The sequence below is a fragment of the Trachinotus anak genome, unplaced genomic scaffold, assembly GCF_046630095.1.
Source record: "Trachinotus anak isolate AG129_WGS33_773 ecotype Australia unplaced genomic scaffold, CSIRO_AGI_Tana_v1 ptg000009l, whole genome shotgun sequence".
In the NCBI taxonomy this organism is placed as follows: domain Eukaryota; kingdom Metazoa; phylum Chordata; class Actinopteri; order Carangiformes; family Carangidae; genus Trachinotus; species Trachinotus anak.
Window position 1 is genome coordinate 3,758,830 of NW_027273860.1, and position 144,179 is coordinate 3,903,008.

The 144,179-nt window shown below is 38.5% G+C and overlaps 1 protein-coding gene and 1 long non-coding RNA gene across 3 annotated transcripts; one reads left to right on the top strand and one right to left on the bottom strand.

Annotated features, from left to right (window-relative positions):
• Positions 1-12,196: 12,196 nt before the first annotated feature.
• LOC139625049 (uncharacterized) lies at positions 12,197-72,288 on the bottom strand. The gene is made up of 3 exons (XR_011691826.1): positions 70,039-72,288; positions 69,680-69,819; positions 12,197-15,010 (listed from the first exon to the last, which is right to left on the bottom strand). It is a non-coding gene; the product is annotated as an uncharacterized lncRNA (long non-coding RNA).
• On the top strand, positions 24,453-117,632 carry LOC139625048 (cadherin-12-like). Of its 2 annotated transcripts, XM_071484632.1 has the most exons (12): positions 24,453-25,948; positions 55,526-55,965; positions 72,898-73,192; positions 76,669-76,788; positions 78,609-78,776; positions 81,434-81,621; positions 94,202-94,455; positions 99,622-99,758; positions 103,236-103,357; positions 108,896-109,016; positions 110,365-110,616; positions 113,609-117,632. In XM_071484632.1, exons 2-12 carry the CDS (start codon positions 55,720-55,722, stop codon positions 114,118-114,120), a joined length of 2,415 nt encoding a protein of 804 aa, XP_071340733.1. In that variant the 5' UTR covers positions 24,453-25,948; positions 55,526-55,719; the 3' UTR covers positions 114,121-117,632. The 2 variants fall into 2 exon arrangements, with proteins under 2 accessions (XP_071340733.1, XP_071340734.1); XM_071484633.1 differs by lacking the exon at positions 24,453-25,948 and having other exon boundaries at positions 46,560-55,965.
• Positions 117,633-144,179: the final 26,547 nt, after the last annotated feature.

The following is a 144,179-nucleotide window of genomic DNA, read 5'->3' on the forward strand; positions in this document are numbered from 1 at the left end:
TGTGCTCTGTTTCCTGTAAAGATGATTAAAAATCACACCAAAGCTAAATTATTCAAAAGAATATACACATTATTTTTTTTAGAATTTAAACATCGGCTTCAAGCCATGCTCTTGATTCTTGTACAATAATTAAAACAGGTAGATATTGGTACAGTAATTTTACTTTGTATGAGTATGGTGCTAGCAGACCTTTCTCCATTAGCTGATCTGCCTTTGATGTTAATTCATACTGCTGGATCTCCTTGTCTCCTCTGAGCCAAAGTAATGGATTTTGAACTAACGATCAAAGAGCCCTCAAGAGTTCTTTCTCTTGCCTTCTAGCGTGTAATCCTTCTGCATTTAAGCAGTCCATGTTAAACAAACCACTTGGTCGAATTATAAACTCTGTGCTTTTGTTTCGACCTCCAGAAACTTTAAACTTTGGACAAATATTGTTCTTAGATCAAGTGCCAGAGGGCTAATAAGAGAGGCTTCTGTTGATATAATGTCAAAAAGATATTGTGCGACTTCAAGAAGGATGCATGTGGTAGAAAATACAAAATGACATGACCATATTGAATAAAAACAGTCTTTCCACTTCAGTAGACACCTTCATCAGATGTCTTATTGTGTTATGAAACATGCATCCACAAGTAGATAAGTATACTTTGACCTGTCATGTCTTCAATATATTGACTGCCAAAAATGAATCTAACTGATGAAACCCATTTAAAATTTTGACCTGTTATTCATAGGTCAAAAAGAAGGTTTAAGCTGTGTAGTTAATTTGTCACCACAGCATGTACAGCAATTATGTGTTCACCTTCTATAAGAACTTAATGTTTAAATACCTCTCATTATGTTGAATAGAAATAATGAACCTAGTTTAATGTCCTTCATCCCAGATCCCAATCTAAATCATTTTTTAATCTAGTGAGTGGCCTCTTTAATAAACACTTGCTGGGAAGTGGTAGACTGTGTGTGACCCTTTGGTGGTGGTGTATCTGTCAATGCTTTTATTTATGCAGCAATCTTGTGATCATGCATCAATAAATCCTGGGTTAAACTTTAGAGGCACTCACGTTAAAAAGACTAAACTGTCACCTGACAAGGGATAGGAAGACTTTATGAGCATGAAGAACAAAACCATATAAAACAGCCCCTCATTTAATCGCTAGTGGATTGAGAGGGATGCATCAACAGGGCTATTAAGGCTCCCCCAAAGCATGAACTGCAAGACTGATAATAAATCAATACCTTTCCATAACTCTGCTATACTAAATACTTGGGTGTCTGAACTGTGTACATAATACTTTGAATGTATGGCCTTAAACGCTTAAAAAGAAAAACAAGACATGCTGGCATTACTTGAGCAAATGTCATGAGTGTAGATAACTTGCAGCGAATGCCAGCAAAGGTTTCTTGGGAGCACAGACTTAAGTATTTTGATGTTGCTTGTCCGAAGGTGGCTAGTACTCAAAGCTTGAAATTTCATGGACATAACACTTAGATATTACATTTTGCTGTGAGAGTACCTCAAGATGCCTACAGTCTAGATATACTGTAGCAAAAAGAAATTACTCCCTGGTGAAATTTATTCTCAATATCAAGTTTTACTCACAAAAAAAATTACAGTTGTGTGTGAATATGTTGATATTTTCACATTGTGAATTTCAAATGCAAGCACCCTTGTGGTGAATCACAAAAATAGCACTTAAGTGATAATCCATCACCATGCTACTTCACTGTTTTGGCATGTTTTCCTCTTTAAAAGGTCACTGTCAAAAGAGGTAAAAGGTCCTGGCTCAGTTAGACAGGATCGGGAAGGAGGAGATTCTGGCACATAAGCAGGTGGATCTCACTCTTTCCTCCTCAAGGGCCTTGTCATCTTTTTACCCACATTAAATTTGACCAGCACTATTGCTTCAAGCCCCTTACATCCCCCAAGCAGATTACACAATACTGAATCTAAGTCAAGTATTAGGTTATATTTGGAAGCAAATTATTAAAGAGTAGGTATAAAGTGTTGAGTGGCAGGCACGCAGAGAGAGAGAAGGTAAATGCTATGAAGTGTGCAGAGGGAGAATCTCACACAAACATCTGACAAAATGTTACTGGGAGAAAAACCCGACAACCGACGGAGCAACCAACTTGTGGTTTCCAACAGAACATGATGGGAGATATTTGAAAGAAAGTTGTCTCAGCTCAGCAGAATATTGTGCATATGCAGTATGTGCTTTATGCTACTAAATCACACCCTTTGGATATTTCAGCTCCTGTATTTTTTGTTATTATCAAGAACACAAAGATTTTTTGATATTTGTGAAATGTTATATCAGGGCAAAGGTGTTCTAATTTCAATTGTATGTTATTGAATTAAATTCAGTAATTTAATAGCAAAATTATAAATTGTTGTATTCACACATACAATTCACTGGACAAGAGACATGAGAAATTATTCAGTATCTACGTGACACTCATGCATTGACTCTTGCAAATTGTCTTCCGTATTGAGATGCATGGGCTGGGTAGCTGGAAGAAAGCATTGGCTCATTGCAGATCCTGCCACTGTTTTTCAGTCAGCCTAAAATGGAACACCCTTGTGCTATTCATCATATGCTACTCAATTATGAATGTCTGAAAACTTGAACGTGCCGCAGTAATATATTTGCAGGGGATAAGAGGAGAAAGAGCTGTGCCCGGAAAGCCAGAGCAAGCCATTCCGCTATTAGAATGCAAAAGGATTCTTCGGAAACCCGACTTTGGAATAAAACCCTTTCTCATTTCTAAAATATGGTCGCATTTACAATAAATACAAATGACACACTCATCCAGAGTGTCTTATGTGTGTTATTGATTTAACAGTCTTAAAGAAGTATGAAAGCATACCATGAAATACTGCTTAGCCAGTGGGTGTGACTAATAATGCATTTAAAGCTGATGCATTATGGTACGTGCTGCCCTCTGGTTAATTTTCTTTTTGATGCCTTAACATATGGCTAAATAATCAGGGCCGACTTATCATTCCAGTAATTGTCCTAGTGCAGGCCTAACTAATAATAGTGAATCAGCCAAAGCCACTGGGGTTCCCAGACTTAATTACCCAAGCTCCCTTTGTCTAAAGAAGCTCAATAGAAGATCTAAAGCAGCCTTAGATGTGTCTGATCTGATCTTTTAACTGTGATGAGATTTCACTTCCTTTATGACTCTAATTACTGAAATTAGATCTCCAACAGAGAAGTCTACTGTATGGAACTGCAATAGACAGGCTCTTTATCTCCGCAACTGTAGCCAAGGCTCTTTGTTGTGGGTTACGAGCCTTCATTTCTTTGGAAGACGCCTATTTTCTCCAACGTAAGAAAAGCTGATCCTCAGCTGTAACACAACATGTACAATGATGAACCACAGTTGAGAAATTTGTTATATATATATATATATATATATATATATATATATATATATATATTTATTTATTTATTTATTTATTTATTTATTTATTTTTTTATTTTATTTTTTATTTTTTTCTCTTGTAATATGTCCTCCCTGGCTCAGAATTGCCCTACTTTCCAATAGAAATAATAAGAGGCAGGTCTGGAACTTGGATGTGAATGGCTATAGTAGTCCTTGACCTGAGGTAGCAAAACCTTGCCAAAAGCTCAATCATAGGGTCTCGTTATCTAGTACATACATAATTAAAACTCGAAAGCTCCTACTTCAGAACAGGTTCGTCCTTGGATGTTTAATATTTTAATAAGATACTCAGACAGCCAATCAGGGGGCTTGCTCCCTGCTGACTTAGTTTGAAAAGTGACAGAATTGTTCATGCCAACATTTAATTTAAAAGGGAGTTTAATTTAACATTTCAGCTGTTTATCAGCCACTGATTTGAGTAGAGATAATATTCTGAGGTTTACCAGTAAAGAGTCACATTGCTTGGTAAAATGCAATGAGAAAATCAAAAGTAACATGTTTCCTTTCTTTCCATTTAAAATGTACAATATTTTCAACCCTACAGAACATATCAGAGTTGTGCAAGTACTGAAAATGTATACTCATGTCTATAGTTTCACTTGTGGTTGTGGTCAGATATTACACATTTAAGTGTTAGAGCAAGTCTAGAAGGAACCTTAGGAACCAACCAGCTGTGTAGAAAACTTCTTTATCCAGATCAATTTGCTCAAGCTGAATCAAGAGGTAGGTCTAATTTATTAGAAATTCAAATGAAATTTACCACAGGCATTTGAGAAAACAGCTACCAGCTTTGCCATCAGCCAGCACTATAATTTGTCAAACACATTTGGCAAAGCCAGCATGGAGACTTTTGTTTTCTTTGAGGATGGGCCCTAATTACAATGACTCCTTACACTGCAAAATGGCACACGGATAACAAAGCAGCACACTGAGAATAGCAAATAGTGGCCTGCCTGCAAAATACATCCAGTTGAATTTTGGAGTTCTTATTGTTAAACACATATGGATCCAGAGCATTTAGAGCTCATCTTAAAAGGTGATCCATCTTTAACAAGATTTACTTTTTTCCAAAATCAGGCTGAAAAACAATTTCATTATTTGGTAATTGATTAAATGCTGCTTTCAACAGTCCACAGATTTCTTATAGGCTGCTATACAGAGTCATTATTCACAGACACACTTGATTCAGCTGTAGTGATGCTTGAGTGGGAGTCAGTAAAATACACTCCACATAGATTTAAATCTACAATTTAAAAGAAAGTCTTGGAGCAAGCATGTTCTGAGAAGTTTACTCCAACTCTTGATGGTTTACTTCTTTAGTTTGGTTACATTTGGCAGGTAAACAATGGAGGTGAAACAGGTTGCAGCATATAAGCCCACTGAGACACAGGAAACTGTGAATCCTGTTCCTTTTTCAAGAGAACTGGATCATGCAGTTTTCAGGGCCAAGAAAGCAGATGGCCTCATTGACTCCCAAGATGTAATGACAGGTTATATCGATCATAAAATTAAGTAAACCAACACTTGAGTTTTTCTTAGGGTTGTATACATAGTGAAATGGAAATATTATCACAGACTTGGCAAATGTACATATGTGCCCTGACATTATTTAAACTGATCATGTTGATTTTCAACACCGGACTTCTGGGGACAATTTGTTGTTTTCTTTTTTTGCTGTGTTAGAAGAGAAAACTACCAAATGCAAGATGTATTTATTTATTTACAGCTATGCTATAGCATATTTGCAATAAAAATGTGTCATTGATTTATGTTTACCACAGCTCACTTAGTATCCTGGATACCAATAATGTCTTCCACAGTAGAACAATTCTGAAAATTGATGGCATCAATACAAGACAACCTTTTTTTTTCTTTACTCTGGGATTGAGTCGACTCTGTCTTCTCCTGAGCAAACACTGTAGGTATGAAATTAAAGTATCACTGCTGAAGAGGTATAAGGGGCAAGAACATGTCTCTTCCTCCAAATGGAGCCAAGTTATGCCTCAGTGCTGTGTCTTCTGTCAGCTCTCTTTGCCAGCATGACCTAACACCTGTGACCTCCATGACACCACTCTGTCCCAGATCTTTTGGTGGATCCTTCTGGTTGACACTGAGCAGAAATTTAATTAAGTTGTTTGGATTTTGCATTGACATGTTCAAAGGATTAATGCCATTTGTAGTCAACAGTGGGGTTAGTGGGGTTCTGCAATGTTATCCATAGTTAGATCATCCAATCATCACCCTGTGAAAATTGGCAATAGTGTGTGGGCGAGGGCATTGCAAGCATTGGTTTCTTGCAGGGGATGCCAATGTGAAACTATGGCAGGGCTAATTAAATCTAATATTAATGTAATGCTACAAATAATAATAACAATAAGTTAATTCATTAACAGGAAAACAAGCCAAAATCGTCTTAATATCAGCAGGAGCATAAGCCATCTGCCATCGCTCTGATGATGGTCAATCACTGAGATTTTCCTCCATCAGCACAAACTTAGTCAACAGTCTGTCAAACACAGATCAATCAATACTCCACTGTGGTTCTGTACCCATGTTCACATGTACAGAATCATGAGTAAAAATATACAACTCCCACTCTTATCAGGACACATTCATCATATGTCCTCATTTTTCATTTAATTAAAAACCATCACCAAATCACCAACAGAAACAATTGTTGGTAAGAAACAATAACAATTTCAAACCTCCAGGCAGACATTTATGGCAGAAGGACCAAATTTAAGTCTTTTGATTATGTGCTCACACCAACAGCACGAGACGAGGTGGCTGATTGCAATTTGCTTGAAATGAGTGCTGAGAGACAGGGACCAAAATTTAGGAGGACAGACACACGGAGAGTGGATGCAGCAATAAAACAACAATAAGTAAACCGTAGAACAGAATTACAGAACAAGAACAGAAAGTCAGAGATGGAAAGATTAAGCAGTTACTACTTCTATTGCCAAGCAAAAAGTGTTGCTTTTCTCAAAGATTTATTTTACACATCTGACTGTCATAGACTGCATCCCAAAGACTAACTGTTGGTCAATAAAAGAAGACTAGTGTCTCTCCAAATATACCAAGTCTTAACTAGAACATCCTTTCTTGTTGTTGTTAATTTTATGTATTTCCTACACTGTTAGATTTGCAGCTGCTTGTTTGTGGTGACAATATCCAAATGTAGGTATCAAAATGCATCCTCAGAGTATAAAGGTATGCTTTCAAACCGTGTGCACATTTTGTTATGCTCTGACACATTCATACACAGTCAGACCTGGATGTAAAATTGCACACTGTTAAATGAAATGTCTGTATTTCTTTTGAAATAATGTCATTTAAAAATTTAATAAATAAATACATTTCAATAATGGAAACACATCTGGCAAAGATTGTTGATCAAGCTTCTAACCAGCAATTATAAGTTTTGTGCTCTCAGATTTAATGAGAGCAAGAGAATCCACAGTGTTGCTCTCCTGGCTTGTCAGGGGTTCTGTTTTGTGTGCGGCTTCCAAAGGCATCTGGCACAAGCTGACTCTATTCATTTTTATTAGAAATCAACAGACCAGTCAAAATTTTTTGATTTTAGCACAATCTGTCATTAAGAACTGACAGGGCTCAAAAATGCCTGCATTGGAAAGTTTGTGAAAGATTTGTGAAGTAATGATCAATGAATAACAAAGCGATTCATAACCACCTTTTGATTTGCACTCAGCCAAGAAAGAAGCAATCAGAAACACTGTAAGGCAGCCATCCCCCTCTGAAACGGCGGCAGCACCAAGTATGCTATGGAATAAGCATGACTGTCTCATCTACCAACTGCAAAGAACCTGTGTTTAAAAAAAAAAAAAAAAACAGCAGGGAAAGTGACAGTTTGAAGAAAACCAAGCTTAATGTTGCTATTTATATCCTCCCTATATACAGACACCTTTATCAAATCAAAGTATGACTAACATGTCTGAGTGATACAGGCTCATTAGATATTTTTAGTCCTCTTTGTTGTTTTCACTTAAAAAAAAAAAAAAAAAAAAGAGGGTGTCTCCACACAGGGTGTCCAGCAAGTTGGAGGATGTAAAATCCAGTAAGCGGAGAACCTCTGCTTTTCTTTTTCCTGAATCTGCTACCCTGCAGCAAGCCTTAATGAAAGGATTGTGTTCACTGCTACACAAATGTATTACTAGTAAACAGGGCCAGGGTGACATTTTTTTTTTACCTAGTTTTCACTTTCATTCTATGCAGTTGTTCACTTACCTTGCTAACTACTCCAATCATTACAACTGCAACTGGATTTTTTGTCCATGCAGAACATAGCAGAAACACAGAAAAATATACAAAATATACAAAAAATACCACTGATTTTTATATTTGTCTTACAGCTATACAACTTGTCTCAACAGTCATTTGCCCATTGTGATAATAGTGTGCTTTCCATGGAGTTCAAACTTTCTTGACAGTACTCTGTGACTTCTGAGTGTCCGTAACACGACGGGGCCACAGATAATGCCCTGTCTTCTCAAACACTCCCCTTCCAATATTAACTTCCCTTTGAAGTCCAGTCAAGGGATCAAGAAGAACAGTTTAAGTAGTTAATCCCTCATTTTTAGTCAAATGCACAGTATCCACTTAATATTTACCGCTGAGAGGTTTCTAATTGTCCTGCTTACTAGCTCAAACTTAAAGCACCATACTGATTTTTTTCTTTTCTTTTTTTTTTAAATGTGGCCACTAGAGAGATACAGAGATTTTTTCTCTAGTGGTCACATAAAAATCAGTATGTTGAGAAATTGAGGAAGGGATGGAAAATGATTTCAAATGATATAATTACCATAATTCTGAAAGGGAAAAATTGCATCTCGTTTGTTTTTTTTGTTTTTTTAATTTACTGCAAGGTCATGGTGTGTAAGTATGGTTGCGTAATTAAATTTACTGTCTACAAAGTTTTTGAGGAAAATTATGCAAATAAGATTTTAATTATTGCCCATTCCAAGTGTCATCAAAGTGCTTGTCTAAAAGAGAGCAGAATGCCTTCAACAATCCGCTGTGTTTTCCCTCAGCTGCATTTCCTCTCATAAAATAGAAAAACTTAAAAGAAAAATAATAATAATAATGAATTGAATTAGTTCCAGTTCATCACTACTGCAGAAACTTTTTTCCCGAATATTACAGTCATGTCTACTGAAAATAACTCTAAATCACTTTAACACCAACTTGCTCACTACACTGTGAAGACAACACCATTTTAATTTGTTCATTAGCACTTTGTCAATGCTTGTGTAAATAGACTTTTATAAAAAATAATCCCTATATGTCAAGTGCTTAACAATGAATTATAATTTCACAAAACATACAGGTACATTTTCAAGTTTACTTTTTCCAATAAATTTTGTATATAATGCAATGACATTTTAATATTCATTCAAATTGAGTAGTATGAGTATGAGTTTAGCTTAAATCTGGCCATCTGAAGAAGGAAATTGTGCATCTTGCTGCAGTTTTGCTTTAATGGTTTGACATGTTTCAAGCACAGCCACAATGTTGTTTTAAGTAACGCCTGTGCTCAACTTCTTTTCTCATTATATGCCAGATGTGTGGGCAGATGCCCTGAATGCATTTATAGACCACAATCTCTGGTCAATTCAAGGTACATGGGAAGCTACTCATGCCTGAAATTATACAGTTCAAAGGGCACTGACTGTGACTATACACTTAGAGAGTCAAATATTGGCCAAGGCTGCCATCCCAGTTTAAGGGAATTACACATCTGGAGAGGGAATTAAAAGTTAAAACAGGAGATGCAAAGGCTCTGATGACTAGGACCTTGATCAAATATTGATTGTACGGAACAGTAGGGAGGGTGAAACTGCTGAGAGATCCTAAATCTATACAAAGGAATTTGCGAGATGTGGGCCTCCATTATTTAATTATCATTTCCTTGAGTGAGATCAGCTCCCCAGTCAAAGCCCGGACAGCTCCTGTTGAAAAGAACCTGACAGAGGAAGCATGGACTTTAATTTGCAACTTTTCGCTTTTCTTTCATTTCCGCATTACTGGTTCGCCCTGAAAGCAGAGTCGATTCAATCCTTCTACAGTGAAGAACACAGACCTGTTCCAGCAGGAGTAATAGGCATTGGTATTGGGATTTATCACCAGAGACAGAGTGTAAAGTGTAAGAAAATGCCTACCTCTGAAATGCTTAGGCAACCATTTAAGGGAATTTGGAATTCAAATCAGAGCACCTTATTGTTAGTGAAGGTCGATACACCTCATTATATTAGTGCTGCTCCATGTAGTGGGTTACACGTGTAAGTGCAACTTTTCCTTAACTTTTTAAGAACTTTCCTACAAACCTAAAATTGAAATTCCTTTTATGTGAGATCTTTTTTTATATGTCAATCGAATATCAACACTGTGATTATAAGTCTAATTTTTTTGTGTGTTTCTATGTGCATGGTTTGTTTGTGCATGCATGGAGCTGAATACAGGGGACCCGCTGACTCACAGCTGGGTCTCAAATACAAATTTAAAATCTGCAGTTTTGGGAGGGAGCCTTAAAGTTAGATTTACAAAACTGTCATAGCTAACTCAAATGGGAGTATTATGAAACATTACTGTCATGCTTTTCCAGCCACGCCTACAAACTCAGACTTATTTAGGGTAAACCAGCGATTACACTGCCTGCATGTTTTTACTCTACGACAGATGGGCAGTAAATGGGTCTGTTTTCCCTTTGATGACACTCAAGCAAAACAGGATTTATGTCTCTGCTCATCAGATCAGGAAAATATGTGGAAAAAAAACCAATTGAGGTTTGGCTAACAAGGCTTAAGTGAGGCAGAAGCAGACACCCAGGCTGCAGCAAAAGCATACTGTAAACCAACAGTTTGACTTAAATTTCAATCAATCCATCTCTTTTGTCTTTTTTCCTAATGTTTGTTTCTTTTTAATGTTTGGTATAAATGAAAAATGAATCAAAAAAACCCATATTTAACATGTTTTGTATTCTTAATGTGAGTATATCTATATATGCATGCATAAGTATGCCAGACAAATCTATCAACAGAAGTAAGCCTTGAGCCCTGCTCTCAAGAGACCTTCATTATGTGGGGACCTCAGGTAATTAATGAACTATCAACAACCTCTGAGGTTTGTGAATTATAACATCACATAATAAAAATTCACTAAAACCACCAGTGCCCTGGATACAACAATATTACATTCATCACTTTATGATTTCACATGACAAAATGTTGCATTTGTCCTGCAAATATATTCAAATCCTTCCTTTCTTTCACCATAGCCACAATTTTTCCTATCGGGAGAAACACGGAACCACAGTACATCCTCTTAATAGACTGTCCAGCAAAAACAAAATGTTTTACATAGTCATAATTCAGGTATCATGACTTAAACATTATCCATAAAAGTATCTTTAACTCCAAGGACTTGTCAGATTCAAATCTGATTTGGATAAGTGGAATCTCCATAATTACTATTACGTACATTTTCAAGACTCTAGGTGAGTTAAGTGAAATACTGTAACAAATGTCGGAGCAAAGAACATGAAAAACATATGACATCAGAATAACAATAAATGTTATGGATATCATGAGAACCAAAGACATCAAACTTGAAGACATGAAGAAGACAAGCACAGTAAACAATGACAATGTTGGGATCGCAAGCCATGAGTTCTGAGAAGAACAATGGAGAGGCCTACAAGCCACTCCAAGGCCTGAGTGTCAAACCATGCATCCTGAAGGGAACAATAGAGAGGCCCGCGTGCTTCTCCTGAGGCCTGACTCGAGCCATGCCTCGTGGGGAGAACAAAGGAGTGGACTACATTTCCCTCCAGGCTATGGGCCAAAACCACCCCCACAATTCACACCTAGGTGTAAAATTGGAGTTTGAAAGAAAACTCCGCAACGGCATTGGCCGAGGCCAGGCATTCCCAGCAGGGATCCCCGGTGACGTCACTCAGGTAATAAAAGCGGCGCTGCGACCCTCCTCCTGCGCTTCATTCCCGTGCACCAGGTACAGTAGAGAGCTCCTCCAGCTCTCTCCGCGACTCGGCTGCTGAAAGGGAGCAATCTGCCAACATCTGACCTTTTTCCAGAACTTCTTCAAGCCCAGGTCACAGTCTCCTACTCGCAGGCCGAGCGCACAGATGCTGTGTCTCTCTTCTTTAGGATCCGACGTAGATCGCTGTGCAATCAGCTGATTTCACGTCCTGTGAGGACGAGCGCTGACTTTGTTAAAGACAAACAAAGTTCACCGTCCCTCATCTGTGATCTTCCCGCTGCCGCCGAGGAACTCATCACAGTCATCGCCAGGAGAGCGAGACACGACCCGCCGAGCTCCAGCCGAGGACCGAGCTGTGGAGACCCAGAGACTTTCTGTCCTGACTCCGGAGGACCGGAGCCGCTCACAGTAAGAGGCTGATGTCTGGGCAGAGACACAGTTAGTATAGCGTGTTGTATTGTTGCTATCTGACTTATAAGTGCTGCATATCCTGTTGTTTAGATCGTTCACTGTGATCAGCTTAATAAGCCAAATATCACTAGTTAAAGGACCAATATCCGACCAGACGAGCTCCGGTTCTCTGGCTCCGTTATTGTGTAGTGATGTTGTGGTGATTATTAACTGTGGTGGCGATCTCTTGTGGACTCTTTCCTCTCTTCACCTCTATTCTACCTCTTTTCTCCCAATCACACACCTCATCTACATCTCTCTCTCATTCAGGCCCGAGAGTGTGGTCGCGTCATACACGTGAGGCTCAAGGCCCCTCCCACTGTTCTCGTGTTCACGCCACTCACGCTCTGCGGCCAGCCGCCATCTTGGCTCTAGCGAGTACCTCACTCTGCCGCCATCTTGGTTCCTACTGACACGTCACTCACGTGACCTCGTCACATCCCCTCTCTCTCTCTCTCTCTCTCTCACACACACACACACACACACACACACACACACACGGTTGTACATATGTGTTTTGCCGGTAATCATCTAGTTAGTAACCAATGTTTGTTTAGTTATAGTTGAATTATAATCGGTTTAATATTAAGTAATGTTATGTTGAATAATTATTACTCTTATTAATAAATCCTGTTATAATTTAACTTGTCGTCGTCTGTGATTATTGTGACTATATTTGTGATAGCAGCTGGATTCACAACAGTCAGTGCTCGAATTTACCCTTCAACCAACCTTCTGAGACTGTACTCTGAGCCATCAATTTGGTCATTGGTCCCTGGTGACAGGGATGGTGCCCCGAGGTTACTACTTGTAGTAAACATTTATATATATATTGGTGATTATCACTGATAATCACTAATATGATAAGCCAATAACCAAATTGCTCCTACCTGTGCCCCAACAACAACAACACGCGAAATGAAAGCACGTACAAGTCCAAAGCGACTTGTGGAAAACGATGTCAAGACTGGTGTATTTGATGCAGATCAACAGGAACAAGTTATAGATTACCAAAAGCCATCATGCAAACAGTGTCACAGAGTATTTCAAATGAAAGTAGCAAATACCTCAAACTTATCTAAGCTGCTCAAAGACAGGCATTCAGATCTGTAGGCAAAATTCAGGGTGAGTGAGTTTCAGTTGTTAACTTTCTATTAACAACATGTCGTCAAAAAGTTCACGTCTTGAAATTACTGTTTGTGAACTGCAACAGCTGGCATCTGTTGTAGCAATGCTCCACACACAATGTTCACAAAGGCTAATGTTAGCTTGGTTAGGCTAACACTGGAACAACTCATAACATGAGCTGGATGCTCAGAACATTCGTAGTTAAATGTACCTGTCACCTTGTTAGTCAGTTTAAACTGCTCCTTGCACACTTACTCTTTGGAGGTGTGTGTTTGTGTGTGTATTACCACACTGTGTTTGCAGCAGTCTTTGCTGTTTTCAGTTTTTTGCTGTGGTATTGAGAGTCCTGGAATTTTTGATAGCAACATCCACATTTCTGGTATTGTGACAATCCTAGTTATCACATAAAAAACACTTTACACATCAAGGGTCAAGTTTAATATCTGTTCTGTAGGAATACAGCTTAGTGGCCAATACCATGCAGGAAAACCTTCTTTGTGGTGGATGAAATCTTAGGGGTCAACTTGTCAATCAAAACAAAGGTCAGGGTAAAGCCAATAAAACAATAAACAGCAATGATGTCTGGAGGCCTTTGGATGGAACTGCCAATCTAAACACACACTAGAAGATGCAATACTTTACTGTCATCAGTTACTAACTCTGCTATTGTAGGAAACTTGAATTGTGGGAAATCTTTCAAAAGGTTTGTCGCTTTAATCATTACTTCTCTAGTATCAACAGAAGTAAGCTGCCAATCCAATTTCAATAGGACGGAAAAAGTAATACATAACTCTCGCAGGACTTCTGTATTGTCTTCAAAGAGAAGGAAGTTACTGCTGGCACACAACACTTATTACAGTTTATGAAATATCCTTACCCAAAAGGCTAAGATGTCAATCCTGCCCTTCCTGTGAACTGAGCCCTGAAAGAGTAAATGCATTAAACAGATAAATAAGTAAACACACACTCAGCTTTATATTCTCCCTCTGTATACACCCACCTCCTTTTATATTGTTGGGACTAGCTTCAAAAAAGGTGAAAAGATATACCCTTCCAGACTTCAAAAGTGCATTTGATATCCCAAGCTGGACATTTGGTGCATAAATAATAGATTGTGTGATTTTATTATTTAAAAATGAATGGATGTCTTTTCTTCAAGGACTGCTTCCATTTCATCACCTTTATGTGCAAGCAGGCTGAACACCACAAAGGCAACATGGGGTGTAATAAAGGGGAAACTGTCAAAACAGCACAATCTGGCCTTCTTTATTTATTTTTTAAAAGCCCTCCTTTGCTGTACGCTATGAGAGACATAATGTATTTGTTCCCCACTGCTATGGAAGACAGAAGTGATCAAAGGGCAGTAATGGCTTTCTTTGCACATATGTAAATGGATGGCCCACAGTTCACCTATGTCAACCAGTATATTTCCTGTAGAAAAAAGCCCCCAGCAAGTATGATCTACTATTTGTTTTCATGTCATTATTATGCTCAATGTCCATCTTTAGTCGTGTGCCTCTTCAGAAAAGCAACCATACACAACATGCTGTATTCCACTGAGAGGGCAAGTTATTCCCTACAGTTTACTGGTAACTGATGAGAGGCCATCTGTACAACATTGTAAAAGTACTGTACTGTAAAAATACTGTACCACCCGAGGAGCAAATGAGTCAACATTATGCAAAATGTCACACTCCTGAAAAAGACCATACATACTATAAAAATCTGTGCTGAAACAATACAGCCTTTTATAGGACTTATGTTTTGAATCTATTGTAAGAAAGGCTACTGTTGCGTCCATATGTGGCCAGGGGATGTGGGGAGTAACACAATACAATTTAAACCCAGGGAAAAGGAGAGAAGGAAAGCGGAGGTATACAAAAAAAAAGATAATTTATTTACAATCATTAACACAAAGAAACATCAACGAAAAGCGGACTTCTTCGGACGGAAGTGGTCGTTCTGCCTGAAACAGAGATAAAACAAAGAATTAAATTAGTACCAAGACCTATGTTAAACTTAGGTTACAAACTACCGAATCCGGTACACAACAGCTGCTCACAGCGCGCACATACACAGCACTCAAGCTGCCGAATGGCCCACTGGCACTGACTAGGTTCCTCCTCAAGCTTTTAATACCCAAGCCACACGATTAGTAGAGTGAACACTAGTGTGTTCACTTACCATGAGAACGGGAGAAGGGAAAAAGAAGGCGGATACCTGGAACGACAGGAGGGAAACACACAACCACACCTACACATGGCCCAACAGCCGTAACACTAACTTTTTATTTCAGTTTACATTACAGATTGTGCCTAAACATGTTTGTTGAGGCTGTGTTGTTGTTCGGCCTACAGCAAAAGAAAACGATTACAAAGGATTTTTACCTTCAATTATCTCCAAAGACAAATTCTTAATTTTCTTAAGTCTATTACCCTTGAATTTCGCATGTTTATCTCATTATTTGCCCGGTCTATTTGTGTAGAGTGCCCAGTTTGCAATTTCCACTGAAAAGCACTTCAGACATTAACCAGGTGCATTTTTTCTCTCTCTCTGACCTGGACAATGCAATCAGCCAAGAAAATGTCACCAGAGGTTACCATACAACCTAATTCTGAAGTACAGTTTCCACTCCTAGTGGAGCAAAGCAAGTTACAAAAGAAGTGAAGTGCTCTGACGTTCAGACAAAGGGTCTGGGAACATTTTTCCTCCATTAGAGTAGGACAGAAAAAACGTGTGTGTGCAGGTTGTGCTTGAACAGATGCCTGAAGTTCACAATTGCCTGTATTTGGACATCATTACAATGAAATCAATCAATTGCTGCTGTAAATTTGCATTTTTTCAAGTTGTTGTTTTAGTTTTTTATATTTATCAGCACTGGGTGTGATTATACTTTATGCTATTATGACAAACTAAAAACATCAAAACTCTCACTTACAGTTCTCTCCTCTGACTTTCATGTCCAGCTCCTAATTATGTCCAAACATTCCTGCTTACTGCTTTCAGTTATGGAATACCAACTAAATTACTATACAATGGCATTCAAGGTGTGCTGTGATGCCATTTGTGTAAATACATTACTGTCATTTACTTCTAACAAGCTTATCAACCCAAGAGTTTGCAAAATCTGGATATCATTATTAGAATTGAAACAATTACTCAGCTAATAACCAATTTTGCTAATTAATTCATGATTTAGCATATTTTTTAAGCAAAATGACAGACATCCACATTCATTCATACATTTTATAGAACAAATAATTATTCAATTAACCAAGGTAATAATCAGCAGCTGAATGGATAATGACATCATTAGTTGCCATTTTAATCCTGATTCATGACAATATTTGGGAAGTTCAAATGTTACAAACAAAAATATTTTTTTCTTCACCTGTGACACTACTTATTTCCTCTTCTCCTCCTCTTACTTCCTCTTCTTAAATTTGTTTCATGACTAGAGTTCCTCCCTGAGCCTTGAACACTGTTGAACTGACACATTTTGGCCTTCCTGACAGAGAGCAATTAGTGAGCGTAAGGTTGAACAGCTTGAGGCCTACGGCTGCCAACACTACTCTTTAGTGCTTGTTGGAAGAAACCATTTGATAATGATCCTGCACTCAACATCACCATAAGCTAAATCCAATAATGACCGGACCCCTTGCCAAGCAGGCTGGACCTTTTCATGACAGGTCACAGAAAAGTATGTGCTAAAATGCAGTAAAATGACAATCATTCTTCTTCAGGTCCACTATAAGGTGGTGTGCAGAGAGCCACATAATAAGCCCCCAGCAGAGGCTGCGAGGATTCACAGTAGAATCGATTTATTGTGTCTACTTCCGATTTAGTGTGTGTTTGTTGTTTTTTGGATTTGCCTAACAGGAAAATGAGTGCAGATTAAAACCTTCAAGTTGCTAAAGCATTCAAGCAAGAACTGCATTATTTGTTGCATAAAAGTTCTGTTGATGTTGGTGAAGACTGCCTGTGATTTCCCTTGCAAACGACACATAAAATATAGAACATCTAAAAACTTGATTTCCTTTGGTAAAAAGAGAAAATTGAAAAGGGCCTTGCATGTAAGAAGATCACACACTGTATTGCCTCAAAGTGCCTGATTCTACTCAATATCCAAAGCCTGTTTCCTTCTTACTATGATGCACAAATATGTGTCAGGAAAAAAAAAAAGTACTATGAATTATGTCCACAGCCAAGGACCGTATCAAATGATATTCCACTATTAGCTAACACATTCAGAGGCAACAGCAAGTCCCAAGAGCCCCTGGTGGAGATTACACTAAGAAATTGGGTGGCATTTTTAGAAAGCACCCATCCCATTTTTTTTCCCTCAGATTTCCCTGCAGAAATTATATGAAGGAGACGTATCCCTTTATTTAATTTAACACACATGTTGACCACTGATAAAGCATGTATGCCTAATGGTTTGGACAGCTCGTTTAGCAAATCTGCTAAATGACACATTGCAAAAACAGCAGTTCATGAAGTCATGCTCTTTGAGGAATTTGTGGAAAAATGTGTTTTGGCATCTAACGAGCACAAGCTTTTATGGTCACAAGATGTTGCTCAATATAAAACACAAAAACAGCTGGCAGACTCAGTCACTGGAAGAACTAGCTGCACTCACTCTGATGTGTTTATGAGTTGTACTAATGAAATACAGCAGGTGATTCAAGTTTATGAAGCTCAGTATGTATTCCCAAAACTTTAGGGACCCGTATTATTCATGGTGAAAACAGTTCCTGAAGGAGAACGTGAAGACAATCATTAGCTTGTACTTGTAACATAATTTCTAAATAACCGTCTCCCACTCTGTTTCTCTGTCTCTCCCTGCGCCTACATGTGTGTCCGCACACGTGTTGTGTGTGCATGAAAACCAATCCAGCTGAATATTAATTTAAGCCCTTCTTGCCAAGAATGGTGGATGCAGCAGTGCTACAACAGCATCATTCTGGCTTTAATGACACAATGCCAAATTAATTAGACTGACAGCAATTTATTGACCCAGTTTTGAAACAGAATTGCTGGAATCATCTTCAGTAACAAATTAGGCAGCTGCAGAGCTACCTTGTATGTTCATAATATCAAGGCTACTCATGACACATGTACAGATCTCACTATTTTCTGTTGCTTTTTTTGAGTGGGGAGGTCTGGTATTCTAGACAGTATCAGTATTCTGACAGTATATTTGGTTTAAAACCATACGGGTTATCTTCCTTGCTCTCTCCCCATGTTTTCCGCTTCTTACCTGCGATCCAATAAAGTAAAAAAATAATAAAAATTAAATCTCCTAAGGAACTGTGGCACAAAAGAGCAGCTCATTTGTGTTTTATTTGTTGTACTCTTCAAAGGACCTGTTGTGTTTTCCAGCAGAGAATTCGACTGACTTCAAACACTAAAGAATAGCGTTGTCTTGTTGCACAAAAATACACAAGCTTTTGGGACATCAAACCCAGGTCCTCGTTTCAAAATATTCAGATACATTTTACTGAAAATAGGTAACAATCAGAATCAATAACCACTGGTCATAAGACATCTTAGTATGGTTTCCAATGTATGGAAGGCATCCACAATGAGATGCCTGATATACTGTACTATGCTGCCCGAAAACATGTTCATGTTGCACTGTTTTTGCTTTTAATTCCTGAAACAACTCATCCACTGCATTTTGAAACGTTTAAGAGCAGCTGCATGTCAGACAGGCATAATAGTCAGGCAGGCAATTCTGTTTTTATAATAGTTTGGGGTTAAAATAATCACACTTCTTATTGACTGCTTACCTGATTTTTAATAAGTCTGTCCAATTACATACCAGACTGTTTGTGAGTCAATTTTACTATTAAATGTTTAAAAATGCAGACAACACACTATCATCAGTTAATAGTCTTTCATTTTTTAATTGACTTCCTGTGCAAACACCCACTTGCTGTAATCTTCATAATCAGAAAAAAAGACACAATGATAAATAATTCACCCTTTCAAAGGAGACCATCTGGGACCTCAGTGTTGACATCTCTAAAACCTCAAACAATTACTCTGGTTAAACTGTGCCAAAGATCAGCCACCACTATGATGACCAACTACTGCAATGTTTTAATATTTAAATATATTAATATTATTGTAACACTGACATTTACAATTAAAAACAACGCTCATACTTTTTGCACTTTATCCCTGTTAATACAACACCAGGTTTGACCTGCTTAGAGGTTAATGTTGGTTTGATATTTTTGCTGAAGGACAAACCATTTGCTGAATGTCAGTCATATGCAAACCCCATCTGCAAACAATACCTTGGCAATCATGATAAATTTGCCATGTTGTGTTACATGATAGAATATCACTGGTTAAAGAGGTAGGCTTGTTGGGAGGGGAAATAAATTCTGTTTAAAACACATCTGTTGATTGGCCACACCATGGGAATTCAGAGAATAATAACCCTGTGAAGGCAGTGGGAGAGAGCTGAGCTGAGGGGATCTAAATCCATGCTGTGGACAAACAGGAAAGCCGTTTCCCTGGCATCGTTCTTCCTTCAGAGATTACATGTCTCTCGTTTTCATCATAACATCCAAGTTGGCTTGCTACCATTAATAGGACAGACCTCAGTACTTATCCCATCACATCGCATTGGCCAGAAAAAACAGACCACAACAGGGCAACTGTGTAACCTACACATCAGCTCTTTACAAATGCACAACATATAACATCTCAGTACAAGTATACCGTGAGAAATTTAAGTATATTACTTCTTTTCAAACAAGGAAACAACAGAAAATCTTTTTTCACAACAGAGGGCTGGAGGTAAAATTATGCAGCCTGAGTGAAATACTAAAATACTCTCAAAAGGCTCAAGTGTGAGGCTGTGGGCTGCATTCAGGTAGACAGCATGAAAAGGTAATATACTGTAGCTGCAGAACACAATTCAGAGCCTGCAGTGAGTTGAGGCAGTTTCTGCACCACAGCCCTCCTGGCTGTTGAGCCCATCCTCGTTCACTCGTTCAATATACCTCCACCTCTGCAGGCTGGAGCCCATATACTGCCCCTTCATCTCTCCACAGTATTTAATGCATTTCTTCCTTCCCACTCCCACTCCAAACCTTTGCCAAATGCTTGCCTGACAACACATCCCTCAGCCTTTGCAAGAGACAAGTAATATGGGCTCATTTCGCAGCAGCCCGTGGCACTGAAGGAGTGTGCTTGTGTCTGCCAGAACTGATTACTTGTAAAGATTGCTGATCAAATTGTCAAATCATCGAAACTTTGAGAGAGTTTTCATTCCCACCTGCAAACATGTGACCCCCTTTTAGTTGTCGAGCAATTTCATTTTTCAGTATCTGATGAGACAAACTCAAAACTGTATGTGGGGTGTTTTTGTGCAGTACAACCAGTATTTTTCATCCATGAAAATGAATTCCACATTCAATATCGTAAATCCTGGTCGAGAATAATTCTTCCAGCATTATTACCGTGCTTTTATCTTGAGCTGCAGGAAGAAAAATATCATCAGAGAAACACGCTTCGGCCTCTCTCAAATAAGCGTTTTTAATCTCTTTCATTAGGCTGGCATTACAGCTTCGAGAAACTGATTAGATGTCTCATTCCTTGTGCCTGCACTGATTGTTGTTAATGGCAACCTGTATTGCAGGGGCATTGTCAGATGGAGTGTTTGGCTTGCTCTGTTCAAGCAACTCTCTGAAACACATGGCAGTTTTAATTACTGCTCCATTCAGATCAATGCGGCATTGGTACTGTGATCAGTATTCAGCATTTGCATTTTCCTTAAAACTCTCCTCTCTCCATGCCTCAGGTCTTGATTGTGAAGACCCTGTTTATGTGGGCAGGCTTCTTCTGCTCTGATTTAACAATGTGGATGTGCATGAGTTGTCACAAACCCAATACAACTATATCTACAAGGTAAAGCACTGGTCTAACAGTGTTCTAAAAATCTAAATGTTGTTACTTATTCCCAACTCGTTCCCTGAAATAAAGATTTGTTTTGTCTAACCACAAGTTTTGTATGCGACTGTTGTAGAAAATTATGTAAAAACATTATGTATGATATGCTCCTCTTGAAAATAGCTGAGAGAGATCATAGATGTGAAGATGTACTTGTAGTACTAGCCATGTAATATCTTCATAGAATAGAGTAGAAGTGATTAATAGATATGACAAACTACATCAAGACTTATTTTGGTCACTAAATATGGTCATTTGATAATACTGGGTTTGGTATAATGACAATAGGCAACATTGAATTAACTATATCAAACATAAAAATCCTGTTTAGGTTAATTCTCAGTGTATTCCAAGGATACATCTGTGAAGCTTGTCAAAAACAAGGTAAGCTTGACCTAAATGGAACCGCAGCCAGAATTCATGAGCCACAGATTTGGTGTATTTGTTACAGGATAATGCCTGTCTCTCTCCCGCTGGTAATTGCAGTGAAGTCAGACAGGAGGAGGCAGACCAGAGCTCCAGATGCTCTCTTCTGGGCCAGACCTCCCTCAGGACAGGCTGGTCTTGTCTTGAGCTGCATGATCCAGAGAGAGGTAGACGAGTGATTCCATTAGCTTAGCCGCTAATCAGAGCTACACCTGGGTCCTTGTTGTCCTGCGACACATCCCCATCCATCCACCCCCCTTCATCCCAGTCATGCTCCAGAAAAATAATGAGTAGAAGAGAATAATAAATAAATAATTTGAGTAAAATTTTGTCTCCTCTACAAGCCTCATAAAGTCGGCCCCCGAATTAGGTTCACTGGAAGTTTATGGAAACATAATATATACTAACCTTGCATACACTACATATACTTCACTGCTGATCCACATGTATTTAGGATTTTCTTCCTTTTGCACTCTTATTTGAAATTTTAAAGAAAAGAAAAATGAGCCATTGCACTCCTCTGGTGGCCAATTAAAGTTAAAAGATAAACCACACGCAATTAATTTGGAATTATTACTGTGCATTAGTTTCACAGAAAAAAAAAAAAAAAAACACTCCCTTAGCTTATTAACTATTCACAGACATAATTCACTCCACACTGTCTTTTGATATGTTACTCGTAACCAATGTTGCAATATTTTAATAAAATAATTGAGTCCTGTTTAACCATTGAGGAAATCAAGCCAGTCTGGTGCCATTACATCACAGTTACCCATTTCCGACCACCGCACTATATTTCTTCATCTTATCTTCATTAATATTTTTGTTTGAATAAACAGGCCTATGACCCCAACAGGATCCAAAATCACATAAGTGATCTTTTCAAACTCAAACGTGACTATGACAGGTTTCAGAACATCAAATCAGGTGGGAAATTCTGAGATTTGGGGACAATTATTGGTGCTCATCATTCCCTCTACTTCTTTGTTTATATTTGAACTGTACTTGCATGAAATGCTACTATTCAAACAAGCCTGAACTATAACAACATAAGTTGAGAGGTGTGGTGTGTATGTGCACTACAATTCATTTTGATATTCATTTGAACAAATGAGTGGTTGAAGGCTGATGCTGCATAGTGAAACTCCAACATATCAGCAGCACGCCAACATGAGTGGCAAGTAACAATGTCTCATGACCTTCAATTAAATGTCAGCCTCTTCTTGTATGGACTGAGGCTAGTGCATGTCTCGCTCTCCTATATGCATACTTGTGTGGGACACTTTTGTTTTCCATACAGCAGCGGGGCAATCTGAAATGCCCTGATTGACGCCTGACTCCGAGCATCCGTTCCACCTCTTGCTTAGCGGAGTCTGTGCCAAGAGGATTAAAAATGGAGTCCTCTAGGGCCATGCCATGCCATCTGGACAGGGTTGATCTGGGAGCAGGGTTGTCAGCCAGGACTGCTGAGTGTATAAAATGCTGCATAACTACATTCAAATACGGCTTTCAGCTTTTGAGAATTATATTTTTTAAAAAGGCATCATTTTCATGTTATTCAGTGTTCCTTTTTCACACATTGCTTTCTCTTTATAATGCTTCCTCTGAGGAGTGGAAGCAGATTATTGGTATTCATTAGATTTTTTTAATTTCTGTTGACTACTTGATTTTCACAGTCCGCTGTCATATTACAAAAGAGATGGGAAATGGGATGTAAATGGGGGAGCCTTCAGTGGAAAATTCCACCATGATTTAAAATTTGTTGCTTCCTATCTTTAGATAAAGAGCCTCGCACTGTCAAGCACTCTACTATTATTTTGCATTTTGATGGCAATGGCACCTGTTCAGAAAGTTTAACTACAAAAAAGAGAGAATGAGAGTAATGCATTTTTAAAAGCAATTCCAGAAATTTTGTGAATATTCAACAATCTTGACTATAATGAAATTAAAGCAGAAGTTTTCATTTTAACAAAAAGTGTCATTTTAGAAGTAGAAAGGAAAAGAAAGGGAATTTTGTTTCTCTGTGAGCTCTGTCCATCTTCAAGACAGTTGAAATGAAATGTGGAGAGGACTAAATGCTAATGCCGCAATAACCTTTTCCATAGAGTGATGTGTGCTACCTTGGATTCTCCCACCATATCAAGGTCTAATTTTAAAGGTTAAAGCTGGTGTTTGCTCCTCAATATGCCAGAGAGAGACAAGATGACATCTGTGTTCTGCATGACCAAGTAAGGCAAGTAGCAGTGCATTAAATCATGCAAGACATGAAAATAAGAGAATTTAGGTCACAGTCAGCAACAACTGCCAGACTTCAGAGAAACCCGTAAAGTTTTGATGTCTAGATGATGTAATTCTTTCTCCGTGGTGATATCTATTGGGAATAGAGGGGGAGGTGATGTTTTCCTTTATTAGTTCTTTCTCTTTGAGAGGTTATGGTATTAGCAGGAGCCAGCTGATGCCAGCTCTTACAACTGGATTCCCCCACCCCCCTGCCCACCCCCGGCCATTCCCCTTACCCATGTGCTTTATCACCTCTTTTACTGTCAGCACACATGCTAAGACACATTTCACAACCCCAACAATATATCCCTGCACATACACACATCTGCATTATTGCACCCTAGATTCCTACAATAACTTTGCCTAACGATAACCATTAGCTATCCTTAGCAATGTTCAAAATTATTATAAAACTAATACCAGAAATAAACGATTCCTAGGGCTGCACAATTAATCGAAATATGATCAAAATTGCAATAGGGCCAAGTGCAATATGCAAATCACAGGAGCCGCAATCTTTTTTCTTAAAATTTGTCACAACATTTTTGTGTATTGTTAGCACCATAAGCATTGCAATGCTACAGAGATACCCCAGCCTACAAATCATATTCTCCAGACGTAAGGTAATTTGCTGAAATCGTGACCCTGATTTTTCTTTTTTTTTTTAAACTACTCTATACAGATGTGACAAATAAGAAAAAACCCTCACTGCACCATGGTCTTTGTTCTCTGGATGTGTGTCTGTCACTAATTGCCATTGGGTATCAACTGTCTTACATGAAGAACCAATTCACATACTTATACTATACATAAAACTTTTTATTTTAAGAAGTATTTGCATAAAGCAGTAATTGTTAACTGTCTATTGCAGCATGACTGTAAAACTGGCAGACAGCCATTTAGCAGCCTATGACATGGAAAGAAAAGATATGTGAAAACATAGATAGCTTTTTCAGTGCAGTATGTCCATTTTGTCTACAAAAATGAGACATGGCTTGCAGAGGCCTATAGCAAAACAAATGTCCATCCAGTGAATATAGGCTAGTTAATGTCATTAGGTAGGCTTCACACCCACTAGGTAGTCAGCTGTAGCAGCTTAAACAGCTTTAAAACTTTCTGGCAAATCTCCAGATTCAGAACACTTTCAAAGCTCAGAAGGTAACAAGGTAACAAGGACAAGTTTGTTTACATTACGTTCTCTTTCTCTTCCTGGACCAGCTGTTAGTCAAATGAGAATAATGGACCTCTTACACCACCACACCCTTCACTCCACCGCCAAACCTTCCACATTCAACATTACTGAATATAGCAAAGAACATTTTTTTTTTCATCCTTTCATCTTTTCCAAGAAAAGATTAATTAACTCACTTCTGGCTGCAAAGTGGGAGAAGTTCTCTAATTTCAGTTGGACCTTAAAGGATCCACAAGCACATGAGCTCTGGACAAAAGAAGCCTCTCCAAGTGTCTCTCCGATTAAAATATCCCTGGTGACCACAGCACAGACCACTAGCTCTGTATGTATGTGTGTGTCATGACTGGGGGTGGGGGTGGGGTGCTTGCTAGTTGGCTCTAATCTGCTTGATGAAGATCCCCCAGTGCTCAGGGGACCTGACGAGAGAGAAAGGAGGGGGGGATTTGCGCTACTGCCTTACGCCAATGCAATCACGACTGTCGCTTGCTTCTGAGCCTGCAGCGCTCACAAACCCTCTCACATTCTCTCTTCCTCACTCTCTCTCTCCCTCTCTCTCTCACACACACACACACACACACACACACACACACACACACACACACACACACACACTTCCTCTCTCCCTCACTTACTCTCTGATGCATGCATACACACAAGCTCCTCTTCTCTCACTTCACCGCTCACTCACTCGCTCGCTTTCGCTCTCTCACTCTCAGTCGTCATTCTGTAACCGCACGGACACACTCCACTTTGGTGTGTATTCTCCAGCTATTCTGAAGCAGTTGTCTCGGTATCTCGCGCAGCGCACACACTCACAGACATCTGTTCTGTTTCAGCGTGGGCTCAAACTGTACACAGAGAGCGGGATAATGAAAGCAAAGCACCAAAGAGGAAAGCAGGGTGAGAGAGGGAATTAAAAAAGGAGTAAAAGCAGCAAAGGAGAGCGTCTCCTCTTGCGTAAAGGTGGGAGGACAGTTTGATTCAGTGAATATTTGGATTAAACTGGCTACGTCTTTGCTCCAAAGTGTCCCACTAAAGGTAAGTGTATCTTTTTCAAGCTTTTCTTACTCTGCCTGTCACATCTACCATGGTATTCACCTTCATAGAAATTGAACTGATTTCCAGCAACTGCACTGTCAGTTGCTGGAAATCAGTTGGAAATGTGTGCCGTTATATTTTCTAGCTTGTTGACAAAGAATCACAGAACAGGAGGAGCTTTGTTCGATTACTGGTATCGTTCCCTCTGCAAACACAGTTGAGCCACTTATTTCAAACAGCTGGTTAAGTGTGATGACATGTGGCTCAGCTGTGTCCTTGACAATGTTTCAACCAAAGGAGTTGTAAGAAACAAGACTGCTGTTTAAGTCCGAGGACCGCGGACACTTGGGCAGCTGTGCACTGTCTCTTGGGCTTTCTGTCATGGCTTGTAGAATCAAACGAGAATTCAGTAAGTGTCAATTAAAGCAGATTGGTTCACATGTCAGGCAACACTTCACACTGGATGTGCTGACCCCATTTGTAGGTCTGAGTTATTTTAGTTCATCTGCATATGAAAGGCTGTGTTGCTTTTCAACGTGTTGGAGAGTGCTCAACACTGATTATCACACCATGGCATGTAAAGTGGTTTTGGCAAGTTGATCTAAGCTGTGCGTAAATGAGGTAGCACATTTCATTTTCTTCTTCAACAAATATAATGAAAACAGGAATAATCTTAATTATATTCTAGTCCAGATGGAGATGACAGCTTCAAGGACAACAGAGTGTGTCCAGTTTCAATGTAACAGAGAGTGTAGTATATGTTTACACAGTGCAGTGCTAATAAAACAGTGTCTTCAGTGGAGAGTTAGGGCTCGCAGGGTCTGATGGCTCAATCACAGGCTTGGGATTATTCCTTTTGTTTGCACACAGTGTACATCAGCAATATTATTAGTGGGTAAAACCATTCTTGTGGTGTGGAAGGGGATTAGATAGAACAATCTGTAAGATATCAAAGAGGCTTGACAGAATCTGATTTGCTGAGAAACATGGGATCACAGATGCAACCTTGCCCCCATTCCGCAGGAGCAGATGCTTATTCGGATGAGCCAGAAAATAAATATAAGGACACAAAATATAGAAATGTACCCCCGAGCAATGCTGTGCTACATCTGCTCAGAACTTTGATTTGAACATTTGATTGTTATATCAGCAGCCCCACTGCAAGTTGTTATGCCGTCATATTTGCATCTCCTCAAATATTCTGAGGCACAGTGATCTTGAGCACTCTGTTGCATTGAACACATCTAGTGTCTGGGTAACTGGCATCCAGATGGACGGAGACAGACAATGACTATTGCCACTTTATGGATTTAAGAACCAATGAGCTCACTGTTATTACACCAGGCAAACTGCAGATTACTCACTTCCCATCCTCAGTGTGTTTGTAACATTATTTCAGCCTGACTGAAGAGAGCTTCCTTGTGAATTCTAACACTGCTTTTCAAAGTCAATCCCATCTTCACTTACAGATTAGATAAAAAATAAGCTCTTGCTTTCCACTACTTAAAGCACATCTAATGTAACTCACTTTAGTGTCAGAGGCACAGAGTCTTCTTATCAGCATGCAGCTGAAAACACCTGCTTTGGAATAATCAAATTACGCTCCAAGGAGTCCACTTCCAGAGGAAAAGAGGAGCTGGACACTGAGTACACAGAGGCTACTGTGCAGAAAATGAGCATTCAGGGAATGCAGCCACCAACCACTCAGGTATCATAACTGTATTAGAGGGGATAAATGAAGAGATATGCAATATACTTGTGGTATATTAAGTGATGACAGTGATACTACTTGGTTCAGGAGCCCATCTTTACAAAAATCGAGTGACAGGGTTCAGTGCGAGGGCAGGAAAACAGCAGCCGATCATATTGTGTTATATTGAACACCTTTATACCAGACTGCCTTGCTTCACACTGTACCACTCTGCCTACTGTTTACACAGATTTAATCAAGTCTCAATTCCTCTTGGCCAATGAAATGATTTGCAATTTTTGACTTGCACATTTAATTATATAACTCTGTAATCAAGTTTTATTAGTTTTTTATTAGTTTATTAGTATTAATGATTATTTCAACTCAAGATACCTTGTGCTAAAATATAAGATACATTTTCAGTAAAAGCTCATACTGTAAGTTACTTTGCATTAAGTGAATGTGTTTGATGTGAATCATTTCATATCAGATTTTTTTTGTTGTATTTCTATCTTTAAATGCATATGCAGGACCAGAAGAAACCAGACATGACCAAAGCTAAACATGATCTTATCAATCGCCTTCATGGTCTGACAGATACACATCAACCATAGCAGGACACCAAAACCACTTGCCAGGGTGAATGTAAAGTCAGCCCGCTCCTTATGCCTTTCTCTACTCTCAACTGTGTCCATGTAAATTTAATGGCAGGACTGAGTGCTCTGCGGTAAATTAAAGCACATGTCCACTTGGCTGTCATCGTACCATCGTATCCGCTGGACTGTTTGATTAGGGTGAGCTGTTATTTATGGATAGTCTGTAGCCTTTACCGTAAGCAGAATTACAGTGATCAGTCATCCGGATATGCCACCTATCATCACATTTTGAAGTAAGTGTCCATCAAGAGCCTTGGGCTTAAATAGAATCAATACTTGAGATTATTTGGAGTCTCCAGACTCTCCTTACCTTGGGCTCTTCAATCTCCACCCCCATTCAATGGACTCATTTTGACATCATTCCGCTCTAAATGAGGTGTGTCCAAGTGTGCATATGTGAATCTATGTGTCTGTCTGTGTGCGTGTGTGCGTGAAAAGTGAAAGCGTGTCTGTCTGTATTCTTTTCTGGAGCACCATAGGATGTAATAAGCTAAATGGCAGAGACTTGCTTGCTGATCAGACAGTGAATTTGGTTTTTCTGTCTGCAGTTTCAGGGCCAATCTCAGATGAAACTATTGTAGTTTTATGAACGTGCTTTGTGTCAGGCAGCAATTTCTCCCACAGTGAGCAACACTCAGACAAGACCCCTGCAGACCTCTAAGAGAAGGTTCTCCCCGGCTCTCAGACAATCATCAGCAAGAGTCCAAAACATCTCAAATTAAAGTCTTGCAGTGATGGATGACTCTCAGTCTCCAGCAGATATTGTGCACACTTCTGCTCTGAATGATGGGCAACTCCCCCTCACTCCACTTAGCAATTATTTATATAGATTTGTCTCTGTTCGTTTGTCAGTTTTTTGGACATGGCATTTCTTACTCTCTGTGGGCGAAATACCCCGCAGATGTTAAACCTCACAGTTTCTGCAGCCTACCGGTGCTGAGGCTTTTCTGGAAAGAAAACAAATATAACCTTCCCTGTGGTAAATGTGTGTTGTTTGAAGTAGCAGTGAAAATAGAAGTAGGAAGGATGCAGTTACCTGAAGATATGATTTTATATCGAGGACAACTGCTTTGCCCTATAAACACACAAAATAGTGATGTGTTCTGGGGGAGATAAAAGGTAAGGCAGGTCCTCTGAGACTTCACTGTGAAGAGTTTGAACATTGATTTCATATATATATATATAAATAAAAGCTGATTTGCTTTTTTTTTTTTTTTTTTTTTTTTTTTTTTTTTTTTTTAAAAAAAACAAATCCACTTCCACTTTTGATGCACTCCCATTTTGTTTAAAGATATTTTCAAGAAACTCCAAAGTGAGGTCAGTACATTGTTTCTCTCTTTATTAGAGTACTTTATTAACTTTCTTTCATTCATGTTTTAAATACTATAAAGCAAAGTCTTAAAATAGCCCAAAGAGACCTTAGGGCCTTTGTGCCTTTGAATATATTTGTGTCATCCCTTTGAAAAATCCACTACACATTCTTAGCCAGCAGTGGTCAGGAACAGTTGTGGTCATAAAAATCACTGGAAGCCATGCACAGGCACACGTACAAGAGGATGATGGAGGGTGTTTCTTTCCAATGTGCTTACTATACTATTTATAATGCTGTTCTTTGTTGTGTCTGCATATTTGGCAAACAACAGGTTTCCATTGCTTACCAGTTTCAGAAAAACAGCCAATCAGTAGGTTATATACATAATCCCCATCCTTTGCATTTGTAATGAAATTCTTTCGATGTGACACACATTTAGTCATCAGGATCCATCCAAACAACAAACAGTCATCTCAGGCTGGACTTGACTCTATAACCTTAAACACAACCTCACCAGCCCCCAATGGCAACTTGGGAAAGATTTCCTGTCACACAGGTGAATGACTATTAGTTTACTGACCCTAGAGGTAGAGGGAGATTGTAATGATTTCTAGAGACGGTGCTTGGGGGCCTTTCATTATAGGGGCTGAGCGGCACTGGAGCAATCCTGCAGGAAAGTGCGAGTTAGAAATATATATGGAATACTCCATTTTGGTGAACTGATTAAGTCTTGAGAAGGACTCCAAGACTATTAGCATGTTTTTTTTTTTTTTTTTTATACTTCAGTCTAAGATGACCACCAAGATACAGTACCACTTATGGAGGTTGTGGCTGCTAACTAATGAATTTTTGGATTGTCAATGAAACAGTCATTTATTTTTTAAATACATAACCCATTTAACATTTTAAAAGGTCAAATAAATTGTGAAAGATGACCAGTTTCCCCCATTTGCTTGATAATGACTGAACAGATTATTATACCTTAGTTTTCTGTCAATTGGCAAACTGATCAATCAAATCACACATATGAAATGTGTTACATAGCATGGGTACAATATGCTTTTACTTATAACTGCTAAAAACATACTCTCCTCTTACTCTCCAGAGTCTAATATAAAACATTTGAAGTAAAAAGCAGTGGTCGTGTTTCTCACCTGTCTATTGTAGCGACTGTTTCCCTTTTCCTCTTTCAAGAAGCCTCTGCAATTAATTCTTTCCTCTACTGTATGCCACATAAAATTTTCACTTTTATTCATCCACGTCAAAACTCATCTTCATTTCATTAAAAGAAAATGTGCTCCTTAAATCACATCATTTCCCAGTGCAGCAGACACCACCTTCCTGTGAAGTACCTCTCACATAGTATAACATTTCACATTTTGCTTAACATGCTTGAGCAAGTTATCCTCCCTAGCATACAGACTAGTTTAAATGCAACCAGTGCAGCATTAATGTTTTAGTCCATATCGCATCTGTTCAGTAATATCATCATCGTATCTTCAACCAAATTCATGTAACATTTCAGTCTTGGATACTATGGTGCATACTGTAGAAGGTAAGCTATTTTATTAAGACATTTTAAGAGGAAGGAAAACTCAACAAAAGGTACAGATGTTACTACAAAATGTCAGAACAAAAAAAGGATATACACATTAGGGGATGTTCTGTAGAGGTGTAGTTCCAAGTCTGTGTGCATAGTATAGCTCACGTAGGTGCTGAAGTTTAATTTGAAATATTTACCTACGGAAGTTGCTCCTTCTGATATCTCCTGCTTTTATCGTTATCATGGCAGAAAGGAAAATTACATCATAACTTACTGGAGTAGAACAGAGGCTGAGCTAGCAGAGCAGCAGGCAGTCGTTTGATATGAGAGAAGGGGAGCTAAGCACAAAACTCAGTCGCACTGATACCCATGAAATATCAGTCTCATTTATATTATTATCATGCTCTGAGTCTATACTAGCCTTAGACGGCCAGTCATGTCACCCGCTGCTCATATGATGAGCTCATATGAATAAACATGCCATGGAACTTTATTGACTTCGCTCTTTTAACTGATTTGTTTAATAATACTGGACTATGGTTTTTGCAGTAAACTTCATCTTACTCTTCATTTAAAAAACAAAACTTATTACAAACCTTAAGATGTGGGCAGCAGACAGAGCTGCTGATGATGTTAGCAATAGTGAGCTAGACATGCATGTTTTATATATTTATATTTTAGCAAATATGCATTTTCGCAATGGAATTTTGAAAACTTTGAACCTTGCAAAGTAAAAATCTATCAATCACTCTTGTCTAAAACCTTTGCTGGAGCAAAAGAATCAAATTCTGAACAGTGGTCTTAGATGAGGGCATAAGGACAAAGAAATACTGCATTCACTCATGCTTATCTTCCAACAAATGCCTCTGTGGAAAATGTCATTGAGGCGATAGGGGGACACTGTCATCTGTTTCTTAGTTTACTATTCAGAAGAGTGCCCATTTAACATAAAATTACCTATTCACTCCCCCTCACACCTAAATCACTGTGACTCTTAAGGACATCTTTTTTGTGTACAGGGTTTTTGACTTAACAGCTTACCATTTCAAACAGGGCTGGTCCTTATGGCTTATATAAACCATGAACCCAGGGAGTGATAAAGCATTGCACTTCTTCGATTAAATAGAATAAGAAATCATCTTGACAGACCCTAGGATCTTGGCCTGGGTGAGCCTTCTTATGAGCGAGACTTCCTCAAGGTCAGCTTGATCGTACTTTCCTCAGTGTGTGCAGTGCCTGTGATGAATAGGGCGAAGTGTAGGGGGGAGAGAAAGTGACGGCCGAGGGAGGGGGGGGCTGAAGATTCAGTGGGGGCTAATGCATTGTGTTTACCTGTAAAGAGAGACCGCACAGGGTGTTACTCAGTTGTGACTAAGATTAAAGAGACAAAAAGAGCCAAGTGCTCTTTTAATTAATGTCACAAGTTAGCAAGGAAGACATAAAAACTTTGGATAATCCACAACACAAAATCAAACAAGTCACATGACTTAATAAAAAATAAATCATAAACTATCTGTATTTGTTGTGGCCTTAAATACATTTAAATTACTTTACCATGTGAGGACTCAGCAAAACAATTCATTTTACACATGCAACTCCAAACAGTTTACAACTGTTTAACAATTAATTAAATTAATTAATTAAATAATAATGTTTATTCATTTATCAAAAAGTTAATCAATTATATTTAAGGTTAAGTAGGCCTAAGTAAGGCCTTCACTGATTTGTAAAAATGAAAAGCTTTCAAAATAAAAGTTGAAGTGAAGCTTTAAAAGAAGCATAACATTGAGGAGACCTTCTTCAAAAGTGCAAACGGCAATATTTATTATCTGAAATAAAATCAGGAGACTTCAAAATCAACATATTCTGCAAAGTGAAAGTCTAATGAGTATGATTTGGTGGTATGATATTATGAAAACTATCAACAGATAGCCTATTCAGCAGAGTGAAATGGGAATAAAAATATTGTAGGTAGCTTGTGTTTAAATGGTATGTATCTTGGATTTTTGTCTGAAGAGAACACCAAAGCTCAGTTGTTTTTTTAGATAATTTTTGAGAGTTGAGTTGAGCACCAACACTGGACAGTTCACACAAGTATAGCCAACACTGGACAATTCACACAGGTATAGCCAAAATTTTACGCATTACAAGAAACCAGCCTTACTATGAAGGGGTAGAAATATGTTTCTTGTGTGCTTCAAAGAAAATAAAAAGGCGAGAATGTTATTTTAAAAGGAGAGGACTGGAACAAACAGAGTCTGGACTTTGACAATCAAATGCTTTGGTCAGTGCAACAGACAGATAAAATGTGGCAACAGCATCAAACAGTCCCTCTTGCCTTGAAATAACTGAAGCGCTACTAGCGCCCCAACATTAAACTGAACAGAACCAAAAAACAGACAGAAAAAAAAGGTGACACAAATCTGATTTAATCAGTGGGGTAGGACTTGTCATACTGACTTGTCAGACAATTTGTGTGCTTTTGTATTTGCATTCTTGGAGCAGCAGCATGCATGTGTTAACCAATGCAGATGGTGGTGCTTACACAAGTGCAACACTGCATTCTGTATCCTGTGTCTAAAATTAACAGGTGCTAGATTCACCAAGCAATTTTAAAAACATTAAGTTAGACAATGTACATCACTTTCATGAGCTCCCACAGACTCAGCTTGTCTTTTATGTGATAGAGTATCATTCAGCCTTGATGCTTGGGTTAAAAGTTTAATTCATGAAAAGTAGAAAATATGAAACCTTGAATCCAGCACTACATTGGAAAATGACATCTAATTTCCAATAAAAAGTTTTTTTATATGTTAGATGGCTGCTAATATTTAGATTTTATTCATACTGTGTAGTTATGTTTGGCAGAAAGTACACGATGCTGCAGTTATTGACCCAAGTAACCATCTGCAGTCACCTGACAGTATGGTTGTTTTTTTTAGTTCTTAGTAATATTAAAATGAATGAGTGCCCATTGTTCTTACTAAACTTCCACAGGCTTTGCTTTACTTTTCTTCATCAGACCAGAACAATGAGTCAGAGGAAAGCAAAATTTAAGACAAAACCCCAAAGGCTTGGGGCTTTGTATTTGACAGCTGTGACCTACCCCGCTGAGTTTTGCTGATGAGCAAGAGTCCTTTGACTTCATGGTGTAGAGCATAAACAACAATGTGCCCAGTCACCCTTGTGGAAGCAAGGCCTTAGCCAGCCCCATCAATGATTGTCTATAAAACCTCCTGGATTTTAAGATCATCTTTTATCATCTTTCTTATACGGAGCCTTAAATCACTCCAGTTATGTTTTGGTAAACACTTTAACTATAAAATGGTCAGGTTTTTAAGTCAATTTAAATTAAGGAGTTGAGAAGCAATGTGGTACAGTGTCAATTATTGATGTATTGCATTTGATTGATTCCAAAGAACAGTGATAAGTGGAAAAATTTGATTAATATCTGAAATTGTGTGTGTGCATGTTATACAGTGACTCAACACTGTCAACATTATATTTTTAAAAAGTTATTTTTACAACACTCTGAACCAAACTTTGGCCACAATTTGGCCTCTAACCAAAAGCATCTCTGAAGAAAGCAATGCTTCCTGTTTTATTATGACTACGCAGAACTCTAATGGCTAATGCACTCTATCTTTAATGCATTCAATGTACATACAAAGAGCTATTTAGAGCCCAGAGTAGTGTACTGATATTTTGACATCGAGCTAACAACTCAAGGTTAGTGATCATGGTTTCGATAAAAATATATCCTGTACACTTGGATTTACTAAAAAAAAATAATTCAAGAAAAAGGCAGCACGACTACAAGTCATTTTACATATAAACCACTGTTCCAACAGACATTTTACATTCAGTATAATGATTTACTCTGTTTCCTTCACTCCTACAGAAAACCATTTGTCTTTCACCTTGAAGAAATATAATTAAAACATACTGGAGATGTTTTTGGGTGTTGATGATTATGTCTCCACATGCATCTGACGGCATAACATTTAGATATACAAATCATACATGATACACTGTGCAGAAGAGAATAAAAAAGACAAATAACTGAAACACAAGGCTGATCTGTTATCTTATCATATGAGCACATATTACGTAATTAACATTTGCTCTGGGGAAATCATGATTTGAGGCTTGAAGCTGCTGGAAAAAACGAAGCGTGTGGTGTCGTCACATCAGACAGATGATGTCTCGCAGTAGTTGCTCATCAGCCCTTAATCAATTTTTTTTCCCCTCAGTTTAAAAATCTTTTTTTTTTCCACTTATACAGCAGACTCTTGCTGGGACAAGATAGCCTGTTATACTTGATTTATTCCACTGTATTTTATGGAAGCTATTTCTAGTAATGTGTAATGTACCAAAATACTAACCTTGTACATGTTGCAGCTTTTATTTATGTTCTATTACACAGGAAACCAAGGAAATGTGATTAAAATCCTAGAAAAGTATTAGCATTAAAGATTATTTATCTGTTAGTCAATATAACATATGTGGACATGAGGGTAGAATAATGCAAAAAGTGGTACTTAAAACAAAAGGTGAAAAGGTTTTTCCGCCATTTCATTCCAGTATCAGATTACCTGAGCATATTATACAGCCTACAGTAAGAACAGCTTTGAAAAAAAACACCTTATAGAATACTTTTTTATATTTACTTCAGTTCACAGAATTATGGATAAACAACTTTGATTTTCTGTGGAAGATTTTCCTCCTTTTAAGGAATGCACATTAACCTGCTCCACTTTAAATACATAGTGATAGCTTTTCAAAGTTTACTTGCTAACTGGAAGTGAATAATGTAGAGGAGGAAAAAAAATGCAGCATGTGAAGTTATTCATAAGCCTTTTATAGCCATTGTCAGCATTAGACTCCATCTATTCAATATTTCAATACAGCTTGCGAAGAATAAAGTACAAATGGAGAGAGAGCGAGTGAGAAAGTCCCACCCTATGGGACTTTGTGGGCCAGTATTGTTGCAACAGCCCAAAGATATTGCATACTATCTGAAATACAGTATAATCCTTTCTAAAACTCAACCAGTGCCATGAGAGAGGTGCTTCCATTTCTGTTTCTAAAATGCAATAACGGCATTTTTACCAAATATTTTCCTATCTCAAATTCAGCAGTGAATATTTTGAGTGTTAAATACAGAAGTTTCTATTGTTAGACATGTCAGCAATGTTCTTTTTTAACAGGAGGCTGTCACTGCTTCTTAACTTAACAATGCAACAAACACACACACACACACACACACACACACACACACACACACACACACACACACACACAGGCAATGGCAAATAGAGCTTTTAACACTAGGGAACCAAAGTGGCACAGACAGACCATCAGACCAAAGGAAGCACTTGTGTTTATGAGCAGGCAAAGCATTAACTTCTGTACTCTTTACTTTCCCACTTGGTGCAGGGGACAAATAGATTCCATTTTGTTCCCATCAGTGAGAGCCATGAAACCACAGTGCACCATCCACAAATCTCCTTTACCCCAATTTTGTATGCTATACCATTATACACCATTGACCCAGTGAGACAGAGCCATTACAGAAAAGACTAATTCTTAATCTAGGATATTGCTTTCTCATTATTCTCTCTCCCTCTGGCCTCTTGCGTGATAACTGTTTGATTGAGGCAGTTATGTCACTTGAGAGCCTGAAAGAGCCCACCTTTTAATATTACCTGGCTGACTGATTATACCAGAGGTGCTTGAGGCTGATAGTGTTGGACTGCGATGCTTAATTTCAAACACAGTTGTACCCTCTATGACAAAGTAGCCCTCAGAATTCCCAAATATTAAATCAATAAATAACGCAAATTAATTTCCCCAAACACCACAAAAGGGATCTCATTGCCAATTCATTTTTAATGATAAGCAGCACTCACATAAACTCACATTAATGTTGGCTATGTAGATTGCATTGTATGGAAGAGACATTATAGCAGCTGTCTTTCAAAACTGCAAGTTATATGTTATATCATTTGTCTGCACTGAAAACTAAAATGGGGAGTACAGAGAAAAGTAGCAGTCCACTTCAGTGAAATGAAGAGACTGTCATACCTTCAAGAACGCTTTGATTAGACTCTGTGGGAATACTGCTCATGTCACATTAATTAAGAACTGAGAAACACTGGTGCTTAAGTAGTTTTCTGAATGCCTTTGAGGTCAGACCAATCCACTTTAATAGTGAGGCTCAGTTGAGGGTCCATTAGATTATCTGTGATTTGAGATGGGGGCTTGACAGCCTAAGAAAGGACTCTCAAGAAGGGGAAGAGCCGTGACAGTCAAATTGTTTGGAGACAGAAAACTCTCAAAGGAGCAGGTTATCAGACAATAAATAAAGATGAATGCTGTAGCTTGTTATTTACTTCTAAAACATCTTTTCAGTGTCAGACAAGCATCAGACTTATGGGCCATGCAGTTACACTGAGCAAGAAGACTCTAGTGTGCTGGATATAAATAAAAAAATACTTCCTTTCTAATTGAAAGCACATCACCCTTGCCATTCCTAATGTTCTCTGTCAGCTTTGTGTCTCATATTGTTTTCAGTAATCACAGCCAGATGACAGCAGGCAGTGGAGGTGGCAAATAAATGAGATCACAACCGTTTCAAAACTATAATCCCATAGAACATACACCTCAAAGTCACTGACTCTCAAAGTGACTCCTCTTCTATTTGCACAAAAGGTATCACAGGTTAAAGTGGACCATTTTTGCTGGCACTGAGAGTAATATTGCCCAGCAGTACAGAGTGCGTAGCTGCAAACATCAATAGCTTGCAGTGCAAATTGCTAAAGGGGAAGATGAGATTCCATGAGGCATATCATTTATATCACATACTGTGGTCACTGAGGGCTGCCTAAGGCAAAATCCTAAACACAATTCTCTTCTGCTTGCACTCTTTTGATCTGCATTAATTAATTAGATAATTATTATACTGAATTTCTAGTGTGCACAATGTGCATAATGGCCCATTAGTTTGAGATGATGAGATTGGACTGCTGAGTTTCTAACACTGACGAAGGGTATGAAAAGCTTTAAGGAAATGTTGACTGCTATGTTTGTCAGTCCTCTTACACCAGGCATACTGTGAAAAGCTGCATTCACTTTCTAACTCTAAGGGACACGGACATGCACACATACGTAAACAGATGCATATGGCCATTAGGATAGCACATACACACATGGAAAACACAGACACCCATTAGCATAACCAATGTGGTGATCATAGCTATACATCAGTGAGTTCCAACCCTAATGCTTTTTGAGTTTCTCTTTGCCGTGATAATGAGGCTCAGCTTAATGTGACTGTGTGCCTAATAACCCATACCACCGTGAAAAAAAATATTTGTTTTTGTCTCTCTCTTTCTACTTTTATTTTGCAGCACAGCTGAGCAGAAAATGGACATATAGGGGAAAATGAAGGACGCATTTAGAGCAAGGTTAAAACAGAGCAAGTTGAGGAGGAGTTGAGGTTGACTGCAGACCACAGCATGGTAACCTGTCTAAGGTTGATTCACTCCCACCCCATCTCCCCTTGACAGAGACTGGAGACCAGAGAGTTCGACTGCATCATTTTAGGTTCACTGACTTGGCAAAATCTACTGTTTAATGAAATTAGCTCCAGAGTGCTTCGTCAAGAGGCTTCATTTCAAGGACATAAGTCCAATAAAGGAGAAATTAGCCTGGTTATATTACTGATATGATATTCCTGTTCAGGGTTCCACTTCAATTTTTTTGCATTTGTTTTTCCCTTTCAAAAATATGTTCTGTCTGTTGAAAGGCATTCTGCAACCTAATGACACATAACACACATCAGTTAACAGGATGCAGTTAATTGATGGACCAATAAATATGTGTTCTACATTTTAAAGTATCATGGTTTTAAGAAATATGGATGATTCTGCTAAATTATGCACTCCACTTGGTAGAATCTTCCAGTGGACTTTCTGATAATGTGACAGCCAAATAAGACAACAAAAAGAAGTAAAAAAAATAAAATAAAATAATCAAAACATGGGAGGCAATGTAGGGCTGATAAACAGGAGCAGACAGCTAAAACAATATAATATATAAGATCTCAGCTCTCTGTTCTAATACTACTGACAATGCATAAATCAAAACTCAGAGGCAAGAGTGACCTCTTCATCCTAAGGTAAACTGCCCTTAAATACATTAGCTATCTTGCAGATACGCTGTCTTAACTTAGTTAGCAAACAAATGTTGGGTGTATTTTCTGTATTTTCTTTTCTAAATTTCTGTGACACAGAGGGATGAAGAGAAAGTAGTGCAATGCAAAACCTTTCACCATTCATATATGACTTTCACATTGTTGACTATACAGGAGCATTACCACTTCAATTAGACATGATTGCAACAGTCCATAGGTTTGAATTTCCTATATCACCAGCTAGAGTTTCAAAATACCTCTCCCTGCTCTCCCTGCTCTCCCTTCCCTACATGAAGTACTGAATAAGTGTACAGTGTCAATTTATTTTTTAGAAAATAAAACACACAAGGAGAAACTCTTGAGTAAACCTTGCTTTCAAAATCTATTTAAGAGTTGTTATTGCTTCTATATTAGACTTCATTTAAGCACCGTTTCTCATGGATTTTTAAAATTGTTCCATTGGTCTCTGCACTCCATCGAACACTGACACAAAAACTACAGTAGGATTGGATTGGTTCACAGGTAGTCAGGATAACAGGAGAAGTGTGCTGTGCTTATAACAAAGATCTATATGATATAATAAAAATAAAAAAGCAAACTGTACTCTGAATCCTAGCATTAAAGCTCAGAGATTTGGTCGACAGTATATGATGCTAACATTTAAATGTGCAATGACCTCAGTCCCTTGTGCAAGCCTGTTCAGTAATAATGTTATATTAATGTTCACCTGAACATTCTTGATACTTTCACTATTACAGTCATCTGAAAAGACTCAAGCAATCCGTATTTTTGATCTTGTGATCACACACCTGCATAGTTTTTCACTGGACTCAGATGCCAAATGAGAGGGGGCACACTTTTAGAAGGTATGTTGGCTAAAACAATACGTGAAAATTGGTACAAAGCACTCGGTGAATAACAAGACCACCACAACACACAGGTCTTCATGATTTCATATGATTCCTCCAAGACACAAATTTGGCGTGCTGGCATTCTGACACTTATAGCTGAGAGGAATCGATTTTCAGACTCCAGAGGCATTTGTTTAACTATCTGCAGTGCAACCTCCATACATAATCTAAAATCTATCAAAAGTTAGAGTAGAACATGTATCTAATTCTCAATCACATAATTAGAGCAAGACCAGCCAAGCTGTATATTTCTGAGTTATAATAGTTTCTCAGTTTAGCAGCCAGGCATGTCATCTACCACAGATTCAGATTGGATATCTCACCCTGGCTGCAGCTATATAAAAACCTGCACACTATATATTTAATTAAATTGGCCTGTGATGTATAGTTTTATTAACTAATCATTAATGTCCAATGTATCCAGAGCTCTCCCTGGACCCTGACACTAAAGATGTGTTATGTGTCCCCACTGCTTTAAACGATTTTTTTAATGTGGTATGGGTCTATATTCTTACTTTGTATTAATTAGGGTCACGACGGGCCAAGCAAGAGGAGCACTCACAATCAGATAGGTCTAACACAATTATCAAAAAACCCTCATTTGGAAGAGACACTGAAAGTGAAAATATACAAATGTCTGTTACAACTGCTCACTGTATTATGCAGGTGCACGAATGCACAACTGCTCTACATAAAGTGGAGTAAGGAAGTAAGTCGGCAAGATTACCTGGTCAACAGTTTTGGCAATAATTTTAATGTTCTCCTTTATTTTCACTCCCAACTGAGCCATTTATATCATGAAAAATCTTTTTGTGTCCTATAAGGTTAATTGGTATCTACACAAACACAGATTTTTGGCAGGTTTAGTCCAAAACAAAAACCTGGGGGAACACCTCGGGTTGAGCAGTACACTCTCAGTGATTAATCAACAATAGAAGTGTTAGACAACAAAATATCCTGAACAACCTGAGTGACATGTGAGCTGGTATACGCATCATCTTTAATGACAGTGATGAATGGGGTTATAGGTCAGGGTCATGCCTCTTTTCAATTTGCTGTAGGTCACAGGATGTGTCGGTGTCCCTGCAATAAAATGTCACGCATTTGATCCATGCAACACTCAATATGTTTGTCTTCTGTCACACAGAGTAATTATGAAAAACAATGAACCTAGGAACACACTGATTAACAGCTCTGTATAATAAATTAACATGTTAATGTGCTTCTCCCTGTGCCAGGAGTGTAGTGGACTCCCTGTAGTTACTCTGCATCTTTGTCATCATTTGTCGCAACAGATGTAGTCCAACAATGGCCATACCTGTGGAGTTGGATTATCTTGACTATCAAAAATATGGACAGACTGAAACCTGTGTTGTTTTGGTCAGCACATCAATTCCATTACTCCTTGCAGCTGCAACATTCATAACAATGTATTCATATTGGAAAACATTGCATAAACATTGCACTGTTTAACATGCAACTATTTTTGAATTATTGTCTGTGCTTACAGAAACATGCTGTTGTTCAAATATTGACATGCAAAGAAAAGTGATAGGAGATGAGAGAATGAGGGAAAACATTACATTTTTTTCATCAGATGGAGTACCTGTGAGTCAGCAAAAGGGTTTTCAGAGATTCAGATATTTCATTTAGAGTGGATGGGAAATTCTGCAGCGGAATAATTGTCATCTCTTTATCCTCTGTTTGATGTTCATCCATTTGATGTAGACTACTGAATCCATTCGAGGCATTAAATAATTAAGCAGACCATTCTGAGTTAAAATTCCTCATCATTTATTCTAAATGCTTATTGGACTACATGCTTTCAAACATAATTATCAGCACAAATGATTAAAATGTTTGGATAAACCCATTTCTCTTTCTAAAAGGAAAGCTAAACATGGGTATACTAATATAGATTATTGGAATATTGTCACATGCTGACAAAAACTAATTTAATGCATTTACTTTGTGAAAAGTTGAGAAGTACTTTCACAAGATAACATTTTATTAGTTATTCTTCTAATTTGGTTTTTCCACAAGTTGCTTTCAATATTACCATGATGTAATAATGTTCATATTGTATAGAATTATTTCCACTGGTACTTGATTACCAAGGAATAAGCTAGAGCTGACATTTGACAGCAGTTAAAAGATGTTCAAATCATTCAGTGTATTTAATAATCATACTGTGTACATATGAAAGCAAAGAAAAGGGGCTTTCCTGCACTTTTTTTTTATGTCTATGTGGACACTCAAAAACAGTGATGACAAGGTGTGAAGCTACAATCCATGATGTACCACGGACAGCAGCAGAGAAGTAAACAGACCTTCAGTAGTTAATCTTATCTAAAAATTTAATGTTTTTAGATAAGATTGCTGGTGCAACATGTTTGTATATATATATATATATATATATATATATATATATAGACAATTAACTTTTAAAACTAATATTTCACTTGTACTTTCAGTAGGTAGTGGTCATCTTGCATCTAGTAGTATGTAAGCTCTTGTTACTGTACATCTCTGATCAGTGTCCCCTCTACCTCAGCTCTTATTCTAAGCTGCTGAGTGGCAACTAAATGTCAAAATGTTAAACAAAACATTAAATTCACTTTTTACATACTAGCAACACACACAGTTATCAGTTTGTCAGCAGAGACTGTAGAATGCATAATTAGCCTCAGTTGAGAAAGCCTGCTTGCTCTCAAGCACTTATCAGGTATCTTTAGCAGCCCTGTTAGTACTAGAGTAGAGTTTGGCACTACTCAGGTCTTTGACTCTCTCCTTTGTTTTAAAAGGAAAATGTCAAGTCATGTTTTGAGGACTGTCCTATTCAAATACCTTTGAGGAGATAATAAAGATTTTGATTTTCACGACACGAGACTCGCATCCTGAACAAAACATTTTTTTCTGTCACATACTTTGTAACTTCTAGTGTTATTCTTTCACAGGACAGATTCAATTCCTGGCGGCTTCACAAAAAACTGGTAAACAGAAATCTGAAAACATTTCTCTTAGTTTCTTAGGGAAGAATACAGAATTGAGCATAATATTTGAGTAAAATAGGCTCCCACGGGCTCATTTTAAAAATCCTGTCTGCAAACCCCCTTGTTAACAAGAAAGATGGTAAAGATGATAACATTTTCTGTCCCATTTAAAGATCCTAAGCCTGAAAGCTGAAATGTCTTAGGGATTTCTTTACTCAAAAAGTGTCAAACTTGTATTTATCTGATCATTTCTTTGTTGCAGGTTTTGCCTTCATATCAGGGTCCAGTTTTCTTTTGTCAGAGATAGGCTCAAGGAAGGATTCCTCTTTCCTTATACAATTGTAACTAAGCAGTTTTCCTGCAGGCATTCTGATTTCACTTTGTGTGCATCAAGGTGCAATTCTCAACACCTATTTTTTTTTTCTGTAGATGTAGAGATATGTAATGATTAGTCTGCAGTGCAGTAACAGTCTACAATCTTTATTAACTAACAGATATGTTTCATTTGGGATAAATGTTGCCCAGCTTTAAGAGACAGTGAAGAAATGATTAGTTGGATACAGATATTCCACAGCCTTCACTCTCTAATGAACAAGAGGTGATAAAAAAAAATTAAAAAAAAAAAAAAAAAAAAAAGGCCACAGCAAGCGTCCTTGACCATATTGATAAGAGTACAATTGAGCGGCAATGCCAAAGCAGCAACGTGCAGGGGAAGATTATTGGTATCAGACCACCAACACGTGGGTTTAAAGTTACATGAGGACGGACACGTTCAGCTCCTGCGCTACTGATGTATTTACAGTCCCAAGGAAGAGCGGAGATAGGAGAAAGCAACTCACCAGGTGTCACTCAGGACTATATCCATGCAGGGAAAATTGATGGCAGGGGCAAGACGGAAGGCAGGAATGATGAAGCCTTTCACTGCCACCAATCCATATCAGTGCATCCAAGATAGCTGTGGCATCACACTGTGTGTAGACAGTGTGTATTTTCCTACTCCCTGAGCAAGTAACTATGCTGATACCTTCAGTGACAAAAACTGTGCAACGCTTCCATTTAAGTCCACATGCTAAATGCAGCATATCCCCCTGAGAAGTGCATTTACACATTTCATTTGAAAAGGACTTGATGGTGAAACTGCAATTTGATTAGATTCTAAATTAAGATCTGGATCATCGAAGAGTACCAGAGCCTATAACTCAACTTTCTGATTCCTCCCTGCAAGGTGATAATTTATTTTAGAATAATATTACACTCTTAAGTTATCCCAGTTTTACACAGCTGACTGTCTAGTTTTGTAAATGCAGACAGTGTTAGGCTTAAACAGAAATGCTTTATTTTTGTTCAATTAGTGATATCTTTTCTTTTACACTATTTCAACATGATAAGCAGTCTTCTCATTCGAGATCAAATTTCGATGTAACAGAGGTAGGAGAGGAAAAAACATATCTCAATTCTCGTGCACATACTGTGCCAGAAGCATCATCCTGGTGGAAAACGGGACAGTTAAAATTTGCATTTAGATTACTGTGTAATAGAAAAACCATGGTGATGAATCTTGTTCTGAAAAAGAGACTAATGTGGTTGTATTTGGAGTAAAATGGTTAAGTTAAACGCTCAGGGCGAATCCATATGAAAAGATGTGTAATGGAATAGTCATAATCAATCCATCATCATTAAACAATAACAGCTTAGCCACGGTTATTAACATGTGAAAAACATTATGCAGAAAGAAACAAATGTTATGATTATGAATGTTACTGTACATACTGTACTGTACAGTTACTGCTAGGGGGTTTATTATGTCAACCAAACAGCTTGCCACCACCATTGTTTGATGATGGCCTCATTTGATGTTTGCTGTTACAAAGTAATAGCTTACTTTTTTAATGTGTGATTCTTCAAACTGTAATTCCAGGTTGTGATTTTGAAAAATATGAATCTTTATTTCTGCACCATCATTCTCGCATATAAATGCCATACAAGAAAAAAAGAAGACCATATCTGTCCCATATAACTGAGACATAAGAGATGTAAATCTACTGTATTCCTGTCATGAGAGGCATTTGCCACACGCCACATCAAGTGTTGATTTTCATATTCATGAGCACCACATTGTTGTCAATAGTGCATACCAAACGGGCTTAATTTGTTTTCAGTTCTCCCCCATCCTCCAATCGCAGAAGTGACGGCTCCACAGCATCAGAGCCACTTAATTAAGCATCACCAAGCCTCCAGACATACACACTTTTTAGAGCTGTCTAAAATAATCAAATAATAAGGCGTTCATCGAGTCAGAATCCCCCCATCAACTGTAGTCATTTCTGTGGAGGGGAAAATGTAAACAAAAGGAATGAAAAACAATTGAACACAAGCTGATGATAATTTATTCAGCATTAACTTATTCTATACTTACTTTTCAAGCTAAGAGAGAACTTTATATTGCAGCACAGCATGACAACAAGCTAGCTGTTACTTCATACCGCTTGCATTGTCAACTGGTAGTGACACAATTTTCACAGGTAATTTCTGTACTGAGTGACAAAGATAAACTTGTTGCACAACAGAACTCTCATGAATGCCAAACCCTGAACTGTCAGATGCCATTATTATTCAGTTGACTGCAGACGTGACAATGTTAGCCCCATTTAAGGCTTCAGTGAATAACAATCTTGAGCCTAAGATTCATATATTTGTGAGTACTTAAAATGATCAGTGGAGCATCAACATGATAGGTACAACAGGGGCTGTGGTTGATGTGAAGGCTGTTACTGGGTGAAAACCTTTTGATCTTAAATGTTGAACATACGATGCAACATTCAAGCTGTCATGCGTAATAGCTTTGCTTTTAGATGTATAACTGGAGAAGCAAACGAGAAAAAAAAAACCAAAATAAAATAAATCCACCTCAGATGGGAAAAGGGTGAATGCTTATAATACCAGCTCCACACTTGTTGCTTAGAATAGGGACTGGCACCTTCAAAATGCCACAGAAGTGAACATGGCAGGTTCTCTTTTTCCCTACCATTAAACACGCATTCAAGAATAGTTTAGGCCACTACCCATTCTCTCTCTCTCTCTCTCTCTCTCTCTCTCTCTCTCTCTCTCTCTCTCTCTCTCTCTCTCTCTCTCTCTCTCTCTCTCTCTCTCTCTCTCTCTCTCTCTCTCTCTCTCTCTCTCTCTCTCTCTCTCTCTCTCTCTCTCTCTCTCTCTCTCTCTCTCTCTCTCTCTCTCTCTCTCTCTCTCTCTCTCTCTCTCTCTCTCTCTCTCTCTCTCTCTCTCTCTCTCTCTCTCTCTCTCTCTCTCTCTCTCTCTCTCTCTCTCTCTCTCTCTCTCTCTCTCTCTCTCTCTCTCTCTCTCTCTCTCTCTCTCTCATATCTAATTTATTGCCATCTGCTCAGCCTGGGTGTAAATCTGAACGCAGACTGACTTGTTCGTCCAAGCTTTATCTGTTAACATTTAGCAATGTCTAATTAAACGAAAATGGGAAACGCGATGGCTGAAAACTGCTGCAGCCGGATAATGACAGTCATAATAGTTTGGGATATATGTCTGTCACAGCAAACAAATGCACTTATTACATCAGGGTAATTAGAAGAAGACAGAAGCTGTTCATCTGTGATTAAAGAGGCCAACTTGCAGTACATCAATTGTTTTCTCATAAAGTTTCAGCTGTGTGCATGACTGCTGAAGGTCACAAAGGCAAAATACTTTATAATCCTCAATTTACTATACTTGATGAACACCTATTAAAACAGAAAGTAATAAAATAAAATTATCTGATCGAAACAACACAGTACAGGATCAGCTCAAAATACTAAAACACAGCCAGAACTGAGCAACAACAGCCGAACAGCTGATTGCTCTTCTATATGTATCACTTGTCACCACAGTAGAAATTAATAGACAAGGTAAATTTCTGTGCAGTTTACTGTGTGCTTGCTGTCTAAATAATTTGCCTGGTGCATATAATTAAGTTTGTGTGGTTAAACAAAGCCATATTCTCTGCTGCATAGCAGCATTATCTGGTCAACAATTACTGTTCTGCTTCCAGGAACCATTTCAATGATTTTGCATGTTTATATATGCATATATTCATAAGTTGTGTATACATTACAACTTTCCAAAGGATACGCTTGGTTTGTAGCTTCATTTCCTGCCTTCATTTTACTATAGTATGAAATTACAGTTGATCAGACGTGAAACTATAGAGCCACCATCCAGACACAAGTTAAACTTTTGACGCTTGACATAATGTAGTTGTTGAACGACTGAAAACAACTTTACCGGGTTATTAGGAGAGTGTTTATGTTGTTAAATTGGTCACCTGCTCTCAGCATATAACAATGATTTAGGTGAAATGCCTACAGCATATGTAGAGTAAGAAATGAAACAGATCTAACAACCATGGTTAACAGACCAAAGGTATCCTCTAAATGTTACTTTTGCTCCTCAATTTATCCCTTCCTTAAGGGGTTTAACTCATGACTGAATTTAATGTACTATACTTAAGAGGCCTCTCCTCTACCTCACAAAGTATGGCGATAACAGATGCATTAAATTCAGTAATTTTAGGGATTCTTGATTTAAAGTGCATTATGGATTTCTAAAAAAAAGACATTTTAAAGTTTGTTTTTTTTTTTTTTTTTTGGATCCCCAGTCAAATGCAGTATCTCCTGACCATTAATTAACTGTTATGATGGTGTCAGGAGACTTCTGGTTAAACTGACTGTATTGTAAAATGTTTCCAATGAGAATCATGGTGAGACACCAGTGCATGTCTGCAACACTTGTAGCAGTAAGGTAAATTATTACATTATTGTTAGACAACAAGATGGTGTTTTTTTCCTGGAAAAAGAAGCTGAGGTACATTTACACTGCTGTAAATCCATCTCTTGCGTGAAAATATGTTTATACGAGAATGTTTTGGATGACTTTGGGGTTTTCCCCATGTTGTAGCCATTTTATATTGTAATAGCAATTAGTTTGGCAAAGGGGATTTCAAGCATATAAGAGAACTGTTTATATCCAGTGTCCTACAACATAACAATTATGTAATAATTCATAATTCTTAGAGGACCAACATTTGATTACATGTTTTATTTTTCTTTTCTACCTAAAGGAGACAGGGTTTTTGAGCACTTGCCCAATGTTTGTCTTGCTGAAATCTGACTTCCCGTCGACAAGCTCTGTAAAGAGTTGACATGGCCTTGAGCAAAATTTAATGACACACACTGTAACAACACAACAGTGTCTAAAATTCAGCCCTATAGTCTGTTTTATCTTAGTTCAAACTGAACTAAGCAGCAGGGGTCGAGGCACTATCTGAGTTTGCACTGCACACCCCGTAGTAGCAGGTAAAACAAGATTCCCCCACTGTCAATTTAGCTTGTGGGTTCGTAGTCAAGCTGTGTGCTGACAGGTCTCCACGTTGACACCTTTTATTTTAATGTACAGTCATTCAGTTCAGATCAGAGAACAGCGGCAGCTCTGACTCAAACAACAGGAACCAGGCATCGGTTTTGAGCCGTTCCACCTTTCGGGATACTTTTTTGTATGTGTGCAATATGTCACAGATTATCCCTAGCACCTAAGAGTCAAGGGAGAAAGATCCATCATTCAGATCCTAGGCATCCATCTGAAGTTTCACATGTATTTTCTTTTTAATCATAACCTTTCAGCGGAGCCATATCTGTTGCATCACAGACTTTGTTGGCAGGGGATACAGACATATTCACACTGGGGAGAGCTGAGTCAGTGTGGTGCTTCTTTATTGCCTCAGGCCAGTTTTGTCTCTACAGCTAAGCCTTCCGTATCTTTGGGGGGAAAAGTTCATTTTCTAACAGAGAGGCAACCTTCATTCAGTAGGACACTCAGCTAATTTATTTTTCATCATCACTAGATCATTACTATATCAAGGTGATATACCATCTCAGGCAGTGTATGTACTCTATGACATGAGAGCTTCAAATTTGACAAAATTGAACTGATGATACCAAATCTTGTCAATATATTATCTAGTGGGTAATGGTAATCTGCAACAGCATCTCAAAAAAGGCTTTTTGTACGCTGCAGGAATACATTTTAAAAGAATGAACTTTCTTTTAAAGAAAGAAGAAAGAACTCAGGTAGTAGACTGATTTGTGACTGTAGCAGAAGGTCACAAGTTACTTTCTTAAAAGAAATGTCAATCAACTGCTTTAGCAAAGTCTCTATAACAAGTGGTCTACACCTGACTCATTTCAGTCTCATTATTCAGTCGTCCATCACACACAAATGTAACAGAACTTGTATGCTTCATTGAAATCAAAGCAGCTGCCTATACTGTGCTTCACTTACACATTTTTTATTTTATCCATTTGCTTCTAACTTGCATACATAACTACAATAATTATGTATTGGTCACTCAGCAACACAGTGTAGACAAGGAAGACTGACACTCCTGCAGGTCTGCTGACCAGATTTTGATACAGACAGTGAACATCTGATTACTCAGATTGTCTTTAATAAAGAACTGTTCAAGCAGCACAAGTCACAGGGTCAAAAGTTACTGTCTGCCTAGATGACAGCAGTTGCCTGTGCATCAATGGTGCTCCACAGCTACCTTGGGGCAACAGTGCTGCTTCTTTTCATCTTTCATCTCAGTAGCTGCTTGTCTTTCTCTGCTCCAGAATAAGATCAGGCGTGTCTCCTGACTCTGAATATTTGTATCTGTCAAAACTTCAGATGTCACGATATGAAATGAAAAGACATGATAAAAGATAGCTGAGCACTGGAGTATTAGTTAAAGGAAACTTGAGGGGAAAGGGATTTGTTGTTTTTATTATTTACATTTAATGGTTGTATAAGAAATATTACTGGAATGTAAAAATGATGACAGACATTTCATATATATCTTAGTGAATCCATGTGATGTCACTTTACCTTTTTACTTTATTCACATACTCTTTCACTGGCATGCAAGTGAAATGCTGCACCACAGAGCTCAGCTATGGTAACAGTGCAACATCAGCAGGCTGAAGTGGACAAGACAAAGTAGAGTACAGTAAAGAAAAATAAAAAGACTTTGACCAGCTTTATGTTATCCCATACTGATCCTTTAAAATATGCCCAGATCCACCCCAATACAGATTCTTAAGATGAAACATTATTTCACAATACTACTGTGATTCAGTTGTGATTACATTTTTGTGCAATATATTTTAAATAAATACATTACATACCTCTGATGACTAAACTACTTTGTGTAACTTTTTTAACAAAAATTGGTTTCTTGAGGCTAACATTTCTGCAGTCTAACATTTTCTATTTTTTAGATCATTGACAGGCTGTAAAAACTATACTCCCAAAGCAGCTTCCCCAACAAGACTAGAACCCTCTGCAAAGTCTCTTTCCAGTGATGACTTCTTGGTTCTGCTGACATAGCACTTTAGTAAAGTAAGCATCAAGGCACATTTATCACAGAAATAGCCTTGGCAATGAGAGAAGTTGCCATTTGTCACTATTAAAAGAATGTGTTTTGGCTTACGGTCTTAGTGTTCTAATGAACTCAAAGATAGAGGTGTTCTTCAGAACAAATCTATGGTTCAAAAAAAACTTACTGACATTCAATAGTGGTATTCCTGCTTTTAAATCAACAAGTTTATTTATGGATAAACCAAATTTTAAGCAAAGTCATCTAATTTAAAGTGCCGCACTGGTGATCAAAACCCAGTAAGGGGTAAACTAGGATGCACACAGAGGGGGTGAGCAAAATAAGAACATCTACCAATATATAACAAAAACAAATCAACTTTAAGTCTTCCTACAGTGCTGTCCTACAAGTGCTTCTCACTAATGGATTCTGACTTTAACCCAAATATTTACAATACCCGTGTCTTCAAGGTCTGAGTGGGAACCACAATGGGTGGGAATTTTATTATTATACTGTAGATGGGACAGCATCAGTGACATGCTGAGAGGTGACTTTGGCCAAGTAAAAATTCATCATATTCCTGGTATGAGTGCCCACAGCATTTTGTATCCACAACCAAGTTTTACAACTGCAGAGATTTAATGTGAGTTGAAGGCATCCTTTGGCTCTCCCCAAATGTAATGTGCGTGGGATGTAAGAAAAAGTGGGGAAGATGAGTCATCGTATCATATTAATGTTTCCATTGTTCGGGAAAGCAAGTTTTGTGCACAGGCTTTTCATGCAAGCAGTCATCCAATGAATATCGTAACGAAAATAAAATCCGCTTTAAGTGCAGTATCCTTCTTTTCCCAACACAGCAACATATCCACTGTGGTGCAACGTCATTGTTTCACACCTAGACATGGATTAAGCACCCTGTTTATATGCCAAGCCAACACAATGGCTGAAGCCAAACTGCATCGTAAACGAGTAAATGTGTCTCAGTAACTAACAGAGCCATTTCATTCACTATTCATTACTTTGGTTGTGCTATAACCTACGCATGAGGTGTTCTTTGATAATTTAGCTTGACTGGCCAGCTGTGTTGTTACTCCCATTTTCATTACATTGTTTCCACCTACACTTCTCTCCTCCCACTCTTCCCATGAAGGGTTTCAATGATAATATAGCCATAGAAAAACAATGTCTTCACAGTGATTTCCCTGACAAACGTTTTTTCCTTCATCTCCTCAGCCTTAGTGCACATATTTTCTTATCAGTCAGGGCTGCAGTTCAGTTGAGGTCACTGTTTCTATCACCGAGGTGACAGTGCTGAGCATCAACACATCTGTTACTATGACAAGCGCCTTCACTACTATTGCAATCAGATGTTGACAATAATAGAGAGACCTTAACTGTTTTTGCCAGTCTGTTGTTTTCCTTTCTTTTAATTTCAGGGAACTTCTGAATGTTGGACTTGCACATTTAATGTTTATGACAGCCATAATCAGGCAAGTGAATGCAGACACATTCAAGATTTACAACACAACAGCTGCTTCTAGATTACTTTCAATTCTTCTGGAATCATTACATTTCAGAAGAAACCTGTAAATTTGTTTTAAAAAAAATACATAAAAGACATTTTGCATAAGTTTCTAATTTCATAAACAAAATAACTAAAATGTTGCTGTGTTTTCTTCAAATAAATGGTTGTGGTTCATAACATGATTATAATGCCTGAACAAGAGTTTAAAAAAAGCCATGCAACACATTCATGGGTATTGATTCAGCACTAAAGTTAGCTGAAGATACTAATCACCTTTCTGTTTGCTATTCACTTTCTGACAGGTTACTATCCTCAATTTGTTTTAATGTTATTTCTCTTTTGAATTTGTCTGTGGAACTAATGGATGACCACTTTTGTAGAAAGTAGATAATGAACTGTAAAGCTATAGCTGGGTTTGTATGACAGGAAATACAAGAAACAAAAATTGATAGAAATTCTACATGACACATAATTGACATAATTCAATTTATAAAGTATATGTCTCACCACTGCAGAGAAGGTGGGTCACTTCATCGCAATACTCCTCTTACCACAACTATCCGTGTCCAGGACTTCTGAACACAGCCTCGCTTTACATCCATTATCTCATATCTATACACTTAACTTCACCTGCTGCCTCTGTGGACTGTACACACTTTGGTCGTATGATCATTAGATGTTTTTTGCATCTTTGTCTAGCATGAAAAACAATCAAAAACAGTCAAATGAACAGACACAGAAGAGTGATAACTATATATATTTAAGGCATCCTTCCAATGAGCATATTAAGATATTTAATTAAAACCACAACCAATTGTTAACATTTTGTCATAATAATGAGTAAGCAGGGTTAGGGTTGGTAACTATGGCTTCTTTATGTCTCTGAATGACATGTCAGTCCATAGTGTAAAACACTGCAGTTGTTTGAGAAGGAAAAAAAAAAGAAAATCTCTCTGCCCACACATGTAGCAGGATGTGAAAGTATATGCAAAACAAAAACTTGATCCAGATGACTCATTACTCCCCTCCATTCTTGAAGTCAATGCCTACTTATTTGTTTGTCATGTTTATGGCAGCCTTGACGACTAATAACTTTCTGTGGGAGTCTCTTGTGGGTGGTAATCTGCACCAGCAGATCGGCTAGCCATATGTTCTTTGATTTTTGAAGGTGGTGTGTGAGAACGCTGTCAGCCCACTGTGTCGTGTTATCTGAAGTAGACACACGGGTCAAGGCTCACAACCGAAGCCCGACACATGCTAATGAACTTATCTCATAAAATATGCATCAGGCCCTCCCAGGGCCGTACAGTGGCAGAGGCGTGATTTTGCAGGAATTATGGGAACAGTCATTTCCCATTATGTCAATGCTAAATGAGGAGTGACCTGCGGGAGAGGCATGTCTGACCCATGTCCAGATAGTTCCTGCCAATTTTGCACAGAGAACTTTGCAGATCAGTTTTGACTTTTAAGATACTGTGGTGACAGAGAATAAATGGATCTGGGTGCACGGCATAACCTTGTTGAAGTCGTCTCGATCTAAAGCTGATGTTCCAAGTCTGTATAATTAATCAAAGACAATGATGTCAATGAGGGCTCCGGTTATGAAATTAGAGGCACGCTGTCTTCCATTACTGTACAGCTTATAAGTGCATTAAGAAGGAGAGAGGAACAATAAAACAGGTGTGGAAACCATTAGCTTCATTCTTCATTCCAACCATTCGTGGTTCGCTTCTCTAGTTTTCAGCGCAATTAGGTGTCTCATAACAAAGCCAGAGCTGAATGCTTGAGTGTTGAGATGATAGCCAGGATTGCAAACAAGGTGTGAACAGCAACAATACAATAGCTGCTTGCTCAGTAATGAATGAGGCTTAACAAATTAGGTTGGTTCTGTCATTTTTCCTTTTTCTTCGATGCATCAACTGTATAATGAACGATCGTTAAATTACAATGTCACGTTTTAGTCCTCTTAATGATAACAATGTGTTACATGTCCAAACATAACTGGGCTGACATAAACAAATACAGGTAAATTAACTGTAAACCCAATATTTTATGTCTATCTCTTTCAGATTTTTGGTTGGTCACAAGGTGCAGAGTAACCTAATTGAGGTAGATGGATTTCTGGAATCCTGTTGTACTGTTATATAAAGGGAAAATACTGTATAAAGAGATTTAGTTGTTTCAAAATTGTCTGAAATGTGTGTTGAAAAACCTGAATTTGCTTCTTTTTTTTTTTTTTTTTCAAACTACGCTTGTGCTTTACGCTGGTCAATGCTGTGACATGCTGCATTCTACCCATGCTAACAACTCATTGGTACTTCCTGTGAAATATGTGAAGACATAAAAAAATATATTGGAAGAAAGAACTAATTAAATATTCAATTGCACATCTGTGAGCTGGATTACATATGAGTAATCTTCTGTACGGGTTCCCTCTTTCCCAGAAAGCAGTCTGTCAAATGACATTCTGCAGCAAGCGGAACAATCTCCTGTGGCCGTGCTTGTCAAATCTGTTGTGCTCCTCACCGGAGCGATGTCTGGGAGAAAGCAAAGCATCTTAAAGAAATCATTGTGTGCATGGTTCTTTGCACTGACATCTCATACAGCACACGTGTCATTTTGATAAATGAACTGCCAATGCATCATGCTATATCTTCAAATGGTTGCTGCAACTGACATAACAGCACATTCTGGTCAATTTTTTTTTTTCTTTTTGAAAGGCGTTTACCTCCACTTTTAACAGCTTTAAAGGTTTAAAGATTAAAAGGTTTAACTAAAATACTAAGACAGGGGTTTTGAAGCAAATCATTAAAGCTCATCAGCACCCCCTCATTAAAGTGTCATTAAATAATACATGACTTCCACCCTTTACGGGTAATCAAGGAGCTGCAGTAACACTGACAGGTATGCCGCACAGTGTGTGGTGGCATGTAACTGACAGCCAAAATAAAGTCATGATTTTCACTTAAAAGGGCCAGTAATCTAGCTAATTAGACCGTACATCCAAGAGAAACGAGTAGTGCAGAGGCAAATAATTCCCAAACTTATTTTTATGTTTGAGAATTATACTATCGGCCATCACTTAGCAATTAAAAACTAAAGCAGGTGGGATAAAGGTTATGGATTATAAATTAGCACAAACTCATTGGCATTTATGAGCAGCAAAGTTTTAACATCTCCTACCTACTGTACATGTTGAGTACGTGTGCTGTGAGATTGTCTCTAATTAGAATAATACCACTGCATCATGAATATAGGTAATGAGCTATTGCAGGATTAGATAATGCAAACCTAAAGCAAACCTTTTAAACTGAGTATTTGTTCTGTTTCCCTCAGGTGATGAGCTCCATAAATCTCTGAGTGTGATCGTGCCAGACCCAGGAAAACTGCTTTGTGGGTTTGCAACACCCGGTACAGCCCCCCCTCCCCACCTCACCCATTCCCCATAACGACCTTCAGAAGTTGTTTCAGTGTGGCTCAGCTCTCATCACTGGACTTTAACTTGGGGACCTGAACCTCACAGATTGCCAATGCTAACAAGGAACTGCCTGCTGCTGTTCCTGTGGATTGTTGTCGACGCAGGCTCAGTCTCTTCTTTACGTCCACCTTCACCGCCACTGGGACGGAGCAGGACAGGGAGGGAGCACGCCAGGAGCTTGGTGGGCCCTATGAGGAATGGGGCAGCTGGATTTCAGCGGGTCAAAAGGGGCTGGGTGTGGAACCAGTTCTTTGTACTGGAGGAGTACATGGGGTCAGACCCGCAGTACGTGGGCAAGGTAAAGAGTCTTATTTTTCCAGTTATTTATGGTGTGCAAGAAGTCATAAATCACATAGTAAGGAGCTTGGAAGAAATTGAATTGGTGGTAAATGGAGGGAGCAATAGATCGTGAGGGAGACAACATAGGAGAGAGTGTAGCTTTAAAACTACTCTGGTTTCAGCAGGGCAACATTAACATAATATAATAAAGTAACACAATATATTTATTTATGACTGACACAGAAATGTATATATAAACACTGGGACCATCTTTTGGGTTTGGGTTTCCTCATGTTGGTATGCAGTTCAATTATTCCTTTAAGCCTTTAGCTGTTACTCTGAGGTTCTTTGTTACATTATTGAGCATTCTGCATTGTGCTTTTGGAGTCATCTTAGCTGCATGCCCACTTCAAAGAGAGAATAGCCACAGAACTAAATCATGTCCATTAACAGACAGTTTGTCAAACTGTGGAGCAATGAGCATCTAGCCCCACTGAGATGACCCTGTAACACTTACCAGCTTTATGCAAATTAGCAGTTATTCTATTCATAAGTCTTCTGAGATCCTTTTTTTTTGTTTGTTTGTGAGGCAGAGTTCACATCAACAGATGTTTCTTGTGAAGAGCAAACTCAAAATGTTTTTTTTAATAAGTCAGAGTACATCTAACCCACACCTCCAATCTGGTTTCACTGACTGGATTCCAGGTTTGATAAGTCCTCACTCCAATTAGCTTTTGTCATTAGCAGAGGTCTTCACATACTTTTTCCAGCCCACACTCTGAATGTTTTTAATATGGTCAAGAGCAATACAAGGATTTGTGTGTTATTTGTTAAAATAAAATATGTTTTTTCATAATTGTAACTTGGATGAAGATCTGACCCTATTTTAGGATAAATTTATAGATAAATGGAGGTAATTCCAACAAGTTAATTTACTCTCTTGCAACTGTACATTTACCAAAACTGATAGCAATTGCCGCTGGATACCCATTTTCATTTTTCCTCTAGAGTTGAGCCTCATCATCTTAATCTAATAATGGTTTTGTAAAACTGTCCCTGTTTGTGTTTTAAGACAGAAATGCTTTCAGGCATGGGGGAAAAAAAAAATCTATACATGCTAATGGAGCTGTGCCTACACATCTGTGTTAAAGTAGCCAGATACATGACAGTGAAGTAGTGAGAGAATCCACGGTGTGGTGGAAATAAATTTAAACTACAGTCCTTGTAAAACTGTCAGAACATCATGGTTATGAGCCAAGGAAGATGCTGACAGCAATAAAAAGACAGCAGAGAGACCCAATAGCCTGAGATATACACATCCCAACAGACACACTTCTTTTTGTCCCCCCTCAAATCTTGGCCATCTATGTTTTAAGTATAGGATTTTTTTATTCTCTGCTGTGGCTTAAGACATCCGTAAGTAAACTCTGTGGGGGTTTAAGGCTAAAGTTGTAATTTGGCACTCCTTGCTTACACAGGATAATAGTAAGACTGACTTATCTGCCCCAGTGCCACGGCAATCAGGCCTGACAAGCCATACTGTTTGTGGAAGTCTCAGAGGCTAAAAGTAGGGGGAGGATGGGAGGGAGGCTGCTGTCTCCTGCACTCCTAAGTCACTTAATCCTTGGCTGCTGCACTGCTTCAAAATAATTGACTGATTCTATGCCATATGAAAAGCATTTGGAGATGAGATCTTGGGACCTTTGTCAAGACAATCTTATAGTCTTTGATTGTAGCTGTAACAGGATAGAAGTTGCCTAGAGACTGGAAGGGCAGGGTGTTAGTGACATGTCTTCTAAGGAGTTATCAGTTACGATCACAAAGGCTTATAAAAAAGGTAGCAGTTCTCTTTTCAAGGCACATAAATGAACTCTAATGGACCACAAGTCTTAGTGCCATGAATGATTGTCCTGTAACAAATCAATTGTGGCAATATATTCACTCTAGAGCATAAACATTATTTCCATTCAGTGACCTGCAGAGTATTGGGGCTTCACATTTTAAATTCCATACCTTTCTTTATCTGAGTAATAATGAATATAATGCAAGTTATTTACCATTGTGTAGTAGATTTCCTGAGTATTTAAGGTTGGTTTGCAGGTGAACACCAATTCACTAAAATTAGGTTTTGTTACTGTTTCATGCTTTGGTTTTTCTTTTTATGTGTACTTAAACTTTTTGGCGTAATACAAATTCTTTGAAATTTCCCTTTGAAAGTTTTTATTGCTGATTTGGGGCAATTATCTACCATACTAATCAGAGGTAATGTAGCTTTGCAAAAACAACCTTCAAATTGCATTTTGCTTATGGTGATGCTGGCAGTGCCCTCCAGTGAGAGGCAAACAAAGAAAAAAAGTTGAGGGAGGGAGGTGCAGGGCCCTTTATTTTTTATCAATTGCAAAGTTGTTGTATCCAAAACATTTTATATAGAGCATCCGGACAATTGTCTATCCAAAAGTTTGTACTTGGATACTAAAAAATTTATGCATATGTGAGTGAAAAACGTGTGTGTATTTGCATGGTAATGTAGTAAGCCACTTCCACTCTCACAATATCTGCTCAGTGCTGTTCCTGTTCCTTACTCTTTTTTTGAAATGATTCTTGTTTTCTCCCCTCCTATCCTGCTTATATACATTGAGAATATACCATTGACGTTTTGTTTTTTTTTAATGGCTCTGCTTATACTGAAAGCACAGTTTCACAGGTCATGCATAATATCCCTACCAAACTGGCATAGTAGGCATGTGGCTACGAGGATTCTCTTGATGTCTTAGAATATGAACACATCTGTTATCTGAGCCTGCAGAACACCTGAGATCTGTAAATGTATGCTTAGAATCAAACTGAATAGCTAATTTGATTTGTTTCTATTAATATAGTATTATTCATCTTTAGGACTGCACCCTAAAAACTGATTATTCATATTATCTCTCAATTAGTGAGTTCAGTGAGATAACTACTGTGGACAGTTTTTTCAGTACTTTTCATATTAAAAGCATAAGAAAATAGAAAGAGTCAATGTTGTGGCTGTTTAAAAGATGTAAATATAAGATTGAAATCAAGTGAAAGAGCAGGTGATAAAGTCACTCCTCATTTATCTATGGACTTCTTAGCTGCTATTTAACTTTGAGGTCTCTGGATCAATAGAAAGTGTTTAATCAAGTTTTGGGTTTCTATTTTGCCTTACAGCACAATTAAACTAACACATTATTGAGATATGGGTGACTGTTCCAACATTTAAATCTTGCTACATTCTGTGCAAGCAAAACCTGAGTGTGTCAGCAATAATAAAATCTATTTCAAAAGTGTTAAATTAAATGCATCACTGACAACTGTAATTGCAACAGTCAAATCACTACTCATTAGCACTGGCCATCAAAAACATAATTCATGGTACTAACAAGATGCAGTAATATTTGTCAGTTCTGACAGTGTACAAAATGCATGACAATCACAGAAGGAAGACAGGATGAGGGGGCAGAACCACTGATGATCGAGTGAAGAGTCGGAGTAGCCGAGTTACGGATCAGCTAGTTTGTCTATTAACTGGTAACGTTCACCTGAATGCACCAGTGGTTGCTCGTAGTGACAGCAGACATTTGGAAACAAGATGATAACATTTCACTGTCCTTGTGAATGTCTTCGATTAGAATTTCAAAACAGTCATCTGAGTCCTTGAACCTATATCAAGTACATGAAGTGTTATGGCACATTCATCGCCACGCTACAAGTAAATTACCTAATGCTACTTGATACTAATCCATTTCACCACAAAACCATTATATATACATACATTATATTATATTGCAAGAGTATGATACATCTTTGTGCTCGCAACAAATCATTTTCAGTGTCTCTTCGCTAGCCCATGTCCAATAATACATACAGTATATCTATGGTGGACAAAACTGAAAATATAAATTTTAGCTCAGTGCAATCCAATAAAATACTGCCTTATACTACACGTTCCAAAATGGCCATAGCCTACTCTCTAACAACAAAAATGAATATGATAGCCTAAACAGAGGTAATATTTACTGCCTGTCTTAGTGGTCTGCATTCGATTTTAGTAGGTAGTCTTAAAATTCTTCTTGTCATATTGATTTATTAACTTTTTAAAAGTCAATTTACACACCAAATTTTGGTCATAAAATTATAGATGACCTAAAGATACACTAATAGCACATTTCCTTTTCCATGTGCAAACCTTCTCTTCTGAAGTTGCATGTCATCATATGAAGGATAGGTAAATGCTAGTATAGTGTTTACATGCTGTCTGGTCTATTTTGGATTAATGAGCAAGTAAAGCAACACTAGCACCAGGCACCAGTGGAAAATATGCCTCATCTGCATTTCCACTTGTTTTGGTGGTATAGTATGACTATAAAATAAAGAAATTATAATTTAGACTCAGTTTAATTAGACTCAGATATCCAATGTATGCACCCTAATTTGAGAACAAAAACTGTGAAACTGTGTAACTGAAAAATAAGTAAAAAAGTAATGATATTCATATTGATATCACACACAAACTCATTACACACAACACTGTATTTTGCCAGAATTTATATATTCTTGCCTTAACAGTTTCTTGATGAAGGAGACCCTAGATGTGCAGAAACCCACAGTCACAACTGGAGGCTGCTACTTACACTGCTTACTTAATTATCCTCTTTGCACCCTGAGGTGCAAATAAGGTCATGACAGGCTTCAGCATGGTCTTTAGCGCTACTACTGGTCTCTTCTCCTGGCATTAGTATGGAAACAACTGCTCTAGGGCCTTGCGCAATGGCAATTTAACTGCAGTGGTTTAGAACAGTGGTTATTTCATTTTTCACATAATCTCTTGAGAGTCTCCGCTAAGATTCCTCTGTGGAAGATGAAACTGCTAGTAAATTGAATCAAATTTACTTTTGAAATAGTACAATGAGGGACTTAATACCACAACAGAATTCAACTATAAACAAAGACAAAGCAGTCTGGCAAGACAAATACCATTAGCTTTCAAATTGTATGACTGTCTTCCTCATCTCACTCAAGACACAACAGAACCATGAGAACATATTGATTAGAAATCACTTTGAGCACCAACACTTCACATTTAATATAAGCCTTCATGTAAAGAAACTTCTGACAATCTCCTGTTGACAAAAGTCACATCATTACAGATTAGCAATTAAAGCCCAGAGGACTTAAGAGGGTAAATGTAACAACCCTGAGCACTCACAATTAGATAATGCTGAGGCCTTTCCTATGCTGAGCAGCGTTTATCTGCAAGAAAAATCTGCCATTAGTGGTGAGGCAATATATCAAGCAATACTGCTTCCCCACAGTCTCTGTTAAACTCTCCGCTGAGTTCAGCAGCTATAGCTCTAAAGCATTTCTGTGTAGCATCACAGCACTCTCCATCTGAACATAATGGGCATGAATTGCTGTTTGACATATTTTCTCTAGAATTATAGTAATGTGGCAATTCAGAATCTACATAAAAGAAACTGTTCTTGTCATTTCGATGCATGATAAATATTCTAATGACCACTTACTTCCAGGAGGTATAATCAAAAGCAACACATCTCTCAGGCTTGCTATCACTAACAATGCAGGGACATTCTGAATAAATGCAACAAAACACACCAAACAGGGCGTCACTGTGATGCAAGCGGATGAAATTCGAAGCAAGCAAAGAAAATTTGTCCACTTGTGTTTTCCATTTGAGTTGTCTAATAATTTACACTGACTTTATCCTGTGATAGCACAATGCACATACAGGCTTTGATTTACGAGTGAAAGAAAAACATGCTGCATGTATGAAAAAGATAGAGACAGATAAAGAAGGTACAGAGGGACTGGACAGAAAGCAAGGGAGCAGAGAGAGACTACACAGAGCATTTGTTATAAGTATAGCCTTTGCAATCTCATTGATGAGGTATTGGATTCACATACGGGTAACGTCAACTCTCGTTGCTCAGTGCATTTAAAAAAAAAAAAAAAAAAAAAACACATCTTTGCACGTCAGAGGGACTCCATTGTGGTCCCGTCCACAGAAAGCATCAGACACAAAAATGTTTTCTTTTCATACAAGTCATGGGAACATGATAACAAGGAAATGTGAGAGTCTCTCTCAAAGACTAGATAAATTATACACTTGGCAAGAAAATACTGTGAGGGAATCCATTCCAAAAAAAAAAAGGAAATAAACTAACACACTAGCCATTCAGTTCAGAAAGCAATCATACCTATAACAGCATATGCAATGAAGGTTAAAAAGAAATCCAGTGAGCTTATAAAGAGTCACACTTCGGACCTATACAAGCAAAGAAAAAAGTTTCTCAGTATCCTTACAGAGCATGTGATGGCACGCAGCGGCATGCTCCGGTGCCTCGTTTCTTACACTTGCCGACAAAAGGTCGCTCATTTAAATAAAAGTCAATAAACCACTTTTCCTAGAAAGGGCAGCCCTGTTTCTCCCACAACTTGTTTATTCCCTTGCTTCCTGCCTGACAAGAAATGACCATCCCTCTTTTCATTGATGGCTCTTGCTCCCAGTCCCACCCCACAGCTGGCTGAGATTTATTACTGATGTGGAGCCCACAATTTAATCTTTCAATGAGGACCTATAAGAAGGACATAAAAACCTTTTCAACAAGACTTATGTGCCAGGCCCAACAAAGAGAGATTCCATTATCTGACCGTATGAAATTTACCAGCCTTGCTGGTGATAGTGTGTTCCACATTGTTAAATATGGTTCAGTTTAAATGCTCTGAAATTTAGCTGTAAAATGCTTGAAAACCTAAAGAGCCCCATATAAAAGCAGCAAACCTGTTGACACGCCATGATGATGATAGCCATTGTTGTAAAATACTTCAGTGGGACAAGTGCAAGCCAGCAGCTAATTAACATCATCTCAGAAAATCACATGCTTCATAACTTAATTGCTTTGCACTGTATGCAGAGGTCTATTCAGTGACCTGTAGCTAAGCAAGGCTACTGTATGCAAAGCCTGAACAAAGTGCCAAACAATAATCTTGTTCCATGACATCCATAAAGCATGTCCAATGCAGTACCCGATTGCCTGACACAATAATGCTACATTCACTGAGACAGGAAACATAGCGCACCAGTACAAATTTCAACAACTATACACTGGATTAATACAGTTATTTAATGAAAAGGAATTATACACAGAGATACTCATATATCTTTGACTGTAAATAAGAAACTGAAGGAAATGTGAAGCTTTTCTAAAATGTGTATGAAACACTCTCCGTTTAAATGCTCATACATGATCTTATCCCTAAATTCATCTAGAAATATTCTGCCTAACCAGAATAGGCAGAATCACTGTCAAGTGCAAAGTAATTTGAAAGGATTGCTCCTGTGAAGATTATACATGAGGTATGCCAGTGACTCAGTTGCTTGTTAGAACATATTAAGAGGTTGAGAGCATTTACAATTGTAATGTATTTTGATGATGAATGTTGCGAGAAATTCTGAAAAGAACAGCTGAAATAAAAGCTAATGATGTCATTCATCTGCCCTGCCAAAGTAATATGTTTCATATATTTTGTCCTGGTGGGTAATGGACTTTTCTCCTGAATTGCCTGGATCATATTTCCAAATGGCATGCTAATGTCCCAATCAGTATCACTTAGTACTGTGGTCACCATTCTCCATTTGAATCTTGACATTGATGGGCAATATTGTTGTGGTTCTGGGTAGAAAATTGCATTCTGTATGTTGTATCAATATCACTGTATTGTTTAATCAAGTGTGGTATGAGAAAAGGGAATCAAGCCTTAACCCCAGTCTCTAAGATCAATAACAATCATGTACATTAATGTGATGTGTCAAAAAATCATTCTTACACTGTTATCTGCTATGCAAAATATAATCTCACATGAAAACATGTTTAGGAAAGTTTTATTAATGTGTAACAAATCTGCTGCAACTCCATCTTAGAGGGTCATAAGATCATTGGCCTAAGTAACAGTTTTATCAACAATCACAGTGAATGTAGTTGTTTGGTTTTCATGAATGTCTGCTTACAACTGCAGGTGAGAGGTACAAAGCACTTCACAATTACAGCTTTAGAGGGGAATATAACTCAGTGGCTTCTATTTGTTGTCACACACCCTAGGCTATATCTGTCAATCTATTCCATTTTGTCCTTTCCATCTCCCCATGGTTTCTCTCTCCCTCTTCCTTATGCTCTCTCTCATTCACACACATGTATACACACACACACAGAACAATTAATCAAAAATTTTATCAAAAACTGCAATATGGCGTGTTTTATCCAAATCACAGGGACTGCAATATTTTCGTAAAGATAGAATGTGTCACAACATACTATTATAAATCATGCATTGCGGTGCTACAGACTTGCCATGGCCTACAAATCATTCTCCAGATGTAAGGGAATATTTTTCTACTGTAGAGCCCAGCAGAAACACCATTATCATTTTTTCTTTTAGTGAAAATGAAAAGCCTAATACACAAACACATATGCATCCCTTAACATGTTCTCTGTACCTGTGTAGTCTCCAGAGTGTATGTGCGCATTTTTACCTCCAACCCCATTACCTGACTGAAGCGTGACACAACACAGATAGCAAGCTCCAAGCTGTCAGCAGCAAAGAAATGGCTCACAAGCCAATATCGATCAACTATAATAAGCTTGCAGCGTTTGACAGTGTTTTCTTTCCATCAGCAGCTCACCAGTACACTGACTACCTCCGAAAACTTAGTTCCACAACCAGCAGTCATGATGTGGAATGACATGGCACTGGCCTGACAATGCACAATCTTGGAGCCACCTACAACATACCAGTATACTGCCAGTCTGTCATTATACTACTGGGTTGGTAGGCCAGTGGCTCAATGGTTGTTGGATTGATGGGTTGTTTCAGACCTAATAATGAATGGAAGCATAAAAATAAATTCAAGACAGCAGTGGGCCAGGGATGCATACAAAACATGTATGGACACTGAACATATTTAAACTAATTAACACCACCACACATTATGAATTCTAACAGAAGATTATATATATATATATATATATATATATATATATATATATATATATATATATATATATATATAATTACATTAAATATGGAACAATAAAGCTAATAATAAATAGCTAATAATAATAAAGCTGCAATAAATGGCTTTGTCATACAAGTTAGGAGGCATGTTGATCTTGTATAGTGGTAAATATCAAAACCAAACACATTAAATTACTCTAACCCTTTTCAGGCTATTTACTGCTTTGTAAATGTACTTGCTGGTGCAGTGAAGGAACAATGTTACCTCGCTATCAGCAAAGACTTGTGGCTTCCATATGCATTCCTGAGAGAAGCTGCACATAATCCTGGTTGCAGAAATCCAATTACAGCATTTTCTACAGAGGTTGGTTACATTCTCCTCTGAAATCACTCAAATTAATCAATATGCGAGTTTACTGCATTGCCAATGAGGAACCATGTGCTGCAAATCCTTTAAGTAAAAAGGGGCCACCCCCCTCTCCGAGTCAAGAATTCCCTGTAAAGCACAATCACTGTCCTAAGTATGTGGCTATTTCCCAGCCAGTAAGCTACCATTTTCCACATTTGTACCAGCAGTTGAGTAGCTTCAGTCAATAGAAGTATTTTGCATTGATGATTGATAGGAGATGAATAGATAGGCTTCCTGATATTTGTTTTGACGGCACTGCTGAAGCCCTACAGCATAACACCTCTGACGCACTGGCCATCTAACATTGCCTCAACTGTTGCAGACAGGGCAAGATGACCTAATGGTTAGACAGAACATTGTGGAAATTATAGAGATTTTTGTCAGAGCTTGGAAACCCTACAAAATCTAATTGGTGTCCATAAAAAGCCACACATCCTGGATAAATGAGGTTCAGCAGGACAACTACTTAATCCACCGCAACATCCATTTCACAAAAGCATCAACTAACTGTCTAAAATGTTAATCTAAAATGTCTGACAGTTGGCATCTTGAAAAACTGAACACCGAGCAATCATCTCAGAGGAAAAAAAAAAAATTATGAAGACAAACATAATTACTCCAACAGATGGTAAAAGTTTGGATGGCAACAGGATTTTTATTTCAGTTCCTTGCACTACCTCCTTCTTTTTATAGCTGTCAACTCAACTGGTACCCTGAGAAGAGCATCTTGCTAATTATGCTTATCATGAAAAATGGAGTGTTAAGACATTGTCACCGTAATACGGGTGCATATCATCATACTGTCTCTACGAGCCAGCTCTCATTCAGTCATTCTGCATATGCTTTATGCTCAGCAGATGTATGTTTACGTTTTCAAATTTACATAAGGTTATTACTAATGCCATCATTTGAATTCTGCATGCATAGACTGTTTTGTTGATTCATGCGTTATGAATCAACAAAACAGACAAGTGTTAGAAGAAAGAAAATGACATTTTTTTCCTTTCTTTAGTAAAATAATTTATTTTACTGTTAAGGCGGCTGTGGCTGTGATTGTGCCTCTTGTCTACTGAGCCCAATGGATGTTTTGTAGTTCAAAAGAAGACTCTGCCTCCCTATTAATGAATCTTTTTTATATAATTGATTACCATTGTTAAGAGTAATGGAATTTTTAATTAATATCAGTCAACTTCCATTTATAATTAATGATGCTATGTGCCTATTCTTTTTACATTTGCATTTGCATTTCATCTTTAATTGTGCAGTTCTGAATCGATTTGCAGCTGCCTCTCCTGGGTACTTGCGCTGAATGCATTACAACTGTGAAAAATATGCTGTTCTTTTCTTATTGTCAGTCAAAGGACAACCAAATGTAAACTCCCTATTAATCCTGGATACAAAGTGATCATTATTCAGTATACAAAATATGTTTCCACCCACAGTGCAGAGATGCTAAAGCCCCATCCAGCTGCGGTCAAGAAAAGCACTGTGTTGCCCGAACAGGCTGCTGTGTTATCAACATAGCAATTATTCGTGTCACTTTCTATTTGCCTTCAGATGCTTTTGTGCAGTGTAGTGTATGATGGAAGCTATCAAACCTAAACAGTCTTATGCAATGCAAAACAACTGGCTTGCAACAGCTTACAACAACGCCAAATTTCTGGTGTCTCTGAAAGATGTTGATTCAGCACTACAAGGTACAGACTACACTGTCAGGTACTTGTTACTTTGTAGACCAGGAGTGAGTGACAAATTAAGATGAACATCGTGTAGTGTAATGAAATTACAATCACAAATTGTATGTCATGAAAAATTCTCAACCAAAATGGGACACTATATTTTGACAACAGTGTTTGTTACTGGCAGTTTGTGTTGGATTGCATAAGGCTCTAGGTGTTCATGTTTTTGTGTGCACCCCACTGTATGTTTTCCTTCACCAATGTGTTTGTGTTGGTTAGGTCTAACTGGTAAAAGATCCTATTATGACTACATTGTTGCAACAGTCCATCTGCCACTCTGATCTCTGCAGTATGCCACAAGCAAAAGAAGTAATAACTTTCACAATGCATAATAATGAAATTGGTGTTCACTGGTATTGACAATTCATCTGTCTAATAGGACAAAACTGTTTGAACAAGTCTGCAACACTAGGATCTGGAGATAGATCTAGTATAATGAGGCTGCAGATAATGTGAATGAATTGCAAAAGATTACAGGATTACTACACAATAGAAAACAAGATGGATAATAAATAAGTTACGCAAAAAAGCTCCTCTTGCAGGATTCCCTGCTGCCTGACTAAAACACAGCATGGTGGAATACAGTGTTTTATTGAAGACTGGCAAACCTGGCAAAACAAGTTTCTCGGGAGCACCCAAGGGCAAGAAGACTCTTAAACCACACAGCTGACTGTTAAAAAAGCCCACAAGAAACAGTTCCCTTTTATTTGGCTAAACTTAATGTATGTAATAATGTAATTTTTAATTACTTTAGTTTGTTTAGATTACATGCACCGATAAAATAAAACACAAAAAACATACCCTAGAGTTAGTTAAAGGGTTTAAATTCATAAGGGTGGTGATTTTTCGCTAATAATTATTGTTCTACAGCCTAACCTACACACATGACAGGTGAAATTCAATTTCACACAATCACACAATGAAATATAACTATAATCATAACTGTTCAAATAAGTGCTTCTCAGTTTCTCTGATGGCAGTACTTTAATTAGAGAGGAGGCTCTATTCAGTTCATTGTACGGGAGACTGATACAATTTTCCAGCAAAATAAGATACAAAAACCACAAAATGTAAGCAACCATTGCCAACAACACTGCCACAGGTTAACAAAAGTATGACAGGCAAACATGCATATGTACACACACACATACACACAGGCAAGTACAGTGACCAAGATAATGGCACAATGGCCTACACCCAAGCAGCACAGAAAAGAAAAGATAAAAATAAAAATAACAGAACAGCCCTGAACAAAACCATCACAGTATCGATTTCCAACTTGAAGTCAAAATCCCTGTACCACAACTACATTTCACACAACAATTATAATCAAAACAAAAATCACCTTTACAGCTAATTAGCAGTTTAAATCCATAAAGAAACCCATGCATAAATTCAAGAGACATGCCATGCCACACAATGTTAGATAAAACAACCATTACTGCTCAAAATATTCCCCCAATTTGTCTGATAACATAGCCTAACACATAAATGTCCATGACTCCATAAAAATCAACCATCACAGACATCCTCTCAGCAAGTGGGACAAAACCATGAGACACATGCTCACAGGCAACTGAGTGGTACACGGACCAACACCAGCATGTAGTATGAAGGCATGGTGGCGAATCAGCACAGAACAAAACAGAATAAAATGATGTCCTACCTTTTGCAGTCAAAACGCCTCCAAAGTGTGTCAAACCTGCCATCTGGTCCATCATTCCATTTGTGTGCAAAACCCTCAAAATATCTTTCTCGCACTTACTTTATCATGCATAGAAGGTTTCTTTGTTTGTTTGTAAAGGTTCACAATATGTTATGACAAATGTTTTGCCAGTAAAAAAGAAATCATACATTGCAATACAAAATTTGAGAACAGAAAACAAACAAATTCAAGCACAGATATTCTTAAATTTATATCTTTTTCAATTCAAAACCAAAAAAATGTCTGTGCACACACAGGCACAGTGGCAAATGAGCACCACAGCAGCTGGCACAGAAGCCTTCAAGCAAACAGCGCAGCATATCATAGCATAGCATGAAACACAATAGAATAAAACAGGAAAGAATGTCAGTTCAATACCAAATACATGCCTGTGCATATGTGTACACCCATACATAAGCCTGGGCAATATCTTTTAAATGAATGTTTAAATATGCTGTGAATTTTTTTTTTTCCAATTTAAATCAAGACATGTCAAATGTAAGCGAGCTCGCATATAAAATACAAAAGTTGATATTGTTGAAAAGTTGATGCAGTAAACTTTGTTTCACTGTTCTGCATTAACAGATAATTTTCTTTCCATAATTTGGTCATGTATTTGCCATATTTGGAAAATAATATGAACATATTTTTGGAGGCCAATAAATTGTAATGGTTTATCGCCCAGACGTATTGCTCTCTCACACGCAGCAAATGCAACACAGCCGGATGATTGATGGCATGGCTGCCTTTTACCAAGCAAATGAAACAAAAAAGGGCAAGTGGCCTGCAAGAACTATTAAAAAAAACATAAAATGAAATGATGTCCTACCTTTCGTAGCCACAGGTAACATGTCCATGACTCCATCGCCAACCAAACTCCTCAAAGGTCCGTTTTGGAAATTGTGATTCTCAGTCAAGTCCTTTCAACGCTCAGCTGGAGAACAAACGATTTTGTTCAACGTGTAATTGCTGTAGACACACGAAGGTTAACGTTTAAGATATTACACAAAAATGGCTCCTTCAGCCTTTTTGCAGCAGGAAGCACAACACGGCAAAGTTTCCGCTAGCTCGCATTTCCAAGGCGGTGAAGCCTGCGTGTCTTTTGGCGCAGACAAGTCTTCGCGAAAGACTTTCTGTTTTTTAATAGTTCAAATAAAGTCACAAAGGTTTGCATTTCAGTAACTTTACCCCAAAGTCTTTCACAACATTGTCCAAAGCTGTGCGCTGTTATCCGGCGAGCGCCACCTGGCATCAGCGAGCTGCGCACCTCTCATTGCGCAGTTACATTTCTAGCTATTGTCTTTTCAATTAAGTAACTTTACAGCCTTAAAAACACCTGGAGCTGCTCCCGTTGAGGTAGTTATGGCGAAGGTGAAACTCACTCAATTGCAAGGTGCACTCTGTTTCGATTTCTACTTCTGACACCTCTCTGTGCCTGGGGATGAAGAGTGAGACACCAAATTGTCCGAAAAACAAGATGGCTGCTGTTTTACTTCCTAATTATTTACACCGAGGGCGGTAATATCCTCTGTCGTTCCCTCGTTCCCTCGATTTGTTTTCTTCCAGAAATTCGGGACTGAATTGTTCCATAGTTAACCTGTAACCCCAAGTCACTGAACAAATTGGAGGGTAAAAGGTGCTCTTTGGTCCCAATAAATTCCAGCTCATATTGACTTTCTGTTCTTTCTCAAAGCTCAGGACTACTACAGACAGGTTGTAATAAAAGGAAAAACTGACCAAAGCATTTTTCATTGTTTTAACTAGGGACACGTGAAAACAAAAAACAAACAAAACAAACAAAACAGAATCCCTAATTAATTATCATAATTAAAAAAAATGTGAATTATAGGCGTCCTTCTGGAATAAATGAAACACGTCACGCATGATTGCGATGAAGTTTTCTTATGCATGACTGATATTGTTGACTCACTGTGTGTCTCTTGAAGCATGTTTACTTCTTTTGGTTGTCATGCCTTCAAAGTTTTCTTTGATTGACTGTGAGGGCTGATCAATTTCAACTTTAGTTGACCCCTTGTTCCCTTTGCTTAAGACTAGAAGAGGCCCTCTCATTACATCATAAACTGAAAGAAATCAAAAGGGGAAAAGGTCATCTCAATTTAAAAGTTTGATCCACAGCATTTCGCATTTCTGTACACCATAGAGGACCAACAATGCCTGGCAAATGTCAAAGGCGAATCCAACTGCAACAAAGAACATCAGTCTCTTTGTCAGCTTCAAATATAGGGGGGCACAAGTATGGACTACTTTTCACAGCCCTTTACAGAAATCTCTTCCTTTTAAATGGATAATCAGGTGATCCTTGTAAACACGTACAATGCCACATAATTGCATACCAACAGCAAATTGTAGAGGATACAGATTTAAAATAGGGGTAGTTGGCATTCCATATATTGAGCTTCAACTGTGAAAACAAAAATTCATTATCACCCAAAAAGTAAGTAGAATGTTTTAATAGCCTGAATTTAAAAATTACTTGACAACATCTGCCTGGACATACCCAGTATTTATCTACCGCACATGGTAAGCATAAATAGAGAGTTCAGTTTGTAATCTACTTTGTCTCATTGTCAGACTGTCTAGTTTGTGGAGGAGGAGCATGTTGTTGACATTATTCATACGGACAATATATAATCTACATTTCAGATTTTGTGCTCATTGCAGAAAATGTTATGGGATCTAGCTGTCGCGCAGCAAGGGTCACGTACTAAAAATAATTCAGTGATTTGAATAGCAATGAATAATGCACCATAGCAGAGAGCATTTTAATGCCATGCAATGCTTGTGTGAACTGGGCAATTTGCACTGAATCGCCAATCACTCCGACTGTGTTTGTGCTTGCATCTGCTCGTCTTGCATTGTTTTGAACCGCAACCTGCAGAGAATTTATAGCCATATCTCAAATTTCCTCTCCTGTCCTTGGCTGGGAGTTCAGTGGAAAATTGGCCATGTGCAAATGATTGCTTAATGTTTACAAGTGGGGTAGAGAGAGAGAGACTTAATTACTCATAAAAAGTCAGTGTTAGAGTGTGGATCCATTCAGTCATTCACTGCACAAATAAGAAGGTGATTACAGCATGGTAGTTGGTATTCAGTCAGATGACATCAGCTGGAAAAGGCTAGTTCACCCATCTGAAAGCAGCCAAAAATAACCATAGTACATTTCTTTTTACAGCAATGCTTGCAATGAGCCCCATGTTCAGTCATAAAGTGCAGAATTAGAGGTATTCCAATGCAATTAATCCATGTTGCCCCAAACCAGCAGGTTGACTGCTGTTCTAACACCGTTGGTGGAAAGTCCATGCCATTGATAAGAAGGCAAAAATCAATGTCCATACTGTATATGGTGGGATCACATTGCATTAGAGCCCATGAATATTTAAAATGCTTTGAACAGTATAACTGATCTCTGCAGGGATGTAAACATGACTATGTCAATAGGCTATCTGCCAAAATCCTCAAATGTGTGTGTCTTGTACAAAGACAGCTGCAGTGGTCCTGGATCTATATTAACAAAGATGTTCTCTGACTGGAGTGGTGATATTTTGCAACTGTGCTGAGAGTCAACTGGTCACAGACCTCAGCTGTCAGGTGAAAGTATTAAAAAATGTTCCTGTGGAAAATGGTATTTACCTCTAGTTGTCACAGTCTGAACTTTACCATCAAAAACTCTTATCTCCTCAAACACATAACCGAAGGTTTCTGAGTCATGCTTGAATAGAACCGAGTCCAAGATGTTGAAAAGTTATCACTGCAGCATAATTGCACTGAAAGAATACATTATTTATGAGAGATTTAGCCTCATTAATCAGAGAAATGTTCTGAAAGTACAATCATTTCACTTTTCTCATGACTTAGTGTTTTGCAGATCTTGCAGAGACATGAATTTGCTCTTTGATGCTAAGTCAGTTTCCTTGACTGTCTTTGTGAAATAGTGTTCTTTGACATCTCTCCCCCAGTGCTTTCAATGAATCATTATCTGTGCCAAAGTTTGCACTCAACCTGTCTTTTTCCTGTTTTGTCTTGCAGCTGCACACTGACCTCGATAAGGGGGACAGTGGGGTGAAGTACACTCTCTCGGGGGAAGGGGCTGGCTCCATTTTCACAATTGACCAAACAACAGGGGACATCCATGCCTTAAGGAGTCTTGACAGGGAGGAGAAGCCTTACTACACCCTGCGCGCCCAGGCTGTTGACATCAACACCAATAGGCCCCTGGAGCCTGAATCTGAATTTGTAATCAAGGTTCAAGACATCAACGACAATGAGCCAAAGTTCCTGGAGGGACCGTATACGGCCAGCGTGCCTGAGATGTCTCCAGTAGGCAAGTGGCTATCTGAAGTGATTTGTTCTGCCCACTAAAGATAGAGAAGCCAGTGCTATCATTAATGAATTGGAATTCTGTGCAGTAAAAGCTCTGTTTTCTCCTCCTTAACTGAGGAAGACAAAAGCTGAGTTACAGGAGCATCACAGGTGCAACCAGAGGGGCAAAGCTGCCCCTTCCAACCAATTTTGACATTTCAGAGATCCAGTTATTCTTGGTGTGCCCTGAGTACATTTCACAGCTCTGCCTTTATATAGCTTTGCCCCCCCCCCCCCCCCCCCCCCCACCACCACCACCACCACCACCATCACCAACACCACCATCCCCCATCCTCCCCAGGGAGAAGAGATCAAGGTAATTTGCTGAGAGAATGGTTCCTCTTGTTCTGAATGGCAATGCAGCTCTCAAAACTCCAAAATCAGCAGTCTCTGGAGTATGAGTTGAAAGCAGGAACAACACAGCCTAGCCCCCATGTGAACACTTGACATCATACACTACAACACAAACTGTTTACTGTGGAATCACAGAAGCAGAGCAGAGATTAGCTTTAAACACTGCTCATATGTGATCAGTTAGATTGTTGGGCAGATGAATAGTTAGTTTTGATTTAGATAATCATTTGATCATTTTTGTAATTTTTCGAGAGAATTTACCAAACTATTTCAAAATGCTATCCTCCTGTGATTTAAGATACTCACATATTTATTGTTTATTATCATTTTAGACCATCCCTGTCATGTTTCATTACAATAAATGGGTATTTTCCATTATCTTTAATACTTTAAATGAATACTCATACCTAGTATGAGTCATGCCACAAAAACTCACATTTCCCATAATGCAAATAGATATCATAGACATAGAAAACTCTGTAACACCAGGTTTCTGTGATGAGTCTTAAGCCCACAAGGACACATCAGACAACTGAGTAGTAGTCCTTGTGATAAGAAAAGTTAACTTCATGTGTCTGCTTATTTTAATAACAGGGGATTAAATTAATCACACATGATTAATAATGGAAATTATTCATGAAAATACTTCCAGCCAAAATGTGACTGATTGCTTTTTAGAAGGAGGCTAAATTTGAGTGTACGGTGATTTGTTGATTATATTTGTTAAACAAATGTTAGTATAAAAAAGAACATGAAAGACTATCTCTAACGTCATTTCTATCTTTAAAAAATATGATTAAGGTGCGAGAAATCAAGCAGAATCACAAAATGTTCACTTAATCTTAGAGTCAGACAAATGAACAATTCTGATTAGGATAAAAAAAACAAAAACAAAATAAAATGGGTTTAGTCATTGTTACAAATTACAGCTGACACCCAAAAAATTATAAGGAACTCTGATAACTGTTGCCAAAATATTCAGAATGTCACCACTCTTAGAAATATCTTTGTTGACAATTCATTTTTGAGTTCTAAACACCCCCCGCCCCCCACATTTTCTGTAAGACGTTATCTTGACTTCAAGTGCAAAAAATAACACACCACAGGAGAGGCAACCATTATATAAACATCGAACTTTTCAATCTTTATCAATATTTATACCAGCGAGACTTGTGTGATCAATGGGTTCATTAACTGTTACACCCCTCTTGTTGTCTTTGGCAAGAATGTCCCTGTGGATGTTTCTGTGTTAGCGGGGTAAAACAAAAATGAAAAGAGAGTTGTGGAACATAAATATGCAATTATGGTCGTTAATGAAGACTAATCTATGGCCAAACATTAAAAAATTACTTGTGGTATAATCCATGGACTCCCCTAGAGTTGTTAGCAACAAGCTTATCCCTGATTAATTTAGAGAAAGTGCCAAATAAAAAAAATACTTAAGAGAGTTGCTTGAAAAGACAGTGTAATTACCACAAACTGTCTTTTCCAGGATGAATGTTCATTTCACTCCTTGTTTGTTAATATCAGACTTTTCTTCTTTTACATGTACCTCTGCAGAACCTTTTCCAATCAGATGAGTCCTATTATTGCACTATTGCAATTGTTCTATCTTTATCTTCGTATTTGAATATAAAATGTGTTCTGTATTTCAGATGTTGTCAGAAAAATCTGTGTACATTGTGCTAGCTTGATTGAGATCCTCTGGAGTGTATTGTGACATTACAATAAACTGCCAAATGTTGTCAGACAGATAATCTACATTTTGCAAAACTCCTGTCTGCATTCTCCTCCTGTGTTTGCCAGCAGTGACCTCTGAAGCAATCCAGCATTCCACCTAGTGCTTACTCACACCTGAATTACCATAATTTTACAAACACAATTTATATTAATATATTTTTCTACTTGTTTATGTCTCACGCCGAAGTAAAGGCTGTCACCTTTGTCGCCTGAGAATGTGTAGGTGTCAACCACACATAAAGGCTTTTAATCTTGCACTACATCTGAGCTCGTAGTGCCGTGGGTTTTCTCTTCTTGGCTGAACTGAAAATACGTGTGAATGTATTATCTCCTCTATTGTATATGCTTATTTAACACAATGCAGTCCTTCTCTGGTATGTCTAATCAGGAATGTGTGGCTTTGTTAGGGAGGATTGAGACACTAATCTCTCTCACCTAATGTTTTAATGCCATTGTTACCATCTGCTCAGACTGCAAAGCCTATTTAATATACAACAAGTTCTTTACAGGCGACTGGGAGCTTACCAGAATCTAAAATGACCATGTAAATGCCAGTGTGGTCAGTGTCTCCTATTCATTGTAAGAATTACACAAATTCTAAATTTTACACAGCATGCGTTTAAGATAGCCAGATGTGGGTATGTGATTGATTCATAGACATATGCACACAGAGCTGTCTGCCCATGTCACCCTGCCTGCAAGGAGTCTTTCTAAAGAATCTGCCCATCTGCCCACACACTAGGCTTGTGTTTGTGTCTTAAAGTTATAAAATGGTCAGGCTGACAAGGCGTTTTTTTGTTGGTTACTGGAAACTTCTGAATGATTCTGTTGGATATAAATGTGTGATAAATAAGGCCTGCGTTAAAGTAATAGTGTTTTCAATGCCAGCTAGTTAAGGGAGATGAACTTAACCTCCAACAAGTAATTGTTCTGTTCCTGTTACTACAGGAGTTTGGAAGACTGCCATCTTAATACTATTCTTCCCATGGACCTTGGTTTTCTTAACGGTAGCATTGTTTAATGAATGGTTGCACAAGAGCATTTTACCGTTGCTTTATTATTATTTTTTTTAAATAATAGCCACTTAGTGCTGCTACAAATGTGCAAATCAAACATACAACAGGAAAATTGAACAACTTCCCAACACACTCTGTCTCCTCCGCACTCTATCAGGGACTTTGACTGTTCAGCATTAACAGTAGCTTTCTCAGTTGTGATTCATCATTCATTAGTGTCAGGTGAGATCACTGAAGAAACTGACAAACCTAAAATAGTTTGGATTTCAGTCTCACGTGGGAAACAAATTAAGTCAATGCCAATAAGTCCTCCCGCTATTTTCTACAGGGACATATGTGACGCAAGTGACAGCAACAGATGCAGATGACCCTACCTATGGAAACAGCGCTAGAGTGGTATACAGCATCCTGCATGGCCAGCCATACTTCTCTGTTGACCCTAAAACCGGTAAAGTACTTATCCTTCTTTCTGTCAAGTAACAGTGATTTTGCCAGTGTAAAGTTCATAAACATCTTTATATTGCATTTTAGATATGCGTGTCAAACGTGTTAGAAAATAAGTGCCTCTGTTTTATGTGCACCTGGCAATTGCAGCGAGGCAATCTTGCAGTGAAATAAGGTTATTGAGGCCATTAGTCTTGAATGATTTGAATGATTTGGTGTCTTCTAATCAGTGGACTAGTGCAACCATACATCAGGACAATAAAACAGGCCTTAGAATGAACTCTTCAGAAACAAAAGGACTCATGCGATCCAAAAAATATTTATTTTACAGGTATTAAATAAACAAACATATCAAACATTGTCAAACATTCACCATTATCAGTTGGTATGATATATAATATAATTTAAAAGATTCACAATATCTGTTTCAGAGAAAGCTAGATGAAAAAAAAAAATCAAATGGTGTGGTATGTGGTGTGGTATGGTGGCTCTAAATATGGTAGAGGCTCACTCCGTGGATTTGCAGAATGTCATCACTTTTTGCAACTTATCAAAATGCTAGGTAAACCCATAAACTGAGTCTCAGCATCAGGAAATACCCTGCTATCTCTAAACCACCAGTGGCTTTCTGAACCTTTGCTGCAAGGATACTGGGTAGTCAGTGTTGTGCACAGTAAGTCAGCAACCTGCTACAGCAGGTGGCTTAAACTGAAATGACCAAAAGGCAAACAACAAAATAACATCCGATGCTGAAACATTAACAGTGTTATTTTTTTTTCACTTCATTTATACCTGCACTTTGCTGGATTAAGCGGATGGTGTCATGGGTAGTAAAAAGGTTGCAGAGTGGCAGCAAGGGGCTTGTGGCACATGACTGCTCTAAATCTGAAAGCCTTCATACCTCCAGTGTTTGCCGGCAGTGAGCTGCTGTTGGCTTACTCTCTGGCTCAGTTCAAAGCATATGAAAATAGGTTCATACATATCACACAGGCAGATTCGGTGGAATCTGCTGCTGATTATGGCGCTAACAGAGCACATCCTGTGACTGTATTTCAAACTGATGCTGGAAAAAATCAAACTGTTAAAGTAAATGTTTGCCTTGCTGGGCCAGCATCTATCTCCAAATGCACATCAACAAGTGGAACAAACACTGGGAGGGAAAAGGTGAGCAAGGGGAGAGGGACGATAACAACATACATAATTCACCATGCATGTTATGGGAATTATCCCTGTCAGAGGCAGACACCCCTGCCTCGACACAAAAAAAAGAAAAAGACAGAAATTTCAAAACATAAACATAGTCTTTGATTTTGGATTCATGTATGTTAGGAGTCTGTGGATCAAATAGGACATCCTCACATCCTCAACATAACAAATGGAGTAAGAGGAGGGAAAAAGCCACCTATACTGCCTCCTGCATACTTAGCCTGCCAACCTCCTACTGACCTAGCAATTAATCTGCAGTACAAACGCTCTCTGATCTCAGGGTCTCTGATCCTCAAGTGAATCATCATATGGCTTCACAAGAGTTCTCTATTGAATGTCAAGTGTCTCCAGTTTGTGAAATGACCTCTATTTCAGCCTTGGTCAGGGGCACATGTGCGGCTTCTTACTGGGGAGTGCACTCCTTAGGTAGAAATACATTGGGCATTTTGAAGTAAATTGTGCGTTTGGCATCAAATATATTTCAGAGGACTTTATGTGTACTGCTTTTTCCCCTTTGTCTTCTTATCTCACCATCTCTGTCTCTCACTATCTCTTCTTCTTCCTCTATTTCTCACTTTTTTATTATCTGTATTTCTCATCAATCTTGCCGTACACCAGGGGTTATAAAGACAGCCTTGCCCAATATGGACAGAGAGGTGAAGGAACAGTACCAGGTATTAATCCAGGCCAAGGACATGGGGGGCCAGCTAGGGGGGCTGGCCGGGACCACCACCGTCAACATCACCCTCAGCGATGTCAACGATAATCCACCCAGGTTCTCTAAAAGTGAGTGTCCTTTGTAGATTAATAGACAACACCAAATTTTAATTTTGGAAACCGGTAATAATGCAGATGACCTTGCACAGGTTGATATATTTTATGATAACAAAATAAACACTGTGCAATTACAACAGGGCGGGGGGGTATTCATCACGTCTACTCTTTGTAATTGGTTTTCATTATTTGTCATTATGCTTTGTCGTAAGCAAAGGTCTGTTTATTTAGCATGATTGCATCTACAGCTACTACTCCGGGCAAATAAACCAGGATTTGTGTTATTTCACTCCAGGGGCATCTTTCTATATTTAGATCCGGCTTGAGTGTGATGGTGCTGCACCAGGGATTCAGTGTATTTAAACACTGTCTTTATCCGCTATTTCATATAAGCTGCTAAACCAGATTAATTTGATTGTACAATTCACCGGGTCATGTAAAAAGCAAAGATGGAATACGTAACTGTATACTCATTGATCTGTGAAAGCTTTTCTACATATTGGCATAAATACTAAACTGTGTGCAGCATCCATCCTCCTCCAAAACAGCAAGTGTATGACAGGAAAGCAAAATTACTCTGCCATACTGATGCAGTCTCTTCTGGTATTTTGAGGTGACACCGAGTGGTCTCCTCTGAATGTAAATTCAGGTAGTCAGACGGTCAAGCTCCTTTGGCTCTGTGGAAAAGATGATATTTCCATAATGCTGTCACAGCACAGAGGCTTGGGCCAAGTATGGCGCCTCCTCTGCCCTGTCCCAAATCCTCTCTTTCTCTTCTTCTCTCTTCTGCTTTTAAAGGGCTTACAGGTAACAAAAAAAAATAAAATATATATATATTTATATATATATATATGTTATATTTGTTCTTGCTACGCTGGTGGTCCTCATCAGATGTTTTAGTGTACATATCATATTGTTGCATGAATCAGTGCCACATCTGTCGTTTCCAGAAATCTCTCTTTTCCTCCTGCGTTATTATAGATTATGCGTTTGTGAAGTCCATCCCCTAAACCTCTGTGATGGCACCAGAGGTGGCTGCAACTACAAACGCTGCAGAGGTCATGAGTAATAGTGGTGTACAGTAGCTTTATCTGGCTTTGCTGAATTATCCTAGAAGCTTTTTTTTTTTCTCACTGACAATACCATGTAGCAGCTGTTTGTTACCTACTCTCAACCCGCACCTCACTGCATTTTGAGCTAACAAAAAGAAAAGTTACAAGGACACAAACTTTAAAGGACTTTTAAAATTAATACTTGTCCTTGAAAGTGTTTGATTATTTATTGAAATTATTGCAGCCCAAATTCACCCGTATGCCCCAGCTCACCATCCCTCAATCCCAGGACCAGCACTGAGGAAAAACCTAAGATCCACAGTAAAATTGCAGAATGTCAAATGAGAAGAAGTGCAATAACATACACATCACAGCAGTATCTTCTGGTGTAGCATGACCTTATGTATAGAACCCACTTAAACAACATTTAATGCAACATTTTCCAATAAACTAAGAAGGGCATTTTGGTTTCGTGTCAGTACATTTATTTTAGTCCTCTACTGAGAAATAAGCAATAACCTCTCAGCCGAGCAGCATCCTTTTTCAACCTTCTGGTGCCAAGTGTGTGACACTCGGGCTTATCAAAGACATTTATGTTCAAGTTCATCCATCTCCAACCTGCCATTGTGTCAAGTAGAGAAGCAGTTTAGAAAGACTCATTCATTCCTTTCTCTGTGGCACATTGTCTTATCTTAGATGTACTCATTCTTTGGTTCTAGTTCAAGTTAGGGTTTATTTCTCACATAAGGACTGAATAAATCAAACTCCCCAAAATAAATCATCATAATTGGTCCGGACTGTTTGTTTGTTGCAGCATGGAAATAGGTTAAGAAATTGTTTAATAAAATGTGTGAATATGTTAAGAATTTGGTTAAATGAACGTAAACACAAAGCCTACCAGAGCTACACTATGATTATAAGGACTAATGGAAATTCACTCATTTAGTCATAATAGATAGTCCACAAATTAATGTTGTAACCTTTGACACAGCACCAGCTTGTAAAATAATGTTGAAAATTAATGTCACAATGATTTGCTGATGTTTCTTTAACCAAGTGTGTGAAAAAAGTGTAGTTGTGAACAATGTGCCCACAGCACCTGTATGAAGACACCAGAGACAAGATTTATAATGCAGCAGTCAAGTTTTTATGTCTCTGGCACAAGAAGATGACTTGTTTGAGCAGAGAGTGAAGGGAAACAGTAAAGATCAATTTCTATCTATTGTCAGGTGTAAGTCATATTCAAGTGATCCACTCTTTGTTGGTTTGGAGATTTCTTCCCAAGTCGTCAGCAGTGATTTGTGCTGTTGGGAGTATAGAGGCCCCTGGGCTCTTGTGTGTGTTGATCTTACAGGTTTAGCCAGCCAATTATGAGGAGCAGAGGAGCCTTGATGTCCTGATACATCAAAATTGAATAATGTCATGCCTATAGCCACAGGCCTGACTTCAGACAGAGAGCATATCAGCTACTTGCCTGTGGGTGGATAAGACGTCCTCGGGTGGGTGAGAGACTACATAAAAGACAGCATGCGAAGAGCTCAGTGTTTCCATCCGATGTCAAGTGATGATAATAAATGTCTGGTGTCTGAGTCCAGTCTGATGTTTGTTTATTCACAGGTTTCTTTCACCTCAGAGTTCCTGAGTCTTCTGCAGTGGGGTCGGCTGTGGGGAGGATCAAAGCCCATGACCTGGACATTGGCAGAAATGCTGAAGTAGAGTACACCATTGTGCCAGGTGATGGAGGTGCCATGTTTGACATTACCACCAATGAACACAACCAAGAGGGGATCATCATTCTCAAAAGGGTATGGGAGTTCAGAAACTAAAATAAACTATTAGATAAATCTACAAATTATCATAAAAGCTGAAATAAAGGGAGAATACCGAATCATAGCACAAAGAAGATAAAAAATCCAGGTTTCTGAACAAGACTTTTAAAAAACACAGAAGGGTGTAAAATTACCTGTATGGTTCACATGATAAATTCAACATTATGTACATTGCCACAGCACTAATTCATCTGTACAACAACAGTGAGTCAGAGTCAAGTTATGGTCACTACTTGGCATTTCTGTTTTTAAAAATCTATTAATTCCATTCTTTCCACTTTTCTTTTTTTTTTTCCCCCCAAATGATGTTAAACTGCTGTCAAAAAAACCCCTGACCTCCTGTTGACTTTTCACATTAAAATAGTACCAATAATAGGTATAGGTCTGGAATACCAATAATGTAAAAAAAATTGCTTGCCCAGACCTAAAGTGAGTGAAATGGAATCATATGGTTAATTAAAATGGTTTTCTCTCACAGAGGAAAAACTGGGAGCAGCAGTGGTAAGAACATTATCACACAACTCTCTTTTGTGCTGATGGAATTAGTATTGTGGAAATCGAGGCCTACAAAGTAATGAATTTATCAAGACAACAGGTAAACATAGAGGAAGTCTTGAGTTTGCATTAATTAGGAGGCAAATGAATTAGGAATAAAAGCCTATCTCTAATTTAAACCAAATTAATAAAAGCCTGGTTCTCTCTGCCATTGAGGCAATCACAGAGGTTAATTTATGATTGACTAAGCTTATGTAAGAAAACACACACACACACACACACACACACACACACAAAAGTGTATATATATATATATATATATATATATATATATATATACACACCTCAGCAATGGGGAGGCAGATGTGTTGCACCTGAGGGGTGGGAGTGTTGCTGTACTCCTAGCACCTCTACTTTCCATGGGTATGCAATTCTGTGACTGATATTTACACCTAGAAACTTTCCAGTGATCCCCATGGAAAGTTGCATTTGCATTATATTTTACACTTACTTCAGTAACAGAAACATTACAGGACAAAACAGAGGAGGAGGTGAATTTTAAATCTAAATATCCAAATAAATAGAACAAGATATATAATAAAATAAATGATAATAAGAATGCAGATAGTATCTCATTATGCTGTACTGGCAGGTCACTTTGCAGATATGAGGGCTGAACTTATGATCTTTCAGTTGTAAGATGTTGCTCTCTAACTGCTTGTCTCGTTGCTGTCCATGCCTTAAAGCACAGCTCAGACCAAAGGCATTACACTCTCTGAGTGCCTGTGTTATATGAAGCATTCACTCAGCATGTCAAGGCTCATTTCCTATGCCATATGTTCTTTTTTGCCACATGGATTAATACATCAAGTGCATAGTGACCCACAGCAGGAGGTCTTGGTCTTTGGCTGTACTTTCTTTGAGCCACAGACCAAAAGTGTCTCATTTAATACCAACTTTTACCACATATAGAGCATTTGTAGAGCCGTGATATTACTTCACAAAATGGCAAGTGGCACAAAAGCGCCAGTGATATGAGAGAAATTTATTACTCCGAGGATAAACCCCTGGAGATCTATCATCTCATTTTCAAGGGGGGACCCACAACTGCTGGAGGTGAAGAAAAAGGACATTACAGCCACAGGCTAAAATTAGAGGGTGAAATAGAGTGGTCCAGTCAGTGCAATAAGTACTAATATACTAAATAGCCAGGCTATAATAAGACTTATTATTCATAAATTATTAACTTTAGCCTATATATTAAAAAATTATAAAGCTCTGTTCCAAAATTCATTTCATTCATACTTAAATAATATCATGACCTCATGTCCTTAGGACTTTAGGAATGAATTAACAAATGATAGATCTTTCATTTCATTTCAATATAGCCTTCCACAGTGCAGTTTTGTTTCTAAACAACGCCACTAATAGCCATACCAAGTTGAACTTGGATAAGAGGACACTGAGTAATAGACTAAGAGCTTCACAACTGCTCCATGGATAAGCCTGATAATGTCATCTTTCATAATGTATTCATGATGTTCTGGTTTATTTAGTGAAAATCTCCCCATTAAAAGTATTCCCTCATTTGCGTGTGCTCTCAGCTCTGTTGTGACACTGTCCTTAGGGTATGCCTAGTAAAAGACTTGAAGATCCATCATACCCAAACACACTAAATTGAAATAATATCATTGCGCTACCCACAAGCTTGACTGTAGACAGCAAGAGCATGATATTATTTCTCTTTAGACACTGAAAGCATTTAGTGGTGGGTGGATAATATCAATTTATGAGTGTTGCATGGGCAGAGTCACAGTATGGTCTCATACTCTAAAGAGGTATACCTACTTTAAAAATTGTGGCACACATCAAGGCATTACTCAAATAATTTGAATTGATGAAATCATGATTAGACTGACTTCTTGCCTACATTTGGTCACATTAATCAGTATGTGAGTGTACTGTGCAGAGGGAGCTGGGCTCACAGATGCCTCTAATCTGTCTGCTATACCACAACATCCAGTGTTGAAGGCCTGCCTGGTTAGTAAAAGAGTTTTTTAAGCTGTTACCTCTCACTGCTCAGTGTCATGAGTGTGCCATGCAACAGTTAAGATACATATCATGAATGTTGCCCACACACTAAACTACACAGGTGCACACAGATGCAGTTTCTTGTGTACTCCCACACACATGCAAGCAAACATGCAGAAATAGAAGCTTTTAACCTGCTTTTGTGTTGCATACTTGGGCTGACTCGCTCACACAAGCCCTTGCACATTGATTCCTTCATTCTCATGCTGCATTTCCCTCTGGCAGGATGCAGCAGACCCCTGTGGTGAGTTTAAATGCCGTTTGCTGTCAGTGCTATTGAGGTTCAATAGAAAAAAAAAAGAACTGCAGAGCAATGCTAAGATTGCATAATGCAACAGTTGCACAATGTCCTTGTGAGAAAAATGTAAGTGTCAGAAAGGGATTTTTGTAAGCAATGCTATGGATGCACCAATGACAAGGATTCCTTTCCTGGAATGAGCTCTCTGTTTATTTTTCTCAAAGTGCTGTTTGAGATTTGAGTCATTAATTCCAAAACATATAAAATCAATACTATTAAAATATTGTATAAGGAAAGTCACAGCTTTGTTAACAACTGACTCTTCTTTATCATCACATCAGCAATATTTTTGTGAGAGCACACATTATTATCTACCATTTCTTTCTGTTGCTGTCACACAGAGACTGCCTTAGTGTAAAAAACAGCTGTATTATGATCCATATGTATGTTTTATTGTTAGGTGACCTCTAGAGGCCATAGTAATTATAATGAGAGCAAAGGAGGAAGTCACATGATGTAGTATATGGAGCAACAGATTGTGTGTTGGGAGTGGATGGATGACTGGACAAAATACAGGCCTTTCAAACAGGAGGCTGTCGTTGAAACAGATACTAAATGTTGTTTCTTTTATCTGTGACTGTTGTACAACCTTAACTATATGTTTATGTAGCCATTACAGTGAAGGTCCTCTAACCTTAAGCATGTAATCATTTTACCCCAAACCATTATCATTTTCTCTATCCAACCAAGTAATTTTTGCGCCTAAGCCATTACTGTTCCACAACAGTAATCCCATGTTTATTACTGTTAACATGACCATGGTCACAAACAGTTGCATTTTGGATGTAGCAGACAACAGTTATCAGTTTTATTTACCACCAAACCTCAAACTTCTGGAAGACTTCTTCCAAAACGTTGCTGCTTCAGATGCAAACCCATCTCTGGAAAATTAAAAAAAAAAGTGGGGTTCTCATTAAATCTTGCCTTTTTCCTGCAAATTCAAAAATACTTTCAAGAAGTGGCAATATATCTGTTTTTGTCACTTGTTTCATTTCAGGCAGAGGAGCATATATTTCATCTGATTGCAAAAGTAATAAAAGAAAAATGTGCAGCCAATTCTATCTGGTTTCGTGCCTTTCAGGGTATTTCTGATGTAAGTGTCTAAAATGTTCTTTGGGGGAATGCAAATATGCATTTGTTTTTATGATGTATCAGACTGAGGTATTCGTTAACTGGTACATTTTTAGTACATGCCCCAGCACACAGGAGCACAAAGGTGTGTGATCCTTTGATCCCCAAAAATATGCAGCTGAGTGAGTAATTGATTCCCTGCTTAGTGTAAGAGCCCCCTCAGTTCTCTATGTGCATGTGTGAACACCTCTTGTGTGTAAATCATGAATATGTACACGTACTGAATGTATGAATGGTGCTTATACTTGTGGCTATATATCACTGTATAGTGACCTTCACATTTGGCAGTAATGGAATAACAGAATGTGACAGAAAGCAATTATGATGTAAATGAAGACAGTTATTTGTTTATTTCATGTATACCCTAGATGGATGGCGAGGATGCATCTTTCCTCTAATTGTTTTACTTCCAGTGTTTGATATGCTGCCATAACAACAATGAGGCAGTGTGATATAGTCCCTATAGTGGGGGACTGCTGCACAAAGCCATTCTGACAGACATTCTGAGCTCCTTTAAATGACCAAGCCTCCCACAGTGTAATTTACTAAGCAACATGTGATCTTACACATGTGAGATTGTGATATTGGCAGGACATAGACAGAGAGGAGAGAAAAAACGAGCCGTGCCTCAGGAAGGTGTGGAGAGTAGGTAGCTGGAGATGAAGCCTTTATGAGTTGCTCACTGTGTTCCCAGAATACTGACCCGCCCACAGACTTGTCTTATTTCAGATTGGTAGGATATCCCCAGAGACAGGTGTGCAAATGTGTGCAGACAATCCTCCTCTCTACCCTTCTTCGTCTCTCTCTCTCCTTCTTTCTCTTTCTCCTTTGACTTGCCTCCCTCACACACACGTCGAAAAAACACAGCAGGACAGAGACGAAAGCCACATTGTACAAAGAGCAGAGTTTGGCAGACCCCAAATTACAGACTCGGGAAGGTTGGTTATGATAAGAGGATCAGGCTGAGTAATGGGTTCAAAGGATGATCATCTGTTTCCCAGTCTGCCGATACAGGGGGAGAGAAAAAGAGAGGCACAGAGGCATGGATGGGGTTTTCACATCCCATCTGCAAAACATAAGATTATGGGAGACAATAGATAAATCCACCAATGAATTTCCCAGGGAAATGTGCAGACAAATGTGTGCACACAGAGAGACATACTGTACATGAAAAAGCACATGGAAGGACACATGCTTATTCAAACACCGCTAGACATACGGTGTGTGGAGGGCAGGAGCACTGATTGAAAGTTTCAGAATGATAACCTTGGGTTGTGTTGCTAAAAGAACAGTTGGTGAGATTGAACGTCATTTGTCTATTTGTATGCTTATTTACCTTCTCCTGGGAGGAAAAAAAAGATGGCAGATATGTGTAATTGAAATGTGCTGCTCTAAGCCTAAAGGAACTGCATTGTTTAATGACAGCATGGGTGCCATAATAGTTGCTGGCTCACAGTCAGGGAATCCATTTTAATACAGGACTATCTCCTCACTCTACAAACTCCATGCCCCCAGCGCCCACAGTGCATTGAATAAGGAGCATTTGCTGCAGACCTTTGGCACTGCCTCCAAAAACATTGCCCTGGAGTGTCACAGGGGTTCAAAAAACAATGTAAAGAAGTGCAAGTGTATAATAGCAGACTTCACTTTAGCCACGTGCATCTAGTTCTAAAATATTCAGTAGAAATAGTAGTGGTGACAGAATATAATTACTAAAAGTAATCTAGTGGTTGCTTGATTCTTTGCAGTGCAGATAAGGTGTTATAAGGTTTTCTCTAGGTTTGCTGCCAAGGCGTTACAGTACTTACTGTGCTGATCACAGTGGTTGCTATAGTGCTGCATACTCAATGTTGATTGAACAGCTGTGACTAAGGATGCAGTTTTGATCCCTGACTTCTCCTGTCCACATGTCCTTGAGCATGACACTGAACCCCAAATGCTCCCGGTGGCTAGGCCTGGGGGAATGAGAGGCACAATGTAAAGCACTTTTACCTCCTATGGTTCAAAAGTACTAAATGCGGTCGATTTAGCAGGGTTTGAGGTTGCTTTCATTTTGAGTGTTATCATTGGGGCGTTCCTAAGTGACTGCCAGGGTGTTCATGTTGGTTGTTCCGGTGTTGATAGGTGATTTTGTCCAAAATTTCTCCCCATTTACTTCATAGCACACTATAATAACTGTTTGAAGGGTTCAGAACAATGCAGGGAGACAGATGACTACAAATGTTAGAAAAAAACTATATGTTGGATATCACACTGATTTTACAGTAGGTTGATGTTTTGAGGTATTATACAAGTATGTTAATTATTTACCAATGCAAACAGGTTTTTAATAAGATAACAGTCTAAAAAAGTATCCAGTGATTCACTCAGCTTGCATAAGGTGACATTTTTCCCCACTTCCTGAGAGCAGCACATTCATGTAATTAATGTTGTCGTGTTGCATGACATTTAAGAAAAAAGAAATTGTCGCCAACACAGGGCAAAACTCATAAACATTTGCATACAAAACAAATGCCACTAATCGCCTGGATTGCCTCAGCTCAAACATGGCCCCATTTAGACTTCCCCAAAGTCAGAGCCATTGGCAGTGTTGAGGCAAGAAGCCTTTTTCATCATTCCTGCCATCAATTAAGGACTTAATTTCACTAAAGCCAGACAGTGACTGCAGTTTAATTTCTCTATCAGAAATGTCATTACTGGGCTGTTTGAACAGTAAATCATTTCAGAGGATGGAAGCTGGTTCTGCCTTTTCAGTCCTGATGAGATACAACCAGGCAGTAAAAAACAGTAATGGCCAAATGACAAAAGTAATGAACAACCTGCTAACCTGACTGAAGGCCAGAAAACAGTGTGAAATTTTGGTTGAATACCAAAGACGACCACAGGTTGTTGTCTAATATAGTTTACAGTTTACATAAGGACACATTCATACAATTTAAAAGAACAAAATGTCCTTACCTTGAGAACGTCTCTGAAACATATATGTAATCCCTATATTGCCATGGGGTGATTGCAGGATATCATATTATCTGAGAGCTCATCCTGCAGCATGATACCAACTGAGTCTTGCTTACAGACAGGGGTTGAAACTAATCTATTGATTATAGAGCTGAATGTTCCAGTGGGAGGTGAAATGAGTTATTTTAGGCCGTGGTGTGAAAGGAGTCGAAAGAAGGGGGAAAGACGGAAACAATACCTCAGAACAGCAGGAGATCCAGGTGCCCAGCACAGATGAATAACACCTCACCAAGCAACCAAGCAGGGAGCAATGTCTTTGTGTATGTCTGCGTATGCAGGTGTTGTGTGTGAGAGAATGAGTACAAGGAGAGAAAAAGAGGAGAGAGTGACAAAGAGGAGGCAGAGGTGGAGCTTGGAGCCGATGAAGTGCCTTCTCTCTGGTGGCTTGTGGAGGTGTGGGTGTAATAGATTAAACTAGTGTCCCGGGGCTCATCCCATGGCTAACCCTGTCCTATTAAGAGTGGCAGTGCATGTCTTTCACCGTCACTCCACTCCACTGCAGTCCGGACAGGGCTGCTGGCAACGCTCTCAGATGGCACTTCACTGTTGTGAGCACTGTGGGGATGGAGATGCTCCGCGACAGCCAAGGACACAAACTGATGTGACTGATGGCAGCACAATAAAGTGAGCATCTCTTTTAGGACCCCCTGGTATTCAGAGGGACATCAAATGGCTCTCTGAGGCGTGTAAGCTTTCTTCCACCAATGATAAGCTCATTGTGCTCTGTGGTCAGTTGACTGCTGACGACACATTAGTGGCTAGAGGTCTTTAGCATTCTTCTGCATGGCAGAATCTTGCTGAACTGTCAGTCACTGACGGCAATGACCTTATAAATGAAGTCATTCATTCACAACAGCGATATTAGGCCAGGCTCAAACCACTGTGTCATAATTGTCTATCTGAGAATCTCAGTTAAATTTTCACACTGTAGCAGCTTAAATAATGAGTTTAGCTTATTGGGCATTGTTAGGGCTATTAGAGCTTACTGCAATCCAACAGAGAAATCTTTAGCTTTTCGATGATGGGTGCTGTCATGTGGGATCAAGAGGGTTTGGCCCCACTATAATTAAGCACCCAGACGTGGCCTGATGTTTCTGTTTGGACAAATGTGTTGCCTCACACAGCTGCAGTTAGAAATGTGTGCTATTCTAGGCATTTTTAGCTTAGCTTTGATTTACTCTCTGAGGATAAATCATGTGAGGGGGTGTAAATGATTCATAAATTGTATTGTAAATATATAATACTGTGGTTAAATGGATTTAAGGGCTCTCTGCATATCACAGATTAAACAACATTTGCAGTATTTTTCACTCTATTTAATCATCACACTCTTCAGGTAATACCTGTGTTCAGCACAAACAAATGAAATCAGCCTGCTAATGACTTGCTGTGCTGTGATAATGATTCTTCAAGGGGAAACACTAGATTCACCCATGGGTGTTGGCAGAAGACTGTTCCCTATATTAGTGGGTGAGCATTGTGGAGGTTTGAAAAGAATATTGAACTCTGCTATTGTACTACTGAACTGAACACACAAACAAACTGAGAACTTATTAAATATGCATATCATCCTGCTTCTCCCATCCCCAAAATAACCTCTAAGCTGACAAAACACCTGCAACTAACACTTTATACCATGCAGAAAACTCTGAGGGAGGGGCCAGAAACACACCTAAGTATCCAAGGAGACACACATTTCATTTTATGGATTTTCTCTTATTATATCTCTCTATAAATCATCAACAAGCACATCCATTGTTCTGTATTCACACATGTGAATGTGATGATGCAAGAACTTTTTAATGTGTGTGAAGTATAATACTGTACCTGTGAGACTGTGATGCCTTGATTAGTCCCCTGTTCTAAATTAACAAATTCCCTTGGAACATAACAGGTTCAATTGGCGAGAAAAAAAAAAGTTCCTTCATTCAGTATCACTGCCAGTGCAATGAAGGTGCACATTTACATATCAAAGGGTGCAGCACCATGTCTAGAATTTCAAGTGTGTTCTGTTGTGATGTTGAAGAGCAGCAGCACTGACATGAGAGGAACTCGGTCTGTCCTCCTTACAAATTCTACCGTTGATACACTTCCTTGTTGTGTCCACAGTAACCCATAAAAGGTGCATAACAAGTGAAGCTATAATGAGACACTTCAAACGTGTAATTGAATGTGAATACATGTATACAATTTGTTTAAGGATGAGATATGTGTGGATATGGGTAGTACTTACTCATACCGCACCATTTCTGAGTGCATAAGTAGGTCATCTTCGAGGAAGGGGGAAAACTAAAAATGATACATGCAGTTTGAGATTGAATGGCCATTTTTTTTCCTTCCTTGGAAATTTCCCCTATGGCCTCCAGATCTGATTTGATTCTCTCCAAGTCAAGTGTTGACACATTAGCACGTCTTCTCATTAACTCAGAGTTTCTCATTACCCCCTTCTGGCCTCATTTTACTCCTATTTAACAACAGATATCCCAGACACACTTGGACCATCCTGCAGCTCAGACACATTAAAAAGGCAGTGAAGCTCTCAACATTACAGTTTTTGCACCCAAAACTGGAATATGTAAATGAATCTGTGGGATTTGCAGGACAGTTAATCATATGGTAGTCCATGCAGTGTTCCACTGGTGTCAGAAAGGCCTCTCCCTCCTCCATCTGCGGAGGAAATGAGCTGCAATTTGTTCCTGCGATGTCATCTCTCTTCTTTGCTGCAATGTAATGAGTACCTTTACAAGCAAAACCTTTCAATCCTGATGAAATACTATAGTGTGTACTAGCATGAATAAATATGTCTAGTGGATTAAGCAAATTTTTTTAATGAGTTTTAATGACTTTGGTAGCCATATCAGTGGACCTACAGAAGAAAATACTCTGTTTGGCTTTGCTAATGATGTTAGCTTATTACCTAGCTAATAGTGTTTAGCTGTGGCTATCTGACCAGCTAGCTTTCTAGTCAGTTGCCGCTCTGTGACAGGGACTATTCTTGGTGCAATGTCAGCCTCTAGAGCTAAGAGTATACAAAACAGGTCTAACTCACTTTTGACCAAACATGTAGCTGTGCATTGGCTTTATAAAGCACAATTAGCCTGCCAGCAATTTAGAGTTATAGTAATGTCACAGTTTGAGACTGCGGTGATACATTTCAAGTGCAAAGTGAAAAAAAGCTAAATACAAGTACGCTCTATGAAAAGGTAAAACTTTAAATATCTTTTCAAAGCAGTCACTTTTGACATTGCTGAATACACCTGCACCTAAATAACATTTCTCCTGCTCAACTGTTTTAAATTAAGACATTATTTGTCAACGGGAACTCCAGGAAGCCAGCTATGCATGCTGGGAGATTTGTGTCAAAACTGCAAATTCTGTGTGTGAAAAGAGCATTTCCCCCATCACACTCCACAAGTCTCTGTCTTCGGCTAGCTGAAGATTACATGAAAATTAGACAGTTATAAAGGGTGAGAGTTTGGGCCTCTATCCTAATTGTGGTGATGCAGCATGTTGAGATGGAAAGCAACGCTTCTCCTCGTCCCCAGTGAGACTCATGGCTAATGAGGCCTGGTGTACACCTCCTGCTGTCCACCTCCCCAGCATCGCCTTCCCTCCTCCTACTCCACCTGTGCATGTGTTTCAGCTGAGCTATGCATGACTGTCTATAAGCGCTGGTCTGGGCACAATATGATATACAGCACAATATAGCCTCCTAATGGATATTTATTTATCAATTCGTTATTTACTGCATAGTTGTTTTGTATCACAAATCAAATACTGGGAACGTGTTGATTATAATATTGATGTAATAATATTGAATATGATATTGAAGTCTCTAAAACTCATACTTTGTGAGGCAAAGTACGTTGAGTTGCTTTGGATTCAGATTTTCAGCAATTCACAGGAAGCAGCAGGGAGCTCAGAAAACTGAGATAATGACTGCTGTACATTTTTGACCACTTTGTAGTTATAGCTTAGCGGGAAGTCTTTGGGTTTGATTTTAGGGATCAGCATTTGAATGACACCTACAATGAATTCAGTGTTTGTACGGGGCTGTTGCTTCAGAGAGCTTGGTCTTCACTCAGTGTTGTCACTTCTTGAAAGAGATTGAAAGGGACAGAGTGTATTTCCTGTTGAAGGATCTTATAGCAGTGCCTAGCCAGTTGCATCTGGCGCACTGTAATCAAACCAATCATGGCGGTTGATGGTCAATGATTGCTTTCAGATTGGCTTGCCTTCACATAGCTCTTTTTTTTTCTTTTTACGGACACCTGCTGTAGCAGACAGACTGTGAAACCATGGAGATGGAGGAGAGACAGAGGGCTTGAGAAGCATCTGCTATCCCTGTGAAATCATGACTGAACAGCCTCTGATCATTTCTAGTGGTTGGACTCTAATTATATCGCTAATTCATGTGCGTTTAACTTGGACAGATGATTGGTCACATTTATCTTGCATCACAAGCTTAAAGGCTTTTTTCCTACATCCTCCACTGCACCGCCTCAGCTCGTTGTCTCTTTACATAAGCACATTTCACAGTGCTATTACCAGCTGTTTTCAGTTGGTGTCTTTTGGAGCAACATGCCGGTGAAGCCCAAGTCCTGCGGCTGAAAGATAGCATTGCTGCCATAGTGGTTAGATGTTAGTCAATTTGAAATACACAGAAAGGAATGTCTCTCATGTGACTCCAGGCCAGTGGAGCATGACCGACTGCAAGCTTGCCAAGTATGGTTGGTCACACATGAGAGGGCAGGAGACAGACAGAAGCACGAACACGGGAGTCACTGCTGTCGGATGTTTACACCTCAGCTGTAGACATGCCGAGGATGCCAAGTCCTCTGCTCGCTTTTGACTAATTGACCCTGAGCTGATATGTCAGAGGCTTGAGGGGGTAGAATCTTTGAACCCCTAAGCTGGTGTCTGAAGAACTCTTGTAAAGAGGTGAAGTTCTGCTGAACCAACTAAGTGCAGCTTGACTTTTTCACTCTGGTGGGGCAGAACATTAACCTGGTCTGGACCTACAGAGAGTCCCTCCTGAACTGGGCACCCCTCTGCTGTTGACTTCCATTTAAACAATGAAAATGCAAACAGTAAGCACTTGTGATATCATATCTGAGTGCATTTTCACCACTCTGTTTACTCTTTTGTTTTGCTGTTCATGCAGGTTAGAAAGATGCTATTTGCATGTGTTTTGTTTGACATGTACACATCAGAAAATCACCCAAATGCTGAAATTTGTTAGAAATGAGAAGGAAGATGTTGACATCTGATACCACTTAGTCATCCTTGAGAATGCTAGAATAACAAAAATGAACTGAGAGTAAACTGCTGTCAAAACACTGATGCTCATGTTCAGTTACAGCCTCTCCTCAAGTGCTCTTAGCTCGTACAGGATGAACACTACAGAGAAAGCAAATTACAGCAGGAGTGCTGACACGCTCTATACACTGACACAATTATGATTTTATAATAAACTGTAGGTGTTACATTAACTTTAACTCAGCTCTTTTCTGTTTTTTGTAGCCCTTGGACTATGAAACCAAGAAGGCGTACACCTTTAAGGTGGATGCCTCCAATGCTCACCTGGATCCACGATTTCAGAACTTTGGGGCCTTTAAAGACACAGCAACAGTGAAGATTAACGTTTTGGATGTGGATGAGCCCCCAGTGTTCAATAAGCCCTCGTATGTGATGGATGTGTACGAGGACACACCTGCGGGCACCATCATTGGGGCAGTGACGGCACAGGATTTAGATGCCAGCAGCAGTCATGTCAGGTAAAGTTAAACTCTTCTGTCTAAAACAATGGGCATTTTACACAAAGCTTTCTGTGCATTGTGTTGTATGAAGGTGTAATATCAAATGCATTCACTCAGGTTTTTCAAATCTCAGTCGTAGGCAAAGTGATCTCATTCATCAAAGTGAGTTAAAATACAAAATTGCTCTACTTTTAAAGTTTGGGTTTAATGTCTCTAGCAAACAGTTCAAACTTATAGGGACTTTATGGGACATCAGAATGCTTAAAAAAATAATCAATAAATTAATGATAATGATTTATAGATAATAATTGTGTCCAGCTGTATTGGTTAAACTGAAAGGGCACTCAGAGAGCGCATACCTCTGCCAAGGGCAATGTCAAACAACAGACATCACACTTTGGAGAAAAAAATTTAAATTCATAGTAAATGATCCAGATCTATCCCACAATTTAATGGGTTCATCCCCAGCCTGTTGCCTTATCCCTCCACCAAGTTTGGTTCTGTACTTTTTGCATAATTCTGCTAACAAATAAACTCACAAGTGAAAACATAACCTCCTTGGCGGGGATAAAAATACATATTTTATCCATTTTCAATATTTTTAAAGATTTATCTGCACTCTGGATTTTCACAGATAAGCCAAACATGGCAATCCCAGAAAAAAATCATTTAATCATTTACAGTATATTTTCCCTAAAAATGGAAGAAATGGACTGAAAATAATACATAAATTGACCACACTTTCCTTTCTGTTCTGAAGCATTCAGATAAAGAGACCAGCCTTTTGTAGACATAGTGTGGAGAATATGGATCATTTTCATATCATCCTTCCTTTGTAAAAAAATTTATAGCAAATGAAGAAGGTCTGGATCTGAGCACACATCTTCATCCTGATGGGTTTTTACGATTGAGCTGAATCTCCCTCCTTACTCCTGTGGGGACAAAAGAGCTAAAGGGAGAAGTACGGTGATACTGCAACCAGTGATTGAAGGTTTTAGGACTCTAATCCATTCGTCAATGTCTCCAGTCTCCATTCATCAATGTCATCGCGGCTTTAATCTTGAGAGTATTGTCAGTTTTACTCATCAGCTTGAGGACTAATCAATCTATGTAGAACATTTGACATTGTCGTGTGAAATTCTGCTAGCGTCATCTCTTGGCAGGTCAGGAGTTGTTAGTGATGTGCAACAGAGAATATTATAACATTATTAGTGGCCCCCGCATTTGCATATCTGCCATTATTAGTGCCCCCTGCATTTACATATCTGCACCTGATATCTGCACTCTGAAAATGAGAGTAATATTGGCAAGAGAGTGGAAATATTTTCTGACTTTTTTTGACAAAGACTGATAAAACTGTATTAAAATTACATTTTAAATTCATTCAACCACTGTACTTGCAGCTGGACATGTTTTGTATGTTGTATGCTATTTTGCCCCATAACATATGGTTTAGGAGAGTGTTGTGGGAACTCGCTCAGCTTTTGCTAACAGAAGCAGGCAATTAAACTTATTATTTCAGCTGATGTACTAAAAATTGCAACTCTAGTCTTTCAAGGCTTGAAACTTTAGTTTCATGAGGAATTATCATGTCACCTCTTGGTGGGTCATGTTTGTATGCAATTTTTATCTATCGTTGCAACATATCTGTTTGATTTAACAAAACCTTTTTTGGACTATTTTAAGGAACCATGCATTCATACTGCATTTTATCAAAAAGAGATTTAAGAAACAGTTATGTTCTTTGCAAGTCATATTATTGGCTGTTATTTAATTTCTTCATAGAGTGGCCAGTAGTTTCTATGCAATTGGGTTTGTTCTTTAAAGCTATTTTAATATTTATTACATAGATCACATTAAATAGCTTGTATTGTTTTGTTGAGTCTGAGGGACAAACACTGAACTTGTCAGAGGAATTCAGACTCTGCCCGACTCATTCTGACCAATGATAAACGATTATGGGCTGTTTATAAGCTAGATGCCACAACTGCACTCCATTTCTGAACTCCACTATTGTTGAAACTGTGTTGGTGATGATGGTGATGGACGAAGTTAGAAATGGTTATTCGTGTTATTTGTTATTTTTTTTCTTGGGAGCATTTACAACATTAAAAGGTAATTATATCTTGTTTAGGAACTATAAAACACTGTGCACATTGCCTGCAGTGTTGTTTGGCTAGGCAGAGTGGTATGATGTAGTTGAAAGTGAAGTGAGGTGGAGTCAGAGTTGTGCTGTCCAACTTTCTTGGTGGAAATTGAAGTTACACAGAGGAAGCTTTCCCTGTGCCTTTATGTCCTGTAGGCCTAGCTTTCAAGAAGCAACTAGTTAATGCTAAAAATAACGATGCTGTCTTAGATTAGAAAAAGGAACTGGTGTTTGGACAGTAAAAAACAGTTTGCACATTGAAAACACTGTTCATTAACATAGATATGATCTGAATGCAACGTGACAGCTGATAAAAAAATATAGGCTGTAGTGTAGTATATCAGTATAGCCCCATGGAAGCAAAGGGACTGAATATTTAATGCAAACTCTACTGATTTAATTTATAGATTAAAATGAATTCCTAAGGTTTTGATTTATCTGCCAATAATGAATCCTGATAAAACAAAATTCATATTTCAACAGAATACTTTTACAAGGCACCATACTGTCGATTGCTGGTCTCTCCTTGCTAATTATTAGGTGAGACACTCAAACATCACTCTTCAGTTTTATAGATCTGAGTGAATTATACACAGAGCAAGTCATTCTTTTTCTTTCTCAGCCTCCCCGTCTTGCTATGCACCTGCAGCCACACAAATACATACGCACACACTACCCTAAATAAAACCTGAGTGGTACTTAACAATAGACTGTCTTTTGCAAAAGACAAAAGAAGTGCATTATTAAAAATGTATGAGAATCCTTTTGTTTTTAAGGTCTATTAGCTACTTTTGCTCAGGCAGATTGCTTTGTAAAAATGGTTCTTCGAATATTTATCGCTCAAGCGTTACACAAATGGCAAGGATACCTGTTGCATAGAGTTGTTTTATTATGAATATTTTATTCCCGGGAAAACAAAAGAATGGAAAAAAGCAGAGATTTGTACAACGGAAAGCTTGTGCTCTCCACTCTGTAGATCTTCACTTTGTCTCCAGCACTTTAAATATTCATCAATATCACAGCTGACATTGTTCATTTGTGTGCCTTCAGAGGGAAGCCTTGCATTCTTCACCTTAAAACAATAGACCCAGTGACCCATCATGCATAGGGAATTATGCTTTTAGACTTTAGACTCAAATGATTTTGCTATTTAGCAGTATAGTGCCGAGTTATCTCCAGAGAAACAGAAGGGCATCATGAATACTGCATTGTTGGACAATTCTAAAGAGCTTCCTAGAGTTTGAATGAGTTTCAAAGACTGCACTTTTGGCCTCTGTCTAAAATGGTAATATCACAAATCACAAGACATAGCAGAGCCACAATGGTCCTGTACTTTAAGGGCTGCACTGCAGCAAAAGCTTAAACTCTAAAAATCAATGACTGTGGAAAATAAACTCATATATGCCTCCCCCTTTTCTTAAATTACCTTGTGTATTGTGTGTAATGTTCACTGGACTGAATTAACATCGCTGCAGTTCAAGGCAGGAGATAAAATTGTAATTAATTTTCATATCTGCAACTCTTAGTACTGAGTTGAACTTAAGTAGACTCTTTAGATCTGTCATTTCTTTCTCACAGCTGTTGATGAGCTTTATTCTCTTTAAAGATAACCTAGAGATTGAACCAATTACAAGTAAAACATTTTTGATGTTTCATATCTTACAGGAATTACAGGAATATATATATATATATATATATATATATATATATATATATATATATATATAGAGAGAGAGAGAGAGAGAGATAAATTGTCGTTTCTGAAACATTTATGCCATTTAGCTTGAGGTTGTGAGTGAGCTGGTTTGTTGTTTCGTTCAAGGAATGTTCAAAACATTCACATACAGTGTTTTTGATTTAATCTGTAATATTCTGGTAATGGGGCAGTTACTCTAACCGCTGGGCCATACTGACTGTGAACGTACACATCAGAAGCAGCTTGACTCCAATAACACCCATCCAAAAAATTGTTTTGCCCTGAGGTAAAATTGCAAACCACTGATCTTTTGAACTCTTGATGGGAGTTTGACTGTAGTATTTATCAAAGAAACTCACACTAAACTATTTTGACACAATCATGTTCACTTCAAGGCTGCACGCGATGCCGAGTTAAAGACGTGGACAAATCCGACCAGAAACCAGAAAATTTGATGGAAAGCTTGTAAAATATTTCTACTGAAGTGGTTTTATTATTTTTCTCATTACAGAAAAAAAGACTTGGGGGTTTGAATGTACGCTAGACCTTTTTCTCTTAATGACTGAGTCAAGTCCAGTTTGAAGCTCGATAGTGTAAAAAACAAGCATGATAAATATTAATGAGAAATAGCCTTTTAAGATCAAATAGCTCACCATGTGAAAGAGAAAAAAAAGGCAGAATGGTGGCAAAGAGGGGCTCAAGCCCATGAGAAATTAAGCATCAGTCATGTTGAAATGCCCAGGAGCAAGGCACTAAACCTCCAACCTATGACCTCCTTATGAAGGGGAATAAAAGACAACAACAGCATATTTTCTCCAGTGGGTACTCAACTGACAATGACCAAATTATTAATGAAAAATCGCCTTTTAAGATCAAATACCATGTCGTGATGAATGGCGCTGACAGTGGCATGCGGTTTGATTTCAGACCTCTTTGGTATTGCACTCAGAGAGACTGGGCAAGACCAAAGATGCATTTCACAGAGAGGACGTCTTCCCCTCTGTTCACAGACAATAAAAAACCCCAACATTTTAAAATCTTTGATTCTCCATCAGCTGTGAGAGATTGATATGATTTCAACACTGCCTCAAATTCATTTGTGTTCTCAAGAAAAGCGTTTGCTCAGCATGGCCAAAGTACATGTGCCCCATTACTAGATTGGAATATTTATGCAATCCTCAGCACATTTTCTGGAAATGACCATTCAGAATGAGTAATGAAGGCTATGCCAACATTATATTACACCTAATTCAAATACATGAGTCCAGAGGGAAAATCACTGTGGTTTAATTCTCTGGTTTATGTGGGAAATGAATGCCATTAAACAAACATTTTCTTTCAGGTATTCCATTGACTGGAAGAGTGACTTAGACAGCTACTTTGACATTGATCCTGTGAAAGGAACGATTTCCACAAACGAACTCTTGGACAGAGAGAGCATTGCCCAGCACAATATCTCCATCGTGGCGACCAAACTGAGTAAGTATGACAACAAAATGGATTGTGATTCATGCAGGTGTCGTTGTCCTTCGCCTGCTATAATCTGTGTGAAGGATTTAATACACTTTTACTCAAGTCAATACTCAATCCCATTTTGCTGGAAAGGTTTATAGGTGACTATAAACCATGATGGCTCTCCTGGAAGAATGTATCTTCAGGACATTGTCTCCTCAAGCACACTCGCCTCAACTCTGTTTTCCTTTTTAACTGCCTTTTTTTTTAAACACGTTTGATGACATTGGCATTGGACGGGAGCTTTTCTTGCCAGAGTCAACTTTTACTTACACTGCAGTAAAATGTGAACCTTCCAGAGTTTTACAGCAAGCAGATGCAGCCGCGTCACAGCATGTTGTGAGCCAAGCTGAAGAAGAGTGAACTAATGTGGAGCCGTGCCTTTAAGACATGTCATCAAGCTAATTATGTTTTTATGAAGGAAGTGGAGCAAATTTCCGGATAAATAAGCAAATCCATCGTCATCAAGTCATCAAATCTGCTAAGAACCGTCAAAGTCATTATCCCAGAGGCAGGCTGGTGCTCAATCAAAATTACCCACGCTGTATATTCATTAGGATAGACTGTGAAATATGGGCTGTTAAAACTTGAGTCATTGTCGCCTTGGAAACTGATATTACTCACTTCCCCTCAAGGTCATGGCAGTGACATGCTAATTCTGTTTTCTATGCGTGTGTGTGCGTGTGCTTCTTTGTGTGGCTTTTGTGTATAAGTGTCAAGGAACTGGAGGATGAGGTAGACTGAAAGGATGCAGTGTGGATGGAGGAGGGAGATGGAGATGGTTTTGCAAGGCTGATCACACTTGACGCAGGAATCAAGCAGTATTTCTTCACATCTTGTCCTCGCCCACCTGCATTTTACTCCTTTCTTATCACCCTTCCCCAATGCCAGCCTCTGAAACAGCCTTCTGTGCCCTCTCTGCTTCGCCTCTCGAAGGACCGATGTTTGTCTAGAGACAATTTCCCCCATGGCAGAAAAGAACAAAAAAAGAAAAAAAAAAGACATCCAGAGCCAGTGTTTAAAAAAATAATGGCAGGAAGCATAGAGATAAACACGGCACCCCGAGGGTTTGCGTCCCAACTTGTAAGTTCAAATCTGCTTTTGACCTTGAGTGAGATTTGGCAGAACTTTGTGTTCAGAGTATTGCTTAGCTGTTATGGCTCCTCTGCAATGCATTCTATTATCATCGTTGGGATTTTGTCTGTCTGTTCAGATTTGGATTTTAAAGCATGGGCAAAGAGGCCTTTAATGCCCATACAAACAATACATTGTTTCTATGAAGAGAGGTCGGGCACACAAAGAAAATGTTCTGAGTTTTCCATAGTCTTGAGCAGTCTCAGATGACACTGCACAGTAGTTTTCAATAAAGACAAAATTATTGCTGACCTCCGTGTTTGACCTGTCTCTGCATCTACTGTGTGTCCTTGCTGCCATTGCCTTTTAAAATGTATCCACCCACAGCTTTTATTCACAATTATAATGACTCTGAATAAAGTGTCTAACAATGTGAGCTGTTGGATGACATTTCCCTTGAATAAAGCTACCTTTACCCTGCAATGATTAGTGCAACACCTGAGTTGGAGACTTTTCACTTCACAAAGCCTCAGAGACTTGTTCGGTCATTGCTAGACACTGCAGTCATGCAGCAAAATGAGAGCAGTGTGTGCTGCTCTCCTGAGACACAGTACATAGCAGAAGGCGGGCTAAAGAAGAGCCAGGGCTAGATTAACGGTTTTCTTTTTGGCATTTAAGCCCAGTGGCAATTTTTAGGAGTCAAAGAGAGAAGAAGATCTATTAAATGCCATAATAACCTTGGCAGGAGGCGGTGAGGAAGCACACTTTCTGTCTGTTTCCAGCAACTGAATTTAGTTTCACACAACATTTATGTTGTGAGTTTGCCTACTTATTCTGGCCACTGTTGCAATTTTAACAGATTGTTATCCACAAGGAATCTTCCTATCTCCGTTTTGCAGCACACTTTATAGAAGTGTGGTTGATGGTTTGCAAAGATTGGGTTTTTTTTTTTATTAAAATGAGCTTCATTAAAAAAAGTAATATCAAACAGAAAGGCAATATAAGGCAGACAACTTTATGGCTGACCATTCAAGCAAGGAAGACAGGAATCTGATTTAATAAAATAAGCAGAGCATGTGTTATTGGGATGAAATGCTGATGCTCATCAGATTTGAATATAACCATTATACCATTGCTCCATCTAGTGGGCTGAAAGCTATATCACTGATGATATACTGAGAGCCAGTCAACAGTTCAGAAGATGAATTTTTCAGATGAGATGAGGAGGAAACGATAGACTCTTGTATCCAGAAGTCGGCAACTTTAAAAACAAATCTTACAGATTTTACTGATCTGAAAAATTTGAAGTTACTGCAACTTTTTAAAGGCCAAAGTATTCAGGACAGAAAAGATCAGTATTTTTGCTGGCCGAGCATTAATGTTAGTAGTTCAGTCAGTGCAAAGCAGCAAATCCCGTGCTCAGTGTCACTTTTACCTCGGTGGGAAGATTGCTTTTTCCATCAAGGTCAGAGACAGGTTACTAACTGAGCCATGGCTGCGTCTCCAATCCCCGTGAGACGACTCCATAGATCCCCCTTGCATTCTTCTCAACCACCCACCTACACACAAACCTGCACACCTATGCACCCATGCACTTGCACTCACACAAACAAGTATGTGCTAAGCCCCCCACTGAAAAGCAAAGCCTATTACCACATCAAATCCATAAAGTTTACCTTACTTGGGCTTCCACACAAAAAGAACATTTCCGTGCTGTGCCCCTGCAGAGAGGAAGCATTGTTACAAACGGCCCTTGATTCAAGTTAGTCTCTCTCAAGGGGGCTTTCACACTATAATTAATATGGGCTGCACATCTTGTGGCTGAAACCCATAACAGAACCTGAGAAAAAAAAAAAAAACCTTGTAAAGAAAATATCCTCTCTGTAGAGCCATATACCATAATGTGAGGCATGGTTTATTTGTAGGCAGTGCATGCAATGCGTTTATTGTGTGTTTTTATTTAATACTCCTTTTCATCATCAATCAAAAGCATCATAAAGCAGCGGAGTCCCAGAGCAATTTATGCATCAACATGTTCCAGACACATTTGAGGTTTTCTATCATTTAACCAGTGTCTTACAGTGGGCGAGCAGCTGGGTGGTATAGCATCTGCTCAAGGACACTGACTGGACACACATGCATGACAGCCTCTTTAACCACTCGGCCACCCTGCTTCAACAGTGATAAACCTTTATGCTTTGGCTCATCATCAAGGTGGTGTTACTTTAGATATCCACATGATGTCAGTGCTGTGAAAAAAAAACAAAAAACAAAAACTCCCATGTTGTCTTTTTTCTGTATTCATGCAAAGTGAGTTCACATTTGTGCTTTATTTAAACAGTTCCATGCTGTGTGTGTTTTTTTTCCCAGACAGTCCAGTCCTGACCAGTCGGGTGGCCGTCACCGTTCATGTGTTGGACATCAATGAGTTCCCACCTGAACTCGCCAGTCCTTATGAGACCTTTGTGTGTGAAAATGCTAAAATGGGACAGGTACGTTAGCGTGTACTCTTTTCCCTGCCTCTCTGTGCACACGTCATGTGCTCATGGCCTTAAACACAGTAAATCTTTCAATGTGTTACCACGTGTTGATTTTTCAGTGAGTTGCAAACAGTTGATTGGAGTGGTGTTTGTCCTCCCATACAGCTGATATACCTTCAAGGTGGTTGGTGAAAACTCTCTAAAAGGTGCTAAATTGAATCTGAAAGGTGTTGATTTATACAAACACTGGCAAAGAGTCATTGTTTACACTCAGGCAGAAATAAATGCTGATTTTGTGGTGTGTGGAGATAAGTGTAGTGAAGTTTTTCTGCTTTTTGGAGCACCATATCACTGTGGTAAATATATACATTTAGCTCTGCACTGATAGCTAACAGGGGGTTGGTTTCCACTGACTCAAGGTCACATGAATAAAACCTTTCATTTTAAGGGATCTAGCAGAAAACGCCTCAGTGCAGTATGAATCTAAATCTTGAACTGATTGTGTCATATAGTTCCACCCACAAACCACTGTCTCAATGTACGATTCGGCTGCTTACTACACCAACATATGGACCAGACTAAAACATCCCTTTTCATGACAGTAGCAGTACAACATATCTCTTAAATTCAGGGCCTATCCTTTCTCATGATTGTGAGCTGCCTGTCTTTCCTATGCTGAAAGTTTCTCCTGCATCTTGCTGCTCTCTGCCTGGACGTCTTCACCTTTCTGCACTCCTTCCTGGCTGAAGAAGTATTAGGAAAATTCCATCGAACTAACATTATACACAACAAATCTGCAGTGTAGAGGAAAAATATCTAAAAATCACCTCTATGGTAACCTTCAAAATATTTACTGTTCCATTAATTAGCAATGGCACACTCCAATGACAATGCAAAATCCTATATTTTCCTGCCTTAATATGCTGTCAGATTTTGCACAGAGAACCCTTCATTTTCATTAACAGAAAGGAAGCTTAAAACTAGTATGACAACTTATACTGATTTTAGATGATAAATAATACTATAATTTGCTTGTTTACTTGCTGCAACTACATCTTAAAGCTTAGGAGAGGACTGTTGAAGTAATTTTCTGATGAGCAAGTACAGTTTCCACCTGCATCTGCACGTATAAAAATGCGTGCAAGATCATATCATAATCTCAGAAGCTGAGTTAAGAGCAGCTAGACCGGCCTGTAGGTAGCTATAGCCACTAGTCAGAGATTCCAGGATTATCCTCAATGTACATGAGCAAATGTCCAAAAAATGCCCTGTCTGCCTGACAAAGTCATTATCAACGGGACACACACATGAAAATGACAGAAATGATAGATGCAACAGCTGGTTGTCAAGCCCGCTTCCAAAAACAATGGCCTACTGCTGACACTAGAGGTAAGTAAATTACATGATGTATGCAAACAGCCATCAGATCCTTTATGGAGCAGGGCACTGTTATGAGATATAAGGACGTTTATCACTTCCACTTTGGTATCGTCCTAATTAATATCTATTTTTAGCTTTAAGTGATCAAGCACTGCTTGCCTTGCTTGTTCTGATGACATGCCACAGTTTCAGATGACATATTTGAGATGCAGTGGAGAATTTGTCTGTGTGCATTGTAAGCCACCCGTGCCTGTAAATTAGCCCATTAACTTGCATCTATATGCAGTTACTTTGCGAGGGAACAGCTTCTTTGGCAGTCTATCAAATTGCTGTAGACTTCTCATCATATTCAGGATGTTTTGCTGGTACTTAGACCCTCCTTTGGAAGGAACTGCTGTCTTCTTTACCATGTCTTCTGCCTTCAAGGTTGAGTCAAGACACTTAGAAAGCATTTTTTAAAGGCATTGATAACATTCTCTTTCATTTAACTACTTGTGACAATGTGGTCCTACATGAGCACACAATTTCTGCTAACGTTTTTGTAAGTTGAAATCTGTCCGTACTTCTCAGTGTATTGACGGGTGCAAGGCTGAGTTGGAAAAACCTGACGGCACCTTCTTATGTTTTCCAATCAGGATTTAGCAATATTTGAATGTGCTGACAGTGGTGGGTGTTTTTTTGGCACAGTTTTCTCCCAAACTTTAACTGTCATTTTTGCCTATTTCAAGTCACCTTCCTCTCCAAAATGTGTTGTGCTCATTGTCACTTCACTTGGATGTTTGCCCCTCACTGTGCTGTGTGAATTTGTGCAGTTTTACACCAGAGAGCTGTTTTTACATTCATCTGCTAAAGAAGACAGTTTCTGTGTGCTCAGCTTGAGTCTGAGTTCAAAACGTGATGTAGTTTTGTCACAGTTTGGAAAACAATTGTGGTGCAATATGCAGCTTACACATGTATGTGGTGTAAACTCTTAATGCCTCCAGTGTACATTCACTGAGAAGTAGGAGACTTCTTGTATTGTTGTAAACCTTTAAAATGACCAATATTTACATTCACACATTCTGGATTTTCCAGTGATGGAGATAACATAAGTTATTATCCAAAGGAAAGTATTTTTTTAAATATATTTTCTATCTATGTTTGGAGATCTTTAATCATGAAGTAACTGAGAAATGCTTGAATTTGAAACCAGGTTGTCAACAAATCTTTATACTGACTTGCATGACTTCTGCTCTGAACCCGTCACTGTAAGCTATTCAGTTCATCTGACTGGACTGAGGTCCATAACATTTGATCCTCACAGCTGTTTGTCCTATCATCCTAGATAGGATGGAAACATTGTCAAGGTGTAGAGAAATTACTATTTTAACACAGTAAGAAAAAATACAAGTCAACAAACAGCAGAAACACTAGACTATAGTAGACTATAGACCATACATTCAGATCAGCTGCAAGCTTCATACAACACGTGCCTTGTATTTAAAAGTCATCACCATATCTCCTTTCCTCTTGGCTTATAATCTTCTATCCTATTTCTTACCAACTTGCTCTAATCTCATGAGTTTTATCTCCCCTTCCCCCTCCACTTCTTCTCCGGCTCCTCTTTCCTCTCTTGACCTCCAGTGCAGAATACACACCTTCCTCCAGTGTTTCCACAGCATGATTCCACCAGGTGTTGCGCGCAGCTGGTGGATGATACAGAATTGCAGATCCTCACTTGTAAAATCCATCACATTTCTCTCTTGATGATTATCTGCACTCGTACTGCTCAAAAACATACAACCCACTTGTTTTGGAGTGTCTCATGCTGTGGCACAACCTCCCATGGCAAATAATCTCTATCCAGGACATGGCCAAGCAAGCGAGGGAACTGACTATTTTCATTTGAATGTGTGGGAAGAGCAGGAAGGAGAGTGGCAGAGGAAATAAGGCGGAAGTGAGATTTGCACATGAAAAAAGGTCAGTGCTGTGGCAAAGAAATACAGTAGAATATTTCCTTATTTTATATTTACTGTACTCAGAGGCCTGACCGGTCAACTGGTCAAGTGTGAAATGAGAAAACGCAGCCACAAAGGAAACATACAACAAGCATTTACTATTGTGGAGTTCTACGAATTAGATATACTGAGGACAAACAGTGTTATAATGTGTTTCCCTCTCTTTAATTTATTTCCTTTACTTTTTATAATGACACAGTGGAATGCTAACCACCTCAATCACTTTGTTATGCTGGAATAATTACATTTACATTTACACAATTTAGCTGACAGTCTTATCAAGCTTAACTTAAATGCATCCAAATGCAAAAGCGGAGTACACTCAAAGCCGTTTCACATTATATATACATATATATATATATATATTGCTCCTCTACTGGGGCATATATATATATATACTCACCTTCACACCAGTGTGAAGGTCATTGACCTTTAAAGGATAAAGCTGAAGTTATTATATATTTTCTATATAATAGCAGCCAATAATAAGTGGTTGCAGCAGGAGCAGCTCTTTGTGATTGAGAGGAGGTGGGAAGCACTTTAAGAGCAAGAAAAGGAGCATTTATACAAGCACTGACATTGATGAGCCATTGTCATGTACTAACATTTGATATTTTCACTGGTTCATTATTTATTCTTGCCTCTGAAGCAGCATCCAAAGACCTGTTATAAGCTCCTCTGCAAATCAATAACTTAAACAAGGTGCAAACAAAATATTCACTGAAGTTGAAATGAAATATATGTAGGCTATAATGAGTCATCATTATTATAAATTGTAAATGATATTATATTATTTAATATTGTCATTTGTTAAGTGAGATGTCAGACATTTGGTGGTGCACACTTGTCTTTTTCTTGTTATTGTAAATTTTATTTTTTTAGACTATTGTTGAGAATGTTTTGGTATTTGTTCTCCATAGACAGTCAATAGTACAGTTAGAAAGAAAATGAGGGATGGGAGAGAGGGGGTATGATTACATGCAGTGACCCTGGCTCGATTTGAACCTGGGACATTAATTGCTCCTCTACTGGGACAACCTGCAAAACATACAATTTTATTTTGGGTTAATTTGGGTTCTGGAATGTTTGATAGGCATTAGCCATTATTTGTAACATAGCTAATTCACTGACAAAAAAAAGGTTGATAGATTTCAATGCAGATATAATTGTTAGTTGCAGCTTCAGATTTATTCATCATAGAGCTAATTTGGTTGCCGAAAATCAATGATGTGAAGTGTACATCTGCTGTGGGGAACACAACAAAGCACTCAAAACACCTGGGAATTTTATTTAAATACAGAGGTGAAAGAGAGGAAGATAAACACAGTCAGGTGGCTGTAACAGGGCAGGAGGACTGATTAGTTGCTCCTGCATGTGGGGGATCCTGGTCCACAGGCATCAGGTGTCCAGCAGGTCAAGCCCAGTGAGCAGGGAAAAGCAGAGTGGTAGCGCAGCTGGGCTGGCAGGACGACCAGTTTCAAGCTCAGAGACATTTGGGGAAAAGACAAAAGTAAACCGCTGTCAGCAGTCGGGCCGGTGGTGGCTGAATCAGCAGTCTGTGTCTAGCAGCGTGGAAGTTAATGCTCATTTGGCGAGGTGTTATTTCAGTAAACTCTGTTGCACATAAATGATTGATTTGTTTGAAGTAGGAACAAGTAGGTGTTGAATTGATCAAACTGTCTTTTCTTCTATTATGGTTGGTTTCTCTGTGGTTATAGCAGATGTACTGTAAAATAAGTACAATATAAAACAACTGTTGACGACCCTCGAACAAGCTCCAGCGGTTTTGAATGAACTTAATCCATCACACTATGTGTTGAGGTAATCTAGAAATTTCAACAAGTTATCAATCAAGTGCCCAGTGACTGTATCCAAAACTACACGGGGAACAATTCACTGCCTTGCTCCGGCTCTGACAGGCCTGACATGCAGTCAGTACAGGACTAGTTGAATAATTTCGCATTTTCTGACAGAACAAATTGATCTGTGGGAATTTTATTTTTCATTAAAGAGAAGCTTTTGGCATTGAAACAACTACACAAAACAAAACCTTCCAAATGTTACGATGTACACTGTGCAGACAGAACCAGTAGAAAAATGAAATTTTAACTAGACTACAACCTAAAATAACAAGTAAATAAGAATCCCTCCCTTTTATCTTTATCTTTAACAGGTGATTCAAACCTTCAGTGCAAGAGACCAGGATTTCCCAACTTCTGGACAACAGTTCTCCTTCAAATCACCAAAGGAAGATATAAAAAACAACAAGAATTTCACCATCCGGGATTTTGGAAGTAAGTGCTGTTATACTGTGACAACAGCTGTGTTTGGTGCCATGGTGAATCAGTGAAGTGTGATACAGTATAGAGCCTGAAGATATCGCCTCATGACAGTTCATGCAGCTTCATCCTCTAAACCAATGAAACCACAACAAGCTCAGGACTAATTATTTGCCAGTTGAAAAGTTTGCTGCTCTAAGCAATAAGAGTGGCATGTTTCAGGTCTAAAAATAACTTTAACACATGCAGTCAGACGTTGTCTCATGATAAGGGCATATATGACACTCTGAAGTGTGCACTGCCCAAGCCCTTTGAAGTCTAACCAGAAAGACGGTAATGAAAAGTGGGACATGGCAGGATGAGGCCAGGAAAACGAATGCATTCACCATCCTTGACAAGCCCCGGTCCGAACCTCTGATCCAGTTTTACCTTTTGGACACACTGTCTTACGGTTTCCTGACTGCCAGGGGCCCTGCAAGCACACTCTCCAGATACAGAGTGAGATCTGATAGGCAGGGACAGGAAATAAAAACACCATGGGCGCCGCGAACAGGTTCAGCAAGAGAGTGAGAGAGAGAGCACAAGCAACATCGCAGTTGTGCACAACATGCAAGGTGTGCTAAAATGCCTGACCTCCTGTCAAGAAAATGTGCCAGGCTTCGTCAGTGGAACAAACCTAGTTTGACAGGGGTCAGACAGTCTAGCTGTAGCAGACAGAACCGCGCAGGTCCAACCTGACATGTTCCCTCTCTCTCGTATACATTGTCGACCTCTATTCCACTCGCCATCCTCACACCTCCAGCTGTCTTCCCAAGTTGTTCCCTTTGTGTGCTGTTATTTTTTTAAAATCTATTATCTATCATTGCTAATCTGCTGTTTCTCTGAAGTGATGCTGCCTGCACAAAGAGATAACGGAAGTAACAACAGATCCAAATAGCTCTCACAGTGCAGGTGGATGGAAAACGCTCTGCAGTGTTTCAGGCAGTAAATGTACCGGGTGTGGTGGGGCTCTATCAGCTTTTAAAGAAAGCGGAGTAAAATGGCGAGAGCTGTGATAAGCCATGTCTTTGATATGTTGCAGTTTCTCATCACATTCAGACAGGCACATTTACAGAGGATCTCATATCAAACATAAAGAGTTATCAGACATTGAAAAGGTTTATCTTTATGGTACTTGGACCTACAGACTTGTAATGTAGCTCAGAGGACTGTCTCTGACTGATGTGAGGTTATACTGGGTGGAGTATATTCAGTGGCTTTGGTCAGAACACCTATTGAAATCAAGGAACGAGCACTGGAAACTTCTTTTAATCTCAGACTACATATGTTCTAAAGAAATTTCTCCTTGTTCCCCTTCTCGTAGATAACACAGCTGGGATTGTGACAAAGCGAGGTGGCTTTAGACGCCGTTTACAGGAGATCTACTTCCTTCCTGTGGTGATTGAAGATAATGGCTACCCACCTAAGAGCAGCACCGGCACCCTGACCATCCGTGTATGTGGCTGCGAATCTGATGGATCCCTGTTAACCTGCAGCGCAGAGGCCATCTTTCTCCCTGTGGGTCTCAGCACAGGGGCTCTGATAGCCATCCTTCTATGTATCATCATCTTGTTAGGTGAGACCTGTTGTCTCCTGGCTTGTACACATTCTTCATTTTAGCTCAGTATTACTGATAATCATAAAAAAAGACAGGGAACCCCAAACCTAGTTGTTACGTGTCTTGCCTTAGTGCTACAGCTATGATCTTAAAACACAAAATAACCTTACTCAACTCCACCTGGGTATGATTTTTAAGAGTATAAATATATCTTTTAATTTCCATAAATGATGTTAAGTCTCTCAGTAAGCTGTGGTCCCTTGTGACCTAAATGTATCCTTTCTCTGATGGTACTGGTGAAGATATGAGAATTCTTTGGTCTTTCTTTCAATTTTAGTAAAAAAATATCAGCATCAATAACAAATGTGAAATCTTGTGCAAGGGTCCATACTTTCGATCAACAACAGCTACATGTATTTTATGTCTTCCCTGATAAAGTTTTTAAATTTTGATTGGCCTAAAATGTCGTTGGAAGACACTGAGGTAAGTTCATAAATTACTAATCTAAACGGCCAGATCTATATCCGTTCAGCCATTTCTGACAACAACTGATTCCAAACATACTGAGCTGACCATCAGTTTGGCTGGGTGTCTCTCCGGGAAAAGTCGGCATATAATCATATAACCCATATGATTGTGGTCATTCAATGAGACGTTTGAGATTGGAAGGAGGGACGCTTGGCTCTATTAACTAAATCCAATTTGGCTGTCCCATGGCTGCTTCCCAGGCTGCAGCTTTTACATTTCCCACAAGGTCATAGTTGTAAAACTCCTCCTTAATTCCCTGCTATTAATATCCAAACTCATCTGCATAGCAGGGAGAAAGTAAATGTAGGTTTATGGCATCATTTTCTGAATTATGAATGTGGGATGGTCGGTTGTTAAAGTTCCCATTTTACAGTGCAAGTCAAGGGTAGCCATGACCTTTGAATTGAGCTGTATTTACTTTTCTCTATCTCTTTCTATTATATGGCTTAACAGAGAATCATCCATGAAATTGCAACTATGCCTCAACATTAATCCTTTTTCATTCATATTCATGTGAAATATCAGCTTGAGTTTCATTGTTTTCTATGGGAGGGGACATGAAAGCACACAGCTGATTGTGGTGGTGCACTGTGGAGCTGTGTTAGTGTGTTCACTTCATCTGAGAAAAATGTCTTCAAAGCTCCCAGTCAACTTGCACGGTTGCAAGGCTGAGGCTAGTGCCAAAGTGTCATGCTGTCCCTGTGCAGGAAAGTGGCAGAGAAAATCAGAACTCACACTGAGAACATTTCCATACAGCCACTTAGTTCCTGTGTAGGATTTGTCAGGATGACCTAGTTGTAGTAGCTCTCCTGTGCAGAGAAATGATGAGGTAAATTAAACAGACCAGCACAGAGCCTTTCATCTACATTGCTGTTTCTTCTATACTGATATGGATTGGGCGGACCCAGTGACAAGCTGTGTACAACCAGTGTGTCCTACAGTAACTGCCTGTTGTTGAAGTCTTTGTATGTGCCACTGGGGGGAGCTGGCACACTGTCACACTATACACAGGTAGATAAAATCACTTGGGAGTAAAGGAAAGCGGAGAGGAAGTGAGATACAGAGAGGATGAAAGTAAGAGACCTACTCAAGACTTTTTTTTTCACTCTGAATATATTTATTGGATTCTTTCATTTGAATGATTTCAGTTTCATCCTGGCCATTGCTCTTCCTCCTGGATGCAACCGTATATTAAAAACTCAGAGGAAAAAATACATATTTTACTGCATTTTTCACTAAGCAGACAGACAGGGGGACATGGAGGGAGATGGACAGGGGGAGACAAATTGCACTGACAGGAGAAAGAGAGAGAAGGAAATTTATCGTAACATTACGTGTTAGAAATCACACAGTGGTACTGCAGTGCCCAAAATATGCAGAACATCACACAACCTCTGAAAGGATGCGTGCTAAAACAGTAAACTGTCGCTTTGGGTATATTCTCAGTGGTACACTTTTTCAACAGTGTTTACAGCTCCTGTGCTAACTGAGTACATAATGCTGCTAGGGCAATTATTTGCTGTGTGCTATTAAAGCAATTCAAATCCCAGTAGGTATTGATTTGCAGGTCAAAAAATGTCTAGACATCTAGGTGAAAAGCTGGCTAAATTAGTTTGAATTCTTCTTCCAGATATCCAGATTTCATGCTGTATAACTATTGCTTCCACGAGATTTCATTTACTCTGAAGCGGGTCCTAACTTCATGATGGAAATACTGATCATGGGTAACATTTAACCTACAGTAGACAGGACTAAAAGTCTTCAGCCTTGATCAATGGGGCTTTATGTAAAGACCCAGTTATGCTTTGAGCTAATTGCTAATGCCAGCTTGCTAACATACTTACAGTGACATTGACATGTTCAGCATCTTAGTTTAGCTTGTTAACACGCTTGCATTTGCTAATTAGCAGTAAACAGCTGATGCTGATGGAAATGTGATTGGCTTTGAAGGTATTTAGCCATAAGCCAAAGCACTGGCTAAATAGGTTTGCTTTAGATGAAATGTTGAGGGATGACCCAAATGGGGTCATCCCTCAACATTTCATCTGCATTGATATTTCTTCCATATTTGCAGATCATCCTGAGGAGGACATAAGCAATTGTACCAAATTTCATGGCAATCGATCCAATGTTTAACTGCTTAGTAATTAATTGTAAAGACATTTAACACAGAGCCACAAATGGCAACATGATGATGGCACTAGAGGAAATCTCAGGGAATTTTCAAAGTCAGTAAGCTTCATCCTCTTCAGGAATATCTGTACAAAACTGACATTGCCGTCCCTACAGCCATGCAGCTAAAACCTGATGTCTGACATCTAATAAATGTCAACCAAATACCCGTAAACCTTGATATCTTTTGAGCTCCAAACCACCAATACCATGATTACCAAGGTCTCCTCTTTCCTCACAGGTAATGTGCACATAATCTGGGTCTGTTGACAGTTGTCTCACATTTAATTCTCTCAATTTGATCCCCCAGTTATCGTGGTGCTCTATGTGGGCTTGAGACGGCAAAAGAAAAAGGAAACCCTCATGTCATCCAAAGAGGACATCCGGGATAATGTGATCCACTATGATGATGAAGGAGGGGGTGAGGAGGACACGCATGCATTCGACATGGGGACGCTCCGCAATCCCAAGGTTGTCAAAGAGAACCTGTACCGCAGGGACGTCAAACCTGAGCTGAAGAGAGATCCCAGGCCGCCTGCCTCTCAGGACAGCGCCGACATCCGAGACTTCATCAACCAGCGTCTGAAAGAGCACGACGTGGACAACTCAGCCCCTCCCTATGACTCCCTGGCCACGTACGCTTATGAGGGCGACGGCTCTGTGGCCGAGTCGCTCAGCTCCATTGATTCCCTCGCCGTAGACCTCGAGGAGGACTACGATTACCTCAATGACTGGGGGCCCCGCTTTAAGACATTGGCAGGGATATTTGGGGAACAGTCAGAAACTCAGTCGGACTCAACAACCACAGAGAACACACATTGATGTTATTCACAGACTCAAAAAGCAAGTATGTAACAATGTTCTTTTGGTTGGCGACACACAATGTTTCAGCATTGTTTTACCCCGTCCTATCTGTTTATCGTTTTCCAGCTCACTATTTGCTTTTTTATGTGGTACTTTACCATGCTCACTCCCAAATCTGTAAAAGACAAAAAAAAAAAAAAAAAAAAAGCGAGGGAACATAAGGTAACATGATTAGATGAGAAAGCTGCCATTCAATTGTCATTAAATTGAATGTTGTTTCGTCTTACAATTTGTTTCCTCTTCGGGAATACGCATACACACGGAAATGTTGTCATTTCCTACAACATCCTTAAAAGTGCCTCAATATAATTGTTCTCTTTCACTTGCTATTTCATGCCACATATCCAGTGTTGCTCCTTAGACCCTCATAGATCAAGCTGATTCTATCAGCATACGGTACTGTGCTCTGACTGGCCCAGGCATCTACTAAGACCAATGTCAACTCTGTGGGGACGGTGAAGTGGCCTGAGTTCGGCCAAAGATGTTTTGAATGTTATTTATTGTTCTATTTATTTATTGGCTGATTGAGTTTGATTAGATTTTTGTGTATTTAACTATTTATCTCTCAGTCATCAATCTGTATTTTTTATTTTTGGAGACACTCAAATAATTTTGTAATTTATCAAGGCCCACATGAAAATGTATGTTTATGTTAGGTGGGTCATGTGAATAGACTTGTACTAGAGTTGTAAAAAGATAAATTAGGGCTAAATACTGCAGTTCAGTCATGTAATAAACACTGTTTTCTTAAATGAAACCACACTTGGACAAAATCCCTTTCTGTGTGTATTTATTTGGCTCACATTTAATATTAATAGATCACACAAAGTTCTGCACTTTTTTTCATTTGATTAAAATCGTACCACATGTGTTGATACTGGCTGGGATAGTTAGTATGAATGGGCTGTAAGACTGTACACCGAAAAAATGTTTAACAGGAACACAAAGTAGAATTATTGGACATGTATAATGGCACACTGATTCTCCAGACAGAGCAGTTGTAATGACATGTCATTTTAAAGCAGGCAATATGATAAGTTCACAGTGACATAAAATCTCAGTAAAAAAGCTTAAAAATATGCAAAGAACAAGCTCCAATAACTTCCAAAAAAAATTCTTTTCAATCGCCACCTTTCATATTCTTCATATCTACCATCAAATGACAGCGTTTAACTTGCACCTTTTTCCGCCACATCCCACCAACAACACAGAGCAATTTTCCCTGAGGAGAGAACTTGCTTCACATTTGATTGGTTTTCCTCAGACAAAATCAACAAATAAATGCTTTCAGAGTGAGCGTTTCCTGATTCTGCTAAATATTGGCATGCTGAAGAAAGGCAATCAAGAATTACAAAGTCACACAGAGGCTTCAGTTAGATACCGAAATGGCCCCATTTCCCCAGTCATTGAATAGAGTGCCTCAGACCTTTCTTGCCACGGTCTGCTGATGACATAATGGAAGGTCTGGATGAAAGCCAAAGCAGTCAGTGACATACAATACCAATGCAAGTGAAGTGATTCCCCTTTCTGTCTCTCTCTATCACATCCAACAGGTATACCTCAAGGCTGAGCCTCAGTAGGTGTGCAGTGATGTGTTTGAACGGACATTAAAGAATCTATGACCCTTGTGGGCAGCAGAAACAACAGTGACTTTAGTGAACTTCTACACCCTTACCATCAGTTTGTGTTATGATGGAATGTAACTGACAGAGCTGATTAGAGCAGAGATGTAGCAGGTATGAAAGAGAATGTTTTTCAGGAGAAAAAAAAAAAAGACGAAATGTTCGACTACTGCTTCACATTAAAACCATTTAACTGAGTAGTCACAGGAAATGCAATGGTATTTATAGAGAGCAGATAGGTTTGAAACACTGTAGAGAATAATGGAACAAGAAGCAGCAGTCACAGTGAACTGTTAGATGAAGAACTGCAGGCAACAGGCTGCACACCTCCTACTTCTCAGCCAGGTAACCAACTCCTTTCACTCTGCCCTGCTGTTAGCAGACTCATGCCCTGTGCAGTGTGAAAAATACAACACTTTTGGGAAAAAGACCCATTGTTGTCTGACTTCTTTATTAGAAAGACAATAGTTTATTTCCCTGCCCCATTTGCTGTTACCACCAGCAACTTCAGGTGTCACCAAATCAACCAGGACTGAAATCTTCCTCTTTGATGGATCAACAGAAAATTGTTGGCCTTGAGCTTTTCCAATGTGAAGCTTTGCAGTTCTTCTCTATCTCATACCATTATGTACTGAACTGCTTTGTTTTTTTTAGCCATGCAAGCGACCCATTTTGTGAAATCTTGTGAGCTGGCACCAAAATGAATATGAACATTAAGTGTTTCTAGACAATGATTCCAAAAGACGTTGGACATTCCCTGACTTTTCCTCTAGTGCCACCACATGATTGAAATTTGTGGTCGTGAGTAAAATGTCTCAACTACTATTGGATGGGTTAGCATGACATTTGGTACACATTCATGTCCCCCTTATGGCTAAACTGCAAATTGCTTTGGTGATTTTCTGACTTGGCATCTATTGTTCTCATCAGGTCAAATGATCATTTTTTTTCCAATATTTTAATTTATGACTAAATTCCTGCAAAACTAAGGACATTCCCATCAGCCTCTGCTGCACATTGTGTTTAGTTAGTGTAGTTTCTGTTAGTTGCAGCCCTGTGTGAGCATCATTTTGATGAAAACAATCTTTGAAGTGGTAAAACAAGAAATTTGTGATGACTAAACCGTATACTCCCCCCACCCTGCTGCTCTGTGGCGATTCCCAAAACACACCATTTCCACACTACTTATGACTCACCCTGTCTGGTGGCACTAGGCTGCAGAGACAGACCAAACAGAGACATCAGCATTAACGGAGGAATGGTAGGTGTGGGAGTGAAGTGGCTGCCATTCTATGCATAAACATGAGAGAACTGGCACAATATACCCAATAGCTCAGGGGAGAGCAACCATTACAACCGGCCAAGTCAAAAAGAAGTGATGGCATTGATACTGTTTATGTTGGAGCAGGTTCAACCTTCTGTGCCCCAGTGAACAGCACTGTCCAATCTCATTGTTCAGTCTCCTCTCTAGCCGTTTTACTGCCAGTGCTCCACTATGAGTGGAGAGACTCAATAAAATCAAAATGTCCCCTTCCTTGCAAGTCATTCATCAATAGTTTTATCACAACAAGAAGCTTCATTTGCCACAGGAAAGGTGAAGCAAACATGTCCCTACATTTGCCTTTGCATTGTAGGAAAACATCACGATTTACCGAGCTTACAAATTATGACAATATTGTTTGGTTGTGAACCAATGTGTTTACAGCATTCAATTTCAAAGTCATACAAGTCTGTGCAAGCATAGCTGTCATGATTCAACAAAGATGGGTTGTCACAGCGCCTTTGGAATAAACTCTATTGTTAAAAGGCACTGAACAATTTGTTTCTGAAATAAATGAATGCACACTGTCACCACTCTCAAGACCACTCTCTCTTATTACTTTTCAGTTTGCTATGGAAATACGACTCAGTTTCCAATGAACCCCTGTATTATGCTGCAGTAAGGATTATGGTGCTGATACATATGGGTGCTTTAATTAATACCAGCCACTTTGTATTATTCTGAGAGTGTTAATGCATATGGAAATAAAGCTGTCACCAATGCTGCTGAGTGCTCTCTTAGCTGACAGGAATGTGTGATCTTAGCTGCATGTATTCATGGCCACAACCTTTGTCAACTCTGCTAATTATGCAGAAGCTGCAGTGACTACCCTTGAGTGTGGTATGTAGGTAGTCATCACTCTCTAAGAACATGTTTACTGAGTGTTAAGCAATAATTGCTTGCATGGGCAATTTACACACAGTTCCCAGTTTATTAGATACACTTAGGTAGTGTAAATCTAATGCAATTCAATAGAAAAATTCATCAAGCAATTATATTTTAATGAAGCTTAAAATGCTGACTTTTTCTTGATACTGTCAAGTGATGGGGTCGATCACAAGATCACAATTGGTGTTAAATTTTGCTTTGCAATACAATTAGGTCAAGAGGGGTGAAAATGACACCATTTTTCACCATGATTCAAAACCACCAATGCCACCATAAAGTCTAGGTGCATTTATAGCTCATATACTTGGAAATCACAACTGTGAGAAAACAACCCTATCCCTGGTATTTCACTGGAGACGGGGTTTAAAAGACCAGGGTGAAAAAGTCTGCCACTGAATAAAAAGCATTGTGTTTTTCTTTTATTACATCAAAATTAAGTTGCAAAGTAAATTCTTTATATCCATCCTCAACTTTTTAAATTCCATGTGTGAAAAATTCTCAATTAGTCTCTGATAGTGTCTTTATTTTCCACCTGGTTGCTGTTTGCCATGTCAAACACTGACTGTATTACACTAATTTACATTACATTACATTCAATGAGAAATTGCAAGGAAACACCACAACAGTAAAATCCAAACATCAGACCCAAACTGAGCAACTGAGCACATGCTTTAGTCATGGGGACCAGAAAGGCTGTCCTCTTGGAAAAAAAAAAATCTTATAGCGACCCATAGTTATGATTTATTGTCAGGTGACCTCTAATTATGACAGGAAAGGAGGAAGTCAGATGACATCGTAAAAAGATCAATGAAGTCCACATTAGGAGAACACACGAGGCCATTGTTCAATTCCCATGTAACCTAGGTCAATTGCTGTGTCCCAATTCAGGGGCTGCATCCTTTGGGGGCTGCATTTGAAGACAGATTGCATCACCCCGGTAAACTAAGTGACAGAATTGTGACTATGCCACAACGTTAACAAGGCTGTTAATTGTGTACTTAACATTTCCTAAAATGCAGTACATCTTCCTACAGCACTTATTATTTACTTATCCTGAAAAGCACATTGTAGAACTAATAGTTTAATCGTGCATTAAAAAAAAACAAAACAAAGAATGTTTACTGAGAAAAAGAAAAAGAAAAAGAAAAAGAGTTCAGTAAAGCAGGCAAGAAAAGCAACTTTCACATACAGAGGCAGGACAAGGAGCTTTTCACCAGGAAAAAGAAACAATACAAAACAGGAAAGAGGAAAATAAACAAAACAGAATTAAGTATGTAAAATAAATATTACTCTCACAACAAAATGTGACAGATAAAAAGTGGAAAGTGCTGATGTGATATTTTGCAATTCAACAAGCTACATACACAAGTGTGTTCTACGTCACATTTTGAGCTTCACCTCAATCGTCCCCGGCTCTTCCGTAGTCCTGGATATTGCCGCTTCAGGCGATAAACTGCAAGAGTGGAAACAGATGCATTAAACATTAAATGCCACAATAACTCAGCATGCAGCTTGTACCATACACCAGCTCTCACCCTCTTCCTCTCCTCTCTCTCTCTTATGCTTTAAAGAAGGCAGTGACCTACAATATAAACTAAAAAAAAAAAAAAAAAAGACTACGTCTGCACTACTGCAGGTCAATGTGGTACGCAGCACAAACTAAGATGTTGAATTTCTCCTGTGACGTATGACGTGAACATGGTTAACTCAAAGATAGAATTAAAGAGTTGAGGCATTTACTGAGGACCTCTTCAGGTCTCAAAAGCATTATTGCCATGGCCAATAACTGTTGAGAGTTTGACAGAGTGCCACAAATATTAGCATAATAGCAAAAAGAAATTTATGCCACTTTGTATGTTATTTATTCTACTTCTTCTGAAATGAAGATGTTCCTAAAACACACTGTTGTTGTTCCTCAAGAACTACAACAGAAAAAATATTACTCAAATGGTAGAAGATACAAGATTCAACACACTAAGGCTCCATGTGGAAAAAATGTTTTGTATTGATACACATTTAATTTTCTGACTCAGGAAATGTAACTAACAGCAGCAAATAATCGTCTCTTAGTCACCATTGTGTTTGCCAGTTCATTAACTGAGAGGAATCATCTTCTCTGTTTACCACTCAGTGAGCTCAGGAGCATATGTTCTGTGCTCTGTTCAAACTTAACATGTAGAGTGCACATGGCTCGATCTCACCCCTCTTACTCATCCAATCGGCTGCTTGTGTGCCTTAGTACCACCAACAGACACAGACCATTTCCTACGCAGTAGCTCCCAAGGGACTGTGCTATTTTTAAAGCCAATACAAAAACAGGTTGAGCTGCCTGCCGAGATACAAACGTGCTTGCTATTAGTAAGCCAAATACTACAAAGGTGTTATCTTAAAGAATACTGGGGATTCTCTTTCTGCTGTTGACTCTTTCTTCCTAGGCTGCCTTCAACACATTTATGAAAATACTTTTGTACTTTTTTTATTTTGCTAGAGGGAAGTACTATAGCTGGTTGCCTCTCTGTAAAACCCTGAAAAGCCTTGATAAAGTAAAGGATTACACATTTAGCATGCTTGAAGCAGTTTATTCCAACTTTTTAGACTAGTCTGTTCTGTGCACAGGGCACCAGAGAACAGCTCCAAGATGATTCAAAATACAGCTCTCAGGTCTCCTCCAGTGGCAGTGGTGGTTGTGGTATTTAAGTGCAAATTGTGTGAACAAACTATAGCAAGCCAACCCAAAATGCAAGGTTCCACAGCTATAAAAAGGCAGATGCGGATATCCAGTAGGCAGCACTTACTCATGCGTAGAAAATGAACCGAGGGCAAACCACAGCTTTGACTGCTGTGAACACCGGTTTGTTTTGCTATCTGTGTTGAAGGTTTGTGTGTGAACTCTTGTTACCGCAGCACCCAATTTGGATCTGGGTCTACTGAGAGTGAAAGCTGCAAGAGTATTGAATTTAGCCGAGCATCCCTGGCTTAAGCTTTCTTCGATGCACTGCTGGTACAGTAAACGATTGAATGTGGAGGAACCCTGATTCCTTGAAAAGATTTGACCACAGATCTGTGAAATTGAGCAGATTACTGATTAACACCAGAAAGCTCTCAGAGAGTGCATACCTCTGCCAAGGCTGCACAATCCTCTAAATCTGTTATTTTAATAAAACTCCCTGGGAATATTGGGATTTGTGGCTTATTCAAGAAATGATAGACTTTGATACAATTTTGTTTCTATTTTGCAAATTGCAAAAAGATGCATTTTGGGTTAAAAGAGATGAGCCCAAAACTTTATGAACTAAAGCCCACAAATATCAGAAGCAGCCATTATGACTTCAATTTATTTGGTGGTCCATGTCACTGAACTTTAAGTTATGAACACATGCAAATGCAACATATTATTAATAATCCTTTCTAACAGGTAAAAATATTGTCAGAATTATGCATAAAGGTGTTGCTTCTGTTGCTTCTGTTAACCTGCTTTATTAGAAAATAAAGAAAGTTAACATTCAAACGGAGTCTGTGAGAGACTGAAAGTGAAAAGAAGGTTTGAAGTAATATTAAACCTTATTTAAGATGCAGCTGACGTATACACAGGTATAACTGCTGAATGAAATGTGTTCGAGACAGACTGATTGTAATTACAGTGGCGTCCTAAGCAGTATAAAATTCAAGAGCTGGATAAATTTGTTGTGGCAGAATAAAAGGACACTGATCATAATTAGCATAGGGAAAACTTCCCGGAAATATTTCACAGTAAATGTTGCTGACAATCACATGCTATGAATTTGCTAATTTCATGCTATGTCCACTGGGGCCACTTAATGAACTTCAAAAGCACAGCATTCCACTGAAAAACAGCCAAAAATAATACCTCAACCATATAATACAGCGTAATGACGCCTGTGATTATCCCTGTGCTCTGTGGAATGGCACCGTGGCCACCTCTATTCAACTCCGGGGCTGAAACATAGGTGCTCAGTCTGAAGCTATAAGCCAGGTTGTTTTTACAGCCCAGTCTGGGAAGATAAACACGCTGGGATGGCTGCCCTCAGGGGGTCTCTAGGGGGACAGCAGAGAAAAAATAAATAAATATATATATATATATATATATATATATATATACACACACAGCAACAGGACGTAATAAATATTGCACTTTATTTTTGTTGTTAGTGTATCAAGTGCAACAGTACACCTTTTTTTTAATAATCTAAATTTCAAATGAAAATAATTGATGGCCTGGTTCTACTGTTGTTTGATGTGTTCAGCTGGTCATTTTGCACAACCTTTAGTGCTACTCCACTACATTGAAGAGGTAAATATGATCATTTGAAGCTCAACTTGTGACGTTTCAGGTTATAGTTGGACCCAGATGCAGACTTAGAGTATCGGCAAGGAATTTATCAGCAAAAATTGTAGAATGGAGTTGAAGGTGGGTGGAAAGCAAGGGTGGAGGCAGGCTGGCTGTCAGGGGAGAGGTGAGATGGCATCCTGCTGAAGACTGAGGTCTTGGGTCTGGCAGATGAAGAGGCAGTGTGGGCTGGAGTTCTGGTCTGGCTCAAGGGATAACTGAGGCACAGGAGAGACTCAGGTTAGCAAAGAGGACAAGGGAAAACTCAAGCAATATTCTCAAGTGAAAACTTGTTGGCCTGGAGAGCTGCCACCACTGAAGCAGGCTAAACACTGTGGTGACGAGGGAAGGGTGAGCCGGAGTACTTGAGCAGTAGGCGACGAGTAGATTACCAATCAGGTGTGCAGGACTGCCAGGAATCAGGAGAGGTAGCCACACCCACATAACAAACACACACACCCACACACACACACACACACACACACACACACACACACACACTACCACCACACACAAACAAACAGCAGAGGAAGAGACACAAAGAGGAACAGGAAGGCACAAGGGAAGTGACACAAATACAATAAAATATGATGTACTGTTAGGCTTCAGTGGAATTTGTCATCTAAACACATCTATATCATCCAGTTTACAGCATGTACAACATGTAACACATTGTTTAACATACAGTTATTGAATTATATATAGATTATTGTAAGCATTTGTGGTTAATCGTTGCACAGACAGGACCATATTTCTCCCATTCTCACCTCCTACTGGCTGGTCAGTGTGTCTATTTGCTCGTTGTCTACAAAGTGTAAAATGGCCCTTGCCCCTTCTTACACTGCACAGCTCCTCTCTCCATATTCCACTGTCAGAGAGCTGAAATCGTATTAGGCTCTTGTCCATCCCTTGATCCGGGACTAAGTGTTCTGGGGACAGGGGCTTCTTCAATATCTGCCTCAAATCTGTGGAATTATCTTCCCCCTGCTGGATGTTTTTTCCTTTCAACTGAAGTTTTCAAGAGTCAACTTCAAATTCACTTTTACTTACTGGCCTTTAACTGTTCCTCAAATAACCTCTTCTCTTGTATGATCATAATTAGATGCAACTCACCCTCTCACTCACTCATAATGTCAACATTAAGTATTTGTGATGCTCTAAAGTTGATATAACTGTGTTTTGTATATAATATTGGTTTGCATTATCAGTACAGAGCACTGCTATGTATTTCTTTTACAAAGAATATTTAAATTTATAATGAAAATGGTAATGAAAAGAAACTAAGTGATGCCACTTCCGCCTCTTACATTATGTCGCTAATGGCTGCCTTTCCCAGTATCCATACAAAGATGTGACAGGTTTGCTTTTATGCACTGGCTGCTTTACTTGTTGGTGGAGATGTGACGTCCATGTTATTCAGACAGTTTGATAATAGTAATTACAGTGCAATCAGAAAGCGTTCAGACCCCTTCACTTTTTGCACATTTTGTTATGTTGCATCCTTATGCTAAAATTGTTTAAATTAATTTTCCCTCCCTTATCACACTACACTTAATACCCCATCATGACAAAGTGAAATCGAATTTTAGAATTTTTTGCGAAGTTCTTGAAAAGGAAAAATGTAATTATCACACTTGGAATTTACTGCAGATGCCTCCCTTTTCTCTTGATCATACCTGAGGTGTTTCTTCACCTTGATTGGACGCCGCCTGTGGTAAATTCAGCTGATTGGATATGATTTGGAAAGGCACACACCTGTATAAGGTCTCACAGCTGACAATGACATTAAACATGAAATAACATGAAATTAATTTGTATAGAACATTATCATACACAGAAGTCATTCAATGTGCTTAACAGAAATAAAAGCATGAAAAGAGAAATTAAAAGCATAATAAGAAAATTGTGTAAAATAGTATAAAAACTGATTATAAAACAGATAGTATCTAATTCAAGTGCAAGATTTAAAGGCTAAATGAAGGTAGCGGAGAACAGAGCAGTTGTTAGCTCCTTTTTAAAGCCAGTTACGGTTTGGGCAGATGTGATATCCACTGGGAGCAGGTTCCAGCAGTGGGCAGCATAGTGGCTGAAAGACATTTAACCCTGTTTAGTTTTAACTGTAAAACCAAGCAAAAACAAGACATGTGGTCAAAGGAACTGCCTGCAGAGCTCAGAGACAGGATTGGCCCTAGGCACAAATCTGCTGCATTGAAGGTTCCTAAGAGCACAGTGGTCTCTATAATTCTTAAAAGGAAGAAGTGTGGGACAACCAGGACTCTAGCTAGAGCTGGCTGCCTGGTCAAACTGAGCAATCAGTGGAGAAGGACCTGGGTAAGAGAGGTGATCGAGAACCTGATGGTCACTCTGGCTAAGCTCAAGGACAACCATGACTGCAGTACCCCACTGATCTGGGCTTTTTGACAGAGTGGCTAAATGAAAACCTCTCAACCTGGAGTTTGCAAAAAAAAAAAAAAAAAAATTGTGGCAGGAACAGGGAGACCTCGGACTGGACCAAAGGTTTACCTTTCAATAGGACATTGACCCTAAAGACATAGCTAAGACAAAGCAGAAGTGACCTAGGGAAAACTCTGTTAATGTCCTTAAGTGGTCCAGCCAGCACCCTGACTTGAACCCAATCAAAACATCTCTGGAGAGACCTGAAAATGGCTGACAGAACTTGAGAGGATCTGCAGAGAAGAATTGCAGAAAATCCCCAAATCCAGGTGTGCAAAGCTTGTCGTGTCATACCCAAGAAGACTGGAGGCTGTAATCGCTGCCAAAGGTGATTCACCTAAGTACTGAGTAAAGGGTCTGAATACTTATATCAATGTGATCCTTTCACTTTTCACTCTGTCTTTGCTTTGTCATTACTGGGTATTGAGTGTAGATGGATGAAGAAAAAATGAATTTAAATGAATTTTTGCATAAAGCTGGAACATAAGATAAACATAACTTATTTGTCATTGTTGGCATACAATGAAATTATGTTTGGAAGCTCTCAGAGACCAGCAGCATCAGAAAACAAGATAAATATACAAGATAAATATGATGAGGTTGGCCCTCTATCTGTATGTAATGAATAAAGGCAGTTGGATGAGACTGGTAAACAGTGACAGTGCAAGCAGTGCAGAATAAAACCATATTTCACAACAAAATGGAGCAGGAAAACAGGAAAATATCCAAATGTGAAAAAGTGAAGAAGACTGAATACTTTCTGAATACACTGTATGTCTTCATCATTCAATCTGGTACCGTGTGTAATGAATAGAAACATTTTTTCCTCACAAATTAATGCTTTTTCTTTCAGTAAATATTATCACTAGACTAATTAAACGAGAGCTAAAAGTAAGAACGTGAGGCTGATATTCTAAGGTGCACTTATGTAAAATTAAATTATATTGGCTGACAAATGTTGTCACATTTCTTTTGGGGTTCAACTTTTAATTTTTAATATTTTTCCATCCTTTTGTTCTTTTTGAGGAGGTTGCAACTGTTTTTTTTGTGTGTGCAAAGATTACAGTAACTTCGTGATAACCATCACATAACACAGATTTCATCACCCCAAATCCCCCTGCTCTGTTTGGAGGGGGCCATGCAGTATTCATGTGGAGGTACTAGAATATCTGTGCATAGATCTGAAAGGTAACTTAAACATTTATTCAGATTCAGATCTGTCTGTTACTCCAGGGATGAGCCAGTCTCGAGGTGAGAGTGCTACAGATTTTGATCTGCATGATTCCATCTTAATACTGTCTGGTTGTAATATCTGCTTGACCTTTTGTAGTGAAAGATGGACACCATGAAGTCTTTGGAGCTGTGCTTTAAGGTTCTTGTTGCCTCAGTCTGTGTTTGGTGTGACGAGATTCAAGCGCACAGTTCTCTTAAATCCTTTGAGGGGAATATCTTTGAGGCTGGCTATTTCAGCCAAGCGAATTCATTCACTTAATCTCTCTTGCAATTTCATGCATCTGTTGTTGTTTTTCATATCATGCTTTGTCATTTAGTTTAATCCTTTTGTCTACTTATCATAATTCTGTTGTTTTATTATTTCTTTAATATGTCATTAATCTGTTTATTTTTCTCCCTTTCTCTTATTTATTATCTGTGTCTACTTGGGTGTCATTGCACTTCTGACACCTTTTGCAACACCTGAGATTGGAGACTTAGTGGAAATCCTCGCTGCCAGCTGTTAATGAAAAGGCAGTTCACCACCTCTGCCAGGGGAGATAACTGGCTCTCTGCGACACTGGCAGTAGTGCTCCGCTCACACTTGTATAATTAGCATCCTGCAGAAACTTTCAGTGTTTTAAAACTGTATTGTTTACAGAAAATCAGGCTAATTAGAGGTTGAACAACTTTGAAATAAAAGGTGAAATGTGTCTCTGTGGGAAGAAGCTGTATACTGCATTTGGGAAAGTTACATGCATAGATTGTTGCTACAAGGAATGAAACAAGATGCAGCAAAAACTCTTGGATACTTGAAACTATAAGTGATTATGAGTAGGAGGAATGAATACCTTAGGTCACATCAGTCATCAGTATTATACATATTTCATATTTAAGTTGGAGTGATAGGAAATTACTCTGGGTGAATTCACTAAAACTGGTACAGAAAATACCAACAGACAGCGACACAAGTTCAACTCTCATGACTTTGCCAAAAGCACCTACATTGCTGAAATAGAAACTTGCTGAGAGAATATAAGGAAACTCATTACCCATGTCAGTTTTGTTCACTGATGAGAAGCACACGACACTAACTCAATGACTGCCAAGGGGGATGAGGGAATGGAAGAAAGAACATAGTAACCCCAAAATTGGGCACTTCATTCAGGTGTAAGTGCAGACGTTAACAGTGTAATTGTGTTCTGCATGATGAAACTCTCATTATCACCCCAGCAAAAAGGATGAAACTAATTCCTGATGCCCAGCCGAGATGGTAATCAAACCCAGCAAACAATGTGTCCTCTGCAAAGTACCTTACACAAGACTCAAGGGTGAAAAAGCAAATGTTTATGCTGGGATTGTGGTGTCATTCAAGAGTTGTTTAAGTTAATTCCACTGAAAACTCTGGCTTTAAATGTCTGGAAACAGATAATGTCTAATTATTATTAGTATTTTATTTTTGTTCTTAGAGTTATTGTTGAAAAAAGCTCCAGGACATGACCAACTTCAGTTTCAGAGTCAAGACATCATTGCCTTCAATAACAGTTCTTTTTTTTTCTTTTTTTTTTTCGGTGTTCAGTTCAGGAGTAATTCTTCAGTTTTTGCTCCAAGCTTGTCTGTGTGAAAGAACACCATGTTTGAAATTATTTGCCCAAGCAGATTTAATGAAACAACCATTCAGTCACCCTACCACCCTATTAACAAACAGACTTCACTATTTATAAATGTGGGAAAATTGATTACAGAGTGGAAAACCCATCTCATTCAAATTAAGACTGTATTTTGCTCTGTGGGTCATTCTCAAGGGTCTTCAGTGTATTAATTTACTCTAGATTTTTGCTTTCTACCACCTGTTTTATGACTGTTAACTACCAACCATTATGCACTTTTGAGATTTCTTGCACATTAATGAAATATGCATTATCGTCTGTGCATTCTTGTCTTAATGAATGTGGCAGTGTCAGGGCCATAGTAGTCATTTCAAGTGCTGTGAGATCCAATCATTGGTGCCTACAGAGCTTGAATAAAACATAGGTATTACAGAGCCAGCGGTCATAACATGAGCATATTAGAAACTGTCAGTGCACATTATGTAGAAATTTATGAGTGATAATAGTGAACTGAAAATATCTAAGAATTTATTTGTACGCGTGTGGGAATCATTTATGACAAACCTGGGTTAAAAGAAATTCACATTGTAATATCTGAAAAGGTATTGTATGTGTTAAAAGTAAAACTAAAGATATTGTCCTGCATATCTTTGAAAATGTTAATACAAACTAGACTTGTACTTGTACCTGAAATTCAATTATTAAATAAAATTAAATAAATTAAACATCAATTTAAATATGTACAATAACATCAAATTAAATTTACATCTAAGACATGTACAGATGTATAGTAACAAATTTCTTACATTTATATCACAAAAAACAAAACAAACAAAAAAGCCTAAACACTGACATAATTCAAGATGAATCTGATGCTCAACTTCTCTAGAAATTTCTCAGTAGACATTGTACTGTTGTACTGTTGTGAACAATCATGCAAATGAGTGCATGGGGTGCCATTGAAACACAGTCCTGTTTGAAATGAGCCCAAGATGTGTATTGAAGTTTTAATCATAAGATGGAAAATGCAGTTCTGCTTCTACAGTACTGTCAGCAAACAAGCAGAACTGATTCTTCTTCCTATCCCTGTCCAGTAAATGAAGGCACTCTGGAGTGAATCAGCACTGAGCACCCCTCTAATGTGAAGAACAACAACTGGGAGCATTTGAAAGCTAAAATGGATATAAACTGCACTGATTTGTTGCGGGTGGTGGTTGACTGGTTGCCCCTGAATGGCAATTTCAAAATAAGATCTTCCCTTTGATGTGACCAAGATAGGTCAGGGAGAACAGGGTTAGTTTGGTTGGCGGCTAAGATGAGCCAACCCCTGTTTCTAGGCAACATAAATGAAGTGAATCTCTGGATTGGTGATGCTGAATATGTGGGGGAGAGTGGTAATGAGTGAGGTGAAAACATGAGAATCTGTGATAAATTAGGTGATCTAACTGTGGTAAAGTTGTCACGCAGTTGTACAGAAATGGAGGAAGATGTGATCAAAGCTTTATCAAACATTGCACAAGGGCATTAACTTGCTACAACATGGTCTATTATATTCTGCATGAATGTACAAAGCAGTTCTGTGAAAAGGCTGGTTGTGGCAGGAAAGCTGACACATGCCATTCTCAGAAAGAGAGATAAGATGTGTCTTTGTGTCCTTGAATTGAGATAGATCATTAAATACAAATTCCCTCTAGCTTTAAGATGTAATATGTTCGCAGAGAGTATGTTTTAAAGTGCAGAAAGCCACCAATCTTACATGTAGACATGTATTATTATTTGATATACTACACATTAATTGTGCTAAATATATGCACATATTGAATTTTCATATATTAAATATACAACATATAAAATAAAAAAAAAACATATGTAAAAATTATGTATGAAACCTATTAGAAATTGGAACAATTACATATATTGACATATAAGTCTAGCCCATACTAAAATGTATGTTGATTAATGTATTCTTATATTGTAGACACATTATATAAATGTTTATCCATCACAAGGCCAATATATGTCGATATGATATAGACCAGAATGAGAGATAGATGTGTTTAAAATGAATGAGAAAAACATATAGAAAAAAAAGCATAGAAAATGTTTGTATGTATGTTGTTTTAATAAACGTACATATGTAAATGACTTGAAATAGGGACATATGTCATATATTATATTTCTGTATGCGTGTGAAAGTTTTATGATGCTCAGGGCGACAAAAAGAATTGAATAAACAGTCTGAAATTAAACTGGTTGTAGTGTCCCTCTGCAAAAGAGATGTAAGCCAGACACAATGCTCTGCAGCAGTCTGACAAGCATGGGACATCTGGGAATTGTTTCTGAAGATGTGCTCATACCTGGAGCAACAAAATAGGTCATTGTCTTTTAAAATGACCCATATGGCGGCTTCAAATGTTTTACATATGAGGGCTTTTGAAACAGCCACCTCTAGTTGGATCAGCCACCTCGCTAGTTTAGGCAACCAGAGCTACAGTTTTCAACTGTCCTCACCCAGCTTTTTAAACATTTTTTTTATTTTATTTTTTTACATCTCACCACTTTCAACGGTGCTGCTTAGAGAGGACAGTAATTTACTCTCATGACCACAAAGTGTCACCTGTGAAAGTGTAAACAGGCTGTTTTTAAGTCTTGGAACAATTAATTACTGGTGATATGTGGAAATTGTCAGTGTAACTGATTAATTAAGTCAGAGTCATGGTCTTTGTGTTTCCACTGAGTATGAAATTCATTTAGCATTGCTAAGTGTTGGTGCATCTACCTAAGTGAAAGCACTGTGACAGATCATGTGATGACTACATGCATAATCTTGAGTCGTGACTTCCCCTGCGCTTGTTTTTCCTCCATATACAGGTAATTGGTGCTACATTTTTTTTCATTCTATGGCCACAACAGAGACATCTTTGAGAGTCTATCTGTGGAATAAATCATTAGCCATACACTGAGAGATGACAGGCAACAGTCAGCAAACCCTATCACTCACAAAGAAGCATATAGGAAACTTATGTGATACCATTGGCGTTTTCATGGATTTTTCCTCGGCTGGTTTACCCCTAGGCCAGTTTTGAGTCAACCAACACTGACAGGAAAAGTTAAAAAAAAAATGTCAGATGCTATTTGATCCTGCAATAGACTGGCTGTTTGGCTCCACACAGGTGTGTGTGTGTATTGTCTGTGTGGGCTATCAATTCTTTATCTCACAAGTTCACCATTTCTCCTTCTGGCAGCTTCACTTTGGTGAATTCTCCCTTTGTTAAACCAAGCTGACACTGACAGACTGATTGTTTCCTGTGTAGACCGTGCTGGAGAAAAGCAGACAGCTGTGGGGACTGTCTAGATCTCCTGTGATCTTTAAGTTTCCACAGTGTTTGTATTAAATTCTCAAAATAGGTTACAGCCTCTATAATACTTTGTCATACATGTGGACATACACTGTGAGAACTGGGCCACTGGGTGGAGTATCTGGGAGTTGTTGTGAAGGGCAAAGCTTAGTCAAATTTCCTGGGACATTTTGTCATCCCAGAGTGCAACTGATGGTAATATAATGAACTAGGCTACAGAACAACAATGATTTTGTTGACTTCAATCTAAAAAGCTAGTTTAGAACATGTTTTGTTGGTTGCCCTCCACCCCAACTAGTCAAGTTTGTATTACAATAACTATGTTAACATTCTGATGCCTAGCAGGTAGTGTTTAACATCATAGTATAGAATCTGAGCATGCCAACATTTGCTTATTTGCATTAACCAGAAATTATAGCTGATGCTGATGGAGTTTTAGTTTTGCAGCTATTTGGTCATAACCCAAGTGAAATTCTATGATGGTGCTTAAGAAAAAATCCAGGGTAATATCTGAGTCATTAAAATTAATCTTATATGGGACATGAATGCCTGTACCAAATCTAATGGAAATTAATTTAATAGCTGTCGAGATTTTGCAGCTTGTACCAAAGTGGTGGCTGCCCAACCTCTAGATCACATGGCTACAAGTAAAGGTGGCTAAAATTGGAGGCCAATAATAACATCAATTGCATAACTGAAACCAAGACAGACTTTTAAAACAGAGTTTGTATAAGCCATTTTATTTTCCAGATGCCAGTCAGACCAAGAACAAAGTCAAACCCCATCAGACATTAGAAGTAGCACAAATATATTGTAGGTATTTACATGAATTTGTATCAGAGAACCAAGGTCCTTATAGCGATGAGTTACATGGGGTCCTGAGAGAATAATTACTAATCCCCAGATCCTCCCTTGCTAATACTGATGCCATCTGGAGTGGGTCTTTTATTCAAAAATATCCTGTTCTCATCATAGATCCAAAAGTTTTCGGGTGTTTGTTCAACACAAACATCGCAATAACAAAGCAAAAGTTTATTTTGCTATATTCTTTTGCAGCAGGTTATTAAACAACTTCATGCTCATTAAAATAATTCTCAGTAATTTTTTTTTTTTTGTTGGCTATAATCGTCTCCTAATTACATGTTATCAACAATGCTCAAGGGTACTTACAAGTGTTTTAGGCTTCTGCAGTGTGTTTACCTGGCAAAACACTGACGGTTACACAAGCACAGCTCACTCATTTGTGTCCATTTATGCTAAACCACTTTGTAAACCATTAAAAAAGAAAGAATCTTTGTTATATTCCATATTGTTCGATTCTCTCTTCTCCAAAGCGTCATGCAAAACATTTCATTGTAATACAACAAGCAATCCCCCCCCCAAATGCATCTGGGTTGCCACCTGGGTGTTCTAGGTGTGGATCAGCACAGGAACACAAGCTTTGTTGGCACATCTTGAGCTTTGTGTTGTCTGTAAGCTCTGTGTTTTTACTGCATGGGAGTAAATGGCAGATTATGCATGAAGCCCCTTGCAGCAAAGCAGTCAGACAAGGTGACCCCAGAGAACAAGGCTGTGTTTGGAAGATATGGAGATCAGTGTGGTCATCCATGACTGCCAGTCTCCTACTTTACACACCCCTACCTTTTTTTCTAATTCCAATCTAACTGCTGAATTCAAGATAGGCTGTGCAGCATTCCCACAATGCATTCACACATCTCCACCAATGCTAAGTTGCATTTTTATTCATGCACAGATGGTTATTTGCCTAATGAAGAAAAAGCCTCATTCAGGTTGGTTTAAACCCAAGTGAGAATGTTGCTTTTTACCAAAATGTTTATTTAAGACCTGTCTACAGATAGAATTTTTACAAAATTATATTAGTCATATAGAAGCAAGATTTTTTTTTGACTCTTTTTTTTGGAAAAATAAATAAATAAATACATAAACAAATGTCCCTGACACCAGACCTGTGCTGCCAAATGTTTGCCCTATTTAAATGAAAAGGTCAACCTACCATAGCGTATATGGCACAATGAAACATGCAGGATTCAGTGTCACCATTCAAGTCATTACCAGATATATTCTGGGAATGAAACTGATGACAACTGCCTTTTGCAGTGAAACATTTTTGCAGTCATATGTGGAAATTACACGAAGTGAGTTGAGTCAGGAGACAGTTCCTTGATTTGAATCTCAGTTTTTGTCAGTTCTGTCTGGCGTTTGAATGTCCTCCTCCTGCTGGCATGTGTTTCCGTAGGTGTCATATGATGAATATGATTATTCACATATTCACCACTCATCACATAGGAGATTCTTTGTAGAGGACAACTATATTTAGCATGACAGACAGCAAATTCAAAAGACAGTTTCTTTATTGTTTTGGTAGAAGAATAGGTTCATTGTCATACAGTGTTTTACAACCTGGTTGCTTATATTAGATAAGATAAGAAATACTTTATTTATCTCTATAGGGAAATTCACAGTATATATGGTGATATTCTTTATTATTTTCATGCATTGCTTGAAGAATCACAATGAAGGTTCACAGTAACACACAGGGAGAAAGAAACAACACCCATATTGATGAAATTTAAAGAATAAGATTTCCTTTTGTTCTCTCACAAAAATACAAAAAGAAAAAAAATAGGCATGTGATTTTAAGAATACCAGTATAATGCACTTTGGTAGCTGTTTATTAAACTATTAAATAAATAAATAAATAAATAAATAAATAAATAAATAAATAAATAAATAAATAAAATTATACATTATTACTTTCATATAGCAGTGGTTCATATTAACCTTTTTTCTGGTGCCAAACATGATGGCACTTATGTCTTGGTACTATTGTGTATATGTTGCACAATGGAATTATTTTCCCATTGTGCATTCAAAAAAGGTATGAATGCTTTTGCACATTCTACACTTTAAAATGGCAACAACAACTTTGGATATAATGTTTCAATAAATAGGGAAGAAAATAAATAGATCAATGGATAATAGAAGTGTTGCGATATACTGACATACTCAATACTGATATATTGACGATAACTGTGATATTTAAAATGTTTTAATTGATATCATGTTAATAATACATATATGCTAATATGGTGATGGCAGATGTTAGGTCTTTTGGATCTTTTGCTTTTCAGTTCCTCTGGTTTCCTTTTCACTATTGATTAAGTATGGTACAATTGTTCTTTATACGCTCCTACACAGTTACTATTAAAGACTCTCCACCTTCCTACACTCGTATTCATTTGCCAAAAAAGACGCAAAACACACAATAAACAAAGCAGTAATATTGTTATCATGAATTCTTTTGGCCACGATAATCATGTTGTGAAAATCTGATCTAATGATAACCCAGAAGGATAACAAAGAAAATAGCATAACCATGTTGCTGCAAAATCACAATTCATATGAACGCTGCTGAGACACAATCCAGTCCCTGTCTGTAATAGCCATCAGGTCCTCTTTATGCTTGTGGGCAGTTCTGTAAATCTCAGTTAACTATTGACAACACTTAAGTGCCACTGCAGCTCAAAATAGTTAGCTCCAGAGCAATAAACTTTCAACAGTCCTCAACTTTTTTTGCCTTTGTTCCGACACCTTTGAAAGATCATTTCTTATGTTTCTGTTCCCTTAAGATGCCTCCTGAAATCATGTCAGAGTGTTCAAAGCAACTCAGGCTGATGCTGCCCTATTTCAGTGACAAGACAGGCGAGGGAGCAGGATTCCTCTCTCCCAAAAAAAAAAAAAAAAAAAAAAAAAAAAAAAAAAAAACTCTCCATACTGTTTTTTGTGGGTTGTGAGTGTGCCATTCACTCATGGAACTACAAAGCTGAGCCTCGGTACAATTTAGACGTCAAGAAGAGGATCCCCTCACTCAACCGACAACCTTTGAAAGTGAGCTTCTTATCCTCCTCTATTGGTGGCTACTTAAACTGCAGTATTATTCAGTCAGACTCTGCCAAACATGGTGAAGGAGACACAAAAAAAAAAAAAAAAAAAAGTTTTGGAAGCTATTTGAAAGCAAACAAAGCTGACTTTGCCTACACTAAAACCATTTTCTGATGCCTCATCACCGTCCTCCCCTAAACCTTCACCTGCTCGACCCCACATTACTCTTGTCTGATATTCACCTTATTGCAGTGAAATTTGCCACAGGCCACCCGCTGACACTCTACTCACGCAGGAGAAAATTAACAACAGTCCACTCACTTCCCTTTTCCAAAAGCAGCTTTTAAAGCCAAGTAATTACTGGTGCAGGTGTGAGCCAAGGGCAGCAGTCTCTCTCTGTAAAGTCTGTCCAGGATACAAAGCATGGCGACCTGAGCGGGTCCCACTTGTGCAGCACATGTATTGTAAAGAGATGGAGGTGGTTGTGCTGCAGTGGCTTCTGTTTCATGATTTGATAAACAGGTCAGCGTGTGTGAGGACTGGTATTTTCCAGAGTACAGTATAGGGGGTAAACTGTGAACTCAAACTATACATCTGTCAGGTCTTTGCTGGAAATTAAAATAGATCCATGTATGTAAATCATCATCTTTGTTATGCATTTTTAAGATCTTTTGAAACTTTATCTGCTCCCCTGGGCTACATATTAAGCTAATTATAAGCTTATTAGGATGTTTTTGCTAATGGGATGGAAAAGAATCACCTATGAGGACAGCTGACAACATTAGCAATCACTCTGATTTATGTTTCTTTCCACCTGAGGAATTTGATTCCAATAGTCACTCTCACTTTTAGTTTTGGTTTGATGCTTATCAACCCCTAAAGAGACATATTTGTCAATTTAGCAGCTAAATGTGTCACTTTCTTCACCAGCTAGGCGCTAACTTCCACAGTTTGCTACGCAGCAGGTTTGTCAGAGCTTTTTTTTTTCCTGTTGTTGCTCGAAACAGTGTTGACGAGCAGACAGAATGAAACAGAATGGATTAAATGTGTTTAAAAAAAATGAGTTGAAAAGTCCTTTTAGCTTTCTTAGTACCTTTTAGCGCGATTATCATTATTCTTTAATAAAATGTTGAAATTAATGTCATAATGATTCACCAACTAGACAGGAGAAAAGTCTGTAGTTAATGGTGCTTCTTAACGTTGGTTCTTTATGAAGAGTCGGTTAGAATGAAAAATATTTAATAAAGATTAATTGATGGTTAACCTGTTAATTGTTGTCTTTCAGATCAGAGGCATTTCTAAGATCTAAAAAAAAAAAAAAAAAAAAAAGAAAAAAAAAAAGAAAAAAAATATTTCTTTTACTTTCCTAACTAACAAATTTGATGCATTGCAGCTGCAGCAGTTGGTTTATCATGGTCATAACCTGCCCTGTCAGAGCTCGCCTGTTGTAATTAGTTGTTAAATTTTGTCAAGCAGGGAAACAGGGTCTTTTACTGTAATATGCTGCAATCAATTTTTAAGGGGCTATATTTTATAAATAGTTGATAGTTAAGCCAAATAGATTACACTGGTTTTTGAAATATAGTTTGACTTTTGAGGGAATACAATCATTTAGTTACTTGCAGAGTTACTGTTTATGAGCAGATTGAAGCCACTCTCATGCTGTGTGGTGGATGTAGCAGGAGCCAGCAAAGGAAAGGAAAAGAAAACAAATTCCACCTCCTAGCACCTCGACTGCTCACTAATGAGCACATTTTTACTTGTGTGGTTAACACAGACAGAAAACAAAGTGTAAATTTGACAGTTGACAGTCATTCACAAACTGCTCCATGTGTTTGATTAAATGTCACCCTGTGCATGATATTTGTTGTAAATCACAAAACGGTTCAGGCATTCCTGCTCACTTGTGAAAATGTGTCAAATGGATCTTGCACCACAGACTTGTTTAAATTCCACATTTGTTTTTAAATATAGAACAAAAGTCTTACAGTTCCCCTTTAAACCCTGCTTAAGAGGTTTTTTAGTATTTTTCACGTACCAACAAAATACTGCTATGTTGCTGGTATGTTCTACTCAGAGCCTTTATGTTGTTTCCTGTGAGCTGCCAGTACAGAGGACGGCAGATGTCACTGGCAGAGAGATTTAGGTATCAGTGACTATAAGCATGCAGGGTATGTAAATCAGTAAATTTGCATCCCGTCCGACAGCGTCACATCTTTTCAATCCAAATGTGAGGGAGAATGGGATCATGTCCATAAAAAAAGAAGAGAAACTGCTAACATGCAACTTTTATTCTTTTCAGGGTTTTTAATATGTAGCCTATTCATCAGACACTGTTTCTTTTCACTTTTTATTCCTCTCTTCTTCTCTTATTCTTGTATGTATGTATGTATGTATGTAATGTCTGCGTTAAATCTTCCATGTCTTTGTCTCGCTTCACTAATAAAATATATGCTATAACAGATGCTGTTTTCTGAGGGGACCTTTTGTGAATATTTAACGAGAGCAAGAAAGTCAATGTCCCCATTTCAGTTCTGGCTTTGTTGCATGTCCTATCATGTATGTATTATCTTTAATTTAGTACTTTAACATTGATGAAGAATAAAAAAGTAAGAATGAAAATAAAAAGCAAGAGCAAGAGTCTGGATCCATGCTAGCAGCTCGGTGAGGCTGCAGTTATGCACAGAGGTCCTCAATGCCAACATCAGCCAGCTAACATGATCACTATGAAAATGATAGCAGGTATGTTGCTTCCTATAATAGCCATCTCAGTTTCTATGCTTAAATGTTGCTAATTAGCACAGAACTCAAAGCACAGCTGCAGGTTTGCTGGAGGAAACGTCAGCAGATTCATCATCTGAGAACTACGACTCTTTTCTCTTTTCCAAAAACAGGTGCCGAGACATTTCAATGGATGAGTGAAATGGATGAACTGTGACTTGCTGGTGGCCCGAAAGGAGAATCCAGGAGGTTACCAAGGTCCTTAGATGCAATAATCACAGCAATCCATTCAATAATTGTCAAGATACTTCAACCTAATGGCAGTGCTAGAGGAAGAGTCAGGGGATCAGCAAAGTCTTTAGGATTTATCCTCTGGAGACTATGACTGTCTGGCGGACCGATCGATTCACAGACATACACTGCTGTTGATGGAGGCCTTACTACTTGTATGACCAAAAATTGGATGACAATGACTGGATGATATCTGATATTTAAAAAGAGAAAATAAGCATTTCTTTTTGCTATTTTAGTGCAGATTGTCTGCAGAAAATGGAATAAACATGGTCAATTATATTGTGTGCTGGCTTAAACCGGAAGCCTATGCCCCCTCATGAAAACACACGAGTTAAATCCCACTGGAAACTGTATATATAGACCCATCTCTCAGATCATTTACAACGCTGAGCATTTTACATAAAAGACATAACAGATCGCTGAACTTTCCTTTCAGTCTTCGTTCTGGGAAGATGCAAGAATAGAGAATGTCATTTAAGCTCTATCATCTACCTCACTGGACATACTAGAGAACTTTATTGCAAACAATGAATAATTAAAATGAAACTTTGCGGGCACACTTTTCATTTTATTGTAATGCCAACGTGCGGTGATGTAACTAATGAGATTTTGGTAATGGGCCGACTTCTCCCACAGGTGCTGTAATAGCGGTGTCTTCAACGGTTTTGGTGGAGCCGGGAAATTGCCTCGCCATGAGGTCTGTTCTCTGATGAGCTTTGATTTCTTCAAAGGAAAACGCAGCACCTTTATGATCCCCGCTCCTCTGAATGATTGTCGCATGTTGCAACAGCGTCACTTGCTTTGTTCACTGCACAGACAGACGTAGCTGTTGCTGCCGTCTGAATGTCAATAACAGAACGGCGTTTTTGGATTTATTTACACTCAAAGTGGTGTTTCATGTCCTTTTATACTCCAAGGGATGTCAGATATAAAATCTCACATCATAAGGATGCCACACAGATTGTTATGTGTGTGTATGAAATACTATGTGTCTGTCACACCTGAAATTTCTTATCTATGCAAACCACTTTCTTTAAACGAAAAAATGCTTTTCATACTTAATGTGAAGCTATTTTTTTCAGTTAATTATTAAAAGCCAATTTACTATCTTTTACACATTTTCTCTTTTACCCTTGATTTGACATCTAATTACACAAAATAGACAGAAATATCATTCAAACATAAAGGCTTTGATTTATTGGCTTTCTTTACACTTTAATGAATAATTCCTTGAGCTGCTCAGGAGCAATTCACAGACCTGAATCACATGACTGGATATAAAAACAGTTTGGAAACATGACAGCTGTGACAATAACTGTCAAACCACACAACTCTAAACAATTATACAGAATGAGTAAAACAACAATTGCTGTAGAATTAGGCCAAAAAAAGGAGGAGTTGATCACTGTGTTAACAAGCCTCAAATTTAATACAATCTTCGTCTTCCTCTTTCTTCTTTTATTTAAATCTTTACCCACAGGAAACCTGCTCCTATATCCTGGTGTACAGTAGAAGTTACTTTCTTTTACAATTTGGCCCCTTGCTTCCTAAACCCTTCCTTTTCCCTGATGTGTGAAATATCTAATTGAACAGTGAAACTCTCTATAGAGCTGTTTTGCAAAGCGAACAGAATTAAAATTCGCCTCACTAAGGACAATAATTATTCACTGAGGGCTTTTCTCTCAATGCCAGCCACAGCACATGCGGCTGGAATTCAAGTTGATTCAAATGAAATACCCAAATGTAACCGCTACTCTGTGTTTATGTGAATGTGCCAAGAACATTTGTGAGATATACGCAAAGGGACATCTTACTGTAAAGTGGAAAACAGGCTTAACTTTTGGTGTATAGAATATAAAGCTTGGGTTTAATATATTCAAGCTCACTGAAACAACACACAGGGGGTGGACATAATAACATGTACAGGTTGTAATATAATACAGTGCAATATCCTTTCAAATCACTAGCTTTGTGAAGTTATAGAGGTTGTGTTGAGCCCATGTCAGAAACATATGGTAATTTTTGTGACCTTAGTTTGCATTGGATTGCATTTTGTTGCATGCAGTTCCTGTTATTTTGTCCATATTCCGGAGGTGGACATGGCTGTCAATCCTGAGTCCAGCTCTCCTCCCACACAATACCTCAGGGAACATGATTGTAAGTAATTTTAAGATCCACAAAACAAATCTGGACTGGATTAGCAAATCTTCCCTGACGTGAGCATTGGAAACTGGTCCAATTGTCAAACACTGTAAACATTAAATCATACTGTAAATCCAATCATGTTTTTTTAATTTATTTATTTATTTATATATGGAAATAACAAAAAGTAAAAGTATACATAAATTTAAAAAATACAGCCTTCGACCATGTCACAGCAGTGTGTGGGTGCCAACAACCTCTTCATCTCCATGGCAATATGCATAATTGTCATTCAGTCATAAGCATATGGGTCCAGCAGAGGAGTGTGCAGAAGGTGCCAACACATGGGCGCTTCATGAGCCCAACCATGAGTAAATCTCACAGGAACTTTTGAAATGTAAGTGCACTAAAACAGACAGCTCCAAATCTTATACTGTAGAAAGGAGGCAGCTGAAGTCGCCATGTGGTTTCAGTGTTAACATCGGGACAGAGAAGTGTGATTTAGGAAAGATTTAATGGGAAAGAAAACATGGAAAAAGAGAAATTATTTCAATAGGATTCTGATTTATGAAACTGTAAAAAAAAAAATAGCAATAAGTGAGTGATACTGGTTGATGTGTGTTTAGTTGCAGTGGAAATCCTCATGTAGGAACTGATACCTGGGGTAGTATTCACACAACTAATGAGATCTTACCTGCATTGCCTTAGGGTCTGCAGCTCCAAGAGCCTCTCTGCATTTTGTGTCTTCACAGTATTGCCCCATATGTGAACATGCACTCTACTGAACCAGTATGTTGCTCATCACAATTAGAATTTTTAATTGGAGCTGCACAGACATTGCAGAAGGGATCCATGAGGTCCAGCAGAATATTCAAATTAACTCCATATATCCTTTTATTTTCCTTCTTTCTTCTCTGGGAATACATGCTGAAATGCTCATTACTTAGTAGAAAGTCAGATTAAAATAAAAAAAATAACCCTCTTCAAGAACCTGCTTTCAAGTCTCTTAGATCTTTCCCTCTTGGCATCTTGATACAGTTAACGGAGGTTAAATGAGCGAGCTCAGCATTTTTACATGTCACAGAGATGTTAACAGCATGGTGGGATGTTAACTGCTTCATTGTATCACATGCAAACACCTGCATTTGTTTGTGTCTCCATTCATTTACAGATTTTTTTTGTCTTATGCTTTGCAATCTGTCTACACATTTCTCTGAGCTTGTAGAAATGGCTCAGGACCAAGAGTTGAAATTATATAATATTTCATATGGTTTAGCATATTGACAGTGTCAGCCATGTGTTCAGACTTTATTCCAATCCAAGATACTGATGTCTAACTGATGAACAAATATGGATGGATAAGGCTTCAATAATTAAATGCTAGAATGTAGAACTAGTCATTAAATGTATATTAAAGTGAGAAAAATAAGAAAAATTCAAACGTGACTTATGACGTGAACAGGGTCAGTAAATATCTGCTCACCTCTAGGCTATTTAAAAACCTTAGGAAAACACATGTAAGCTGACAAAACACAAGCAAATTCAGAAAACATCATCAGTTCCACAACACATGTGCAGCAAATACTCACAACACAACCAGATACACATACACGCTGCAAGTAGCACAGACGACAATCTGTGTTTCCAGGGGACACTTAAAAGTGATGAACCTTGCTGGGACGCACTTGTGACGTTTGAAGGTAAAAGCATTGAAGTGTGCACGGATGTATGCCCTGGAAACACTTTTGCTTTGCTGTGAATATTTGCTGTGCATGTGTTGTCAAATTGATGGAGATGTTTTCTGAATTTACTTGTGTTTCGTCTATTTGTGTTTTCTTAAGGTGCAGTGCGTCGAGCTCTCAGGGCCACCGTAGTTAATGGCCATCATGTGACTCAGTGGCTTTGTCTTAGTGAATCAAATTTACCCCAGAGAAAGAAAAAAAAATGTCTTATAGGACATGTGGGCTTATTAAGAAAAGTTTTGATTATGACTTTGATGCAGCAGAACTAGCATAGCACTCACTTTGAAATAAAAAGGCCAAATATAAATGATATTTCAAATGCATCATGTTGACAGAGAAGTGTTTGGGCATTACAGAAGTCTTGTTGGAGCTTGTTTTCAAATGTCATGACAAAATATCCTACAACAGATTGGATTTTGGCTGGACCAGACCAGGACATGACTTAAATGTGTCCCTCACACCAACTTAGTGATTCTTTATTTCAAAGAGCAAACCCTAAGGATCTTAAATAATGAAGGACCTTTTACGATTTCAAAAGGAGCCTTTCACAGATAATTTCACTGCGATACGTCTGTCAAAGAGGCGGCGCTATGTCAAAGACTTACATTTTTTATGAACTTTCATTAATTTGATTGAATAATTCAGCAAATCGCTTTGATGAAAGCGACATCGTTCTCATTGCTCTCATGGTTGTCAGTTTTTAGCCTTTGTCTAAACAAGATTACCCAAGTGCATTATGCAACCCATATGTGCTGCATGTGACAGATCAGCTTCCTCATCAGCTTGTTTGTCCCATTTTTGTCTTATATTTTTCATGAATTGTTCAAAGGCCAATGTTTGATATGTCCATCAAATTGAGACTGAACTTCAAGCTCATAATAAACAGTGATGAACAATATTTTTATATGATGATAGGTGATAAGTGCAGCGGATTCCTCAGGACAGCCTGGTGTACAGAGATGAACTCCTCTTTTGAAAGCTGAGCGTATATTACTCGTGTTTTCACACTTTCAGTCCTTGAGCTGGCCATTATAATTTCATAGATCCTCCTTATTGGCTCATATGGACTTGTTCTGCATTAATATATCCAGGTTCTCTCTTTAAATATAGATTTTTTTTTTCATATGAATGACATCTTACTATCCCTCTATTTTTTCTCAGGTATAAAAACCTGAGAAAAAAAACGTTCCTTGTGACCTTTCATGCTAATAATAATCTTGTCTCTGAAGCAACATGCCAATTATTCAGATTTGTTTAAACACATGCTTTTCTGTCCATGTTTTGCATTCATCACAATAAACCAATGCAGCATTATGGGTATGAGAAGACAGACTTCCTCCCTATGTCACAAATGGTCAATCATGCTTGGCAAACCAGACGTTTGCAGCATTACATCTGTATGTGAAAGTGACATGAACTGCTCTGTATCTGCTGTAACAAGCAAACTACAGGCAAAATCGAATCCAGACTTGATTCAAACTTTTTGGTTTTTTTTGGACATTGGTAGGCTGTGTACAGTACGATAGATTGCATTGTAATAACTGAGAACTTGCCCTGTCCACTTCAATAAACAAACAAAAGGAGCCTCCTCCGTGGGTGTGGGCCAGAAACTTTTCCACAAACTCTCAGCCAATCCAATTGCAACCCTGTGCTCCACATGCAGCCCACCTATTCAGCGGTCTCTAACTTGATTTTCTCCAGACCTCTTGGAATGAGTCGGTGTTCTGGCTTCGTCACTTTACTGCTGGTGTGATAGATGGCTGAGCTGCTGATTGAACTGATTCAAAAGTGCATTTCTGAAGGGGACAAATGCTCACTGTTCAACCACAGGAGGAAGTCAAACCATTTTTCAAACCCTCTGCTTTTTTTTTTTTTTTTTTTTTTTTTTAATATAAATTTATTTATGGCTTTATTTGTCTACAAAGGGACTTATCCCTTCAACAGCTGCAGTCACTCCCTCTCAAAAATGCCTAAGTGCTTTCTGCTAAATAAACATAATCAGGATGTAATTAAAATCTGCAGCAACGTACAATTTAGAGTATATGCAATAAAGTGATTATACATTTCAAAAAGCAATTTAGCCGGCAAGCTTTACATATTTTTTATATAAATTAGTAGATGTCACAGGGCCTTTGAGCTTAACAGCCACTCCTTCACTCTCACTTAATGAAAAAGAAAAGGGTAGACTGAGAAATGAAATGCACTTTTAATTATTTTGCAAACTGCTGAATGGAGCTAAAACACTGCTCTCATTATCAAGCAGAGTGATGCAGCGAGGATCCACTGCAGTCAGTCAAGAGTCGAAACTCTCCGCTCTCTGCCTGCTTAACCAACTGCCTGCCTGGTCTCTGGGAAGCTGCAGAGGAAATGCTTTTATTTTAATAGATATTTAACTCAAAGT

Bases quoted from the DNA above. Each gene is read 5' to 3' on its own strand.
- LOC139625048 (XM_071484632.1), top strand. From the start codon at position 55,720: ATGCTAACAAGGAACTGCCTGCTGCTGTTCCTGTGGATTGTTGTCGAC. The intron at 76,789-78,608 runs GTAAAGTACTTA...GCCGTACACCAG, and splicing joins CTCTGTTGACCCTAAAACCG to GGGTTATAAAGACAGCCTTG. The intron at 78,777-81,433 runs GTGAGTGTCCTT...GTTTATTCACAG, and splicing joins TCCACCCAGGTTCTCTAAAA to GTTTCTTTCACCTCAGAGTT.